At 39.3% G+C, this 144179-nt stretch overlaps 4 protein-coding genes across 10 annotated transcripts; 3 read left to right on the top strand and 1 right to left on the bottom strand.

Annotated features, from left to right (window-relative positions):
* The first annotated feature begins 43111 nt into the window (after positions 1-43111).
* Positions 43112-50202, top strand: CCNG1 (cyclin G1). Of its 2 annotated transcripts, XM_070569089.1 has the most exons (7): positions 43112-43628; positions 44766-45026; positions 46681-46934; positions 47472-47550; positions 47632-47730; positions 47960-48154; positions 48936-50202. In XM_070569089.1, exons 2-6 carry the CDS (start codon positions 44766-44768, stop codon positions 48149-48151), a joined length of 885 nt encoding a protein of 294 aa, XP_070425190.1. In that variant the 5' UTR covers positions 43112-43628; the 3' UTR covers positions 48152-48154; positions 48936-50202. The 2 variants fall into 2 exon arrangements, with proteins under 2 accessions (XP_070425190.1, XP_070425192.1); XM_070569091.1 differs by lacking the exon at positions 48936-50202 and having other exon boundaries at positions 43177-43628; positions 47960-48155.
* Positions 50203-58006: 7804 nt separating this feature from the next.
* Positions 58007-64004, bottom strand: NUDCD2 (NudC domain containing 2). Its single transcript, XM_070569092.1, has 4 exons — positions 63462-64004; positions 61535-61583; positions 61170-61321; positions 58007-58500 (listed from the first exon to the last, which is right to left on the bottom strand). The coding sequence occupies exons 1-4, from the start codon at positions 63648-63650 to the stop codon at positions 58417-58419; spliced, it is 474 nt and encodes a 157-aa protein (XP_070425193.1). The 5' UTR covers positions 63651-64004; the 3' UTR covers positions 58007-58416.
* On the top strand, positions 63712-101268 carry HMMR (hyaluronan mediated motility receptor). Of its 2 annotated transcripts, none has more exons than XM_008538989.2 (18): positions 63712-64361; positions 68677-68775; positions 69234-69313; positions 71565-71612; positions 74458-74646; positions 75726-75812; positions 75901-76001; positions 82973-83044; positions 83180-83355; positions 84178-84326; positions 85978-86192; positions 89340-89456; positions 92626-92772; positions 92993-93145; positions 93233-93332; positions 94001-94177; positions 99696-99858; positions 100421-101268. In XM_008538989.2, the coding sequence occupies exons 1-18, from the start codon at positions 64316-64318 to the stop codon at positions 100438-100440; spliced, it is 2139 nt and encodes a 712-aa protein (XP_008537211.1). In that variant the 5' UTR covers positions 63712-64315; the 3' UTR covers positions 100441-101268. The 2 variants fall into 2 exon arrangements, with proteins under 2 accessions (XP_008537211.1, XP_008537212.1); XM_008538990.2 differs by having other exon boundaries at positions 64140-64361; positions 71568-71612.
* Positions 101269-110959: 9691 nt separating this feature from the next.
* Positions 110960-125320, top strand: MAT2B (methionine adenosyltransferase 2 non-catalytic beta subunit). 5 transcript variants are annotated; one of them, XM_008538991.2, is made up of 7 exons: positions 110960-111635; positions 119149-119343; positions 120701-120815; positions 120998-121150; positions 122502-122695; positions 123906-124019; positions 124394-125320. In XM_008538991.2, exons 1-7 carry the CDS (start codon positions 111606-111608, stop codon positions 124562-124564), a joined length of 972 nt encoding a protein of 323 aa, XP_008537213.2. In that variant the 5' UTR covers positions 110960-111605; the 3' UTR covers positions 124565-125320. The 5 variants fall into 5 exon arrangements, with proteins under 5 accessions (XP_008537213.2, XP_070425189.1, XP_070425187.1 ...); XM_070569088.1 differs by having other exon boundaries at positions 111187-111635; positions 124291-125320; XM_070569086.1 differs by lacking the exon at positions 110960-111635 and adding an exon at positions 113527-113976.
* The last annotated feature ends 18859 nt before the right edge of the window (positions 125321-144179 follow it).

Raw genomic sequence — 144179 nt, 5'->3', positions numbered from 1 at the left:
TGGGACCAAGATGGCGGAGTGAGTGGTCTTCTTCATCTCTCCCCCGTCGAATCTACAACTAATTGGACATTCACCAATTAACAAAGGATATCCAGATAGCATCTCAAGATGCCTAAGAGTCTCATGCTACTATACATCAGAAGGCGGACGGACTTCCCCCTGGCAGGAGGTGGAAATAGGTGAAAACTCACTGACCCCCAGACAGCCTAGTTCCTGGAGGAGGCTCTCTTCCAGCGGACTCCCCCATAGCATCACCACACACTGAGGGTGGGAGTGTGCACTCACCAACGGAGCGACGGTGGAAACAGGTGACAACAGCCCTACTCAAGCCCCCCACGATTACACCTAAGCCCAGGGGGAATCTCCAGGGTCCCGGACCAACTGGCAGGGAAGGCCTCTGCTCGCCATTAGCAGGGAGGCCCCGCCCAGAATCCAGAATAAAGGGAAGGTCCTGGCGGGTGGATTCCCCGGCATGGCACCAGACCGAATGCTGCTGCTGGGCCCACAGTCTCCGGCACACTGGTCGGTGCAGGGGGTGCCCGGACTTCCCATGGACGTGCTTGGGGACAGGGTTGGAGCTCCAACACCCGGCTCTGCGGCCCGGGGGGACGCTCCAGGGTCCCGCATCACCCCAGCAGGGAGGGCCTCTGCTCGCCATTGGCAGGGAGGCCCTGCCCAGCATTCAGAACACCAGGAATCTCCCTAGAGCAGAATTCCCCACAAGGCAGCAGCTTACAAGCCACCGCCAGGCCCATGGACTCTGGCCATGTCCCAGATGAGGCAAGGGGCTCCCAGAGATCCCATGAGAGAGTGGAGTGGGGCACAGTGGAGCTCTGGTGAAACAGCTACGTAGCCCAGGGGGGAACTCCAGGTTCCTACAGCAGCCTCAGAGAAAGCCTCTGCACAGCACTAGTGGAGACATCCCGACTGGCAATCGCAAGGTGGGAAGGCCCTGGGGCAAAAGTAGCACAGCTAGGTGAGCTAATGACAGACTGCAGAAGATACCTATAGCTCTGCTGGGAGCTATAGTGGACAAGTGTGATCTGGTGGGCTCTGTTAGGGACAAAGCGGCAATTATAGGTGATCCTGCTCCTGGCTGCTGGGAAAGCCCACAACACTGCTGCAGACCACAAGGAGGGAGTGCGTCTAAGTGGGCTGCAACAGTAGGCACCAGCAGCCTGAGGCCCCCTTGCGATTGCCCCACAACCGATGAGGGACCCCACAGGACCACTGTGACTATGAGGAGGGGTCCAGGCCCAGTCAGTAACAGCTGATAGGGTTCCTGGTTGGTGCAGTCTAAACAGCTGTCCCCACACACACCCGTCGCAACAAGTGGAAGCAGCGACTAAACTCTATCTCTATGCGGAGGCACAAATCCACACCATCAAGCAGTATGAAAAAATATATTAAATCTCCAGAACAGAGGGAAAATGATAAGCACCCAGAAAACAATCCCAAAGACAATGAAATCTATAATCTAAATGATGATGATTTCAAAACTGCCATTATTAAAAAACTCAATGAGTTAAAAGAGAATTCAGATAGACAATTCAATGAGTTCAGGAGCTATGTCACAAAAGAGCTTGACACTATAAAGAAGAACCAATTAGAAATACTGGAGATAAAGAACACAATGGAGGAGATTAAGAAAAATCTGGACTCTCTGAACAGTATGGTCGATAATATGGAGGAGAGAATTAGCAATTTGGAGGATAGGAATATAGAAATGCTGCAGACAGAGGAGGAGAGAGAACTAAGACTAAAAAGAAATGAAGAAACTCTCCGAGAATTATCCGACTCAATTAGGAGATGCAACATAAGGATTATAGGTATAGCAGAGGGAGAAGAGAAGGAGAAGGGGGCAGAAGGTCTGTTCAAAGAAATACTAGCTGAGAACTTTCCAAACTTGGGAAGGGAGATGGAACTCCATGTGACAGAAGCCAATAGATCTCCAAACTTTATTAACACAAGAAGACCAACCCCAAGGCATATAGTAGTGAAACTAGCAGAAGTCAATGACAAAGAGAAAATGCTAAGGACAGCAGAAGAAAATAACTTACAAAGGAAACGTCATAAGGCTATCAGCAGATTTCTCAGGAGAGACCTTACAGGCTAGAAGAGATTGGAATGAAATATTCAAAACTCTGAAGGACAAAAACCTGCAGCCAAGAATACTCTACCCAGTGAAAATATCCTTCAACTACAACAGAGAAATAAAAACTTTCCCAGATAAACAAAAGTTAAGGGAATTCATTGCCACAAAACCTCCTCTTCAAGAAATGCTCAGGAAGAACCTCATTCCTGAAAAATCAAAAAAAGGAAAGGGGTTACAAAATCCAGAACAAAGGAGATAAGCAGAAGGACAATAACACAAAGTAACAGCTCTCCATCAGGACAAAATGCAAAAGAACCAGAAAACAAGTGATAAAATGGCAACAGTAGGCCCCCACGTTTCAATAATCACTCTAAACGTGAATGGGTTGAACTCTCCAATCAAAAGGTACAGAGAGGCAGGATGGATCAAAGAACAAGATCCAACAATATGCTGCCTCCAGGAAACACACCTCAGCCCCAAAGACAAGCACAGACTCAAAGTGAAGGGATGGAAGACAATACTCCAAGCTAATAATGAACAAAAGAAAGCAGGTGTTGCCATACTTATATCAGACAAAGTAGACTTCAAAGCAAAACAGATAAAGAAAGACAAAGAGGGGCAGTATATAATGATAAAAGGGACGCTCCACCAAGATGACATAACACTTATAAATATATACGCACCTAACACAGGAGCACCAAAATTTGTAAAGAAACTATTAACAAAACTAAAAGGAGACATCAACAGCAATACAATAATTGTAGGGGACCTCAACACCCCATTAACACCAATGGACAAATCATCCAGACAGAAAATCAACAAGGAAATTATAGAATTAAATGAAAAATTAGATCAGATGGACCTCATAGATATATATAGGAGACTTCATCCAAAAACAGCAGGTTACACAAATCTCAAGCATGCATGGAACATTCTCAAGGATAGACCATATCTTGGGAAACAAAGCAAGCATCAATAAGTTCAAGAGGGTTGAAATAATATCAAGCATCTTTTCTGATCATAACGCTATGAAACTAGAAATCAACTACAAGAATAAAGCTGGGAAAGGGCCAAAAATGTGGAGACTAAACAACATGCTACTGAACAAACAATGGATTATTGAAGAAATCAAATATTATCTGGAGACAAATGAAAATGAAAACACACCATACCAAATGATTTGGGATGCAGCAAAGGAAGTCCTAAGAGGGAAATTCATTGCAATACAGGCTCACCTCAATAAGCAAGAAAAATCTTACATAAACAACCTCAAACGACACCTAACAGAATTAGAAAAAGAAGAACAAACAAAGCCCAAAGTCAGTAGAAGGAGGGAAATAATAAAAATTAGAGCAGAAATAAATGATATTGAAACAAAAAAGACAGTAGAAAGGATCAATGAAACAAAGTTGGTTCTTCAAAAAAATTAACAAAATTGACAAACCCTTAGCCAGACTCACTAAAAAAATAAGAGAGAAGTCTCAAATAAATAAAATTAGAAATGAGAGAGGAGAAATCACAACAGATACCGAAGAAGTACAAAGGATCATAAGAGAATACTATGAAAAATTATTGCCAACAAATTGAACAACCTAGAAGAAATGGATAAATTCCTAGACTCATACAACCTACCCAAACTGAATCAGGAAGAAATAGAGAATCTGAATAGACCAATCACAAGTAAAGAAATAGAAACAGTAATCAAAAACCTCCCCAAAAATAAGAGTCCAGGACCAGACGGCTTCTCTGGAGAATTCTACCAAACATTCAAAGAAGATTTAATACCTATCCTTCTCAAACTATTCCAGAAAATAGAGGAAGATGGAGCACTCTCTAATACATTCTATGAAGCCAATATCACCCTGATCCCCAAACCTGACAAGGACAACACAAAGAAGGAAAACTACAGACCAATATCACTGATGAACATAGATGCAAAAATCCTCAACAAAATTTTGGCAAACCAAATACAGCAATATATTGAAAAGATTATACACCATGATCAAGTGGGATTTATACCAGCGACACAGGGATGGTTCAACATCCGCAAGTCAATCAATATGATTCACTACGTTAATAAAATGAGAAACAAAAACCACATGATCATCTCAATAGATGCTGAGAAAGCATTCGACAAGATCCAATATCCATTTATGATAAAAACCCTCAATAAAATAGGTATAGAAGGAAAGTACCTCAACATAATAAAGGCCATATATGACAAACCCACAGCCAACATCATACTCAACAGACAAAAACTGAAACCCATCCCTCTCAGAAGAGGAACAAGACAAGGGTGCCCACATTCACTGCTCTTATTCAACATAGTACTGGAGGTTTTGGCCAGAGCAATTCGGCAGGAAAAAGAAAGAAAAGGAATCCAAATAGGTAACGAAGAAGTAAAACTCTCACTGTTTGCAGATGATGTGATCTTATGTATAGAAAACCCCAAAGAATCCATAGAAAAACCATTAGAAACAATCAACAATTACAGTAAATTTGCAGGGTATAAAATCAACATACATAAATCAGTAGCATTTCTATATGCTAACAATGAACTTACAGAAAAATATCTCAAGAACTCAATCCCATTCACGATCGCAACAAAAAGAATAAAATACCTTGGGATAAATTTAACCAAGGAAGTGAAAGATCTATACAACGAAAACTACAAGACCTTCTTGAAAGAAATTGACGACAACATAAAGAGATGGAAAGACATTCCATGCACATGGATTGGAAGAATAAACATAGTTAAAATATCCATACTACCTAAATCAATCTACAGATTCAACGCTATCCCAATCAGAATTCCAATGTCATTCTTTACAGAAATTGAACAAAATCCTACAATTCATATGGGGCAAGAAAAGACCTCGAATTGCTAAAGCAATCCTGAGAAAGAAGAACAAAGCTGGAGGCATCACAATCCCTGACTTCAAAACATACTACAAAGCTACAGTAATCAAAACAGCATGGTTCTGGTACAAAAACAGATGCACAGACCAATGGAACAGAATTGAAAGCCCAGAAATAAAACCACACATCTATGGACAGCTAATCTTTGACAAAGGAGCTGAGGGCCTACAATGGAGGAAAGAAAGTCTCTTCAACAAATGGTGCTGGGAAAACTGGACAGCCACATGTAAAAGAATGAAAATCAACCATTCTTTTTCACCATTTACTAAAATAAACTCAAAATGGATCAAAGACCTAAAGATTAGGCCTGAAACAATAAGCCTTCTAGAAGATAATATCGACAGCACACTCTTTGACATCAGCTTCAAAAGAATCTTTTCGGACACCATAACCCCTCACATGAGGGAAACAATAGAAAGAATAAACAAATGGGACTTCATCAGACTAAAGAGCTTCTTCAAGGCAAGGGAAAACAGGATTGAAACAAAAACAGCCCACTAATTGGGAAAAAATACTCACAAGTTATTTATCCGACAAAGGGTTAATCTCCATAATATACAAAGAACTCACACAACTCAACAATAAAAAATCAAACAACCCAATTACAAAATGGGCAGGGGACATGAACATACATTTCTCCAAAGAAGATATACGGATGCCAATAGACACATGAAAAGATGCTCATCATCACTAATCATCAGGGAAATGCAAATCAAAACTACACTAAGATATCACCTTACACCTGTTAGAATGGCAAAAATATCCAAAACCAAGAGTGACAAATGTTGGAGAGGCTGTGGAGAAAAGGGAACCCTCATACACTGTTGGTGGGAATGCAAACTGGTGCAGCCACTATGGAAAACAGTATGGAGATTCCTCAAAAAGTTAAGAATAGAAATACCTTATGACCCAGCCATCCCACTGCTGGGTATCTAGCCTAAGAACCTGAAATCAGCAATTCCAAAAGTTCCATGCACCCCTATGTTCATCGCAGCATTATTCACAGTAGCCAAGTCATGGAACCAACCTAAGTGCCCAGCAACTGATGATTGGATAAAGAAGATGTGGTATATATATATATATATATATATAATGGAATACTACTCAGCCATAAAAAAGGACAAAGTCGTCCCATTCACAACAACATGGATAGACCTTGAGGGTATTATGTTGAGCGAAATAAGCCAGACAGAGAAAGACGAACTCTGTATGACTCCACTCATAGGTGGTAGTTAACATATGGACAAAGAGAACTTATCGGTGGTTGCCAGGGGAAAGGTGGGTGGGGGGAGGGCACTAGGGGTGAAGTGGTGTACCTACAACATGACTAATAATATACAACTGTAATTTCACAAGGATGTTAACTTTCATAACCTTCATTTAAATAAATAAGTAAATAAATAAAACTAGTTTGTCACATTGTGAAGATGAAAAAGAAAATATTTTGCAGACAGAACGAGAATTTATAAATTGTAAGCTCTAACTGAGTGCCAAGACTATGGATTCAAAATAGATCCACACCAAGAGAAGATACAGTATTTTCCAATTTCAAAAAAAAAAAAAACAAAGAAAATCAAAAGGGTCTAAATTTTGGGAGGGATGTGAAGGGGGCAGGGGTGAAAAGAATGGATCTAGAATATAAATGGCTTTGGAAGTCTCATCACACCACTGACAGCCAGAAAAAAATAGAGCAGTTATTTCAAAATTCTGAGCAAAAATTATGTTCAATCCATAATTCAATTCCCAGCCAAAATCAATTCAAGATAAGCATAGAGATGTTTTGAGTAAAATCTTCAATATCTGCCTCCTGTGCGTACTTTCTCAGTAGCGGACCTTGGAAACAGATCTGGCATAAGTCAGAGGTGACAACGATCCCCAGGAAGACGATGAAAGGAGATCCCAGGAAGAATAGTTTGCAGGGACCTAGAAGAAACCAGGCCAGATGGAAGCCGAACAGAAGTTGATGGGGGTGTTTTCTCCAAAAATACTAAAAATAGAAGACCTATTGTGTCTGAAAGCATTGAGAGAGGATTTATGAAATCTATTTGGTGAAAACTTGAGGTGGAATTATAATGTGTACATGGGAAATCAGGAAAATAAACAGAAAAGACTATTTTAATACCAGGGAGGATAAAGAATTACACAAGAAAGGAAAATAATCATGGTATACACATGAATAGTATTTACAAGGTCATAAAAATGTAAAGTCTTTTTTTTTTGAGGAAGATTAGCCCGGAGCTAACATCCGTACCCATCTTCCTCTACTTTATGTGTGGGATGCCTGCCACAGCATGGCTTAACAAGCATTGCGTAGGTCCACACCGGGGATCTGAACCAGTGAACCCTAGGCCACTGAAGTGGAACCTGAAAAATTAACCACTGCGCCACCGGGCCGACCCCCAAAATGGTAAAGTCTTAATATTGATCAAACCAAAAATTATAATTTAACTATCTTGGGAGGATGGAAGGGAGGGAATTTTATGTATGCTGGGCAAAAATCTACGTAAAATATAGCTAAATTTTCCATTTGGGAAGTCAATAGATATAGGAGGATCAAGAAGCAGCAGTATAAGCATATTGGAATTGACTACCAAAAGACAACCAAATGAATTAAAGGTTTTTGCCGCTGGAAAGGAGGAAATCGTGGAGGGCATTGATGGCAAGAGGCTACTATGTTTTTGCAAAGAGCCTTGCAAAACATTAACTAAATATGTGCAGTTTAGGGAAAGAAAACTTAAAAAGATGAGCCCGTGTGAAGGGCAAGTGCAACTTGTTCCCAGCTTAGATATCTGCCTAGGCTGTAGAATTGCTAGTGTGTACCTTTGCCTGCCTGAGAGGAGGAAAGGAAGTACCAGACTGAAAGAAGAGGAGGCAGCCAAGCAGAGCCAGCAGCACCGGCACGGCACACTGGAAAACCAATGAGTTGGAAGGGAACTGATATATGTCGTATCCGCGTGGAGATATTTAAGTTGACAGTGCAAGACACACCAGCACTCTCTTTCCCTGAAATTGGGAAAACACATGTTGAGAAGGAGATGCCTTTTGGATTACTGAACAACCACACTCAAGGCAGCTACCCTGCTGAGTCTCTTGAACTCTTAACTGGCTTCACATGAGCAAGAAATAAATCTTTCTCTGGTCAAGCCCCAAAAGAAAAAAAAAAAAAAAAAAGCTCAGACATGAAATTGACCTTCTCTAAGAATTCAAACAATAATTTCTTCCTCTCTCTCTTTCCCTCTATGTGTTGTCTGCATGTTGTTTCATTCTTTCCTACCATACAGAGGCTTCCGTCATAGATGTTAAACAGGCTATGACTTCAGATAAGACTAAGTCATCCCAATTTAATAAACCAGAGAAAAGTGAAAGCTTCTTTTTCCCAGCCCCTCCTTACTAATATCTAAAATCCAGGGAAGGTCTCTGATTGGCTGACTTGTTCACATGCCCACTCTTTGTCCATTCATTGTCACCAGTTGATAGGTAATATGATTGGCCATGACCAAAGAAGTGAGTTAATATCACTCACATCCCCAAAAGAAGCACTTACGTGTAATGAAGAAATAACAATTCCTACAGAAGAAAGCATAATAATGCTACAAATCAGAAGCAGGACGAAAGTGTTGCTGGGCTGATTAAAAGAAACGATGCTTAGCACAAATATATAATGACCAACTTTGTTTGTAGAATTACAATTTAAGCAATGAACCCTCACTTTTAAGGGAAGCATAACTATTCATTCCTAATGCCCTCTTTCCTCGTCCCACCTCAAGCTAGTCTGATTGACTCTATACTTAAGAGATCATAATCCTTGAGGAGTTAAACAATTTGACATCACAAAGAAGGTCAATGAATAGACCTAGCGACATAAATCACATTTTCTGAATTTCTGACATGTGCAGTGAAGGCAAAACACTCAAGCAAAGATACACACCCCTTGAGAATGCAAAATTAAAATACAGACAGCAAAAATAATGTAGAGTGGATAAATTTTCCACTCCTGTAAAGCAGATTTTATTTCCAAACATCTCATTCCCTCTCAAAAACTGCAGCGCAGATTTTGCAAACACGATGGGTTACATAAGTGGGATTATATACTCTTCATGCAAACTCTGAAGCCAGCTGTCCGTCCAGTTCTATTTCCCAGACAGGAAAAAAGATTACTACGCAGCTCCAACACAGTGCTGGATAGATGCTGATAAATTTTGACTCTCTTATTTCAAGGTAGGAAGATGAAAATATATTTGAAAAGCTTGTTCAACTAGACTCTTAATGAAGCAATGGCATTTTAATTATATTATGGTTTTTGAGTTATACATTCAGTGTATATATCAGGGATCCATAGAATATACTTAAGTATTATGGGTTTAATTCTGTCTTCCAAAAATTCATATTCTGAAATCCTAACCCCCGATACCTCAGAATATAACCTTATTTGGAAATAGGGTCTTTACAGAGAGAATCAATTTATAATGAGGTCTTGAGCATGGGCTCTAATCCAATTTGACTGGTATCTTATAAAAAGGAGAAATTTGGAGACAAACACACAGGGAGAATGCTATGTGAAGATGAAGGCAGCGAGCAGGGTGACGCTTCTACAAGCCGAGGAACACCAAAGACGGCCGGAAAACCACCAGCAGCTAGGCAGGAGGCATGGAGCAGATTCTCCCTCACAGCTTCAGAAGGAACCAACCCTGCCAGCGCCTTGATCTTGGGCTCCTAACCTCCAGAACTGTGAGACAATAAATTTCTGTTGCTTAAGCCACCCTGTGCGGGGTACTTTTGTTATAGCAGCTGTAGGAAACTAATACATTAAGCCACATCACAGGAGGGGACATGAAATAGGGAATATATTACCTTTGAGAACTTTAATCTTTTATTATTGCATCTCCCTAATGTAGAAAGGGTTTATCTATTCGCCCCAAACCAAATAAAAGTCAGAAATTGAGGTAACTACCTTCATAAGACAGGCCAAGAATTCTACTATGTTTATTCAGTAAAATCAGATTAATTGAAGGAAAATTAGACTCCTTCCCAATGCCTAAATTATCCAGATAATGGTCTCAACCCTTAACTTTGGTTGGTCATTGTGAAGTAAACCTGATTTCAAGTTGAGGAGTTCAGATTACCTTTCACCAAAAAGATTTAACACCTTCCTCAGTTTCTGTTCGTTGGCCTGTAGAGAAGAGACCATAAACAGGCAGGGTTTTCATCTTCTAACCTGCGACTACCTGCTAAGCAATTTAGCCCCGGTTTCAGCATCTGATCGAGCCCTCCTTTCAGTTCCATGTGGCTTCATCTTCCTTTCTGTACAAGTGGTGGGGAGGGACGGGGGGAAGATAATGTTGGAAATGCAAAAGTAGCAATCCCAACCATCTGTGCCTATGCATCCACGTGTCAGGTGAAGGTCAAGACCCAGGAGCTGCCTGGGAGAATATCTAGGCTTCTCAATTTTTCCATTTCAGATGCATTTGCATCCCACCCAGCCAAGAAAAGGAATCAGAGCTTTAGTGAAGAGATCATAAATCTGATATCCCTGATCCCGTGACTCCAAGTTCCTCTTTTAGGCCAGTGCACAGTTTGGGCAGGGCTGTATGGTCCCTAGCTACTTACTCACTGGTGAATCTGAACATGAAATTCAATTGTTTCTCCAATAGGCAGTGAGAAAGCAGGATGCAGTGGCAGCAGTTCCCAACTGTTTCTCAGCCTGGAAAGTCTGGATTCTTGTCATTTCAACCTCAATTGGAGCCACTAGCAGGGGGTTAAGATTACTGCATCATTCAAGAAACAAGGGTTCTAGGAGAAGCATGTTGTCCTGTTCTTGTCTCCATTGTCTTTTGTTAGAACACGCGGCTATGTACCGTTAGCAGAAGCCCATTTAGGAATGCAAAGAGCACGGCAGACGTGCCAACCTGTGCATTCAAAATGGCAAATGTCGAGTTGTTTCGTGTAGGCAGATGGTGGGCATTTGGAAAAAGGCTTTGAGGTACATGTGTTTTGAGCAGAACTAAAACTGCAAAGCCTCAAGGAATCTCTTCAATTTTGGCCCCTTCTACCCTCTCCAACCTGCCCAATCCTCCAGAAGACACTCCTTTCACTTCAGACTTAGTTATTGCCTCTCTGCATGTCCCACCCCCTTGGGTGCTATGTTAAGAAGGATTCTGAGGTCTTATCCTAACTTAACTGGAAAAGACACCTCAGCAATTAGCAATAGCTGTCACAGTCACTGAAGAGAGAAACAGAAAAACACCTGCTATATATTTGCCAACCCTCCACTGCATCATTAAATCCGGTGCTTTGGTTTTTTCCACACACACACACACATTTGAAAAGAGCTATTTGAGTTACATATTCTTACATCTAGTAATTCAACCACGCGTTTAAAGCAATTTTAACCACATGGTAGCAAGCTCGTGTTGCAAGCCCAGACATCTGAAAATGGGGTTTGCAAATTTGACTTGTAAAAAGACAGTAGTAACATGACAAATTATAAAACGTTAACACATACACTTATATTTATTAACCACATTGCCTCAAAAGACCCTGAAGAGAGATAGCATGAAACATTTTGATGGACTAGAAGGGGAAAGAGATAAAGTCTAAAGATGGGGTTGGGTCTGGGAGGTCAAGCCTAGAGGAATGGAGGCTTTGACACATCAAGATTAGGAACATCTGAGGAGATCCTGGAAAAAAGGAAGGGACCTCTGAAAGAAAAGCACCGCCAAAATCAAGTTGCCTTATTTCAGGGCTTCTGAGGGTAGATGCTAACTATAGGGAACATCTTGTGAATGAGATGGCACAAGACTATGTCCAAAAATGAATAACCTTGAAGTTGAAATCCACAAAAAGAAAAATCACATGAGTTACAGCTTCCGTAGTTTATCTTTAAACAGAATTTGGGGAAAAAAATCTATTTAAAACAAGCATTTAGGAAAGCATCATTTCCCCGGCATGATTATTATGTGCTTCATTTTGGCAGGAAGACTTCATTTCCAGTGATATTTTCCAATTGTTAAAAGAAAAAAAAAATCCCTGCCACTTTCTTTGCAATCCATAATTTTGTATTTTTAATTTCAATAACTCAAGTGTCTCTGAGCAGAAATAAGCTGCATATTCATGAGCCCTGATTTGCTGTGATCATTATTTCTGAGGCTCTCTATCTGGGAAGACTCCAAGTACTCGAGGCCTTGTTCTCAGGCAATTAGATCAGACTGGCTTGGAGCTGAGGGAGGCGGGAGACCCCACCTCCGCATCTTCTCTTTGAAGAAGCTCTGTTGGTCTATGTGAGGTCAACTTTCCTTGCTCCCAAACGGGGCTGATAATTAGTTGCCTCAACACTAGTAGGAGGGATAAAAGTCTATTTAATATGTTAACTAGAGAATTGTTAACTTTTCATCAATCAGGCTTTGGTCACAGACAGCAAAGGAAAAAACCACAGGGAAGAAAAGGTTATATTTTTTTTCTTTTTTTATGTTTTGTTTTGTTTTGTTTTTTTGTTTGTTTTAGTTTTTTTTGAGGAAGATTAGCCCTGAGCTAACATCTGCCACCAATCCTTCTCTTTTTGCTGACGAAGACTGGCCCTGAGCTCACATCCGTGCCCACCTTCTTCTACTTTATATGTGGGACGACTGCTACAGCATGGCTTGCCAAGCGGCGCCATGTCCGCACTCAGGATCGGAGTCAGCGAACCTCAGGCCAGCGAAGTGGGATATGCAAACTTAACTGCTGTGCCACCGGGCTGGCCCTGAAAAGGCTATATTAAAATGAGCTGAGCAAAAGGTAAAGAAAGGATAATATATATCAATAATGTTCTGTGTATGTGAAAAATATGGATGAGGAAATAAAAAATTAAAATAAAGCATAGATGGCAAAAGCATAAAAAAAAACTAACAACTAGAAAAACATCTAGAAATGACCTATCTTCCTATATAAAACTTGACCTCTTTTAGTGGAAATAGCCCAGGTTGGCGGTTTGAAAAAATAGATGTTTGAATGTCAGCTATGCGGCTTACCAGCTTTCTGTGCAAAGGCAAATTTCCTAATCCCTTGGCTTTGCTTTCTTCCTCAAGATTGATACCCTCATCTATGAGGGATGACCATATTTCCCTCTAAAGGTTTGTTGGGAGACTTAAATGAGATGTATCGAAAGCATATAGTGTTGAGTCGAGCACAAAGATTACATTCAATAAATGTCACTATCTTGTTCTGCCTGATTCCCCTTTTTTTCCCCTTCTGGCTAAATAGCTAATCTGTTTTTAAAGGCCTCCCAGCTCCCTTTAGCCACCATCCCAGACTATAACAAGCATCCTATTTAGGAAGTTCTTCCTAAAAGTTAACAGCAGAAGAGATCTCTAGAGGTCATCCGTCCACTTGCCTGCAATGGAGCTTTCCCTAGATACAGTGGGAAGGTTACAAACTAGGGTTCAAAATCTGGTTCCACCATTTTCCAGATACATGACTTTGGGTTCTCTAAACTTCAGCTTCCCCATGTGTAGAATGGGGATTAAAGAATACCTACCTGGTATGGTACTTTTTAGAATTGAGATAAATTGTATAAAAGGGCTTACCACTTTGGCTGCACAGAGAGGTAGACTAACAAACAATATTTGCCGTCGTTATGTCTATTCTTATCTTCCTACTCCCCCACCCCATGAAAATGCCAGCAAGAAGAAACAGCACATTTGGGGACCGTGTCCTTCCTTTCTACAATTATTTGGCGATAGTTATGTGGCCACATCATTTAGTTCCAGAATCAGCTTGAACAACAGCCAGATTCCACCCAAATCCTCCATTTTTCAGATGTTGTGCTTGAAGCCTAGAAAGTTAAAATTCTCCTTCTGGGCACACAGCAAAGGAAATCTGCTATGTGCTATATTTGAAATCTGAGCTTTTAAAGCCATGAGATCAAAATAGTTATGTGTCTTGGGGCAACTCTTCAGCTTTCTGGAGTGACCCAAGTCTACTTCTTTAAAAGATCCTACCCCACAGCCCATTTTTTCTGCCTGTCAGTCAGCGTGTTTGTTTCTGTTTGTTTAGGGTAAATTTAATTTGAGATATACACTCCCAGCATACATCAAGCCATGGTATATCTACTCATTGATTTATAGAATGAATCTCTACCAGGGAAACACTAACTGTTCTATGTAAATTCCTCAAGGGCAAGGACTATGTCTTAATCTTTGGATCCATAAAAGTACCTAGTTAAATGCCTCCTAAAAAGTACCTGTTAAATAAATCATGGAGAATTATCCAGTTTTGAGGGGCTCATCAACTTTTCCCTGATTCCTCCCTACCGTGCCTTTCACGAAGGATAGAGTTGTTCTTTCCACCTCTCAACCTTTGCATCTGCTGTTCCTCTCCCTACAATGCTCTTCCCCGTCTGTTCAATTAGCTGGCTCATTCTCATCCTTTAGTTCTTGGCTTAAGTGCCACTTCTTCCCAGAGGACATCCCAGCCTATCCTTTATAAACCTCAGTTCCTTACTATCTTCCACACCTGGTAGCTTCTTTCATTGTGCACATCACAATCAGAATGACGAGGTGACGGGTTTTACAGAAGCTATATGAGAACACATTGCTTATCTGACTAGTTCTCTGATCTATGTCTAGGGCCTAGCACTGCCTGTTAGCTATAAAACGCTCTACAAATATTCACTATGAAAAGTGAGCTAAAGAAGGCAAAGCAGGGACCCAGAGTGAATTCTGATCTAGTGTTAGGAATACACGAATCGACTCCTATTCGTCTTCTGCAAGACTTGGAAAATGTGGTCTCAGTGCACTTGATTTTCTTTCTTCATTATTTGAAAAATTAATCAGTCAATTAAATTCATTCCAGGGTGCAAGTTTAACACGTTGGTGGATTCTGAAGCCTTCACTCCCCTGCTTGGGGCTTTGACTTGATCCCAGGCGACTACTAAGGCCCCTAAAATCAAGATGGGTAATTGCATTGGGGAATTTTGTGTTTCTTTTGAAAATGGAGCCCCACCTGCTATTCAGGAGATCAGCACTTACACTTCAGTTTTTTCTGTTTGGTTACAGAGAAAGAGCAGGTCAATTCCCAGTACAATGATCACAACAACTTTCCCTCCTCTCCTAATCTTTCTCTGTGTGAATCAGAGCCGACAGGCCATCACAGCGGTGCAGTACCCAGCTGACAATATTGACTGAAAAGCAACTACCTTGCTTATTTGCTGTTGACTTAATGATGAGACAGGCACAAATGGAGCTTGCTGTCTTTGCTTTTAGTCCTTAATCCTGTCACAGTGCTTAACCACCACCATACTGGTTATGTAGAAAGAGATATCAAGCTAAAAATAAAAGCCTGCCCAGGATATTTTGAGACTATCACAAGGCCAAAGCATTCTTACATCTAGAATCTTCTCCCTCACACCATATTAATGAATTATATGAAAATATTCCCCAAATGCCTCATTAAAAATAAATTTTGCGGGGCCAGCCTGGTGACGTAGTAGTTAAATTCACCCACTCCACTTTGGTGGCCTGGGGTTCACAAGTTCAGATCCTGGCATGGACCTACACATCACTCATCAAGCCATGCTGTGGCAGCATCCCACATATAAAGTAGAGGAAGACTGGTACAGATGTTAGCTCAGTGACAATCTTCCCCAAGTAAAAAGAGGAAGATTGGCAACAGGTCTTAGCTCAGAGCCAATTTTCCTCACTGCAAATAAATAAATTTTGCTACAAAAACATTCTTAAACATTTTATAAATTTTGTTTCTTAAATCATTTGGCTCTAGGGTCCGGCCCAGTGGCACAGCAGTTAGGTTCGCACGTTCTGCTTCAGCAGCCCGGGATTTGCTGGTTCAGATCCTGGGTACGGACATGGCACTGCTTGGCAAGCCATGCTGTGACAGGCATCCCAAATATAAAGTAGAGAAAGATGGACACAGATGTGAGCTCAGGGCCGAGTCTTCCTCAGCAACAAGAGGAGGATTGGTGGCAGATGTTGGCTCAGGGCTAATCTTCCTCAAAAAAAATTCAAAAAATAAAAAAATTATTTGGCTCTGTATCACACATTTAACTTATATCAGCAATCATTGTAAATACTTAGGAATTCCTACAAGGTGAGAAAATTAATCTAAAAAAAATTTTTTTTAAGATTGGCACCTGAGCTAACATCTGTTGCCAGTCTGGCTCTTGTTTTTTTTTCCTCCCCAAAGCCCCAGAACATAGTTGTATATCCTAGTTGTAGGTCATTCTAGTTTCTCTATGTGGGATGCCAGCACAACACGGCTTGATGAGATGTGTGTAGGTCCATGCCCAGGATCCAAACCCGCAAACCCCAGGCCGCCAAAGCAAAACACGTGAACTTAACCACTCAGCCATGAGGCTGGCCACAGCAATGAGATAATTTTGACAGACCTAAATACAGAGTCTACCAAAGAGTAGGTACTTACACTTATTTTTACTCATGAGAGTTTGGTTTAGGTGGAAGAACTAGCGATATTTCTGGACACTCTATTTAATATAAATACCCATGCATCTTCATCTGGTGGTGGAAGTGGCTACGCTAAAATATTTTACCTTGAATTTATGTTTCTCTGGTGTCCAACTATTTCGAAATTTGTGATACTCTAGAAATTTTTGCACAATTTCTTACCACCAGTTTCAAAAAATACTATACTATACATTCTCTTATATATACACTGAAAGGGCTCACATCACTGATATTTTCAAAGGAGTATGTAGGATGCAAATGAAAAGATAAACAATCCAGGGCGTGGTATATCCTATTCTCACTCCCTAACAGTTCAGAATTAGCATTCAGTGCAATCTGAAGCAAGCTTTTTAAATCACATTGCTGATTAGGTAATTTTCCTCTTCGCCTCTCCAATTTTTCTGAAGCTCATCCCTTGAATTGAGTGCATTAATATTAAAGTTTGCAAAATAGCAACCTTGGAAAAAGTGTATGCTCTGACATTTCCCCTTTCAGAAGTGATTTCATCAGTGGCTGCAGCCACCTGAAGCCCAATCTGCTGAATAACAATGATGATAATTAATATTTACGGAGCTCTTGTAATATGCCGACACGGTGCTCAGCACTTTACCTCCCTCATTTAATTTCCACAGCAACACTATCAGACAGGTATTATTATTTCCGTTCTACAGATGAGAAAACTGAGACTCAAATGATAAAGTAAACTGTAAAACTCTCATAACTGGCTAACAGTGTAACAGATTCAAAGCCAAGCAGTCTGACCCAGAAATTCACACTCTTACCCTCTAGATTAGTTTTTTTTTGGTAAGTGGGTAGTTTAATCGAACTGATTATTTAACAAGCACAGGCAAAATTCCAGAAGATAATCGATTTTTTTTAACCAGACCAATAATCCTGACATGATGATAAAAACACTACAGCCTGAACTTCCAACATTAAACTGATTATTTCTTATTGTCAATTATTCAATCTGACTTAATTGGTAGTGAATGCAGACAAAACCTTTCTAGACATGGAGGGGGGTTGGGTCCAGGAATCCTCATATCGATGGCATCAGCTTAAAAGATGCATTCTAAAAAAAGCTGCAGCTTTTAATCTTCAAAGTAAATATTGATTGACCTGGGTTTTTTCCATCTAACTTTTGAAAAAGATAAGGAAAGAGAATAAAAGGGTGAGCTAAACTGAGAACATGATCAAGGAGGAGAGGATCAAGAAGGAAAGAAAAGCTACATATCACCACTATCCTGTGTTCCTTGGCTTTAAATTTCTCCAACGAACTAATCTACTCTGATCTCTATTTGAATAACTCCACTTGACTTGGGTGATTTGTCAGGGACATTGAGAGCCATCTAACTGGGAATATCCTTTTCCACCTGCAAAAATCTGCACTGTCTTCTTGAAGCCTCCTTTTGCAGTCTTAAACACAAGCAAGGGAAGCACAAAAATGGTTCTCTGGGCTTCAGTGGAGCTCCTCAGTTACTTTCTGTCTTAGTCCATTCAGGCTGCTGTCACATATACCACAGATTGTGCCTTATCAACAACAGAAATTGATTTCTCACTGCTCTGGGGGCTGGAGGTCCAAGATCAGGGTGCCAGCATGGTCGGGTTCTGGTGAAGGCGCTCTTACCATTTCAGACTGCTGACTTCTCACTGTGCCCTCACATGGTGGAAGGGGCAAGCCAGCTCTCTGGAGCGTCTTTGACAAGGGCATTAATTTCATTCATGAGGGCAGGACCATCATGACCTAATCCCAAAGGCCCCACCTCCTAACACCATCACATTGGGCATTAGCATTTCGACAAACGAATTTGGGTGGGATACAAACTTTCACACTGTAGTACTTTTCTAGATAGGTATAATCTCTCTCTCTCTCTCACTCTCTCTCTGTCACACACACACACACACACACATATATACACACACCACCAAAATGACTTCTATTTATTCACAATTACATGTACACCTCAGCTACTTAAGGACTTTTATGACTCATATTTATTCATTTCTACATACTTTCATCAAAGATTTACTGAGTACCTGTTATGTCCCAGACACTGTGAACAACACCAAGTATACAAATGAATAATCCATAGTTCCTACTGGATTTTAAAGGATGTTTAGTTAAGAAGACAAACATTAAAAAAAAAAATGAGCTAACTTTTTTTGAGCACTTATATGCCAACCTAAGGGATTTCCACTTATTCTCTCATTTAGTCATCACAAGAGCCTCATGATATAGGTACTATTATTTTTTGCATTTGCCAATTGAGGTAACTGAAACTTAGATAAGCCCACGTAATTTATAGGATCACAGAGTCAATAAGTGACAGAACTGCTACTACAATGACTAGCAGAAGCTCATATATATATTACGCATTTACTATGTGCCAAGAATTGTTCTAAGCACCCTACATAGATTAGCTTATTACCTTCCTTTTAGCAATGAGGAAACAGTAGCACAGAGATGTTAAGTAAGTTCTCTGAAGATGACCAACTAGACGGTGGTAGAGCTGGGAGGCAAACCCCAGCATTATGATACCAGTTGTTCTTAATAACACCCAGACTCAAGTTTGACCTTCCCCAAACCCACGCCCATAACCACTAGGAAACTGAAGAACAGTGTATGGTGTCCCTGATTATGATATCGTGTCAATCATCCTGGTCAGAATACTTATGAAAGAAGAGGACTTAAGGATAACAGTTTATTTCAACAGATGAAACTTCTTTCAGAATACTTTCTAATCTCAATCTACAAATTATACTCGGAAGTTATAAAATTCAGCAAAAAAACAGGGTTCCATTAAAGTGCCATTACGTGACTCAGTTTGCCACCTATTTTTCCTGGTTATAACAAAGGAGTGAGTGGCTAACATTTACTACATAACAACACTTTCCAACTTTGAGTAGTGTGTTCCATAAGCTCCATGAGAGCAGAAATTAGGTCCATTTTTTCTCACCATTTTGTTTAGAAAACTGAGCACAGTGATTGACACACAGTAGTCACTCAATAAGTTTTTACTGCATAAATGTTGAGAAAAACTGTCTGAACCTAGTCCCAGGGCTGGGACTAGGGTAAGACAAGCGAGGGATCCATCTTGAGTGCAAAATTTAAGGGGCATCAAAAAACTCCTCTGCCTCAGGCTCCAGGATGACTCAGTGCGGCATTATTATGGATTCTGTCTTTATATAAAATTGTGATATTTTGTTCATACGGATTACGTTGCATGTGTTTTTTTCCGCCCTGATTACACGCATTCTGATTACACACAAACTCAATAAAGGCAATATAAGGCAAGAATGCAGAGAAATTACTCAGGCCTGGGTTATATCTCCCCAGACTCACAGGGAAGTAGATAATTTTATCTGTTATCACAACTTTACAGTAAAGAGGAGAAAGTGATGCATGCCATAAGAAAATCACACCTAACTTTCTATGAGCTTCGAAGCAAAAAGGGTTAGAATTCTAACATACAGTTGGAATCAGAAATTTTTATTTCTAAATCCTGATTAAACTGATTTCTTTTCTAGAATACATCTAGAAAAGGCTAGAATTCCTCCCCCGCAAATAAAACTGATGAAACTTCAAATGTTGGAATATGGAAACCAGTTATTTTAAGACCTTATCTATGATTCCTATCTTATAAAACTTGGGGTTGAATCTAGCTGTAATTTACTGAGATGTCAAAAACCTACTAATCTCAATGAACATTCCTCAAGGATTTAGTGAGCTTGGTTGACCGGCAAGTTAAGCTAACCTGGGTTCCAAACTCTGTTCTATCTTTCAGCTGGGTGGTCTTGGGCTCATTGCTAAGCCTCTCTGAACCTCCGTTTTCTGCAGTGTAAAACGAGAGGTAATAATACTTACTTCATGGGGATGTTATGACAATTAAATGAAACAGTTTATGTCAAGTGCCTGGCCCATGGTAGTTACTGAGGCTGTGCCCCCATGGGTTTAATTAAAGCTTTGGCTCTCTGCCTCTCTGTGCACAAAAAACTTTGAGTGTCATAATTAATGAAAGAAGTCCAAAAAACAGAATGTCAAAACCACACTCAGGATAGAAATGAATGAGCTGGCATTCTTTCTAAACTCCTAGGCTCAATTTTTTCCTCCCAAATTTAGCCGGTTCTGACTGCATGAAAAGTGGCACGAGGCTGCCACCTAGTGGTTGAATGAATGAAAATCAAATCCTTTGTATTTAAGAACCAGAGCTACAAACCCTTTAAAAAAGGCACCCATAATTTTAAAAACTCCCCCGCAACACAATACTTGATTGGCAGCAAAGTGCCAACTTCCTTAGTCACAGCAACAAATCTACTGACACAACACTTTCTTTGAATTCTCTTCAACCACCTTCCCCACCAGGGTCTTGCTGCTCTGTGGTCTTAGCCCCTTTCACTCTGTCAATACCTGCTGCTGTTAGCTACCTATCATGTTGAAATGAATCTGATTAATTTACATTGTTATTTTATTTTTTAAAATTCCCAGGGCCAACTCCGGTGCGGCCTAGTGGTTGAGTTCAGCATGCTCTGCTTTGGCAGCCCAGCTTCGCTTCCCGGTATGGACCTACACCACTCCTCCATGGGTGGCCATGCTATGGCAGCAGCTCACGTACAAAAAGAGGAGGATTGGCAGCAGATGTTGGCTCAAGGCAAATCTTCTTCAGGAAAAAAAAAAGAATCCTAATGCAAGGTCATTCCATGGGGGATTTGTATTTTAATCTGGATTTTATTTTATTTTGCATCTCATTTTCTTCTGTATTCACTGAAGGACACAATTGCTTAAGGCAGTGTCTCTCAAACCTTGCTGTGCATCAGAATCATCCTGAGGGCTTTTTAAAACAGAATATTGGGGCTCATCGGTATACTTTCTGGAAATGTGAATTCCTAACAAGTTTTCAGATGCTATGCTGTTACTGGCATGGGCACCATACTTTGGGAACTACTGACCAATTTCTAACAACAGAATTTTCAACTGGGACACATCTGACGAGGGAGACAACTTTTATCGGAGCACCTCTGCAGGTCTTTCCTATGCTGTCTCCTACCTTTCTGAGATCCATCCATTCTTTCCAGCCCCACTGCCACTTCTGTACTTGAGGTGACCATTGTCTCCCTTCTCCATTCCTTCAATGACCTCCTTCAGTTTTGCCCCTCTCCAATAGATTCTGTGTGTGCAGATTGATCAAATGCATGTCACCGTCAAGCCCCATCAAAGGCTTCCCATGGACCTCAGGACCCGATTCCAAGATATCTTTTAAGATCATTGTCATCAATCCCTGCTTCCTGCCAGCCCGACACGAGCCAGCCCCGCACCTCACTGATTGTGCTTTTTCTAACCCAGTGGTTCTCAAAGTGTGGCTCCCCAGACCAGCAGCATCAGCATTACCTGGGAATTTGTTAGAAACGCAACTTCTTCAGCCCTCCCAGACCTACAGACTCAGAAACACTTGAGCTAAGGCCCAGCTATCTGTTTAACAAGCCTCCAGGAGATTCTGATGCATGCACAGTTTGCGAACCACCGCCCCCGCATTCCTGAACCATTTCTCAAGCATGGCACACCTTCTCTCTCACTGTCACAGTTTCGCACCTGCCTCATTGCTCCTCAGGTCTCGGCATTTGTGTCACTTCTTCCCAGATAATTTCCCTGTCCACCAGTCTAGATCCTTGGCTCTTATTAGGAATTTCACAGCATCCTGCACTTCCCTCAGCACTCAAGCCATTACCATAATATAATGTAAGTTGAGTGTTCACGTGCTCCAATCCTGGTTGGTGCTGACTGCTTTATCACATGTATATTTTATTTCAAATCCTAGGGCAGGGCCTGGCTGAGAACAAGTGTTCAGGATTTGTTAAATGAATGAATGAATGAATACCACATAAACAGTTGCCCCCTCCCCTTGGCCGCATATATAAGACATTAAGAAAGCTGAGTAGGAATGAGTAAGATGTTTTCCAGTTCAGAGAAGATACCCGGCATTGGTAGGAGCTCACTGATTTCACAATGGATTGTGAGCAGCTCCAGTCTGAATAACATATTGCTGTGTAAGTCAGCCTTGGAATAACAATGTGACGTGAGCAATGCTTCGTTTAAGTTCAACAAACATGTTGAGGTCTTATGATATGTCAGGCACTGTGCTAGCGAAACCAAGTCTAAAGATCCTAACCTCTCATGTGAGACAGGCACACAAACAATGGAGAAACAGTGTGTTCCAATAAAGAAAGCCTTCAGCGAGAAAAGTGAGTTAGACCATTGTAGTGAGTTGAGTAATAGCCCCAAAAAGATTTATCTGAGCCCCAAATCCCAGTATTCTGTGAACGTGATATTATTGGAAAAAGGGTCTTTGCAGATGTAATTAAGTTAAAGATCTTGAATGAGATCATCCTGGATTTAGGGTGGGCCCTAGACTCAATGACTGGTATCCTTGTAAGAGAGAGGAGAGGGAGATTTGAGAAGAGGAGAAATAAGGAGAAGGCCACGTGAGGATAGAGGCAAAACTTGCAGTGATAGGGCAAAGAACACACAGGATTGCCAGCCACCACCAGAAGCTGGGAGAGAGGCATGGAATTGACGTTCCCTCAGATCCTCCAGAAGGAATCAATTCTGCCAACACCCTGATATGGGGTTTCTGGCCTCCAGAACCATGAAAGAATAAATTTCTGTTTTATTTATTTATTTATTTATTGAGGTGTAGAAGATTGGCCCTGAGGTAACATCTGTTGCCAATCTTCCTCTTTTTGCTTGAGGAAGATTGGCACTGAGCTAACATCTATGCCAATCCTCCTCCACTTTGTATGTGGGAGGCTGCCACAGCGTGGCTTGAGCAGTGCATAGGTCCATGTCCGGGATCTGAACCCATGAACCCCGGGCTGCCAAAGTGGAGCATGCAAACTTAACCACTAGGCCACTTGGCTGGCCCCGAATTCTTGTTGTTTTAAACTACCAAGTCTGTGGTGATTCATTACAACAGCCCTAGGAAACTAAGCCTTGAAGGATAAGTTGAAAGTAGGCCCATAGACAATGAAAATGGAAATAACAAAAGTATAACCTCATGAAAGTATCGTGTTCCAGGGACAGCAAGAGGTCTGATGATGGAACACCAAGGGAAATAAGCAACCCAAAGGGTAGGCTGTCACCAGCTTGAGAGGGGCTGTGAATGTCATGCTATTAGAAACTGGAATCATTTAAGAAGGTATTCAGATGTTGTTATGGCCAGCAAACTCAGGAATAAGGCAATTATCTCACTACTATCGTTGTTCTTACCCAGACATAGAAGAGGAAAGGAACACATTACTACCAGCCTAAGCCTTGGACCCAGTCTCCCAAGCAGAAATCTAATAATCAGGTTGGGCCACATGGAAACCTTCTTTCTCCTAAACCTCAGACCAAAACAAATTCTGAGGTCTGCTCTCCCCATGTCACTTCCCCCCACCTCCAATGCTCTTGACCACTATGTTGCAGTAAAAGCAAACTGATGAAAGATAAACTGAGGCACATTAAAATTTTCAAGAGTTTATTTGAGCATACATCAGTCTGAATGGGGCAGCATCAAACTGAAAGTGGTTGGGAGCGCTCCACTGACAGGAGCTAGGGGAGAGGTTTTTATAGGGAAGACATGGAAGCAAAGCAAGGAAATTATTTGATTAGCTACAGCTTAAGTGGTTACCTTATTTGGGAAAGCCTAGGTGGCTGTTTGTGGTTGGTTGCTCTTTAATTTCATTTTCTCAGATTCCAGTGCATTGACTCCTGCTTAGGTTTTGGTTCACTTACATTGCCTACCAAGGCATTTGAGCTATCCCAGTCTAATGGCCGCCTTGTTTAATTACTTTAACAAAACCAACTCTTCGCGATGCAGCATCACCGGAAATTGAGCTGGAGGGTCCGAGCAGGACCATATTTACCCCTCAGTGCCTGGCACTGAGGCACCTGGACCACTGTTCTGGGAGCAGCTTCAATGTGGACAAGGGAGGACACATGAGAATCACTAAACCCACTCCCCTACAAGTCACTACCCTCTCAAACTCATCATAGGTTTGCCTGTTGTAAATTTTATATATATAAATATATACACACACATACACATATATATAGCAAATGCAGTTTGCACTAAAGAATTTCTTTATTATTTCCTATTCGCTGGAGGATTTTCTTTTCTTTTCTCCTTTTCTAACTTTCTTTCTTTTTTTTTTTTTTTTTTGGTGAGGAAGATTGGCCCTGAGCTAAAATCTGTTGCTAATTTTCTTTTTGCTTGAGGAAGATTGTCCTTGAGCTACCATCTGTGCCAATCTTCCCCTATTTTGTATGTGGGACACCACCACAGCATGGCTTGATGATTGGTGCACAAGTCTGTGCCCAGGATCCCAACCCGTGAACCCTGGGTTGCCAAAGTGAGTGTGCAAACTCAACCACTATGCCACCGGGCCAGCCCCTCTTTTTTCTTTTTATCTAAAATCATAGTCACTTCATAGCTAGCATGTACCATGGTCTCTAAACGACTGAATTCTGGGCTTTTAAACACATTCAGTTGTTAGTGAGATGCTCTCTATCTTCTTTGACAGAGCCTGTAAACTACTTAATTGTGAGATATTTGCTCATAGCATCTCTTCATAGATAACTCTACAAAATAAGCTATTTCAAATGAAAACAGGATAAACAGCTATATTTTTAACCCAAACAAGAACTCCTCAGTCTACTTACTTGGAAACACATGATTTGCCTCAGTCGAGATTTATTTTTATCTTGAAGACAGTCCTTCTCAGCCTCCAGGCCAAATGTCCCCATCATCTTACTCTCAGAAACTCCACTCACACTCCACCCAGGGCCCCAAGCTCACCAGTCTGGATTTGATCCATTTCCCAGAACAAGCTGTGTGGTGCTCACACCCTGATCCTCCTTCGCGTGTGAGACCAGCCAGCAGAACACAAAACTTGATCAGCACAAGACCTCAAAGGTGAGAGAAAGGTCCTCTGTGAGCCAGTTCTTGAAATTATAATATAGAAGCAAACTAAAATGGAGTCACTTATGTCAGGAACAAAATGGGGCCAGGCAACACAGGCGCATAAAGGAGAATGAAACTCAACCTCACCCAACAGGAATGTACATCTCCTCTCAGAGATCAGCGGAGGACACCAGCCAATCCTCAAATACCAAGTCTGTTCATGCTGTCTCTGGACTTCCTTGTTCCCCTGACTCACTTACCATGATCCAAATAAGGAAGAAGACCACCAGGCAACTGATCAGCTGAAAAAGGCAAATAACTTCCACATTTACCCCATAAAAATCCCTTAGTCTGTGAACAACTCAGAACTCATTGCTCCTGTAGCTTTGAGTTTCCTGGCTTGCAGGCCGAAACCCTGGCAATAAAGTCATTTTTCTGCTTTGTTTTACTCAGTATGCAGAGTATGGTTTTGACAATAACTGGTCCCTGGTCCAACATAGGGAAGAGAGCACGTGGTCCATCAGTCTTTGCTAGCCCCATTCTGGTCTGTATCATCTAGATTCATCTTGCTCTTAAATCCTTCTTCCAATTGTGCTGTTGAAACTTCTTTTATTTCTACTTCTTCATCACTTTAATGTCCCCCTGGAGCTCTGAATGTCAAGGGGCCAATGTACTGAAGTTTTCATAGCAATAAATAGTCTTCATAGTCTTTGCAGGAAAAAAGATCAACTCTATTTTAGTCTCCCAACGAACCTTGAAAACATCTTAGTTTCACATTAATTTATGTCCGGCCATGGGGAGACAGTGGGACAACATTTCACCACTTAATTCACCAATTCAAGTGTGTAAGAAATTTCACATTACCTCCCTTTAACCCAATTCTATCATTATTTCCTTCTCTAGAGTTCCATGGGAATCTGGAGAGTTTGCAAGTACTTGAAAAATAAACAAAAGTCATTGAATCTTCCGTCCATTGTGATTGCTGCCACTATCCTCATGGTCTGGTTTTGCTGGGCCCTGGAAGTGGGTAGTTCCACTGCTATCATGTCGGTGGGGGACAAGGGACTTTGCCTAGCCAAGGAGCCCCAGGACTCAGCTTCCTGGGCACACCAATGGTAGTTTCTTCTGAGGTTTTGCCACTCCCTAGGTGGAGCTAGGGCTGTGCCCAAAAGTCCGTCACATCATATTGCCATTGTATCCTAGCCTTTTACTACTCTAGGAGAGGGACAAGTGCTTCCCTAATGACACAGCTGAAAGTCCCTCTCATGCAATCTGATGTCTGACTTTGCTAGATCTCTGAGCTGCCCTAGAACAAACTGACTAAAGGAACCCACCTGGCTGCTCCTTCTGTCTCTGTGAACCTTCTCCGCTGAGCACTGCTGTCTCCGGTCTGATGTGCGTGCTCTCTAGTCATCTGCCCTTGCTGGCACAACACACACCCTACACTGGAAAAACAGAAGATGAATCTCTAGAGTAAGAATCACTTCATTCTTTTATGTCAGTTTTATGTCGGTTTTTTATTTATGATACTCCAAAGTCACGCAAAAGGACTAAGGGCATTTTGGACTTCTTTTAACGTGGCAGACTGAATACATGTGTTTATTGCCACTCCCTTCTGACAGCCACTAAAACCGTAGTGAACTAAATGCAAACAGTATAACTCCAAAATGCAAAGAGAATGGAGAGGAGACAATGAAGAAGTTAACACGTTTTTGAAAGATAAAACATACACAGAGGAATGGTAACTGATTGACCGGAGCTACATCACTTCAGGAAAGAGGTTTTCTCCCCCCAAAGAAGAAAACCTATTCAGTCAACAAAAGAAAGTAAGAGAGAGGGAGGGAAAGAAGGACGGAAGGGAGGAGGGAAAGAAAGGAGAGAGGGAGGGAGAGAAAAAGGGAAGGAGAAAGAGGTACCACAGGAACTGAAGGCTCCAGGTATGTCAGAAGACAGAGTGAGATGTGGGTGATCATTTGAAAATCTGAATAAGGAGCAGTTAAACTCCCCAGGCCCCCATCCCCACATCACAGCCAGGCAATTATTTTTCCCAGACCACCACAGGACAGCACAGGGCTTCATCTCTAAGGAACCTGAAGCAGGGAGATCCTGGACTCCAGAACAGCAGGCATTGAGGGAAGCAGGGGTGAGGCACCCACTGAAAACGGGGGACTGAGAACTCCAGCTCCCCTCCCTACCTCACTCTCAAAACACTGTCAGCTAAACTTATTTAAAAAAAATATTCTGCAGACAGAATATTAGAGAATGCCTTGGTGGAGAAAATGAACACTCCCCAAGCAGCTCTATGAAAATAAGAAGACAATAATTTTTTAAATAGTTCTATGAATATATTTCCCAGTTGTCTTATCACTAATACAGTGGAGATCATTATGCCTAATCACCTTGGCATAACTGACATTTTGGACCATATAATTCTTTGCTGTGGGGCCTGTCCTGTGCATTATAGGATGTTTAGCAGCATCCCTGGACTCTACCCACTAAAAGGCATAGCTCTACCCCAGTGGTAACTTCAAAAACGTCTCCAGATACTGACAAATGTCCCCTGGGGGACGAAATTGCCCCCAGATGAGAACGCCTGCCCTCCATATAAAAATATGGAGGTAAATGTAAGAAGAAGTGGTTAAAATGTTAAGATCTTTGTCTGTAATGAACAGAACTGAGGGATGGGAAGAAGTGGGGTAGGAGATGTGAGTCATATCAATAGATGTGGAATCAGCTGTTACTATTAGTGCTAAGAAGGCATAAGGTGATAAGTGCCAAATGTAGAAGACAAACAATGTAAAAACTTCAACAGAAAAAGTTTTTCTTTTGGGAACTGGTGAGTAGGGAATGTCCTGACTGAAGAAGTTGTGTTCGAAACTATCTTAAAAGGCGGTAACAATTGAGAAGGGTGGAGAGAAGAGCGTGGGAGACACTTCAGGCAGAGAATTTATATTCAGCTGAGATCAAACATGCAAGTCAAGGAAAGAGAATCAATACACTGGAGCAGTTACAGAGAGACAAGGGAAAGAATTCAGTTTCTTTAACTAGAGGACAGAGGGCTGCACAATGCTGAGTGCAGTGTCACCTAACAGTGACATGTTAGGTCACGTCAAACTCTAATATTCTACGAAACTGCTGGAATTCTAAAACGTTTTTAAGAAGGGGATGTCAACCCAGTATGAGACAGTAAGAAGTATCTGTGGGGTTCTAGTCTTTTTTTTTCCTCCCCAAAGCCCCAGTATATAGTTGTATATTCCTAGCTGTAAGTCATTCTAGTTCTTTTATGTGGGATGCTGCCACATCACGGCTTAATGAGCGGTGCTAGGTCTGTGCCCAGGATCCAAACCAGCGAACCCCGGGCCACCAAAGCAGAGTGTGAACTTAACCACTTGGCCACAGGGCTGGCCCCTGAAGGGTTCTAGTCTTGGAGAGAGAATTAATGTGTTAATATCCAGGTCTTTAGGAAACTACCAACATGAAGAGTATCGATTTAGGATGTCCTCATTATCTGTAGATAATTGATAATAGGAAAATTAAATCTACTTAAAAGGGAAATATCATTTCATATTAAATAATAAGAAAAAGTTTATAGGGACATTCATAATGAGAAGAGAAACCAAAGATTATGAAATAATTTTATCTTGTATTTAAAAATTAGGTTATAATTACAATTATGTTCTAACATAACAAACAAAAAATGAATTAGGGACTGATTTTGTTTCCTTTTTGGCATGATTCTTTTGATAAAGTTGTATGAGAGTCATAAGTCAGGCTTTCCTCCATACTCAATTTTCACATTTTTTGCAAAATATTCTAGAGCTTCATCAATTTTCCCAAGGGCCTCTCCTTATCCTTTGATATTCAAATCATTCCCTTCTGAATCATCTACCCTATCATCATCCTTTTTACTAGGTTTGCAATTTGATTTTATAATCCATTGGTGTCCTATTTACATGATACATTCTGCTTGACAGACATTGACCTGATGGGTGGGCTTGACACAAGTGCTAATGAGTGAAAGAATCTTTGAGATGAGACTAATTTCACAAGAATTGGTTCATTAGTATGTTCATATTATGATCCACCATTGTCACTGTGGGGTAACTTGCACGAGCTCTTATTTAACAAGAACTCCCTGTACCTACCACAATAGTCTTGAGTTACATGTAAAATAAAGGCTCCGTTGTCCAGGGGCATGATAAAAGAGAGTTAGCCAAACATTGTGGTTAACTGACAGGATTAGAGTTTCCTTAATCTTTAACCTACAACTCATGGGAGTAAACAGGGAGAAACAGCAACTGACGTAACAGCTTGTGATTAAAAGAATGAAGCAACAGTCTCTTTCTTCTCAAATCAGAATAATAACTAACTGTCGCAATCCAATATTCACTTAATGCTCTCTTGCAGTGAGGGTCAGCATTTGGTGCCAGTAATTAGACTGGGGTTCATAAAAATATCAAACGTGTCTATTTGTAGAACTTTCTGATAGGCAAAGTGACAAACAATAAAGTATTGGAGTCATTCTTTTTCCTCCGGTTATGAGTAACTTTCTCAACAGGCACATATTGACCACGGAAATAATCAGGCACAGTTACACAAATGTAAATCACTTAGACTTTAAGTTCAAGAACAGCACGAATAAGGCACTGCCAATACGCCAATACTCTTGGCACTCGACTGCAATAGAATCACTCTTTCTCCTTAGAATTCCAGATGACCTTCAAATCCATGTCCTTTTCTGACTTTCCTTTTTACATATTACTGTTTTCAACATTCATCCTTCAAACTGCCTAGTCTTTACTAATTTTAGAATTAGGTGGTTTCAGAGTTTTCAAAAAGAATCCACACTGATAACATCCTGATCATTTTGGATGGCAATATTTCTGTAGAAGTTTAAGCAGCAATGATAAGGGAACTTATTAGAACATTCCCTTCAAATCCTGAGATTAGTGAGTTTGCAAAAATAATGCCTACTTTGTAAGACTTTGCATGGAAAGCTTGGCTCACTTAATTCTTAGAAAAGTTCACTGTTCCCTTTCAGAACTGGCCCATGTATTGTAGAATGTGTGGTTGCCTATCCAATGTTATTGAAAGAGCTGCCTAAATATCTCTGCCACAGGTGTGCTTTTTTGCCTGACATTCCCACTTTGATAACCATTTCTTTAGATTTTCACGTTGCCTTCTAAAATTTGTATATTACCATTGCAGAGTACGGAGATTATGTTTTCCACAAATAGCCATGGCAATATTTCTGGTCTCACATGCTCTTCCAGAACCTTGCAGCTTTCCATCAAGAAGTGAAGCCTTTTTTTCCTTGCCCTTGAACTAGGCTAGGCTACTTGACCAATAGAGAATAACAGAAAGAATGAAGCATGACTTCCAAAACTAGTTCATACAAGACAACATGGCTTCTGCCTGCTCTGTCCATCTGTCTGTCTCCCTCTCTCTAAGGCTCACCCTTAGAACCCAGCTACCATGCTATGAGGAAGCCCAGCAGACACATGGAAAGGTCACATGTAAGTATTCTGGCCACAGCCAAAGCTAAAGTCCCAGATAGCATTAAGGGCACACGTGTGAGTGAGTGAGTGACCCTTCAGAGGATTCCAGCTCCAGCCTCCAAGCCACTCTAGCCAACCTGAGCTGAGTGTAGATTTGTTAGTAAGCAAATGACATCATTGCTTTAAGTCACTTAGCTTTGAGGTGTTTTTTTTTTTTTTAAAGATTTTATTTTTTCCTTTTTCTCCCCAAAGCCCCCCAGTACATAGTTGTATATTATTCGTTGTGGGTCCTTCTAGTTGTGGCATGTGGGACGCTGCCTCAGCGTGGTTTGATGAGCAGTGCCATGTCCGCGCCCAGGATTTGAACCGACGAAACACTGGGCCACTTGCAGCGGAGCGCGCGAACTTAACCACTCGGCCACGGGGCCAGCCCCTGCTTTGAGGTGTTTTTTATGTAGCCATAGATAACCAACAGGAACAACACATTAATGTGGGTAGAGGTTAATTTTTCAGATTAACTAGACATTTTGTAGTAGACATAAGAACCATGAGGGATTACAACATGAAGAGAAAAAGGAAGAAGAAAGATATTGCATGTAAAGCAAGACTTTTCCTGCTTACGTTGGGTAGGCTAAAATTATAAAATTCCTAAAAGAAAATGCAGAGGAACAGCTTCATGACATTGGATTTGGCAATGATTTTTTGGATGTGACACTAAAAGCACAGGCAACAAAAGAAGAAATAGAAAGTTGGACTGCATCAGAATGAAAAAGTTTTGAGCATCAAAAAACACTATCACCAGGGTGGAAAGGGAACTGAAGGAATGAGAGAAAATATTTGCAAATCATATACATGACAAGGGGTTAGTATCCAGAATATATAAAGAACACCTACAACTCAATAACAACAACAACCTGATTAAAAAATGGACAAAGAACTTGAATAGACATATATCCAAAGAAGATATACAAATGGCCAAGAAAAACACAAAAAGACACAACATCCCTATGAAATGGGTGCTAGTACTTTTACACAGAAGAGGGAATGGATGGTCAGACAAGTTAATAATGTTTCTAAGTCACATAACTAGAGCTAGCCCAAATCCAAAGAGGTCTTAAACACTAAATTATACTCTGCCAAGAAGATCTTCTTGAAGTCCGGAATCAGGTATTTTGTTTCTGTGTGCCCAGACCTAGTCTTAGAAGACACCTAATAAACATCAGTTAAAAAAAAAAAAGCAGAAAAAAAAGAACATGAAAAGATGCTCAGCATCACTAACCATTAGGGAAATGAAAATCAAAACCAGAGAAATACCATGTCACACCCATTAGGATGGCTATTATCAGAAAAAAGAAAATCCCAAGTGTTGGCAAGGATGTGGAAAAATTAGAACCACTGTACACTATTGGTGGGAATGTAAAATGGGGCAGCCATTATAGAAAACAGTATGGCAGTTCCCCATATTAAACATAGAATTACTTTATAACCCAGCAATCCCATTTCAATACATCCAAAAGAATTAAAAGCAAAGTCTCAAAGAGATACTTGTACACCAGTGTTCATAGCAACATTATTCACAAGAGCCAAAAGATGGAAAGAACCCAAGTGTCCACTGATGGATAAATGGATATGCAAAATATGGCACATACATAAAATGGAATATTATTCACCATCATAAAGGAAAGAAATTATGACACATGCTACAACATGTATGATCCTTGAGGACACATGCTAAGTGAAATAAGCCAGTCACAAAAAGACCAATACTGTATGATTCCATGTACAGGAAATACCTAGAATAGTTAAATTCATAGACAGAAAGGAGAATGGTGGTTGCCAGGACCTGGGGAGGAGGGTATGGGGAATTACTGCTTAATGAGTACAGAGTTTCTATCTGGGAAGATGAAAAAGTCCCAGAGATGGATGGTGGTGATGGCTGTACAACAACGTGAATGAACTTAATGCCACTGAACTGCACACTTAAAAATGGTTAACACGTTAAATTTTATCTTATGTATAGTTTACCACAATAAAAAAAACTGGCATAGGATTTGAACATTTTTCCAAAGAAGATATTAAAATGACCATTAATTGCATGAAAATATGTTCAACATCATTAGTCACTTGGCAAATGAAACCCAAACTATGAGATGCCACATCACACCCACTAGGATGGCTATCATCAAAACAATAGATAATAGTGTAATAATAATAATAATAGATAATAATGTAATAATGTAGAGAAATTGGAACCCTCATGCATTGCTGGTGGAAATGTACAATGATGCAGCTACTTTGGAAAATGATTTGGCAGTTACTCAAAATTTTAAATATAGAGCTATCATGTGACCCATCAATTTCACTGCCAGGTAAATACCTAACAAAAATGAAAATATGGACTGGCCCGGTTGCATAGTGAAGTTCGCGCACTCCACTTCAGCAGCCCAGGGTTCGCAGGTTCAGATCCTGGGCACGGACCTACACACAGTTCATCAAGCCATGCTGTGGCAGCATGCCACATACAAAACAGATGAAGATTGGCACAAATGTTAGGTCAGAAACAAACTTCCTCACATACAAAAAAAAACCTATTTTAAAAAAAAGAAATGAAAATATATGTCCACACAAAAACATGTATATGAATGTGGCATTATTCATAACAGCCAAAAAGTAGAAACAGCCCTGTTAGGAACCTAATATATCCCCCCAAAATTCATATGTTGAGGCCCTAACATCCAAAGTGTTGGGATTAGGAGATGGGGTCTTTAGGGGGGAATTTGGTTTGGATAAGGTCCTGAGTGTACGACCTACTTGACGGGATTAGGGAGCTCTCTCTCTCCTTCCCAGCCCACCCCCATCCCGCCCCCACCATGTGAGGACACAGCCAGAAGGTGGCTATACATACAAAAGAAGAGAGCTCTCACCAGGAACCAAATCTGCCAGCACCTTAATCTTGGACTTCTCAGCCTCCAGAACTCTGAGAAATAAAAGTCTGCTGTTTAAGCCACTCAGTCTATGGTATATTATTATAGCAGCCCGAGATGACTAAGACAAACCTAAACGCCCATCAACTGATAAACGGACATTCAAAATGTGGTATATTCACACAATGGATATCATTTAAAAGGAATGAGGTACTGATACATGCCACAACATGGAAGAACCTAGAAAACATTATGTTAGGTGAAAGAAGCCAAAAGGAGCACATGTTGTAAGATTCCATTTATATGAAATGTCCAGAATAGGCAAATATATAAGGACAGAAAGTAAATTATTGGTGGCCTAGAACTGGGGGATTGGGAGGAGGGAATGAAGAACGATTGCTAAGAGATATGGGGTTTCTTTTAGGGTGAAATGTTCTAAACTTGGATTGTGGTGATGGTTACACAACTCTGTGAATATAAAAAATCCACTGAATTGTACACTTTAAGTGGGCGAATTTTATTGTATGTGAATTAAAGTCTTGATAAAGAGGTTCAAAAAGTTTTAAAAATCACTATGATAACTGAGAGAATAAATGATATATATGATAATTTATGGAAGGCACATGCATGTGAGAAAGAGGTATATATTAAGAAACAAACATATATGTTGGTAGATTCATAAAATTCTCTTTAGTTAGGATCTCAAATTGGAAGTAGGAAAATGGAAGCAGGTGTACCTTGTGTGTGGATATCTTTCTATAGAATATTGGTATGATTACCTCCCCTTGAAAGAAAGAAGACTGCAGTCATACTGGCTATGAAAACATCTTCTGTTTAAAATGTACAACAAATCAGAGATAAGTCTGCACTAAACATCTTTTTTAAAAATATACAATGAGGGGCCAGCCCTGTGGCTGAGTGGTTAAGTTCATGCGCTCCGCTTCTGCGGCCCACTGTTTCCCGTGTTCGGATCCTGGGCGCGGACATGGCACCACTCATTGGGCCATGCTGAGATGGCATCCCACATGCCACAGCTGGAAGGACCCCCAACTAAAAATATACAACTATGTACCAAGGGGCTTTGGGGAGAAAAAGAAAAAATAAAATCTTTAAAATATATACAATGAATCAAGAGTACCTGTGTAAATGTAACAAAATATCTGACTAGAAAGATGTTTTAAGTCCTAAAATATTACCAATTTCTGTTACTCAACATGATACAAATTTGTGAGCCTCGTGGGAGAGAAATTAATCAAAGCAGGATGCTCCTGACAAACTGCAGGGTTGGGGAGAACAGAAGAGCTGAGACTATGTTCCACAGTGGACTTTTCATTTGTTTTGATACTCAGAAGATGTCCCTATTAATTCCCCTGTTTTCAAAAAAAAAACAGAAATTTGGAACCACAGCACTAGTTCATTCATGGCCCAAGAGGAGTTCTTAACACCACATCCCTCACCAGATATTTCACAATAGTTTCTTTCCTTTTTTTAAGTGCTTATTGTTAAGGCATTTGTGAGCTAGGGAGCTAGCCTAAAGCTAGCCCTTAATTTCTCAAGTTAGTGCAAAAGCTATTGTGAAACGACCATCTAAACCTTAACAACAGTGAAGTCTAAGACAGTGAATTTAGTTGAATAAAGCAAAATACAGCCAAGCAATGAAAATCGGAGCTTAGATTTCAGGTGTGGATAAAATAGCATTCTTTTGTCCATGAACTTAAAGTAATTTTCATGAACACATGCCACCAAGAAAGTATTTCTGGGGGGCCAGCCTGGTGGTGTAGTGGTTAAGTTCGCACACTCTGCTTCAGCAGCCCAAGGTTCACAGGTTCAGATCCTGGGTGCAGAGCTACACACTGCTCATCAAGCCATGCTGTGGCAGTGTCCCACATATAAAGCAGAGGAAGATTGGCATGGATGTTAGCTCACGGACAATCATCCTCAAGCAAAAAAGAAGAGGAAGATTGGCAACAGATGTTAGCTCAGGGCCAATCTTATTCACCAAAAAAAGAGAAAGTACTTCTGGAGAAGTAATTCCAGAAGGGAATGTGAGATGTATGATGGGGAAAAATAGGAGAATGAAAAGTGCTGAGCTTCAGTCCTAACTTGTTATCCACAAGTCAAGTGACCCTGAAGTCATTTAACCTCTCTGGCCTTACTGTCCTATCCAAGAAAATACGGATCACAATCTATCATGGACTAGATTGTGTCCCTTCCCCAAAATTCATATATTGAAGCTGTAGGGGACTGAAATTGGCCACCCCAAGACATGTCTCTTTGGCATGAGGATTATTTTGGGCTGGTTACTTTTAAAAACTGCAGACAGGAAAGAAACTCTGAAAAGTAGAATGCAATTACCCTTTGTTAAGAGACATTTACATTTGTAAAGGAAATCTCCATCTGTAAATGTGCCTCCCTCTCCATACCATGAAGGAGGGATGACCTTATCTCTAGAAACTCTCATCAATGTGGAAGGCAAGGACTCAAGTCTGCATAATAACCTGACTCTTGTTTACCATACTTGTCTGGTAATCTCCCATAACCTACTCTCCCCACCCCCAAAATCCTCCTTTGCCTTTAGCTGAAGATGATATGTAAGGTGGTGGCTTCAGCCATTTTGGCATGTTGCTCAGTTTGCCTGAGCCTCTCCCATATATACATGTTATAAAGTGTTGTTTAATTTTCTCCTATTATTCTGTCTCACGTGAATTTAATTTGTTTTCCGGCCAGAAGGACCCAGAGTGGATAGAGGAAATATCTTCCTTCCCTACAAAGTCCTAATCCCAATGTGACTATATTTGGAGACAAGGCCTTTAAAGAGATAACTAAAGCTAAATGAAGTAATAAAGGTGCGGCCCTAAACCAATAGGACTATTGTCCTTATAAGAAGAGGAAGAGACATCAGGAAGATTTATGCTGACACCTTGACCTTGGACTTCCAGCCTCCAGAACTGTGAGAAAATAAATCTGTTATATACGCAGTCTGTGGTATTTTGCTATGGCAGTCTAGCAAACTAACACACAATCTCTGCCCTGAAAATCTGGCAAGGATTCTAGGAAGTTTGGGTGAGAAAATATACGTGAAAGTCCTTTTTAAACTATGAAGTTGACTAAAAATTGAAGATACCATTATCTCTTGATGGGAATCATCATACACTTTCAAATATAAAGGAGAGTGCACTTAAGGAAAATACTTAACAGAAAATAGACTAAACAAAAACTTAAAATATTGGTTTATGTTTGTTAGTTGATGTGTATTAAACCAACTCCTCCCAGTTTATGAGGTCTTATAGCTAGCATACTAGGAGATAAATTCCCACTTTAAAGTGAAAACAACTGGAAGACTAACATATTGTTGTAAGTAACGAAGGGCAAAGACCTTGATAACATCATTCAGTTTAAATATATTTAGTCATTGACGTCAACCGCACCATGTGTCATTTATTTATCTCACAGAAGGTTACTTATTTCTATAGATAATAATATCTAACATTTATTAAGCCCTTACATGGGCTCTTTCCAAGTATTAGTTCAATTAATCCTCACAACAACCTTTGACGTAGTACTGTTATTATTTCTCAATTAAAACATGAAAGTACTGAGTGTGCAAGCCAGTAACTGGGGAAACTGAGACTCAGACCACAGTCTGTCCTTTAATGTCTCAACCAAACCACTCCTTTTTAGTTCTTCTACGTGGCCAGGATTGATAGGGAATGTCTTCCAGAAAAATCTATATCAATGCTATTTGTCAGTATTACTTACCACATCCATGTATTTTCATGTTCACACATACTTATGATTGCATGATGTAAATATATGTATATTTCCATTAAAAATAGAAACTTCCATAATGTGCCTAAAGTTTTTACTCTATTTGAGCTAAATCTGTGCATGGATGACTTCCAACAAAAGCTAGATATTTTAAGAAGGCTTAAGCAAATTGATGCCTTGCTCCATCAGATTTTAACTACACATAGGTACATAAAATGTATGTTTTTACTTACTACTCTTACTTCAACACTGATATAAAACTCCCAATCTTGACAAGTCAGAATATTTTAAATCAAGAAGAGTCCTTTGAATAATTTGAAACTGAAAATTATGAATCTAAAACAGGTATAGAAAACAAACATTTATAAAGCCTTTAGCGATATTTCTTAACACCTATTTAGAGAATTTTAAGCAGGCTAAATACATAGAATTTTTGCTCCTTTATGTTGTTCCTTTCCATTGCAGTCTGTGAGTATTTGACTAGAAGCTTCTATAACAATACAGCTGACTGAATGTAAATGGACTAGCATCATATGAGGCCTTAGATTGTTCCAGCAGTCAGACACTTCTTTTTATCTGCTGGCTCTTTCCTGGCATTATGTAAACATGCACAAATCTAGCTCATCTTTGAAAAGCAAAATCTCTCTCTCAATATCATATCCACCCTCTGCCCATTGCCTCTATGCCCATAATCAAGTTCCCTGCAAGAGTGGTTTATATATTCATTGATTTCATTTTCTCTCTTTAATGTTCATACTTCATTTTATCCTCTTTGCACTATCTGGTGCTCACTCTCTCCGTGAAACACTTTCTCTTGATTTCTGTAACATATTCTGTCCTGTCTCTCTTGTCCCTAACTAGTCTACTTCCATGACTCGAATCACCCCCTATATTCTGCTGAGTCCCAAAGCTCTCTATAGCACCAAATGTTTCTGTATGTGCCTTTTGGACACCTCCACCTGGAAGTCCTTCAGGCATGTCTAGCTCAGTCTTCCTCCACAAACCTGGTCTTTTTCCTGTATTCCCTGATCTTAGCATGTAAATAGAATCTCCATTCAATCTTTGGCTTAAACCAGAAATTTGAACATTATTCCTGACTCCTCCTTCCTCCTTATCACCTAATCAATGAAACCTAATCAATCGCCACAATCCATCAGCTCTACCTCCTAAAGTCCCTTGAATTCATCTCGTTCTTTCTATCCCCATTCTCACTCCCTCAGTCTTGTCACCTTTTGCTGGTTAAGAAATGGCCTCTTAACTGATCTTCCTGACTCCAGTCTTGGCCCCCTCTTTCCAATCTTCAGGCTGATGCCAAATGGTCATTCTAAATCATAAGTCCAGTTGTGGCATTCTCTTAAATTCCGTGGTTGGTTCCCCAAAGCCTGTAGAATAAAGTGCAAAATTCCAAGAATATTATACATGGCCCTTCAGGATGAGCAACTGCTTCTCTCCCCATCGCATTGCTAGACACCCTTCCTCAACACCTCCATGCTTTAGCCAGAGTAATCTATATTTCATTTGTAGAAATCAACTTACTCTCTCTTTCCTCTGTGCCTCTGCACACACAATTGTTGCTTTTGTCTGGAATGCCGTCTGGACTAGCCTCTTTACATGGCTAAATCTTTCAAAACTCAGATCAGGAGTTAAAGAGTTAAAAGGCTAAAGAAATGAAGAAAGTGGTAACCTGAAATAAGGAAAGCCTTCACCAGTTTAAGGCCAACCTAGAGAACAAAAGTTCTGACCTATGAGGGCCCTTATTCTAGTACAGTGCAAACAGACACAAAAGCTAGATTAGAAAGTGCAATACTTCATTTCCCAAATCTCAACTCCTTCAAAACCTTCTATGTAGTTGTGTGTGTGTGTGCGCGCTTCTGCGGGAGGGAGATTAGCAGCCCAGGCAGAAACCTGAATAAGGAAAGGACTTGTTATCGCTCCCCATTCCCATCCTCTCCTACCACAGCAGCAGACCCTAGAAACACCTTAGTGTGGGCTTCAGAGCAGAGAAGAGATGCACCTGGAGGGCAAGGACCCAGCTGATCCTTCCAACCCCTGACCTTCACAGAGAACAAGAGCCAATACACCATGTGGCACAAAAGCTGTAACATTCTAAATCTGAGACCACAAAACATAATGGTCTGGCATCTGGCAAGCCCTCAATAAATATTTGTTGAATATTTGGACAAACATAAAGTAAATAGGTAACACAGGCGCCAGCCCTGTGGCCCAGTGGTTAAGTTCGAGCGCTCCGCTTTGGCGGCCCAGGACTTCACGGGTTCGAATCCTGGGCGCAGACATGGCGCCTCTCGTCAGTCCATACTGAGGTGGCGTCCCACATGCCACAACTAGAAGGACCCACAACTAAAAATACACAACTATGTACTGGGGGGCTTTGGGGAGAAAAAGGAAGAATAGGATCTTAAAAAAATAAATAAATAGGTAACATAAGCAAAATGATGATTGTTGAAGCTCAGTAATGAGTTTGAAATCCAAAATAAAAACTTTTTTTAAAAATGCAGTAAAATCCAAATTCAAGTTATGTGTAAAGTATATTCAGTAAACAGTAAATAGTAGTTACTAAACAGGAGGTATACAAGATATCCTGCATTTCTGAAGATAATAATAATATCAAAGTTGTTAGAGGACCAAATAAGATCATGTGTGTTTAAGTTCAGCTCATGGCCTGGCACATGGGAACCATAAAACAAATGCAAACTTTTTATTATTGGCAGCTCTTGGCTTTGAGCCCTGCACTCAACAGAGTCTATGGCCATTAAACTAAATGCTAGAGAGCTGGGGATCTCTCCCCAGTGTTTCCCAGCGCCTTTCTATAGCAGTAATTACTGGACAAATCAAAAGTTTAGTTTTTCATGGAATATAGTAAACTCTCAATTAATTGGAAGGGGTTACTTATCTGAGGTAGCTAGAATTTCTGAATGGCAAGATATACTTGACATTATTAGTCTGTTTTCTATGCATCCTTCTCCTGGCATCCCCACCACCCCCTAGATTATACACAATTTCTCTGGGATCCCAGAGGCTAATAAAGACTCAAAGAAGCCACCGCCAAGCAAGTTCTCTTCAAATGAATCAGACAGGGCAGATGTACTAGAGAACAGCTGAGGAGGTGGCAGGGGCTAAAATAAATAGTTCCAAGAAGGATCGGGAAGTAGAGGGGAAGGGACTCTGCTGAGATCCTTTGGAGCCTCACTTCCTCAGCCCTCATCAAAGTTGGACAAGCCTACAACCAAAAGTTCTGGACATTTGTCAGGGAGCCTGAACAGAGTAAGGTGCAAAGCTTCCTCCAATCTCCAGGATGGAAACAGAATCAATTAGGAATTTCCCTATGAGTCAGGGCAGCATCTGACACACCATCACTATTATACCTGCTTGTTCGAATTTTTGTTGCTCAAAGGCACTTCTGTGGTCTACAATGCAGAGAATATGATTAAATCTTCCTGCTTCTGCCTGGGATTCTTGCCCAGCCTCAAGGCTATTATTCTGAGCTTTGGTTCTTGCTGCACTTAACTAGTGATGGAGAAGAAAGTATGAAGATGGCAGCTGAATATATCATTGAGCCTAGAAAATACTCCAGCAGTTAGTCATTTGAAAAATTCCTAGTAGAAACTCATTACTAAATCTACACGTCTTTAAAAATAAAATCATAGTTAGTGAAGGGCTCATTTTCCTTCTTTTACAAGAGTATATAATTGAGTCTTACATTTGCACATTTGCTAATTAGGCCTCTTAAATTATTTAAACAATATTCTATATTCTAATATGATGGAATAAAAATAACAGTGGGGATGAGGGGAAGGAGAAAAGGTAAAAAATGTCCCCTTGACTTGATTATGTTTAATCAATGTTTCTTCAGTGCTATTGAAACAATTGTTTCCATGTAGGCATTTCAGATTTCAATAAAAAGAAAAATAGCAAGATGCTAATGTGAGAGAAAACATTTTTATCACATAAACAATGATACATTACCTAGAGCTTTATGTGAAAAATTCAAATATAAACAAGGTGTAGAAATTCATATACCCAATTTAGATACTTTTATTACTGTTAAATAAACAATTCTAATACTCTGATTCTAAGCTGAGAATAAAAGGCTAAATCTGACAATAGAAAAAACACAAATGTACGTTTAAGCAAGACATTTCCAAAGAAACGTTAGTAATTTAATAATAAAGGCTACCATTTATCAAGTATTTACTGTGTTCTGGACACAGTGCCTACCTCTTTATGTATTTTGCATTATTTAATCCTCTTAATAACTGTACAAATAAGGTACTTTTCATATTTTTGAGAAAAGAAAATGGAAACAATGTGATTTAACAACCTGCTAAAAGTCACATAGCTAGTTAGCAGTCTGCACTTTGAAAACAAGTCAGTTTTATTCCAAAGTCTAGATGTTTCTATTGTCCACAAGACTACAGGTTCCACGAGGACAGTTTGTTCTTCACTGGCACCTAGTATGAGTACATGTGTATACATTCCTAATTTTGTGACTCACAGCCAAAAGGAGAAACACGTACATTTGTAAATTCACACATTATTGTGAGATATACTTTTTAAATGTTTTAATTGCCCATTTACATTCATTACGTGTTTGTTTTCAAGGAGCATCAAGACCCCTTCCCCATTTGAAAGGCCGCACTTTGACCTGATCATGTAGCTGAGGTATTATTTTGAGATATTAACTTTTTCTCCCTGGTTTTCCCTTCCCTTTTCTCCCTACAACTCAGTCCCCATTTCAGGGCTTGGTTCTGCAGCACTGCCGCAGGAAAGCACAAGGCAAGGCAAATAGCAAAGATGCAAGCAAATCTTTCAAATTTTCACTTTTCCAAGATCAGATAGCCGCTAATTAAGAAGGGGCCATGAGAAGTGATAACTGATTCCTTCCTTACCAGTCCTTAGGCCGTTTTAATGTAGGACCTTCTCATTTGTGACAATCTGGGTGGGGGAGAGAGAGGGAGCGGCACCAGGAAGGCTTCAAGCTAATTATTTTCCCAGTAACCTGGCATAGGCTCAAATCACAGATTAAGTTCATTTACAGTAAATATAAAGAATAATATTGCTTCACACACAGATGTGAAGATTCATAGACATTAAAATTTTGCCCACGTATTCTTCTTAACAGTCAATCACACACCTTTCATTTTAAGCCACTGAAAAACTACCAACGTTTCTATCTCAATCTGCTCAAAAATCAAATTCAGAAAATTGGTAGACGAAGAATTTACGTAGCCCAACTCCACTCTGATAAATTCTACAAAAAGCAACATAAGGCAAGGATCAATTGATAGCCAAAGCTCACAGGGAGAAATTTCTGGAAGCTAGCCACACCACAAAAAATCCACCACCTCTCCAACTGCAATAAAAAATCAACGCTTTACTTTTTTTTGTAACTAGCCACCGTATTTTCAGAAAGAGAGGACAGAACCACTCTACTAAACCGCATGAAACAAAAACTTCCAGTACATTCTGGAATGATATTCTGGCCAATCGACTGCCAGCAGAGACCTTACCCGGGAAGGGGTTGGTGCGTGCAGCGTTAAGTTCGCCCTCCTCTTCATTGAAGACACTTTGGGAAATTCTCCAATGAGAGACGCTTAGAGGTAGGGGGCGTGGCCTCAAGAGGCGGAGAATTTGACTCCAGCATAATAGAGCTTGTGTGCTGATTGGCCGGACTGGCCTATACGGACCAGTCCTCTTTGGACCGAGGGAGCCATCCATCAAAAGAACTACACCAATCAGCGGTCAAAACGCCCTCCTACCCCCTCGCAGGAAAACCCCGCCCTCCAATATATTACTGAGGCGGTCAGGCACGGCCCCTTCGGCTCCGAGCTGACCGTGAGGAGGGCAGTGTCGTCTGGGCGGCGCTGCGCAGACCTCCTCCCAGGACGGCTCCCCTCCCCGGGCCTCTCCCCTCTTGCCCGCGAGTCCCCTCGCCTCGTAGGCCTCTCGGATCTGATATCGTGGGGTGAGGTGAGAGCAGGCCCGGGGAGGGTGGTTACCCCTGAGGAGCGATCAAGGTGAGCTGGGACTGCGGGGTTGACCTGTGGGTGCGGGTGGGGAGCGGGGTTAGGGGCGCGGGGTGAGAGATAGGTCTGGCCTGCGCCCTTTTCTTCGATTAACTCTCCCGCTGCTGTAAGCAACTAGTCCAGGCTAGTCCGAGCCCGGAGGGGCGGGGCCAGATCCGACCTCCAGAGGTGTCTTAGAGTCAGGGCAGCCGGGTCCCAGGGACCAGCCCAGGGGCGAAAGAGTTGGACCCGTAAAGTTAGTGGCTCCTCATCTGCCCACCCCTTCCGGCGCCCGAGCCTAAAGATCCCCTCCCCTCCTGTGTTCCAGTTAACGTGGGGAGGGACCAGGGCTTAGCCTGTGCCTGGGACATAGTAGATGTGTAATACCCAGGCTTAAATTAATGAAACTCCCAGGTTCATTTTGCAGGCTAAATTAGCCTCCGGCCACCACTGCGTGCTCCCACAGCATTCTTTAAGCTTTCTTTCCTAACACCAGTAAACGTTAACAATTATTGAGTGCTGTGTGCCAAGCAAGCACTGTGCTAAACTCTACGTGAATCATCTTGTTTAATGTTCCGAGCCATTCAGAGAGACAGGTATAGATACCTCATTTTACAGACATAGAAATAAGTTCATTATTATTGTCCAGTGTTTCTCAGGCACCTATTATATGTGCCAAGCTCTACACCTAGGTGAGCTCATTTATTCCACACAAGTCTATGAGGTAGGTGCTAACCTTATACCCACTTTACAGATGAGGAACTGAAGACTAAGAAAAATTAACTAACTTGAACAGTTCGCACTGTCAATATATAGCAGAATACATACTACCATCTCATTTCAAAGTTTTGGTATCCTGTCTTACAGCATCTATTCATCGTTCTCTCTTGACAATGAATAACGTGAACAAGTACTTCTTGTATTTTTTGCAATTTTTTTTAGAAAGGCATGGCTCCTGCCCTCTAGGAACGCACAATTTAGGATGTGACCAATGAGTGGGGTGGGGGGAATAACAGGTGGCACGGTGCAGTGACTTAGATTCACCAGCAGCACTGGAAGAGGGGCGACTTGTGCTGTAAAGCACTTGGCACAACACAGCGGAGGAAGGGCTATTCTTACACTCCTTTCTGGGCTTTGTTCTATACATAGATGATAGAGGTACTGACAACTGACTCTCAGAAACTGCTACACCAGCTGAATGCCCTGTTGGAACAGGAGTCCAGATGTCAGCCAAAGGTCTGCGGCTTGAGACTAATTGAATCTGCACACGATAATGGCCTCAGGATGACTGCAAGGCTAAGGGACTTTGAAGTAAAAGATCTTCTCAGTCTAACTCAGTTCTTTGGCTTCGACACAGAGACATTTTCTCTAGCTGTGAATTTACTGGACAGATTCCTGTCCAAAATGAAGGTATGTTTAAAGCTACATTACCCTGAGTATTTGTTAGTTTTGCTCAATGTGTTTTGGAGATGGAATTGCTAGCTTTGGGCTAGTAGTCAAAAATTTGACCTTTTTTATTTTCAGCAAGTAGCCAAAACATAGTAGTTTTATGTACTACAGAATTGCTGAACACTCTTCCTTATAATCAAGAGTAATACATCATTTATTAGATTTGACTGTGAAAAATAGTCTAATATCAAATAATTAATTGCAGGGTCTCCCAGTAAGAGAGTTGGCTATTGTTTTTAAAAATCTTTCTTGATACGTTGGGTATTTTCATTTGTTTGCTGTTGTTTTAAGGTTAAAGAAATGTGTTGGAACCAGAATGCTAGATTATGGTTAAGAATTAGAGAATATAAATATATATTTTTTGATCCTGTCAATCACCTACATACCTAGTCAACAGAGTATCTCTCCTCATATATAATCTCTCCTCATATATAAAGTTCTAATTGTTTTAGCCTTAGACCTACTCAGGTCTTGCTTATGCTTGGCATCTCCAGCCTCACTTTGCATACAGTAGAAAGGAGACTATCTTGTGAAGGAGGAGCATTTATATAATTATTTCCCTATATTGGATAAGCAGGACATCAGTGTAGCTTTCCGAGCTTGACTGTTAAAAGTACATCTGCTTTCTCTGTGTGCCCATGGTCATTGGTGGATGATGAGATAATGTGACAATTAAAATGAAACTCATTTAGTTTTCAGTACCTAACAATGTATCATATACAAAAGAAACTCAGTCTTTAATTGGATTATTCAAGAAATTTGTTCAATAGACTAAACAACGCTTTAGACACCATGTGCAGGCACGACCTTTGACTCTATAAATGTTGCACAGATGAATAATATACATCTGTCCCTTGACTATATTAAAATCTTATGTGGGAATAATGTTTGCACTGACAATTATCATACAGTTATACGGCATAATAAGAAAAATAAATTATACCTCAAAAGAGGCATAAGTATATTGCTTAGGGGGTTCCAAGAAGAGGAGGAGAACACAAATACTGGTAAAGGCTTCTCAAACTTTCAGTTGACCAGAACTTAGTTGGGCCGGTAGAATTTTGACTGCCTCTCATTGTAGACATTCAGAAAATGATCAATAAATTTTAAAAAAGGAGAGATCAGTAGAGAATAGAGCTTTACAGGAGCACAAAGAATATGTGCTACAATATTTAAAAACTATTTTACATGTGTTACTACAAAGAAAACAGCCTGGAAACACTCAACATTCTGGAAGGAAATTTTGTGCATAAGCTGTAAGGTGTTTCAGTCCTCCTGTAAGCCTTTGACCAGGTAACTGATTTGGTCCAATCAGAACACAGTGCTTATAGTTCTGCAGTGATCTAAACAACAACAACAATAAAAGTAAGAATTCTTATGTGCTGGAGCCAAACATTTTACTGAAACTTAGTCCATTTACTCAAAAGTGGGTTCCAGGTGGGGTGCATAGGGTTGACAGGCTACAGTTGAGATATGAGTGGACCTCGTTAAGTCCTTCTCAAGTGAGAAATATTACCTCAGAGATACATTTTTGAAATGATGGATCTGAGTTCTAGATTATCCTTTTTTTTTTTAATTGAAATAAGGTAAGGACATGGGCTTATTGTCTTTTTAGGTACAACCCAAGCACCTTGGGTGTGTTGGATTGAGCTGCTTCTACTTGGCTGTAAAATCAATAGAAGAGGAGAGGAATGTCCCGTTAGCAACTGACTTGATCCGAATCAGCCAGTATAGGTTCACGGTTTCAGACTTGATGAGAATGGAAAAGATTGTGTTGGAGAAGGTGTGTTGGAAAGTCAAAGCTACTACTGCCTTTCAATTTCTGCAACTCTATTATTCACTCATTCAAGAAAACTTGCCATTTGAAAGGTATGTGATCTTGGTTTTGAACAAAGGAGATTTGGAAGTCAGAATGGTGTTGTCTGGATGGTGCATGAAATCAATATCCTGGGAGAATTCCAATCAAAAGAAATAAAATGAAAGCTCTGGCTCCTTAAATTTCACTTCACTGTCCAGCAGAAGTGAGAAGACCTTAAATTGTCAGTAGCTTCTTGAAGTCTGTGAAGGCTAATTTTGGGGATTAAAGGACATTTCAACTTTTTTTTTAAATTATATTTTCCATTTATAGACTAGTTAACTTATAGAAACTAATAAGTTAAGCATCTAATAGATTTATGGAAAAAGTAACTTTAGTAGATGCAAAAATAAATTTATTAAAATGAAAAGAAATCTTGATACTGGTGGCATCTCCAAAGCAAGGGGAATTCTTTACTTCAAATAATTTATTTCCTATGATAAGTGTGCATAAACTTCACTTTAAAGTAACTTCAATGTTTTTCTAAAAATTTGTCTTTTGACTAGATTTAAAATTATCTATGTAAAATTAACCTCATTTTCTTTTTAAAGGAAGAATAGCCTTAATTTTGAAAGACTAGAAGCTCAACTTAAGGCATGCTACTGCAGGATCATATTCTCTAAAGCAAAGGTAAATATTTTATAAAGGTTAAACCTATTTGTAGACCTATTTTTATATTCAACATTTACTTTAAAATTTATCTCTTTTTAGCCTTCTGTGTTGGCATTGTCCATCATTGCATTGGAGATCCAAGCCCAGAAGTGTGTAGAGTTAACAGAAGGGGTAGAATGTCTTCAGAAACATTCCAAGGTACGTCAAGGTCATAGCCTAAAGCCTGTTAACAGCTGTAAAAGAAACTAAACCACTTGTACTATTTCCTGAAGTAAAATGAGATACCATGTGTTTATTTGAAACTTAAGTAGCTTATCCTCAAATTTTTTTGACGAGGAAAGACGCATGTTAAGATTGTAGGTATTACTGTGGTTAAATACTGTCGGAGTTTTATTTTGAGTAATAATTTTTTAAAATTTATGCACAGATAAATGGCAGAGATTTGACCTTCTGGCAAGAGCTTGTATCCAAGTGTTTAACTGAATATTCATCGAACAAGTGTTCCAAACCGAATGTTCAGAAGTTGAAATGGATTGTTTCGGGGCGTACTGCACGGCAACTGAAGCATAGTTACTACAGAATAACCCACCTTCCAACAATTCCTGAAATGGTCCCTTAATTGGTAAATTTGTTCATAGTTATTCTCCAAATAGAGAAAATTTTCTAATGCTACAGTTTTCTTCTGCATTTCAAGAATTAAAATCTGAATTATTTTCAAAACAAAATGGAGTTGAATAGCAAAGGGAAAAATGATTTGACTGATCTTGTCAGCTAATATTTGAGGGCATTTATTACGTGCAAGGTACAAAACTCTCAGAGTAAGGAATTATCCAACCTTTGATATATGCATTAGCCATTTCATTAAATTATCAGCTCAGAAAACAGCATCCTCCTTAATGACCTGAATTTTAAAAGTAGCACTAAAACCGTATTTTCTTAATTGCACATCATTTGTTACATGTAGACTGAAGCTCTGGCTCACTTAAAGTTACACAAGCCTGAGCAGGACAACAGGACCAAATTGAAGCATTTATGAACTGATTTGAGACTATTAGCTTCTAAGCAAAATCAGTATAAATTTGGGTGTTGTACCTAAAGAAAAAGTTGTGGTAGATTGTCTCCACATTGGGGGTATCATTGTTATGGCAGTTGGAACACTGCAAAGTAGTTATATGCATAAAAAACATAAACTTCGTCACTGATATGACATATATTCTTGCCCTCTAAATTTAACTCACAGTGGTGATTTAACTTTTTCTCTACTCAGGACTAAATGTTAACGTTGAACACATCTACATATAACATGATTATGAATCTTAGATATGAACAGTCCATTTTTAACAGGTAGTAAGATTTATGTTTGGGACACTTCTGATAACTTGATTTTTTGTTTGTTTAAATAGGATTATTACAGCAACAAAAACTCTTCTCTGAAGCCTCTCCACAATCCTGAGCTGTGGATTCCTTAATGTTCTAATGGATGTAAGCTGTGAAGCCTCAAAACATCACAACTAGATTAGCACTGATGTGCTCAGATTTGGGAAAACTGCCTAATTAACATTATGCTGTACAGGAATTATGCTTAAATTTGAATTCATCTGTGAGTGAGGCATACAAATCAAAGCTAAGAGCGTAAATGTGAAATGCAAATAAGCCTGGGAAGGTAAACTGTGAATCTTCATTTCTAACATTGATCCAACTTTCTATATTGGGTCAATATATTGTATTTAGGTAAAATTAAAAATGGTAACCTACTTAATTTAAATTTTAAATTAAGAGGTTTACATCAAAACCAACATTTCACAAATGCACTTTTAAGACATAACAAGTCACTATTCTAGGCAGTAAAAATGGTTTCTTGGCGCCTGTAATACATAATCTAGAGATGCGGACTTTATTGCTACATGGGAATTACATTTAAATTTGAGGATATTTTATATAAAGAAAACTAAAGACCTAGTAATTTTGGCATATTATCTTTAATATTTTTTCTAGAAAACAGGTAACGTTTGTATGTATCCATGATAAAAAAATTTTATACAAAATCTGCTGCAACCTAGCCCCATCAAGAAAATTAGTCTTTATTGTATTTGTAACTCAAAGTAAATTAACATCCCTCTTAAAACTTGCCGATTTAACACTCCAGAAGTTTTTACTAAGGACTAAGGACTGTTTTTATAAAACTGTCATTGCTTCTAATTTCGAATTTTGTTTAAAAGGAAGTGAATATATTTTCACAAATTGCCCCTACTGTGCCAAAAGAAAGTTACTAAGTAAGTAGGCATCTGTGTAATTGTGAGATTACTGATGGTAGAGTTCAGGATTTTCTATTAAGTCAGTGAATCTAAGGAGATCTACAGCGTTAAAAGTGTTGTAAACGGTTACTCAGTACAGCGTGTAGCCTGAGTCCATCCAGGATGGCTGTACCCAATTTTGATATCATATTGTGGGTAAATAAGCACTGGAAAAGTAAACCAAAGAACCACAATGTATCTTATACTTTTGTACACCATGTTTTGTGGGTAATTTTTCAGTTTTCCCAAAAGGCTGATAGATTTCAGTATTTTGAATACATCAGTGTTAATTTTGAGTTGGCAGAGTTAACCTAACCAACTACCATTATGTTCTGGTACCAAGGGATATACCTTTCAATAAAGTTATTGAAATGCATTCCTTTGCTGAGTGGTCTTCTGTTTCTCCTCTGATTCAATTAACTTTTTTGGCAATGTGGAAAAAAAAATAAAAAGCTATCTACTCAGTATATTTAAATTTAGCACTAAAGATGCATGGTAGTAGAAACAAAATCTCTTTTAATAGTATGACTATTGACTAATTGACACTTTTTACTTTCTGATGGTTTTTTAAACTAGACACTGATAAATATGCTTAATGTTCATTAAAAAGTTAGTGTTTATGCACTATTGGTCACTTTTGTCCTTGAGATTGATCACTACTGTGGATGTCCTTAATACAAACTCACCCTTAGATTGTGCCCACCAAAAGTTCTGGGCAAACCCTCTTACCTAATTATTCCAGCAAAGTGGTTTGGTAATTTCTGGTAACTATCAAGTATTGTATTAGCCTTTTAGATCAACTAGTAATTATTGGAACTGAAACAATATATGATTTTGAACTGTTCATGTTTAATTAAATTAACAATACATCTTATAAAGTAGACACCGCAAGGAATTATTGATGAAAGAAAAACTGTTATAAAAGGTTCCTTTTGCATTTGAGTCGGATTATATATCATAATCCCCTCTTTTCACAAGTGTTATTTTTAAAAAGAGCACCTGAACCTTATATGTCCTGACAATTATGTGACATACTATCTAAAAACAATAGACATTTCTAACATCTGTGGTTAGTAATGATAGTTTTTACTGTCTGGTATGATTATGAGATTTTTTTTTTTTAATGAGTGATTTTATTTTATTTTTTTTTTTGAGGAAGATTAGCCCTGAGCTAACTGCTACCAATTCTCCTCATTTTGCTGAGGAAGACTGGCCCTGAGCTAACATCTGTGCCCGTCTTGCTCTACTTTATATGTGGGACACCTACCACAGCATGGTGTGCCAAGCAGTGCCATGTCCACACCTGGGATCTGAACCGGTGAACCCCGAGCTGCAAGAGCGGAACATGCAAACTTACCCACTGCACCACCAGGCTGACCAGGGATGTTTTATATGAATCATCTCATGTAATCGTCCATACTGAATGAAGTTATCCCAATTTACAAATGAACTGGAGCCACCAAGAAGTGATTAGCTGAAGGTCACATATGTGGTACTTGAAGGTAAGATTCAAATCCAAGCAGTTCTGACCCAAAGGCTGTGCTCTTAAGCACCCTGCACATTACCTCCCAAAATAGAAGATTAAATGGTCTCTTGAAATTGTATAATTTCCAATGACAACTATATTCTGGCCATATTAACTTCAACACTACCATCGTGAATTTATTTTCCTAATAATAGAATTCTTTTTTTCGGTGAGGAAGATTGTCCCTGAGCTAACATCTGTGCCAGTCTTCCTCTATTTTGTATGTGGGACACCTCCACAGCATGGCTTGATAAGCAGTGTATAGGTCTGAACCTTGGAACCCCAGGCCACTGAAGCAAAGCATGCAAACTTAACCACTACGCCATGAGGCAAGCCCCCTAGAATAATTTTTATAAAATGTGTTATTGCTTACTCAGTGTGAAATCTGTAATTTTTCATAAACCAAAACCGGAAATATAAGTCAAATAAGATGAATTAAAAGATAAGCCTTTTTTAAATATCAATTTCATAAAGTAGATTTAGGAGCAATCAAAATGACCAGGGATAAAGAAGGATGTTAAGTAGTGATAAAAGAATCAATTCACCAAGAAGATATGACCATCCTAAATATGTATGCACCCAACATCAGAGCTTAAAAATACAAGATGCAGTGGCCAGCCTGGTGGTGTAGTGGTTAAGTTTGCACACTGCTTCAGCAGCCCCGGATTCACAGGTTCAGATCCCAAGCATGGACCTTGCACCACTTGTCAGACCACGCTGTGGTGGTATCCTAAATAAAATAGAGGAAGATTAGCACAGATGTTAGCTCAGGACCAATCTTCCTCACACACACACAAAATACAAGAAGCAAAAACTGCCCACATTGAAAGGATAAATGGACAAACCAATTCTTAGAGACTTAAACACTCCTCTCTAATCTACAGACCTACTAGAAAATCAGCAAGGATGTAGAAGAATTGAATAATACCAACAACCAACTGGCTACTTGACATAAAAAACTTCATCCTAAAACAACAAAATAGCATTCTTTTCAAGTGCATATAGCACATTCACCAAGATAGACCATATCCCATGTCATAAAACAAACCTTAAGAAATCTGAAAGAACTGAAATCATACAAAGTGTGTTCTCTGACCTTAAACTAGAAATCAATAACAGATAACAGGAAAATCTCCAAACTCTTAGAAATTAAATAACAGACTTCTACATAATTCATGACTCTAGGGGAAGTCTCAAGCAAAATAAAACATTTGAACTGAATTAAAATATCAGAATGTATAGAACGCAGTTAAACCAGTGCTTAGAGAGTAATTCACAGTATCAACTGCTTTAATTAAGAAAAACAGCTCTCAATAATGTAAGCTTCCACTTTAAGAAACTAGAAAAAGAGCAAAAAAACCCAAAGCAAGCAAAAAGAAAAGTCATAAAAATTGTAGGGGTAAAAAATTAATGAAATTGAAAACAAATTAACAAGAGGGAAAATCAACAAAATCAAAACTTAGTTCTTTGAAAAGAGCAAGAAAATTAATAAACCTCTAGCAAGATTGACAAAGAAAAAAGACAGAAATGACCAATCTTAGGAATGAAAGACATACCACTACAGACTCTAAAGACATTAAAAGGACACTAAGGAAATACCACAAACAACTCTGCACAGAGTTAGATGAAATGAATCAATTCCTTGAAAGACATGGACTACCAAAACTTAACTGAAAGTAGATAACCTGAATAAGTTCTAGTTTTTTTCCTTTTTTAAAGATTTTTTTTTTCCTTTTTCTCCCCAAAGCCCCTTGGTACATAGTTGTGTATTTTTAGTTGTGGGTCCTTCTAGTTGTGTATGTAGGATGCCGTCTCAGCATGGCTTGATGAGCGGTGCCATGTCCATGCCAAGGATCCAAACCAGCGAAACCCTGGACCGCCAAAGCAGAGCGTGCGAACTTAAGCACTCAGCCACGGGGCTGGCCCCTACAGTTATTTTTTAAAATTAAATTCATTGTTTACAATCTCACTGGCAAATACCATGAAACATTTAAAGAAGATACTTAACACAAATTCTACAAATCTCTTCCAAAAAGTAGAAGAATCGTTTCCCATTTCATATTATGAGGCCAGCATTAACCTGATGCCAAACCAAAACAAATACAAAAAAACAACTACTTACCAACAACACAAATGAACAGACACAAAAATGCTCAATAAAGTAATCCAGACATACAAAGTGAATAATAAACTATGACCAAGTTTGGGATGGGAGGAGATACAAGAATGGCTCAAAATTTGAAAATTAATCAATATAATCCACCATATTACCAGTATAAAGAAAAAAACATGATCAAATCAATTGATACTGGGGCCGGCCTGTGGCCGAGTGGTTAAGTTCTCGCACTCTGGTGGCCCAGGGTTTCACCAGTTTGGATCCTGGGTGCGGACACTGCACCGCTCATCAAGCCATGCCAAGGCAGCATCCCACATGCCACGACTAGAAGGACCCACAACTGAAAAATATACAGCTGTGAACCAGGGGCACTTTGGGGAGAAAAAGTAAAAATAAAATCTTTAAAAAGAAAATCAATTGATACATAAAAAGTGTTTGAGAAAATTCAAATCCAATCATGAGAAAAATTCAGTTAACTAGGAACAGATGGGAACTTCCACAATCTGATAAAGGTCATCTATAACAACCTACAGCTAACATAATACTTAATGGTGAAAGAATGAATGCTTTTGAAACTAACATCCAGAACAAGACAGGGATGGCCACTTTCACCACTTCTATTATTCAAGCAAGTGCCATCAGGCAAGAAAAGGAAAAGACCTACAGACTACAACAGACGAAAGAAAGAAAACTGTTCCTATTTGTGGTTTATGCAGAAAATTCCAAGGAATCAACAATAAAAAACTAGAATAAGTGAGTTTAGCAAAGTCACAGGAAAGAAAGTCAACAAAAAAATCAAACATTTCTCTGCACTAGCAATGTTAATTGGGAACCGAAATTTGAAAAAAAAAAATCATTTCCAACAGCTCCAGAAAATGAACACTGGAATAAATCTAACAAAAGACGTGAAGGTTCTATAAGCTGCAAACCAGAAAATGCAGATGATCGAAATCAAAGAGCTCCTAAATAGAGACACACCTCATGTGCATGGATTGGAAGACTTACATTACTCCAATGAAAACCTCAGCAGGACTTGTTGTAGATACAAACTAGCTGATTCTAAACTTTATATGGAAAGGCAAACTTAAAATAGCCAAAACATTTTTGAAAAATAATTAAGTTGAAGGAATCATGCTACCCAATTTTAAGACTTACTATAAGGCTACAATTATCAAGACAGTGTGGTATAGAGGAAGGTAGATACATGGAACAGAATAGAGAGACCAAAACTAGACTATAAATAGCAATTGATTTTTGACAAAAGTGCAAAAATCACTAAGAAAATAGTCTTTTCAACAAATGATTTTGAAACAATTGGACATCCATATGCAAAATAATGAACCTCCACCTATATTTCACAGCTTCTACAAAAAATAAAACGGGTCACAGATCTAAACATAAAACAAAATTATAAAACTTTTAGAAGAAAACATTGGAAAAAATCCTCACAACCTCGGATTACACAAAGAGTTCTTAGACATGACACCCAAAGCATGATGAGTTAGACTACATCAAAATTAAAAACATTCATGCTTCAAAAGATACCATTAAGAAAGTGAACAAACCTACACAATAGGATAAAATATATGCAAATCATATATCTGATAAGGGACTTGTGTCCAGAATATATTAAGAACTCTTACAACTCAATAATATAAAGACAGATATGCAATTAAATAATGGACAAAGGATGTGAATAAACATTTCTCCATGGAAAATACACAAATGGTCAATAAGCACAAGAAAAAATGCTCAAGATAAATTAGTTATCAGGGAAATGCAAATCAAAACCACAATGATAGCACTTCACATCTACTAGGATGGCTAGAATCAAAAAGTCACATAAGTGTTGACAAAGATGTGGAGAAATTGGAACTCTCATACACTGCTGGTGGGAGGTGCAGTCACTTTGGAAACAATCTAACAGTTCCTCAAATGATCAAACCACATTTCCATAAAACTTGAAATTCCACTTCAAGGTAAGAAATGAAAATATTCATGCACATAAGAACTTGTACTTGAATGTTTCTAGCAAGATTATTCATAATAGCCAAATGGTGGAAGCCTCCCAAAAGTCCACCAACTGCCAAACGGATAAATGTATGGTAGACATACAATGGAATATTATTCAGCCATACAAAAAGTGAAGTACTGACACATAGTAGAACATGGATGAACCTCTAAAACATTATGCTAAGCGAAAGAAGCCAATAACAAAAGATCACATACTCTGATTCAATGTATATGAAATGTCCAGAACAGAGAAATCTGAGACAGAAAGTAAATCAGTGGTTGCTTGAGGGGTTGGGGGATGACAGCTCAAAGGTATGGAGTTTCTTTTTGAGGTATGAAAATGAAAATTGACTATGGTGAGAGTTGAATATATGTGATTATACTAAAAACCACCGAATTCTACACTTTAAATGCATGAAATGTATGGTATGTGAATTCTATCTCAATAAAACATTTTTTTTTTAAATTATTACATATGATTCCATTTACATGACATTCTTGAAAAGACAACTATAGAGACAGAGACTAAAATTAGTGGTTTCAGGGTTTGAGGCTAGGATTAGGGTGTGACTATAAAGAGAGAGCAAGGAGGAGTTTTTGTGGTGATTGAACTGTTCAATCTCCTGATTTTGGAGGTGTTTACACATATCTCTACATATGTTAAAATTCACAAAACTACTAGCAAAAAGTTAATTTTACTGTATGTTTCTTCAAAATATAAAATTTTTGAAAAAATCAAAAGAGAAGCTAATTAAAAGAAAAAGCCTCCTCCCCAATAATTCATTCCTAATATTGGGTACAAGATAGGCGCCTTGCCAAAGGATGTGGCTATGCTACAGTGGCCCAGAGTGGGGCGTTAGAGTCCAAGCAGGTGAGGAGGATATCCCTGCTTGGCATAGGGTGTTTGAGTCTGAGCAGAGTGAGGAAGGCATGCATGTGCGGAGATGACCTAGAACAGGGAACCAAAATTACTCAGGATAAGAATATGGTTTCTCACTGTTGTGGAAAGGAGTTATAGAGAAAGAGAGAAAACAAAAAAGAACCCCATGAAACTACAAGTGAAAGTTTAAGTGTGAACACATGGTTTTCCTATACGTAGATATAGAAACAAATATAGATGTAAATGTATGCATTATATACACACACCAACAGCAATTGTATACTAGCACACAGATCTTGGCTTCGAAATACCATTCTCCACTAAAGAGAATCAAGTCTTGTTGGAAAAATGGCTGATTCTTTGGCTAGGGCAGGGAAATCACAATAAGCCTGGCATATTTTGTGCGAGAGACTAAGAAATTGCTTAAATAATGTTGAGGACATGTCAAAAGGACATAGAAGCCACCTAGAATGGTCTTCCACTGGCGAAATTTAGAAAAACTATGAGCATCAAAGTAATGGGAATAATAGATTTTTAACCCACTGAATAAAGTAGGAAATCATGAGTCTATACAGATATAAATAAATAGAAAGTATGATGATAATTCGAAACTACCCACAAAATACTTAATTATAAACATAAAAAGAGTATCTTTACAGTGGAGAAGACTGGCAGACACCACTTAGTAATCTAAGTAAACACTATCAGAAAAAGGACAAATCGAAATTATTAACTACGATAGGATGCAATAAGTACACAGCATCACTTCTGTAACATTCCTACCAAAGATGTATGACCTGAATCTAATCATGAAGAAATATCAGACAAAACTCAAAATGAGGAATATTGCACAAAACTAGCCTATAATCTTCAAAAGTGCCAAGGTTGTAAAAGTGAAGGAACAAATAAGGACTTGTTCCAGATGAAGCAGACTAAAGACACCTGACATCTAAAGGGAAGGCATAAGTCTGACTGGATCCTTTTGCTGTAAAGGACATCATTGGGACAATCAGTTAAACTTGAATGGAATGATGGTGTGGGGATTAGATGGTTGTAATGTATCAATGCTCATTTCCTGATTTTAATGGTCATGTTGTAATTATGTAAGAGCATGTCCTTTGAAGGAAATACATACCCTCTGAGGTGACAGGACATCATGTCATCAATTTATACACAAATGGTTCAGGAGGAAAACAATTCTGTGTAGCTTACTAGTAACTTTTCTGTACATTTGAAATTGTTTAAAATAGTTTTTAAAATTAAAAAGTACAGGAAAAGGATGAAATAAAATTTTAAGACAATTCTTACTTATATGTCTGGATTACTGAAGATCAACATGATGCCACTGACTTAGAATCACAGGCCATAATCTGTTTTTTGTCATCAACAAAGGGTTTGACCAACAGCCACATTCACTTGACCACTTCTCTTTTGTATTAATCCATTCCTATTGTTAGGTTTGCTATTTTTCAATTTCTTGAGATAAAGTCATCTCTCAAGGAATAATACACTAATTCAGAAATTTTCATTAACTCTTTAACGAGTTAAGTTTTTTTTTTTGTGGATTGCTTTTTCCTTTCTTAAAATTTTCTTTAGTAATATCATATCCTTCTGTGAACTCATATACTTCGAAAAAGGGTACACAATTCCTATTTTAGAAAAGTTTATTGAACATTATTTCCACATCACACTTATTCAAAGAAAAACTTAATTTTCCCTGAAGGCACCCTGTCATTTCACATGATCTATACCCTCATGTTTTTTGTATTAAAAATACAGGTTAAATATGAAATTAGTAAAATGCAGCATATAAAACTTCATGCTGAGCAAAAACAAGTCCAAAAACAAGTTACTATATATCAATAGAATAGTTCCCACAGTATTTAAGATGCTTCCTATGTAAATCATACTTGAATGCAATTTTTAGAACCATATTTATATTTTGCAATTTGTTAACTGCAGGCATCCACATTTTTCTTCCAACACATGATCTGTTCCTTTGATTAAGTTGGCAACAACTGCTAGGATCCACAGAATGCAGCAAAAAAAATAGCGGTTATTTCTCAAGATTTGAGAAATCTGGTCCACCTTTAGTGTAGTTTCCTGAGATTTCTGCTCCACTGAAGTCAAACCCAGGATTCTAAAAGATATGAAAAAAATTACGATAAAACAAAACTTATAAGGAAAAATATAAGTAACCCAAAAGGAAAATGCTAAAAAGATATGAACTGGCAATTGACAAGAAAGGAAACCTAAATGGCCAATAAACATTTGAAAAGATATCAAACTTCACTGTAACCACCAGAATGGGACTTGAAACTATGACGTATTTTTCAATTTTCAGATTTACAAAGATTTAGAAGATCAATATGTATACTACAATGTTGACAAGTATATGGGCAAACATATACTTTAGTACCAGTATGTAAACAGATTTTAATATCATTTTTTGAGAGCTTATTGTATGCCAGGCAGGGTTCTAAGACCTATACATATATTAACATATTTAATCTTCACAAAAATCCTATGAAGTAAGTACTACCTACAACTTTAGTTTTTGTTGGAGGGCATTTCATTTATTCAACAAACATTTGAGTTCCTACTATTTGGAGGACACCATCAGAGGCATTAGAGGACACCATTAGTGGATTTTTTTTTAAAGATTGACACCTGAGCTAACACCTGCTGCCAATCTTTTTTTTTTTTCCCTTCTTTGCCCCAAATCCCCCCAGTATCTAGTTGTATCTTCTACTTGTAGGTCCTGCTGGTGGTGCTATGTGGGATGCCGCCTCAGCATGGCCTGACAAGTGGTGCCATGTCCACACCCAGGATCCAAACCAGCGAAACCCTGGGCCACTAAAGCACAGCACGAACTCAACCATTCAGCCACGGGCTGGCCCCAGGCACGTGGATTTTAAGAGTGAACAAAACAGACAAAGATCCCTCCTCTGGTGGAGCTTACATTCAACAGGAGGAGACAAATAATAAACCATTAAGCTATCTAGTGCAGAGATCAGCAAACTGTTCTACAAAGAGCCAGGTAGTAAATATTTTAGGTTTTCAAGGCCATATAGTGTCTGTCATAACTACTCAATTCTGCCATTGCTATATGAAAGACAATACACAAACGAATAAGCACAGGTGAGTTCCAGTAAAACTTTACTTCAAAAGCAGGCAGTGGGCAGGATTTGACCCATGGGCCGTAGTGTGCCCGCCCCTGTTCTAGTGTGTTAAAAGTTGGCAACTGCTCTAGGAAAAAAAAAAAGAAGAAAGAAAGAAAAGAAGGCAGAGTTAGGGAAATGAGGAGAAGATTATAGAATTTAAAGTGTATGATCAAAGATCAAAGTATGCTTCACTGAGCCATGACTTGAGAACAGTGAAGAAGTTAGCCAAGCTTTGGAAGAAGAGCATTGCAGTCAAAAGGACAGAAAAGAAACAGCCTGGCATGTCTAAGGAACAGCAAAAAAGCCAGTATGGCTTGAGCAGAATGAGGGGGACAGCAGCAGGAGAGGAGGTCAGGCAGATCACGGAGGACCGAGGTCAGGTGGGGCCTTGTAAAATACTGTCCTTTACTAGAGTGAAAGAGTTCTAAGAAGAGAAGTGATGTAATGTGACTTGCATTTTAAAGGACTGCTCTAACTGCTGTTTTGAGAAGACCGTAGCTTGGCAAGGGTAGAAGTGAAGAGAACAGCTAGGTTATTGGAGTAACCCAGATAAGATGTTAGATATGGTCCAGATCAGAGCGGTAGTGAGTGGGTGGTGAGAAGTGGTCAAATTCCGAATATATTTGGAAGGTAGTGCCAGTAAGGTTTCCTGACAAATTGGACAGGGTGTGAGAGAACGATGGGAATGGAGGATGATTCTCCAATTTTTGGGGGGTCAGAACAACTAGTTTCCTCAACTGAGCCAGGAAGGCTAGAGGTAGAACAAATGAGGGAGGGAAGTTAGGGAGTTCAGGTTGGACATGTTGAATTTAACACGTCTGTCAGACAGTCAAGTGGAGACGTTGAATAGGCAATTGGAAATGTGAGTCCAAAATTCTGTAGAAAAGTCTAGGCTAGAGATGATTCATTTGGGAATCATCATCACATAGATGGAAATTATCCACCAAAACTTTAACAGTAGTTTGATCCAGTAATTCTTCTCCTAGATATCTATCTTAAAAGAACATCTGAATAGTTTCACAGAAATGAAGGCACAAACTTTGTTTGAAATAGCTACAAATGGAGAAATCTAAATCTTATCAAAGGGGAATACCTAAATAAATAATCATGATACATTCAAACCAGAAAACACTCTGAAGCAGTTGAAAAGAATGTTTTATCTATTTGGTACTAGGAGGAAAAGAGACACAAGATATATTATCAAGAGGAAAAAGCAACATGAAAAATACACAAAGTGCGATCCTCCATTTATGTTAAAAACAAAACATACAAGCCAATATATTGATGAGAATGAGACAGAGGTATGGAATGGGGAGACGCTGAAGGTGCCCTTCACCTTTTTATACTATGTAAGTCTATATTGATTGAATGTTTATGACTTCATTCATGCATTACTGGTATGCATTATATAAATTTAAACTTAAAAATCATGGCAGTACAAACATATTCCTCTCAAGAAAATAAAATAAAAAATCAAGTCCATACATAGAAAGGGCAATCATTTTTCTAATCATTTAACTTAAAAAATTCCTCTAAACACTTTTTGTCATTTTTATAATTACATTTGAGTATTAATTTCAAATAATAATTATTCTATGATTGTAAGATGTTTAACTATACATATTCATACATTCATCTGACTTACTTCTTTCTGGAATCTCTCTAATGTAAGTTTTCTCTGCATTTGGTCTTGCACCCAAGGATCAGCTGCATATTCAGATTCTAGAAGAGAAGTCCAACAATTTGCTGCATCTCTCTTTGTCTTTGTAAGAACAATACGGACCATTTTTCTGTCTTCTAAACAAACAAAAACCACAAAAAAATTAGAGTTCATCATTAAATTTATTTTCCAAAACCATTATGTACTTGACATACAATTGTTTTCAATACATTTCTATCACTATATCTTCCAAAGCTGCAAAGACAAAGGACCTAATACAACAGGGGAAACGTACTGAGACAAAATTAATTTTAAAAAAGATTCTAAGAATTCTAATAGATTACCCTTACCCAAAGTCCACGTTCCCTCATCAGCTATTGTAGAATCAAAGAGTTTGCCCTGAAAAAAACAGACATATAAAGCACTAAAAATACAGACATTTCATTAATTTTTAAAGCTTTCATGATTTAGGACTTACCTAATTTCCTATCTAATCCACACATAATTTTCTAATTTGGTTAGAATAGAGAGATCAAATTTTATACCATTTTAACACATTGAAAGGTGTTCAACCCTAAGCTTCCTCCTAGCCAGTGAAATGGAATCTCGTTTACAATGCTGGGAATATTTACTATGACAGAGAACACAGGATTCTCTAAAGAAAGGTGAGGACTCAACTTCTAGAAGAAAAAGAAATACTACTAATCACTGATTAGCCAAATGTGAAATTAGTATCTGAAATACTTTACCAATCAAAATGAACTATAAGAAGAGCTCTCCCACTGAAATTAAGAAGAAATGATGTCTTTTAAAATAAACTTTTAAAAACTGGTTCAATCTCTTTGTTGGGCAATTTGGCATTTAAAAAATTTTAAAGCAAATACTGCAGATCTGATGTCAGATTAAGTTTTTAACTGATTTTTCAGAAACTTGTTTTTAAGAAAGATAAAAGCAAAATATAAGTTTAAAAGACAGTGCATCCACTCAAATCCATTTTGATTTGTTGCTGCTTGCCAAATTTAAGTTTTAGGAAATGAAATTAAAATGTCACATAAAAAAAGAAAACATTTTTTTTCATGTCCACACTAGTGAAAAAAATCTTATTGGTCTAAGTGTAGACCTAAAATCCTAGAGTTAGACCTATTGCTAAAATCCCAAAGTTACTGGAATTACTAAAGTAACTCTGAAGTGCAATCTTAAACCACTGTTCAGGAAACTATGAAATGCACAAATGTGCAGAAAAGTTATTAAGACCCAAGTTGACATAAATCAATGTCTTTCATATGACTCTTGCTTTTGCCTAAGGCACTCAAAGCACTTCCATACTAAATAATAACAGCTAACATGTAGTCTTCACTTATTAAGTACCAGACACCACTCCTACATGTTCATTCACACGGATATCACGTTATGCTCAAAATAATCCTATGAGCCTATGAGAAAGGTACTATAATTACCGCACTTTGCAGATAAACGCTTGGAGACACTGGATCATCTCCTGCCCAAGGTTACAAAACTAGAAAAACAGCAGAACCACCTACCAAGTCGTCTCCCCTCACCACTACACTACACCGCCACCAAACATCTTGGCATCCAATCCGATTAAGAAATCTAACTTCAACTTAATTGAATTTAACTATAAAGCTTAACAAGGACAAAGCGGGTCCCAGATCCAAAGGGCACTGGTGAAAATAAATGGGATACTATTTTCTTCACACACTTCTGGACCACCTACTTAATAGCTCCACGAATATGCAGATTTTTTCTAATTTTAGATGAGAAAATAAATCACCTGACATCATCTCTGAATCCTCATCCCGACAGCCTGAATTTTCTTCTTTACTTTCCCATAATTGCCTAAATATTAATTAGTTTAGTTTTATTATGCCTCCCTACAAGAATACAACCTCTCAAGGGCAGGAACCTTATCTATCTTGTGCACCTAACTCAGTGCCTGGAAGAAAGGATATGTATGATAAAATTTGTTCCTTTAACCATCTAGTTAAGTTGTTCTCCGCTTAAGAACCCCAGAGAAAAGCAGCAGCTTCATTTGGTTTAGAAATAAAGCCTGAAACATGGGCTCCTCAAATTTCCACGTCAACTCAGGACTGGCCCTGAAGGTGGGGCTCCGACCAGATCAAAACCAGGTCAATTTTCTCTCGGCCACGCAGACGCGCCGTAAGGCTTTCCCAGTCTTTCCACGGAAACCGTGAAGTTCAGGACGCGGGGGTTTAGGGAGGCTGGGAAGAAACAGCACCAGCCCCGACCTGCCGCTACCTTGAGGATCTCGCGGCCACCCACGGCCAGAGCCACATGCCGGCTCTGCAGGCCGCACTGGATGTCCTGGGCGCGCGTGCCAGGCGGCACCTGAACTTCAATGAACACCTCCTCCAAGGTCTGGTACCACTGGCCCCACGGCGTCCCGCACGGAACCACCCCACTGCGTTCCTCAAATGGGGCCGACATACTTCAGTCGCCTCCTGGCTGCAGCCGCGCCGTGCGAGCTGAGCGCATGCGCGGAATCTCCACGCTCAGGCCACGCCCCGGCCTCGCTGCTCGGGTCACAGCACATGCGCAAGGAATATAAGCTGACGTCTCAACGTGGGTTCGTTTTTTCCTTCCGTTTGGGCCAAACTGGTCAGAACCCAGTTTGAAAGAACTGAAATCCTGAAAAGCTTACACCCAAGGAATGGTTGGAGAGGGCTGGAACCAGTTAAGCTGGAACTCACTGCACTGTCCCCTACGTGACGCCAAACACAAACTTTCAAACTTCTGGGATGTGAAGTGCGCTTGCGCAAATCCTCCTAGCGCGTAGGTTACAATTGAATAACAACTAGAGCGGCGTGGGCGGGGCTTGGCGGAGGGAGGAGACAGTAACAGTCTCCTATTGGCTGGTAGCCTAAACCCGCAGGCCACCTGATTGGATTCGGCGAGAGCCGAGTGCGCATGCTCTTTGGCTGTTCCCGTCCTGGATTGGTGTACCTAGGGTCTTGGTTTTGCAATTGGCTAACTTCGGGATGGGCGGGGAATAAGTGGGGAGATTTGAATTTGAAGCGATTAAGTCCGTAATAAACCGCAGGAAGTTGCCGAGGAGCGCTAGTGATCTTCGGTTTGTGGAGCTGGTCGTCAGCATGTCCTTTCCTAAGGCGCCCCTGAAACGATTCAATGACCCTTCCGGTGCGTACAGGGAAAGGAGCTGGGGGACGGGAGATGCTCTCACGCCCCTTGCCCCTCTCGGTGTTCCCTTCATCAGAGGCATATGGGAGGCGATTTTAGAGCGGGGATGGGGCTCATTAAATTGATCACTTTTCTGAAGTATATACTAAGTGTTTAGTACATGCCAAGCACTATTCAAGATGATAAGGATAGAGTGAGCGAAACAAAGTCCCTGCCCCATGGAGCTTACCTTCAGTTGAGAGTACAGCCAGTAAACAATTAGTGCTGTAGAGAAACTGAAGCAGACGGAAGGGAATGGGCGTGAAGAAGCATTGGTAGCTATTTGATGGTCAAATCCGGAAGGCCTCCCTGATAAAAAAAAAAAACAAAACATTTGACCATTGCTTTTCGTCGGAACTTGTGGGTTTCTTTTGCCTATTCCATTCGGTCATAGAAGAAGGAAGATTGATAAAGGCAGTTTATGGGTGTAAAATTATGGCAGTAGCACTTACCGAAAATACTATAAATAAAATAGTGTCAGTTAATATTGATAGCACCCCAGGCACCATACTAAGTCTTTATATCGATTATTAGTTCTTTTTTAATTCACCAACATCCCTAACAGGTAATCCTATTATTCATTATTTTATTGATAAAATGACTGAGACTTAGATTTGCTCAGTTACCCAACCAAATTGGCAGAACGGCGGCATGAAACCAGGCCTCCATGGATCCTGTGCTCTTAACCACTGCAGTGCATGAGCTCAGCAACCAGGAAGCATTGGATGTGCTTAGTAAGGCTCTCATCGTTAGTAGATGCTAACTCTATGCAGGGACGTGGCTAAAGTCTTCCCTACTAGATTTGGTTTATTCTTTCCAACAGCCAGATGAGGAAGATACTGATATTGTCCTCATTTTACAGATGAGGTTTAGGGTTTTTATGACTGTGCTGAGCAGCCAGTATGTGGTAGAGCTGAACATCAAAGCCCATGATTTGTCCATTATAATATACGCTTTTTAACAGTCACTCATTACATCTTTAATTTCTATCAGCTGACGTGCAGATAGAACTGAGCACCACTGCTCACAAAGGAAGACCAAGTGAGCAAATGGCTCAGCGCAAGCTTATTTTCTTAATTAAAAGACTCAAGGACCTTGTTATTTCCTTGCTATTCAAAGAACTGCTCTAAGTGCTGTCAGTAGTTTGTCTTTTAAGGTGAATTTTTTTTGCTTTATAATGAATTAAACTGACTTTACCACTGATGCAATATTTCAGCCTCACAGTCTCGGGAGTAATAACAGTTATCACTTGTTTGATGCTTGATATGTGTGTGAGGCACAGTAGTGATTTCTCATATTACTCCAGTAATCCTAACAACCATACTATGAGGTAGATACTGTTTTTTCTTCCTGTTTCATGAATGAAGAATCAGCCTCAAATAGAAGTAACTTTCTGGGGTCTTAACGCTAGACTGGAAAAGGAGAGAGTCTTATTCACCATCGCCCTGTGACAACAAATTACTTTGCACTTAGTAATATCTCTATTGATTGGCAGACAAAGCTGGATTTGAACCCTGATCTGGCTGATTACAAAACTCTCTTCTCAGTCCTACATCACCAACAACTTTCTGTTTTCTTCGCCACACTGCCAAACTCAACCCTGAGCTAAATGCTGGGGATACAGACACGATTAAGACAGTCCCTAACTTCAGGCAGTTTTTTCTAATGTGGGAGATGGATAAGTATGTTATTATAAACCATTACAAAACTGAGAAGTTTTATGATAGAAACACTACGTGCAGGCTGCTATGGAGGGAGATTTCTAAACTGATTTGGGGTTTCAGAGAAAGCTCAGAGGTGACATCCAGGCTGAGAGTTGAAGGATAAGTGAGAGTTAGCCAGGCAAAATGGAAGGCAGGCTGTCCATTCTACGTGGGAGAAATAGGAAATAAAGGGGTCTGGAAGTTTGAAGCATTTATTTAATGTTTAATGTACTGCATAATGTTTTGTTCGCATACAAGTATTGATTACCTGTGTTATCTTCCAGTCATTGTTAATCAAGATGTAAGTTGTTGCAGAAAGCTTGTGATATCTCCCAACATATCCCATTCCTTTTGTCTGATATTCCCTCTTCCCAGATTTCTAACAGGTCATGTCTATAATGTCATACATTTAAGTGTTAGTAAGGAAAAGACCATGAAAATGGTACATGCCACAGTTTCACAAAGAGCTGGTAGGTGTACAGGCTGGATTTCAACCTAGTTTTTCTTAAGTCTAAATCCCCATAACTGTCAAACTTGACTCTTTAGTCTTTAGGGAAGGGTTCCTGCTGAGATTGATTTTAGTTGTTCTCAGCTTACATGATCCTGCTTAGTCCCTGTCCACCATCCCTTCTTTTGCTGGCCATTATCCCCTTTTGAGAGTGTGGACCTAATGATGAACTAAAATACTAGAATTCAGCATCATTTTATTTTCTGGCTGCTCTGCCAGGTCTCGAGCTTTGCTTTTCACACTTTTCCACAGAAGCATCCCTAACAGCAGACAGCAAAGGAGAATAACCATAGTCTCTGCATCCCCTCACCCTTCCTTCCCCAAAAAGGCATAACTAACGGTAATGGTGACAGTTTTCTCTGAAACCTCCTGTTTGCTTTAAAAAATAATATGTTCCCAGGGCTGGCCCCGTAGCCGAGAGGTTAAGTTCGCGCGCTCCGCTGCAGGCGGCCCAGTGTTTTGTTGGTTCGAATCCTGGGCGCGGACATGGCACTGTTCATCAAACCACGCTGAGGCAGCGTCCCACATGCCACAACTAGAAGGACCCACAATGAAGAATATACAACTATGTACCGAGGGGCTTTGGGGAGAAAAAGGAAAAAAATAAAATCTTAAAATAATAATAATAATAATATGTTCCCCCCTGCCTCCCCCACCTCTATCCCAGAGAAGTAAAATAGATGCTGTAAGATGTGCCAACCTTAACCTGGTTTTAGGGAAGCCCCTCTCACCCTACCCTTCACCCCAGGGTGTAAATAGTTTGTGAGGTCTGAGAAACCTGAGCTAGCCAAGGTTAATGCTTTTTGCTGGGTCTGCCTTTACCTTAGATACCCCAGTGAATTCCACACTTCGTTTTCAGAATTTCTCCTGATTGGAAGTCCGCTATCTCTACCCCTTATTGACCACATTTAGATCCGAAAGCTCCCAAGATTGGAATCTTTGTGTCAGTACCTATAAATGATCATTGTTTCAGATAGAGGGATGGAAACTTAATTCTATCCTTGATGTTTTTATGGCCTAGTGAATTGATGAAAGCAATGACTTTAATACTTTTTAATTGTGTCCCAGGGTGAAAAATTCTCTATCTCTATCTGGGATATATTTTTATATTTCTACGCATAACTGAAACAAAAGTCCCACAAAACAGTGCTTAACTTTGCAACATGAGTCACACTGATATTTTCTGTTGTGTTGCGTTTTTTGTGTATGCTAGTCAAGATATACTAATGAGTTCCTATGATTCTATTTGAAAAACACTTGGGACAGCAGGAGTTGCCTTGGAATGGTCAGATTCCCTGCTGTTCCTATTTATTTGCATGAAACTCTAGACTGAATTAAATAGCTTTTCAGAGAATAGCATAAATCTATTGATTCCAAATCAGCTGAAGATATATGCTAATAATGTTTTTATTGTTATAAATCCTGAGAGCCAGATCTTAAGTCACTGAAACGAAATAGACACTCTGAAATGCCTTCCATCTGGGACTCCAGTTACATGAGGCTATACAGTATAAATTTCTGGAACATAGAAATCTAGTCTAGTACATTTTGTACTTTACATGACATGACTTTATAAATTTCCTGATATATTAATACTAGCCGGAGACGAATTATCACTATAAATTTTTATTCTAGGCTAGAGCTTGAGGGCTAGACACTTTTAGTTGCTTCATTTCTAGAATCTGCTGGTAGTTACCTCAGTGACTCTCTTTGAGCAGAGTTGATTCCAAGCATTTTATTTCTTATATTCGATCTTTAATAACAAAACCACATTGCCTGTTCTTACGTGATGTTCATCCCAAGACCGTCTGCTGTTTTGCTCAGTTGCCTGGGTTTCTTTGACCCAATTGAAGTAAAGGGCATTTGGGAAGCTAATGGTACTGTTTTTCATAGAGAGGCCTACTTTATAATATCAAATTGGTGCTATTTTTACATTTGAAAAAGCAAAGAAGCAATTTATTAATGGCAAACTTACGTTTATATTACTCATTTTACTATGACGTGTTTTTAACTTAAGATCATAAGTAACATTAGATGAGACATTAATGTTTTGTGTTTCCTCTAGGGTGTGCACCATCTCCAGGTGCTTATGATGTTAAAACTTCAGAAGTATTGAAAGGACCAGTATCCTTTCGGAAATCGCAAAGATTTAAAACACCAAAAGGTAATGGATCCAAAAATAGAATAATGGTTTTTGATCTTGTAAGTTTTAAAATTATGAATAACTATTTAAATTTAAAGATGCTGTAGTATTTCTAACAGTGTGAAGCTACAGCTATGTTTAAATTTTCTTATTTGACGGATTTACAAAAGGGTCAACTACAGAATAATACTTTCATCATTACAGTGTTGTATAACCAGGAAAATTAAGCAAGACATTCATGGAGATATGTAGTTTCCCTTTTGGTGATTACCCTAACCCTCTGTCAGGGACTATTAGGAAAATCAGGAAAGTGTTAGATGTGTAAAAAATATTGTATAACTAATTATTTGGAAAATCAAGAAAAGAATAACTTTGTATTGCTTCACTAATAGCTGCACTAAGAATTTGGAAATTGTATTTAGTCTGTGGTTCAAACATGTGAGCACCAACCATGATCTCTACAATTCATCTTATTGCAGAATCTCAACAAAATCTTAATGTTGACAAAGATACTACCTTGCCTACTTCAGCAAGAAAAGTTAAGACTTTAGGATTAAAGGTGAGGAGCTCTTATATGCTAGCTGGTTTATCAACTATCTTTGAAAACACTTCTGAAAGGTATTGTATTTGACTAGAAGAAGTTAAGCATATAAATTAAGGTTATAAGAAAATCTGTAAATTAATGAAACATGTTATCATTAGGACTCTAGTAAGATTTACATTTCTGCCTACATCATTACTGAATATATTGCATCTAAATGTGCCCTTAGTTCAGAATTACAAAATGGTCTGCACTTCTCAGTCTTTTATCTAGATTTTTTTTTTTTTTTTTTTTTGGTGGGTAAGATTGGCCGTGAGCTAACTTGTGTTGCCAGTCTTCCTCTTTTTGCTTGAGGAAGATTGTCCCTGAGCTGCTAACATCTGTGCCAGTCTTCCTCTACTTTGTACATGGGATGAAGCCACAGCATAGCCTGACGAGCAGTGTGTATGTCCATGCCTGGGATCTGAACCCACGAAACCTGGGCTGCCAAAGCAGAGCAGGCAAACTTTACTACACCACCGGGCTGGCCCCATCTAGATAAATTGTATAATATGTGATGCTTTGATTTGTTATTTATCATCGTTTGAGTTGTATTGGTTTTTTTTATTTATTTGTTTGTGGGGAAGGGTAAGTATTGGTGAAGAAAAAGGAAAAAACGTTCTAATACCTAAAAGAAGTTTGCTACTCAGAAACTGCCAAGGAGTGGTGGGAGATTAAATTCTTAATAACTTCATGTTACGGCTTGTGCAAGAGCCTACTACTATTACTGTTTCCATTAGTTCATAAAAGCAAGATGTACTTTCTTAAGGAGTTGTACAAATTGATGTTTTAATGTGTAAAAGATTCAGAGTTGGGAAACCAAAGCTATAGGTTAAGCTTAGACTTGTTCATTCATTTGGCAGTTACCTAAGTCTCTTATCCTATAATATAGAGCTGCATTGTCCAATATGAAAATAATTTCCTACATGTGGCTATTGAGCCCTTAAAATTGAGCACTAGAAACTGAAGAACTAAATTTTTAATGCTATTTAGTTTTAATTAATGTATACTTAAAAACTAATACTCAATTCTGTTGGAAAAATTTTAAACGTTTTTGGAACAACTTGGGTATGTGAATTTACTTCTCCATCTGCATCTGTGTTTTTTATGAAATCTAAATATAGATAGATATTTCTGATGAAGATTTAGCATTTGAATTGAGATATACTGTAAGTATAAATACATGATAAATTTTGAAGACCTAGTACAAAAAATATAAAATATCTCATGTAATTTCATATTAATTTTTATGCTAACCCCTGTTGAAATAATATTTTTTATATACTGGGTTAAGTAAAATATATTATTAAAATTTTTACTTTTTATATGTGGCTACTAGAACATTTGAAAATACATATATGGCTTGCATTCTATTTTTATTGGGCAGTACTAATATAGATACTCTTCTTGAAAATTGATGTAAATTTCTTGACTTTAATCTCTTGGAGAAATAGTTCTGAAATTTTGAATTAATTATAGAATTCACAAAGCCTCTTAGAAAACTAAATTACATAGAAAGTTTGTGTCAAATCCCAAAATAATAAACCTTCCTTTTTAGAAAATGCCATCAGGTGGGAAATTAAGACATGAGACTGGTGTGGCCCTCCCCCAACTTAGAAACATGTAAAACAGGTTTCATTCAAGATGTTTGTGTATTTTCTTCCATTTTCAGATGGAAAAGATAGATATTCTGTTTTTGGCTATTCCCTCAGAAAGGGTGTTGGATATAAAAAGATGTAGTATGAAAATTATATGTCCTATTTAGAATAAAGGCAATGAGTACATTAGAATCACAGCTTGTACTATTTCATTTTTTTTCTTTGCATCTGTATTTTTTTTCTCCTCTTTGGGTGTCAAATTTTAAGTTGATTTCTCTTGGTAAGATTCTTTTTATTCCTAGGTGGCATAATTAAATATTCAAAATGTGTTTCTGTTTAATGTTGGAAAGGAGGCAGTCAATACCTTTATTCATAAAGCTCCACCTGTTCTTTTCACTGGACTTGTTAGAAAAAGCCTAATCTATTGGGGGTGAAAACTTTTAAACCCAAAATATTTTGAGATGTAAAGAATCTTTTCCTTCCTTTACCAGATAAGTCACCTGCAAAATGTTTAACAGACTCAGTGAAATGAACTGTTTTGAATCCTTCATCTTTTCTGATAACTAAAAATCAAATTTGGCTGTGATTTTTGTGGCAATTAAATTTATCACTGTTCTTTGACTTTTAAATAGAAGGAATCTCAAAAGAATGATAAAGATTTGAAGATACTGGAAAAAGAGGTAAGCAATGCTTTCAACTTACTGAAAAACAAACGTGCCATATAATAGAGAAGAGACAGGGATTCTGTCAGTTTGAGGAGTCATATAGTAAGGCGAATATGTCATCCAGACCAGTGCCTACAGGGTGTCCGTTCCTTGGCTTGGATACCATATGTCAGAGCCTGGTTGTCAGTGTGGTGTGCTGGCAAAGTCAAGTTTGTTAGCATCCTAAGGGACAGATTTAAGATAACCCACTGCAAGAAAAGCTGATAACTACAAATTAAGATGGTTTATTACAATTATGCATGGATCAAATATTTATATTTACTCATAGCGCACTCTCTTCCTGTGTGTTAATCTGTATAAGACAGTGACTAGCGAGAGAATTGCTTGGTGAGTGTGAAATCCTAGTAGGTTACTTGGATTGTGATGGAGTTGTGCTAACCTGATGCATTCCTCTGCACCATAGGTATATGCCTTTCTCAAGGATAAAAGGACCTAGAGTTACACTGTCCGATCTGGTGGCCACTCACCACATGCGGTGATTTAAATTAAATAAAATTAAGAGCAGTTCTTCAGTTGCACTAGTCACATTTCAAGTGCTCAATAGCCACATGTGGCAAGTGGCTACCATACTGGACAGTGCATTTCCACCATGGTGGAAATTTCTCTTGAGCAGGACTGACATAAAGAACCCGCTTAGTACCCTAAGTTGTGCTGAGTTGATGACTGCCAACTTTGCTCTTCTGGCAGTCTTTTTTCTGCGTTTCTATTGCTGACCAACTCTTTCTGGTGGACATATTCTTTTGATACATTAAAACTTTCCATTGATTATAGTTAAGTATTAACTTAGGACCAAGAATATGTCAAGATAACTTTGCAAATTTCTGCTCTGGTTGCTCTGATCCTTTTTGTATTTATTTTAATAATATTACCTATCATTGTATTGAGGATACACACATGCCTATAGTGTAGGGGGTCATGCTTAGAGATGTGATAACTGAGTCTCAGTGAGACAGCTGGTAAGTAAGTGACAGTGGTAGGATTAGAACTGATAATCTAATCTTTTAGAAGAGAGATTTTTGACCAATAGACTATTTTATTTAAGTCCCACAGTATATGTTCTTTGTTTGTTTGTTTGATTTGAATTAGTTATCAATATTTAAAAGTAAAATTTCATGCAAAACAAATTCAGATTTCTGACTTCTGTTGCAAAATCAGAAGGTCTGACAACACTGTTTCACATTCCCCTCCAGGGCAGCACTCTCCTGGGGCTACGCAGGACCGCCTCCTTTAGACCACATGGTTGCTCCCCAGCCCTCAGCTGGCTCTCTTTGCTTATTTATATTACCTGCTTGGCTATATAAACATTTGAGTTTACAAACTCTTTTTTGGAGCTTAAACTTCTTTTACTGCAAAAAGTGTGAGGTAGATAATCTCCTTGTGCTTTTTTCTACTTTATAATACTATCCTATAAACACTGGTTAGAAACTAATAATATCAGCTCATTCGGTCCCTAGCGTCTAGTTCACAGCTTTACATGTAAATGATGCTTGATACATTTTCAGTTAAGCAGTGTTAGCTTGAAATACGGAGATTGGTATGAATACAAAGCCAGGAACAGTAGAAAATACTTTACATTTGACTTAATATAGCTCTGCTTTCTTGATACTTGCTTTTTACCCATTAAATAGTCTGTTTTGGTGGATGTTCTATGTGTACTAGACAAGAATGTATATTCACTTGTTGGGTATAGTGGTCTACATGTGTCAACTAGTTTAGGTTGGTTAATAGTTTTGTTCAAATCTTTATTTGTGCTGATGTTTTTGTTTGCTTATTCTGTTAGTTACTAAGAGAAGTACTTCTGAATTTCCAGCTCAGTGGATCAGTCTGTTTCTCTTTTCAGTTCTGTCAGTTTTTGCTTTGTATATTTTGAAGTTATGATATTACCTGCACAGCAAATTTAAGATTGTCTTCCTCTTGAAATGACTTTTTTGTCATAAAATTGCCCCTTTATCACTAGTGACACTTTTTGCCTAAAAGTCTACTTTGTATGGTATTAACATAGCCATACCATTTTTCTTTTGTTTAGTAATTATATGGTAACCGTTTTCTGATCCCTTTATTGTCGATCTATCTATGTCCTTATATTTAAGTGCATATCTTGTAAACGTCTGGGATTACTTTCCTTCAGCCTAAAGAACTTCCTTTAGTATTTCTTGTTGTGCAGGCCTACTGTTGACAAATACTCTCAGCTTTTTTTTCTCTGAAAACATTTGTATGTCACCTTCATATTTAAAGGATATTTTCATCGGGAATAGAATTTTAGATTGGGAGATTTCACCCCCCACATTTTAAAGACATTTGTCATTTCATTGTCTTTTGGCTTCCACGTTTTCTATTAACAAATATGTGATTTTGATTTTGGTTTTGGTTTTTATCCAGTAATCACAGCAGGAATGATAGTTTGCTGATGCCTGCTACATCCTACCCTGAAGCCCAGCTCTGCCTTCTTGAAATAAAAAAAGATATTTAGCATTTCAAACTATAGTTTTAAATTCATGTAATCAGAACTAAAGAGAGGAACTCTTACAGGTAGAAATATCTTAAAAGTGAATAAACAGTTAATTGCACCTGGAAGTTTATGGCAATTAAAATCCTCTCTTCTTAAAATGCATACAGATTTTTAAGATGTCTCGTAAAGTAAATATGATTGTTGAAACAGCTAGTGAAATTAGAATATCTAAGAGCATTATGTCAAAATCAGAGGTTTTTCTAGACGTTTAGTATTTTAAGTGTCAGTAGCATCTAGTTGCATTGGCATTGTGTCAGTGAATCATTCATTTACCATCTTGTTTCCATCCAGATTCGTGTTCTTGTTCAGGAACGTGGTGTTCAGGACAAGCGGATCCAGGATCTGGAAGCTGAGGTGGAGAGGATGGAAGCAAAGCTGAATGCTGCAGTCAGGGAAAAAACATCTCTCTCTGCAAGTAACGCTTCCCTAGAGAAACAGCTGATTGAATTAACCAAGACTAATGAGCTACTAAAAGCTAAGGTATCTGAGCCTCATGATAATTGAATAAATAGTACTCCAATATACGATTCGATAATGTACAAATAGACAATTGAATAAATAGTCAACTTGTTTTTTCTCATATAGTTGTTAGGGAATTTTAGGCTCTACTTTAATCCTTTTCCTTCACTAAATGTGTCTTAAATATTAAGCTGCTTCCAATAGGAATTATTATAGCATCTTTTTTATTATGGCACCTGGCACATAAGAGGTTATAAACAAACAAGTTACTTTTTGTTTTAATGTCTGACGTTTTCTCACCCTTCTTCAAAGTCACCCTCAGTAAATAAGACCGTTCCTAAGAGTTGCAGAATTTACATCCAGAAGTCACTTTAAAGATCTTTCTCTGAAATAATAGCATAATAGCGGGCTTCCATTTCCAATCCTTTTGGGAATGAAGTGGGAAATGAATAAATTTGTGGACTTAAATGTGTTTAATAGATAAATTGTGTTTATCAGTATTAATATACTAATAGATCTTAAAGAACATGGTCACCTTGCTTCTTACAGAAGTAGAGCGAGGCTGTAAATCTCTATTTAATTTAATAGGAGTCATTTTTTCAGGGCCTGTAATGTGCTGGGCTCTTTGCTTACAAAGGGTGTGAGGGTGTATAGGAGTCAAGCGTGAAGAAGGAAGCAGATTTCTGGGCCCCACCCAGGGAGATTGTCATTTAGTATGCCAGGGATGGACCCTATTGTCTGCATATTTCAAAGCAGACCAGGCAATTCAGATACTTTCTGTTAAGCATACATACTTTATGAACTCCTCTCCAAGAGGCTTGTTTTAGAGCCTTGCCATGGACTTTCCGGCATATAGACGTCAGTGACCATCCAAACTACTTTCAAAAATAAACCAGAAAGTCATGTTAAGGAAAGGAGGGACAACAACAGTAGTGTAAAACCAGTAATCCTTGTGTTGATCAGAAGCTGTTTTCTCTACCACAGTATATTGTAGGTAAATAATAGTCCCAATTGTAGATAGAATAATCAATATTTAAGTGATTTTGTATATGACTTAGCGGAAAATATTTCTGACATTTCTTTGTATCGGCTGTACTTAGTTTTCTGAAGATGGTAACCAGAAGAATATGAGAATTCTAAGCCTCGAGTTGATGAAACTTAAAAACAGAAGAGAAACAAAGATGAAGGTGAGTGATACCTCTGCTCAGTTTGCTGTGTCTGGATGTGGGGATCTGAACAATTTCTCCTTTCCTAAAACATATTTCTGTTGTGTAGAGTATGATGGCTAAACAAGAAGGTATGGAAGTGAAGCTGCAGGTCACCCAGAAGAATCTCGAAGAGTCTCAGGGGAAAATCGCGCAACTTGAGGGGAAACTGTGAGTGACTAAAAAGAAAGAGAAATGACTTAGTATGACCAATTCTTGATTTACCTCTCTCACTGTTCCACCACACGCCCACTTGGGTGAGCAGTGTGCGATAGGTTGCAGAGAGACCAAAGAAAAGACCCAGAGTTGGCGAACGAGACATATAAGTTCATTGGGAGTTACTTACAGGAAGGTCCAGTGACGGCCAGCTGGACAGCAATGTGTACCCGCAAGTGTGGGTGGAGAGGGGGTTTCTTATATAGGCGGGGGACACAGAGGCTATATGTTTGCCAAGGGGCTGTCCTTGGTACGACCTGCATTCCCAGGAAGAGTAGCTCACGTGGAGGGGCTCTGTGTCCCCTTAAGACACGATGTTCTTTAAGTGAGATAAGGTAGGGTCCTGGCTGGCCAGGCCCTGCATTGTTACAAATCCCAGCAGCTGGGCCTCCTGCCCAGAGGGAGTGAGAAGCACACATGGTTGCAATGGGCTGGTGGGCTTTCACTGAGCGTGCAAGGCCCAGGCCCCACACCCTACCCTCCATGTGTCTGAATGGCCCTCACAATCTTATTATGTCATTCTTCCGCGGAGTCCCTTGAGCCAGACACATAGAGGAGCATCGTGACCAGATACCACAACAGGAACAGAGAGCACAGCAAGAGAACAAAATCAACAATAAGAAGGCGAGAATGCCAAAGAATACCTTTTGCTGGATTGAGGGGAGGGATTGAATCCAAGCAAAGACCAGATCAGTGGAGACGGCATCAGTAGCCTGTGTATGGGTATATAAGAAGCCATTGCAGAAGAAATGTTATGAGCATAGTCAAGGATATAGATACAGCATTCTACCTTTATCAGAGCCCAGGTCCCTCCTTGGGCAGCAGTGAGCATGTCCAGAGCCATCCTATTTTGCAACACCACTCGTCTCATTTGGGATGTTTCCTCATTCAAAAGCATTACGGCCTGTCTGGTGTTATCAGGGCTGTTGCCACATGTTGGGCTAGAGAAGACACTTGCCATCCTACAGCAATAGCTGCAGCTGGTGGGGAAAAGATAGCAAGGGAGTAAAACCACTGTGCAGCGAGTCACACACAATGGCGTCCTCAGACTGCCTCCCAATTAGAGGGAAGCTGTTGAAGGGAAGGTAGGATGCATGCAGAGATGTAGGGGCGCCCCATGTACATCTTCTGGTCCAATTATAAGGCAGATAGGGCCAGCTGTGAGCACCACAAGCCCACAAGCACCCCCGAGGAGAGGCATAGGCTCCTCCGATGGGGATGTCTTGTTTTCTCAGCCTCATATCAGCAGTGATGATAATTGTTTGGTTACACATTGCTTTAGGTGTCCACCCTACATTTTTTAAATATTTTCATTTGGTGGTGCAGAGTTATTGTGATGTTCAAGGCACCAGGGAAGGGAATCTCTTAATTCTACTTGTGCAGCAGTTAACCATCCTACACCATCAAACACAAAGTACCTTGCCTTTGGGGTTGTGTCAACCTCCTCACACACAAGCTGAGAGATATACTTGCAAGAGGCAGCATAAGATGGCGAGGACAGGTTACTTGGCGGGAGGGGAGTAGAAATGGGAAAGTAGGGGCGCGTTCCTCCACTCTCGCACGCTCTACAGTCAGAGGCATTGGCAGCTTGGAGACACCATGGTAGAAGAGAGGCAGCTCGCTGCATACCCAGCAGTTGGAGCAATTTTGTATTTCTGCAACAGTGCATGCCCAAACAGCGAAAAGGTTGGCAAACATTCTCCTAAGGATGAAAGTAAGCTGTTTAGAGGGAACTAAAACAAGGAGGTCATGACCGTCCAACAAGACTCATGTGGTTGCAGTGGTATAGGATAAGGGCAGAACAGTAACACACCAGAGGGAAAGGAAGAACGTACCTTGGGGAACTGCAGGCCCTGGATTAGTAAGTTAGGAGGTTTTAGGTGGCCTCCCCACCGTGAAGCGTATTACTGTGATATCCTCCTAAGCTTATTCCCCAAGGGTCTAAGAGACCACACCAGAGGGGCCCCACCTGCCAGTCCCAGGACCCAGTGACCACATGGGTCCCGGTAGGAAGTTCTTGTCACGAAGGCAAAAGCAAACTGTTCTGAGTGCCTATCTGTGGTTGTAGTTTGTCTCCTTGAGTAGCTTCTGTCTGTAGATGTACTGTCATCAGGTCCTTGTGTCAACATCTGATATGTGCTGGGTTGGATGTGCCTTTCGCATTCATTCGGTTGACGTATTGCAGTCGTCAGGCATCCTGTCCAATGGGCTATGCTCCTGTCTTCTGTCCTCAGTTGTTGTTTCAGCAAGTCGTTCATTTGTTCCACCAGTCCTGTAGTCATGGGGTTGTATGGCGGGTGAAAATGCCAATGTCTGTCCATTTGATCATCCCACGTCTGTACCTGGTATCCAATACAATGTCAGTGTCCATAGGAACACCATACACAGCGCAGAGGTGTTCCAGGCCTCTTATAGTGATCTTTTGTGTGGTCCTCTTGCTATGATATGCCTGTAGCAGTTCTGTTTACGTGTTCACACAAGTGAAGCATACCGGCAGCCATCAGAAAGAGGCAAGGCCCGATGTAGTCCAACTGCCAGAGTTGAGCGGCCTGGTTGCCTCTGGTGATTTGGCCTGTGTCTTGGGGAATGGCCCAGGGTCTCTGCAAGGAACAAGAAGGGCATGCCTGACAGACCTGCACAATATCAGCATAACATAGTAGGAGGCCCCAGGCCTTGGCAATAGCCCATAGAGTCCTTTATCCTTTGTGTCCAGTCTTCTTATGTAGTCGTTCTACCACTGTTTTGGCTGGCACTTCTTCTAGGAGACAGATCTGAGCTAACTCTTCTGCTTGCTGGTTTCCTGGTGGCGTTGTCGCCTGATGTGCAGACACATGGTACGCTGTTATTGTCGTTCCCTGAACCCACTGCCAGATACCATCCCAGAGTTCTGCCCCCCACAACAGGCGACCTTTAATAGTCCACTTTTGTCATACCCATTGTGCCATCTGCAGGATGAGCCCCTTGTAGACTGCCCACCTGTCCATGCACGGACACATTGGATCGGGCTCACGAGACAGCACCATCCAGGCAGCCCACAATTCGGCCCATTGACTACCGAACCCAGAGCCACAGTCCAACCACATACTGGCAGTCGAAGGCTGGATAGCCACTGCTGTCCACTAGGGGGAGGTTGTCCCTTGTGGAGCCATCTGGACAAGAGTATACCAGGCCTCTGCCGGGATTGATTCTTTTCCTTCCCAAACATTTGGCAGGGTTTCCTCATCTAACGGCGTTGTTTCCTCTGTCGTGTATATTACTGGCCCCAGGATGGCATGCAGTTTTGCACATAAGGGACTACTGGTGAGGGTCCCTCATTGTCATAAGTATGCATGCCATTTTGCCACTGTCTCTGTTTGGGCTGTTGCTGAGTGGGGCTTTTGGAAAGCGTTCTGCAGCCACTCCACAGTGGGCAGATAAGTACAGACTGTTACCAGCAGGGAACGGGTTATGGGCTCCACCTGCTGGAGGGCCAGGTAAGCAGCACACAATTGTTCCAGGGCGCTATATCGGTTTTCAGTCCCTTTCCACAATTGAGACCAGAAACCAAGGGACACTTGTTTATTACCTTGCCTCTGTGAGGGACCCCATCTGAAGCCCTCTGAATAACTGCAAATGTCCAATTTACATGGTTGTTCTTGTGTTAAAACACCCCAGGACTGGATTTGTTTTACTGCTACTTTGGCTTGGGTGCAGGCCTCCTGCTTGGTGGTCTCTCAGTCCCAGATAGCACTCTTTCACACCAACTTATAAAGAGGACAGGCAGCCTGTATCTTATCTATAACAGCAGCAGGAACCACTTTTGTCTTACCCAACCAGACAACACCCAAGTGTTTGACAGACAACCCACCCTTGCAATTTGTTGTCATGCACTGTGACAAAGGAGCAGGAGGCTTCCTGGAGGTCTGAAAAAGACTGAGAGGTTAACGTGACATCATCAATTTAATGGCACAAGGCAACACTGGGGGGTTTGTCCACCAGGTGGCACTATAGAGGCCTTGCCACAGGGTGGGAGGAGAAGTGATGGACGCCATTTTGCTCATTTCCGTCCCTGACAGCAAAATGCCTTCTGATCCAGTATTCCAGAGACAGAAAAGCCACCCCAGGATGCTTTCTCTCCCCTTCTGCCTGAATTTGTTTCCCAGTTCCACCAGTCGTCCCTTGATCTTAGCAAAACAGCAGGCTAAGATCTCTATTTTCTCATCAGACTCTGTAGGTGTGTCAAGAGCGCCTCGGTTGTCTTGGGTTGAGTGAGTTGAACCTTTCTTTCTAACTTCAGTTTCTCTTGTAGCTGCCTCACTTTGGCTCTTGCTTCCATCTCAGCTTCTGTTGTGAGCCTTACCACAGTGAGGAGGGGCCACCCAAACAGTGCAGCTACCACCTGGGCTTCTGACTTCTTCCCTACATCTATCTTGCCCAGGACTTTCCGTGCCTTCATTGAAAGCCATCCTACAGTGAGGAGGGGCCACCCCACAGCTGTAGCAATGGCCTGGGCTTCTGAGGTTTTTTTTCTACATTTCTCAAGACCAGGACTTCCCCTAGGCCCTTTGGCATTTTCAGGGTGTCCCCGTACTCACGCAGTGGGCCCCATCCATCAAGTATGATGGTGACCAGCTCCCACAGGGAAGACATCAGCCAACCCAGGATTTCCCCTGCGGATTTCCCCTTCCTATCCCCCATAGTCTCAGTGCTCACAGGTGTTTCTTTAGTGTCCTGGCTGACTTACTGTGTGTTCTGCCACATGCCCAGTTGGGTGAGCAGTGTGGGATAGGTTGTGGAGAGGTCAAAGAAAAGACCCAGAGTCAGCTGACAAGACAGATAGGCTTATTGGGAGTTAGTTACAAGGAGGTCCAGTAATGGGCAGCTGGACAGCAATGTGTACCTGCAACCACAGGTGGGGAGGGAGTTTCTTATATAGGCGGGGGACACAAAGACTGTATGCTTGCCAAGGGGCTGTCCTTGGTACGACCTGCATTCCCAGGAAGAGTAGCTCACGTGGAGGGGCTCTGTGTCCCTTTAAGACGCGATGTTCTTTAGGTGAGGTAAGGTTGAATCTGGGCCAGGCCCTGGATTGCTACAAATCCCAGCAGCTGGGCATCCTGCCCAGAAGGGAACCAGAAGGTCACATGGTTGCAATGGGCTTGGGGACTTCTGCTGAGCAAGCAAGGCCCAGGCCCTTCACTCAGCTAGTTACTGTTTACTGAGACTTTAACCTTCCCTCAATACTTAGCTCATGGCCTCCAATTGCCGTATTTCTCTTCCTAAGTGGCAGTAGAGCCCTAATCATCCCCATTTTATGCTGAAAAGATGTAGGAATGTTTTACTTTTGTACATCTTCTGTATCAATGATGAGGAAAGGCCTCATAGTCTTTCTAATAGCATAATCTTATGGAGGTAGTAGACCAAAACTGAGAAACATTGGTATAGGAAGCTGTGATTCATGCATAATCCTAGGCTTCTTTTTGATACTGAGCTGTAATTTACATACAATAAAATGCACAGATCATAAGTATTCAGTTTGATGACTTTGACAATTGCACACACCTTTGCAATCACCACCCAAACAAAATAGAGAATGTTACCGTCTCCTCAAAGAGTTACTTCATGCCCTTTCCTACTCCCCTGCTCCTCCCCATGTAATGCCCCCACCCCCGCAATCACTTTCTGATTTCCATTATCATAAATTGGCTTTGTCTTTTTAGGTGTGTTTATCACAGTGTGTGTGTGTGTGTGTGTGTGTGTGTGGCTTCTTTTGTTTACTGTATTTTTTTGAGATTCATCCATACTGTTGTGTGTATTATAATTTGTTCCTTTGTATTTCTGAGTAGTATTTCAGTATATGAATATACCTCTTTGTTTATTATTCTCCTGTTGATCAATATATGGGTTTCCAGTTTCTGACTGTTACGAATGAGACTGCTGTGAACATGTTATATGTCTTTTTTTCCTAAAGATTGGCCCTTAGCTAACATCTGTTGCCAATCCTTTTTTTTCTTCTTCTTCTTCTCCTCAAAGACCCCCAGTACATAGTTGTGTATTCTAGTTGTGAGTCCTTCTGGCTCTGCTATGTGGGACGCCACCTCAGCATGGCTTGATGAGCAGCGCTGGGTCCATGCCCAGGATCCGAACCAGTGAAACCCTGGGCCGTGGAAGCAGAGCACGCGAACTTAACCACTTGGCCACAGGGCCGGCCCCGTGTTGTGTATCTTTTTGTGGACATGTTTTTATTTCTCTTGTGTAAATACCTAGGAGTGGAATCCTGAGTCATAGGGTAGTGTATGTATAAGGTATTAAAAGACTCAAAGTGGTTGTACCATTTTACACTCCACTTAGCAGTGTATAATAGTTCCATTTGTTCCACGTCCTCACCAACATTTGATGTCAGTCTATTTGATTTTGGCCTTTCTAGTAGGTATGAAGTAGTACCTCATTTCTGATTTTAATTTGTTACTATAAATGTTGAGCATCTCTTTATGTGATAATTGACCATTCATATATATCCTTTTGTAAGGTGTCTGTACGTCTCTTGCCCATTTCGTAGATTGAGTTGTTAGAGGTAAATGAATAAGTAATTGAATCAAGGCAGCCTAGAACAAAGGCTTTGTAGCACACAAAATGCTATTTTGTAAGTGTGATGGCTGGGGAAATCAGAAAAGCTACGAAAAAGATTATTTCTAACACTTGGAGTGTTATAGATGATGACTCTCACCATCGCAGCCCTTTTATCAGAATATATTTGGAAAGCTTTCTCACTTAAAAGAAAACTTCAGTTTCCTATCAACTTAAGAGGCCACATAAAATAATGGTTAATAGTTTGGACTCTAGACTCAGCCTGCGTCATACATCAGTGTCTGGTACAAAGTAAGCATTATATGTGATTATTAAGTAAATAAATTAGTATGTTTTAATATGCGCAATTTTTTTTTTAGTGTTTCAATAGAGAAGGAAAAGACTGAAAAATCTGAAACAGAAAAACTCTTAGAATACATCGAAGAAATTAGGTAATATGAACAGTAATTTTAAATTGAACTTTTACTTTGTTGAATAGTGATTAATATATCATTTTTATCATTTTTTGGTTAATTTTCCCTATGCCTAAATAGATGTGCTCTTCAAAGTAATTTGTTTTAATGCAGTTGTGCATCAGATCAAGTGGAAAAATACAAGCTAGATATTGCCCAGTTAGAAGAAAATTTGAAAGAGAAGAATCATGAAGTTTTAAGCCTTAAGCAGTCTCTTGAGGAAAATGGTGTGTTGTCTAAACAAGTAGAAGACCTCAATGCTAAATGTCAGCTGCTTGAAAAAGAAAAAGGTACTGTGCTGCTTATGGTATTACTTTCTTCACATAAGTACTATCTACAATATTTAAGAAAAGTACTGCCATGTTAAAACAATTTTTTTTTTAAAGATTGGCACCTGAGCTAACAACTGTTGCCAATCTTTGTTTTTTTAAGGATTGGCACCTGGGCTAACAGCTGTTGCCAATCTTTTTTTTTTTTTCTGCTTTATCTCCCCAACCCTCCCCCAGTACCTGGTTGTATATCTTAGTTGCAGGTCCTTCTAGTTGTGGGATGTGGGACGCCTCCTCAACGTGGCCTGACAAGCGGTGCCATGTCCGCACCCAGGATCCAAACCCTGGGCCGCCACAGCGGAGCACTCGAACTTAACCACTCGGCAACAGAGCCGGCCCCTAAAACAATTTGTTTTAAAAAAAATTATATAAACAACACCAAAAAAACCCTGTTGTATGTATGAGAGATTTTGTCTTTTATAATGTTTGTTCTCTGTTAATTTCAACATATTGCCTGTCGCAGTTGGAATATGTGAAATATATACATTTGGGCAGTTCTTGACTTGCCCATTGGGTGGCCATTTAAATTTGGTAGATACATAGAACTAGGTTTGGGGATTTTATTATATGGCATGTAATGTGTACTATGTTATATATAGTAATGATACAAACTTCAGAGTTGTGTTTTGTGTTTGTTTTGCTTTTCCCCGCCTTTGGAAATACTTCATCTGTGTAATATGCTAAAAGCAATAAAGCAGTGTAATGGAATGTAATGGGAATGTGAGTTCTCAAAGTTAATATTACTATCCAATAACAGCATTTTTAATGTTTTTCCTTTTGTAGAAGACCTCATGAACAGGCATAGAGATTGGGACGAAAATCTAAACTCTGAAATACAAACCTTAAAAGAGAAGTTTGCTCTTGAAAAACAAGAACATGAGAAGCTACAACAAAAAGAGTTGCAAGTTGATTCACTTCTGCAGCAAGAGAAGGTAGTTTACTACAATACCAAAAAAAAATAGTGCTTCTTTTATGTCATATATTTTCCTCTGTACCAGCAAACCTTTAAATTGTATATATTCTTTAATCCAACAATTCTGCTTTTAGAGTCGTATCCTGAAGAAATTATTATGGCTATGCTACAGATATAGCTCCAAAGATGTTCACCACAGGGTTATTGATAATGTGAAAAAATTACAAACAACAGATGAAACAAAATAGTAAATCATTTAAAAATTTTTTCCAGGGGTCGACCCCATGGCCTGATGGTTAAGTTCTCACCCTCTGCTTCGGGACCCAGGGTTTTGTCGGTTTGGATCCGGGGCGCAGACATGGCACCACTCGTCAGGCCACGTTGAGGCAGCATCCCACATGCCACAACTAGAAGGACCCACAACTAAAATATACATCTATGTACTGTGGAGATTGGGGGAGAAAAGAAAAAAAAAGAAAAGATTGGCAACAGTTGTTAGCTCAGGTGCCAATCTTTAGGGAAAAAAATTGCAAAAAAAAAAATTTTTTTCCAGCATATTCTTGTGTTAGGTTACTGTAAGGCTGTCTAGTTACACAAGAAACAAAACTGACTTTTTTTAAAATCTAGATTACATAAAGAACATTTTACATATCAATGAGAAAAGACAGTCCAATTAAAAAATGGGCATACTATGGAAATCGATAGTTCTCAGAAGTAGAAATTCAGACAACCTGTAAACATGAAACGATGTTCTACCTCAGTATTAATCAGGGATGGAAATAATTTGTTTTTCACTTATAAGATTGGCAGAAATTAAAACATTCGATAATATAACAGTGAGAGTTGGGCAAATAAGTACTCACATGTACTCATGAAATATTGTTGAGCAACCTGTAACAACTAAAGACATTGAATAAATCTGTATATACTGGCTTGAAAAGATCTCAACTATTTTATGATCTTTTTAAATGACCCTTACATATATAGAGAATTTATCATTTATATTTTTTAAATGTATACAAAAAGATGAGAAGGCGTATATGCCAAACTAGTGGTTTTCTCTGGAATGGGAAAACTGAGGTTGGAGTGAGGAGTAGTCAAAAGGCAATTTCCACCAAGAGGAAGCGGGGGGAGATGGGCACAGGGGTGCAGGGGCACAGTTATATGGTGTTTGACAAAGATTAATGTACAACTGAAATTTCACAATGTTACAAACTATTTAGACCACAATAAAAAAAATTTTTAAAAAAGGCAATTTCCACTTTATTTGTAATGTTAGAATTTTTTTACAATGGTGATTTATTTGTGTATTATATAACTGTAAAATGTATTTATATAGCATTGAAATCACAGTACCCTTTTTGTGTAATATCATATGAGAAAAATATATCATAAAAGTCAGCTGTAAAATATTCTAGTTTTACAAAAAGTATGTATACCTGTTGCATAGAAAAAAGATTGAAATAACATTTGCCAGTGTTAACAAGATGTAGGATATGATCCATGACAAAATGAGTATAATATCTATATTTTTCAAGTTTCCTTGAGACTCCTGAATTTAGTTTTTATACTTCATTGTCTGTACTTCTTTTTGTCCTTAGTAAAACTTCACAAATTATTAAATTATTGAAACCTTTCAAATTATTTTGATGGTTTTCGTTTGGATGTAGGAATTATCTTCTAGTCTTCAGCAGAAGCTATGTTCTTTTCAAGAGGAGATGATTAAAGAGAGGAATCTCTTTGAGGAGGAATTAAAGCAAGCACTGGGTGAGCTAGACAAATTACAGCAAAAAGAGGAACAAGCTGAAAGGCTGGTCAAGCAGCTGGAAGAGGAAACAAAATCCAGAGCTGAAGAGCTAAAACTTCTAGAAGAAAAGCTGAAAGGGTTTGTATTAGTAAGACCTCATGTTTATATATGACTTCAGTACATTCTCAGAATTCTCACATCAATCATATGAGTGGTTAAGGTTAGAATTATTTTACAAATAAGAAATAGACACAGAAAGGTAAAGTACATACATAGGATGTACATAAAAACGTGTGTCAGCCAAAGCTGGAAACCATGCCCTTCCTTTTTTTAAGGTTAGAGATTTAATTAAAGAGATTTTTAACAACAGATGACCAAAATTTGGGGTTCCTTTACTACTCTTATAAAAATTATTGGATATCAGCATTGCAGTAATAATGAATTTAGGAAAAAAACCCAGAAAAACAAGAACCCCACCTTTTAATAAGAAACATTTTCTTTTTTTGTGTATATGTTCATCAGTTTTACATAGTAAAATCTATACTTTTAATTAATTTTTTTGAGGGAACACAAACACTTCAGAAATAGCAATCAAAAAAGCAAAATGGCAAAAAACAACCAGAACTGGGAAACACTAAAAAAATAAGGGATTTATCATTAAAAGTAGAAAGACTGAGATCTCGTGCTCTTTTTTGCTCTAATTTCATGTTATTTTCATCACGTTATGAGTCCTTCTCTACTCCATTTACTTAAAATAGCCAGGTTGATTCTTGAATTCAAATTGCAAATAAAATAATTATGTTATTTAAATCTGTGGGGTTTCATCACTAAAAAATTTTCTAGCAAGGAACCATGGAGTAGACCTTAGCCTACAGAATTCCCAACTGTGTGTCTATCTCTTGTTGAGTTGAATGTTTTTGCTATTAATCCCTTTTCTGTTTGCTTGTGGTGATAAGTGATGAAAAGAACTCCAAGGCCTTAGATGTGCCTGCTTTTTTGGGAACAGTGCCAAAGTGTAATAGGGGGATTGTTCTGTTTTGCAGCCAGTCCCAGGGAACAGGCACTTTAAAAAAACGGAGTAGATGATGTCAGTTTCATGAGAAAAGAAAGTTGAGACCATCGTTTATTCTAACTCAAAGAACTTGGTCCAGAGGTCAGGTGATAAGGATTTTATTGCTAGATCTGTTAATTAGCTGTGTGATTCTAAGCAAGACAATCTTAATTTCTTTAATTTTCTACTTCATTAGATACAAAATAAAGGAGTTTTATGAGATGTTTTCTGAGGTCCCTTCCATCCTGAAGGCTTAAGAGAGAAACTGAGAGAATTGAAAGTGATTCCTCTAGGGGGCAAGGAAGAGAGTACTTTTATCATAAACCATTTAGTAATACTTGACTGCTTTTAGTGGTGTGACGTGTATTTGTGGTGTGTATGCAGTCATGCCCCACATAACAATGTCTCCATCAACAACAGACTGCATATAGGACAGTGGCCCCATAAGATTAGTACAATATAGGGTAGGTGTGTAGTAGGCTATACCATCTAGGTTTGTGTAAGTACTGTAGAGGAGGAAGAAATTTTCCTCTACTCTTCTAGGTTCTTCTGCCTGGTCCAAGAATTAAATTGCATGAGACAGATTAACTGGAGAAAAACAAAAGTTTAGTAGCATGTATACATGGGTGAAACCCAGGAAAGCCCAGTAACTCAACAGAGTGATGGAAACCCTCACCTTAAATACCGTCCTCAGCTAAAGACAAAAGAAGATGTTGGGGTGGGGAGAGTGGGTCTCCAAAGGGAAGAGAAGCAATTTATAGGTAGGCGAAAAGGAGCAAACATTTGGAAAACAAGTGTTTGGCCACAGAGAAACAGAAGAACACAGAGAGGAGCCCAACAAACCAGCTTTTCTTGGTTCCTCTCTGTCTACACCTTGTTCATGTTATGCTAAGATGATAGCTCACTTCCTGAGACAGTTTTTTTTATCTGAATTCTTTTAGGCAGTTAAGGGGGAGGTAACAAGAAAAACTTTCTGAGTCTTTTGTTTCTTTTTTATTTTTTTTTCCTTTCTGCTTTTTTTTTCTCTGCAAATCCCCCCAATACATAGTTGTATATTTTAGTTGTGGGTCCTTCTAGCTGTGGCATGTGGGACGCCACCTCAACATGGCCTAATGAGCAGTGCCGTGTCCGCATCCAGGATCCCAACCGGCGAAACCCTGGGCTGCCGAAGCGGAGCATGTGAACTTAACCACTCAGCCTCAAGTTTCTTAGAAATAATTTGTCTAAAATATTTCTTATATCAAAGAGACATATTTTGGGGTGACAGATTTTATTCCCCTTCAGTACACTCTGTGATGTTTGTATAACAATGAAATTGCATAACAACACATTTCTCAGAACATATCCCCTTACTAAGCATTGCATGACTGTATTTTAAAATCCCATACTTTTTACAGAATTTATTTGATCAGCTGTTTATCTTGTCTCAGTGTCTGACTTTGTCTGTAAGCGAATAATGCTTCTTATTTATAGTTTTTAGTTCTGTATATTTTTTAAAAGATCTCTTATGAGCTCATATGCTTATCTAAAAATTTTTGTCACCATTTTGGTAATATATGATATGAACATCTCAAAAATCTCTGAGATTTGTGGTACGTATTTGTAAAGATGACTTAGAAGCTATTCTGTCTATGCAAAATAACCCACTAAATAAATTGAGTTATTGACCAATCAAAATAGTAATTTGAATAATAGTTTATTATGTGGGTTATTGATATAATCAAAATAAATCTACATAGTCCTATAAACTCTTTTTTTAAAAGAACTTTTAAAATGAAGTGTCTTTAACTGTACTTAGTATTTCTTAAATGTTTAAATGCAGAGAATTAAACTTAATTCAATCCAAGGGCTTTTTCACTGGGAATCCTTCACATTCTCTAGTCTTGGCTGCTGCTGTTAAGATTCTGTTTTAGAGTTACCCTACCTTCTTCCAAAAAAATGTTTACCTACATAAATATATATAATATCAAAAGATAAATTTGGACATAAGTAAATTAGGATGAAAACAAGTAAAAGAGCAGGAAAGATAAGATGAAACCAGAAGAAGAGTTAGTACATAAATAAACATACTAGTAGAGGTAGGTCATAAATTTACATCTAAGCTAGCCAGTAGTTTATGCAAAGATGAAGATATGGGATACTGTTTTCACAGTGTCAAAGATAAATACTGATATCTTTCTTGGGATAATGATTTGTAATTAGTGTTTTATCTTTTAATTGTTCCTTTTTCTTAGGAAGGAAGCTGAACTGGAGGAAAATAAGGCTGCTCACACTCAGGCCACCCTGCTTTTGCAGGAGAAATATGATAGTGCAATGCAAAACCTCGGAGATGTTACTGCTCAGTTTGAAAGGTATTTTAAGTGGGAGCCTGCACTCTCAAATATAATATGAGCAGGGAGGGGTGTTTACCTAGGGAAATCTGTGAAAAAACAATCACACAAATAGAAGGGTTGGTATTAATTTAAATTCCATAACGACCAACCATAAATGGGCATTTAGTGTTACCTGGTAATCTTACTATATATAGAAATTTCCCTTTCCCACTACTCGTTATTTTCCCTTTTAAAAATAAAAGTTTATTTTGGGGGGAACTACAAATTGCAAAGGATAATAAAACAAATACCTATGCATGTCATACTGTGAGTATATTAATGTTAAGGTTTTTTTTGCTGAGGAAGGTTGGCCCTGAGCTAACACCTGTTGCCAGCCTTCCTCTATTTTGTATGTGAGTCTCTGCCACAGCATGGCTGACAAGTGGTGTAGGTCCACGCCCGAGATCCGAACCCATGAACCTGGGCTATCGAAGCAATGCATGCCAAACTTAACCTCTGGGCTACTGGGCCAGCCCTGTAATGTTAATGTTTTTATTTATCATATTTACCTTAGAACATTTTGGGGGAGGTCTCTTTTTCTTTTATCTACAGATCTACAACGTGTACGTAAATGATAGAGCAAAAAGATAAAATCTACATGCATGAGCCCATAAAAGGCAACCAATAAGCCAAAAGATTTTCAACAACTTGGTCTCTATGCATGCATTCCTCCCACTAGACCATTGTCATGCCTTCCCCCAACAGATAACTCCATCTCAAAGCTAACGTTCATTATTTCCTCGCTTTTTTCTGTGTATAATTTTATGACATGTATATCCATACAAATAATATCTAATTCTGCTTTTCCCTGAACTTCATCAAAAAATATCATCATAGTTTAAGCCATTTCCTGAGATTTCTCTTTTTATTCTACATTATGTATGTTTCTAGGATTGAATCACTTTGTTGACTGAGGCTGTAGTCTGTTTATGGTAACTGCTGTAGAATATTTGATTTTATTAATATACCACAATTTATTTATCCTTTCTCACTTTGGGCTTTTCAGTTGTTTCCCAAAACATTTCTTTTGTTATTATGAATATTCTTATAGTCTCCTAGTATACACCTGTAAGAATTACTCTAAAGTCATAGGTGTATGAATTTCAACTTTAAAATTTAATGCCAAATCACTTTACAAAGTAGGGGTGAGACACTACTCTCCCACTAGTGATGTTAGTTTTCATTGATCTGTTTCCTTTCCAAAGCTTGTTAGCTTAAATTTTGCTTAGTGAACTAAGCGTAAAATGGCTTCTTATCGTGGATAATTCGTCTTTCCTTTCTGTAAAAGGCTTGTGTGTGACTTTTGTTCATTTCTCTATGGGATTATTTTCTTTTCCTCATTGATTTGTAGAATTTTAATCAGCAATATGAGTTGTAAATGTCTTCTCCCATAGTGTGGCTTATCTTTTCATTGTATTTAGGGTTTCTTATGATTAATGGAAGTTCTTGATTTTAACGTGGTTAAATTTAGAGATTTTTATGTGAACATTTTTGCATCTCATTTAAGAACTTCTTTCTATGCCAAGAACCCGAAGATGTGTAACTTATTTTTTTCTAAAAGTTTCAAAATTTCACTTTTCATTTTTCCACGTAGACCTGATTTCTGTGTGTATAGTGATATGGGATCAAATTTGTTGTTGTCTTTCCATATGAGTAACCAACTGCCTAGTGCCCCTTCATTGAATAATACCTTCTTTCCCCAGTGATCTGTGTCTACATATGATATATTATGACACATATATCATATATACACACCCACACACACATGTGTGTATATATCTTAATTATAATTTGTCAGAGCCTAAATATAAATTATGTAAACCAGATAAAATATATAATATATATGTTTTAGTCCTATTTTCAACACTTCCCTTCTTGCTACTTTGAAAAATAGTGCTTTACAAAGTTTTTAGCCATTCTGTGACTTCACTCACCATCCGTATCTAATGGCATTAAAATTTATTTCTTCAAACCAAATTCTCCGCTCAGCTCCGTACCCATACATCCAGCTGCCTACTTGACATCTCCAAGTCGTTGTCTCACTATCATCTAATAGTAACCTGTCCAAAACAACTCTTGATTTTCTTTCTATCTCTTTTCCACCTCTGGTCTCATTATTTTTTCTCTCAGTCAGTGACATTGCCATCTTCCCAGATTCTCATTCCATAAATCTTAGAGCTATCTTTGATCATTTTCTCTCCATTTCTCCCAACATCCAATCTATTTCTTGAATTTTTCAATTCTGCCTCTAAACAAGATCTCACATCTTTCCATTGCCAACTCCTTAGTCCAAGCCTCCTTTATCACTCACCTGGGCTGATAAATATTTGTCTTCTAGGTTTGCATTCCTGCTCCTTCCACAATCCATTCTCCACATCTCCACAGTAATCCATACACTTCCTTAGACACTTTTACTTTCTCTGCTTTACCCCTCTGGTAAACTCATTGTGCCCTGCAGTGATGACCATCCTCTTGCCTCTAGCTTCTGCTCCTGCCTCTCTTATTCATTAGGCTCCAGTCTCATCTCTTAATGGACTGTATTCTACCGTCCTCTGAGCATGTATGCATCTTTTCGTTCTGGAATACTTTCTCCTAACAGCCTAGCTAAATCCTCCTTATCCATCATGTCTCAGCTTAAGTATAAATTCCTCAGAAAGGCCTTTTCTAAATCACCAACCAAAATTTAGGTCCCCCTGTTCTATCAGCTTAAGGTGCTCTGTAGTTTTCCTTCGTAATACTTACCACAAATTTAATTCCATATTTATTTTTCCAGTTTTTTTGCAAAGACCTGGAGAGGCATCTCCCTATCTTCCCCACAAAACCATAAACTCTGTGACAGTAGGTGCAGGGATTGTCCATTTTGTTTTGAAGTAATTTTCGTGTTTGATAGTAGGTTTTTTCCATCTCTGTATGCATACTTCCTGCACATAGTAGGCACTCGATTTCTTTTTCTTTGAATGAACAGCATCTGCCATATAAGCTCATTAGTACTGACCTCAGAACACTAAATTCTTACCTGTGTGTGCATAAATACATTACAAGGCTTTGTTTGTTTTACTTAAATGTATATAAAATATAAACTAATCAGCTATATATTTGTCATGAATACAGTAGTTAGAAAAATCCTTTAACTTTTCCTTTTAATAAGCTATAAAGCACTAACAGCTAGTGAGATAGAAGATCTTAAGCTGGAGAACTCATCACTTCAGGAAAAAGTGACCAAGGCCGAGAAAAGTACAGAGGATGTACAACGTCAGATACTGGCAACTGAGAGCGCAAATCAGGAATATGCAAGGTAAGTGGGAGAAACAAAGCCAGCCACAAAGTGATGCCAGGGATGGTGGTCCTGTGGCTTGCTTTGGGTGATCTTCCATTACAAATTAAGAATTTACACAGTTAAAAAGGTACAATTCTCGAAGAGTTCCTTGAATTTAAAAAAAAAAGGAGAAAAATAATTAAAATGGCTGTAAAATGTTTACATGGAGTTTTGTGGACTGTTCTCTCTCAAACCCAAGGATGCTTCTAGATCTGCAGACCAAATCAGCACTTAAAGAAGCAGAAATTAAAGAAATCACAGTTTCTTCTCTTAAAAAAATCACTGATTTGCAGAACCAACTCAAGCAACAAGGTGAAGACTTTAAGAAACAACTGGACGAGGAAGAAGCAAGGTAATCTAGGTTTAGAACCTGAGTGCCACGTTCCTAAGTTACTCTTTTTTTAATGCACTACGTTTTTAAATTTAATTTCCCCTACAGAAAATCTGGAAAGGAAAACGCAACAGCAGAATTAACCGAGGAAATGAATAAGTGGCGTCTCCTTTACGAAGAGCTATATGATAAAACAAAACCTTTTCAGGTTTGTCAGTTAGGACTAAACGTCCTTGTGTTTGTGTTAGGATTCACTTTATTGCCTGTCACAGTCACAACAGGGACTTAGTTTTTTCTGTTAGATCATTTTGCTGTGCATTTAGTGTGCCAATTTAAGTTCCTGTTAAAGAAAGCTTACAAATTTTATTAAATTATCATGCATTTTTTAACATGGCCTTTATAAGCTAAAAAATACCTTCTAATAAGAGACAAAGTTAATAGCTTAGAAGGCTCACCTGATATGAACTTTTGATAATTAATCTATGTAAATTTGTGATACTTATTTGGTTACGATCTTTCTTAGTGGTTTTTCAAACTAATACACCAATTTTAAAGGAAAAAAAGGATAAATGCTTATCTTGGCACTTAAATCAAATAGAAAGACAGTATTGGTTGTAATATGGTGATCTGACTGATACAGTTAGGCTGGCTAGCTGCTCTCCTTTCCTTGTTTCATTCCGTCATTTTCAGTGATCTTCGAAATGAACACAGTTCTTTTAAAAGAGTCTCAGAGAATTTATGAAGAGCTCTCAGAATATATCACCATAATCTATTTTTTCCAGTGTTTTTTTATTTTCTTATTTTCATAGTTTATATGAACCAAGTAAGATATAACAGTTTTAAGTCTTAAGTTTATAAAAATAAAATCTTTTTCAGCTACAACTGGATGCCTTTGAAGCTGAGAAACAGGCTTTGTTGAATGAACATGGTGCAGCTCAGGAACAGCTCAATAAACTGAGCGATTCATATGCGAAATTATTGGGCCATCAGAATCTCAAGCAAAAAATCAAGCACGTTGTGAAATTGAAAGATGAAAACAGCCAACTCAAATCGGTTTGTAAAATAATACAATTAGTTCTATTGAAGATATTGGGACGGAGTATGTTTTATTCTGTTGATAACATTTAAGTAAAATGAAGGACTTTGGTATCAGAAACAACTAACAGTTTATAGGGAAAAATCCATCAGAGAATTATGGGTTTATTTTAGAGTGTTGATCAGATGGGTATGAATGTTCCCTGGTTTTCCAGCTACCTCATTAATATATTGAAAATTACTAGTGGAATTGGAAGAATTCATAAAGCTTTACACATCCTTTCTATTTGCAAAATAGCAAAGTCCTCGATGTAATTAAATACCATATAGATAAGCAGCGTTCAAAAATAGTTAGGCATTAAAGTTTTTTTAACAGCTTTATTGAGATATAATTCACGTACCATACAATTCACCCATTTAAAGTATACCACTCACTGGTTTTTGGTATATTCACATATAGGTGCCAACCATCACCACAGTCAGTTTTAGAACATTTTCACCACCTCAAAATGAAACTCCTGGGACCAGACTGGTGGCCTAGTGGTTAAGTTTGCGGGCTCCACTTCGGTGGCCTGGGGTTTGCAGGTTCAGATCCTGGGCGTGGACCTAGCACCACTTGTCAAGCCACTCTTTGGTGACATCCCACAGAAAATAGAGGAAGATTGGCACAGGTGTTAGCTCAGCAGCTCTCTTTCTCAAGCAAAAAGATGAAGATTGGCAATAAATGTCAGCTCAGGGCCAATCTTCCTCAAAAAGAAAAGAAAAGAAAAAGCATCCCCTTACCCTTTAGCTGTCATCTTCCTATCTCCTCATCTGCCCCTCCAACCACTAATCTACTTTCAATCTCTATAAATTTCCTGATTCTGGACATTTCTTATTTGTGGAATCAAATAATATGTGGTTTTTCATGACTGGCTTCTTTCGATTGGCACAGTGTTTTCAAGGTTCATCCATGTTGTAGCATGTACCAGTACTTCATTCCTTTTTATGGCCTAATATTTCACTATGTGGATGTGTCACATTTTAATTATCCATTTGTCAGTTGATGGACATTTGGGTTGTTTCCACCTTTAAGCAATTATGAATAATGCTGCATTCGTGTACAGATTTTTGTGTGGACATATGTTTTTGTTTCTCTTGGGTTAGACCTAGAAGGGAAATTGCCGGGTCATATGGTACCTCTCTGTTTAATTATTTGAGGAACTGTTGGACTGTTTTCCAAAGCAGCTATATTATTCTGCATTCTACCAGCAATGTATGAGGGTTCCCATTTCTCCACATCCTCACCAATACTTGTTATTTTCTGACTTCTTGATTCTAGACATCCTAGTGGATGTGAAGTGATACCTAATAGTGACTTTGACTTGCATTTCCCTGATGACTAGTAATGTTGAGCATCTTTTCATGTGCTTATTGGCCATTTGTATATCTTCCTAGGAGAAATGTCTATTCAGATCCTTTGCTTGGTTTTTTTTTTACCTTTTTTTTTTTTTTTTGGAGGAAGATCAGCCCTGAGCTAACATCTGCTGCCAATCCTCTTCTTTTTGCTGAGGAAGACTGGCTCTGAGCTAACATCCATGCCCATCTTCCTCTATTTTATATGTGGGACGCCTGCCACAACACAGCTTGCCAAGCGGTGCCATGTCCTCACCCAGGATCCGAACCGGCGAACCCCAGGCCACCAAAGCGGAACATGCACACTTAAGCGCTGTGCCACCGGGCTGGCCCCCTTTGCTTGTTTATTAATTGGATTATTTGTCTTTTTATGAGTCTTTTTTTGTCTTTTGTCTTTTTATTCTTGCTTTTTATATTCTACATACTAGTCCCTTATCAGATGTATTATTTGAAAATATTTTCTCCCATTCTGTGCATTGTCTTTTCACTTTCTTGATGATTTTCTTTGAAGCACAAAATTTTGATGAAGTCCAGTATACCTGTTTTTTCCTTTGTGGCTTATTTTTTGCATCTAACAATCTTTGCCAAATTCAATGTTATGAAGGTTTACCACTATGTTTATTACTAAGAGTTTTATAGTTTTAGCTCTTACATTTAGGTCATTGATCCATTGTGAGTGAATTTTTGTATACAGAGTGAGGCCCAGAGGTAAGAGTCCAGCTTCATTCTTTAGCATGTAGGTATCCAGTTGTTCCCACACCATTTGTTGAAGAGACTACTCTTTTCCTCAATGAATGGTCTTATTTCTAGACTCTCAAATGCATTCCATTGATCTATATACCTATCCTGTGCTACCACACTGTCTTGACTACTGTTGGTTGGTGGTAAGTTTTGAAACCAGGAAGCATGAGTCCCTCTACTTTGTTCCTCTTTTTCAAGATTGTTTTGGCTATTCTGGGTCCCTTGCAATTCCATATGAATTCTAGAATCAGCTTTTCAATTTCTAGAGAAGTCATCTTCTCAGTTTGGGGCATAGTTAAGTCTTTTAGCATGTGATGTTTTTCCAATTATTTAGATCTTTAATTTCCTTCAATGTTTTGTAATTTTCAGAGTATATATTTTATATATTTTAAACTTCTTTTCTTAAATTTAATCCTAAATCTTTTATCCTTTTTTGAGGCTATTGTAAATCAAATTGTTTCCTTAATTTCATTTTTGGGTAGTTCATTGCAAGTATATAGAAATACAGTTGATTTTTGTATCTTGATCTTGGGTCCTGCAACTTTGCTTGACTCATTTATTAGTCATAATAGTTTTTTAGTGGTTTCTTTAGGATTTTCTCTATAGAAGATCATCTGTAAATAGAAGTAGTTTTACCTCCTTTCTAATCTAAATGCTTTTGATTTATTTTTCTTGCCCATGTTCCCTGGCTAGAATCTCCACGACAATGTTGAATAGAAGTGGTGTGAGTGGACGTTTTAGTTTTGTTCCTGATTTGGGGAAAAGCATTCAGACTTTTACTATTAAATATGATATTAGCTGTGGCTTTGTCGTAGATGCTCTTTATCAAGTTAAGGAAATTTCCTTCTATTCCTAGTTTTTTTAGAGTTTTTATCATGAAAGGGTGTTAAATTTTGTCAATGCCTTTTCTGTTTCTATTGAGATGATGATGTGATTTTTGAAAAATTCAATTGATATGATTTCTTACATTGGTTGATTTTTGGATGTTAAATCAATCTTGCATTCCTGATAAATTTTACTTGGTCATGGTGTATAATTCCTTTTATGTGTTGCTGGGTTTGCTTTGCTAGTACTTGTTGAGGGTTTTTTCATCCATACCCCTAACAGATACTAGTCTGTAGGTTTCATGTAATGTCTTTGTCTGGTTTTGGCATCAGGATAATGCTGATCTCATAAAATGAGTCGGAAACGGTTTTGTCCTTTCTATTTTTTGGAATAGTTTGTGAATAGTTGGTATTACTTCTTCATTGAATGTGTGGTAAAATTCAGTGGTGAAGCCATCTGCACTTGGGCTTGTCTTTGTGGGTAGTTTTTGATTACTAATTCAATTCCTTCACTTCTTATAAGCCTATTCAGATTGACTATTTCTTCTTGAGACAATTTCAGTAGACAGTTTTGTGTCTTTATGAGTTTGTCCACTTCTTTCAAGTTACCTGATTTGTTGGTATATAATTATTCACAGTATTCCTTTATAATCCTTTTTATTTTGGTAAGGTCAGTAGTAGTAATGTCTCTTCTTTCATTTCTGATTCTAGTAATTTGAGTCATCTTACTTTTTGTAGTTCCTTTAGTTCTCTAAACATATTCATAATGGCAACTTTAAAATCTTTTCTGGATAAATCCAATATCTTATTACTCTTACAGGCATTTTTTATTCCCTGCTTTTTCCCAATGTATAGGTCATGCATTCCTGTTTATTTGCACACCTTGTAAATTTTTGTTGGAAAGTGGATATTTTAGATAATACCTTGTAGCCCCTCAGTGTACTGCCCTCTCCTTCCAGGTATGTTGTTATTTTCGTGTTTGTTTAATAATGGGCTAGATTTTTGTTTGGTTGGTTGGTTTTTAAGATTGCCACCTGAGCTAACAACTGTTCCCAATCTTTTTTTTTTCTCCTGCTTTATCTCACCAAATCCCCCTGGTACATAGTTGTATATCTTAGTTGCAGATCCTTCTACTTGTGGCGTGTGGGATGCCGCCTGAACGTGGCCTGACGAGCAGTGCCATGTCTGCGCCCAGGATCCAAACTGGCGAAACCCTGGGCTGCCGCAGCAGAGCGCACAAACTTAACCACTTGGCCGCAGGGCCGGCCCCTTGGCTAGACTGTTTTAGTGAAAACTATTTCTCCTCTCCATCTGCAATAGTGTTGTGCCTCTGGTGTTGCTACTAGGGATGTTCAGTTTTGGGTATGCCCAGTCTCCCTGGGATGACACTGGTTTTGGTAAGGCTCTCTTTGTCTTCCTCTCTTTCCCTGACCGCATGTTAAACTGGTTGCTGGATACCTAGTTGCTTATTGCTCTATTACTTTCGACAATGCCCTGAGGCATAAATTGCTCTACAAACTAATCCAATCAAATTCTGTCTCCTTTGTTGGAATTATGTCTGAGGTCAGTGATTGACGTTGTTCTGACTCGAGAAGGGCTCCTCCCAACTAACTGTATTATTCACCAGTTCTCTTCTACACACCAGACAGTCTACAGTGTAGCCTACATTTTTAATACCTCCCAATTCCCTTGCACCACAGCCTCTACCTTATTTAGGGCGCCCTTTGGCTTTAATTTCTCCAAGCTCTGTTGCAAGTGAAGTCAGTTCCTTTGGGAAGAAATTACGAGCTTTATGTTTTATGGCCTGCTTCTCCTCCCAGGTAAAATCTCTGAGGCAGGGCTCTGGAGCCCAAGTTGGGGACAATGGCAAGCTTTCTTCTGAGTGACACCTCGGCCCTAGGAGCTGAGTGCTCTGTGGACTTGAGGGAGAGGATGCTGGGGAGCACCCTGAGGTTTTTTCAACCTTGTTTGCTTGGGACGTGGCCTCAGCAACAGGAAGCTGGGCCAAGATGAGAAATGCTGATGCCCTGCTCCTCCTGAGGGGAGAGGGAGCCCTGTGTTCTTGGCTGCTGCAGTCTGGCTGGAGTTTTCGCCTTGCTGAGCTGGGAGTGGGGAGGGAGAAAGCAGGCTTGGTTCAAATCCCACAGACCCTCGCCGTTTTCACTGCAGTTTTGTAGATTTGCTTGAGTGGCTGTTTCTTCATTGGCTGTTTTGCCTTAGGACCGTTTTTAGAGGCCTTACGTGGTAGCCTTTTTATAATTTTTAGTTTCCCTGGGAAGCGGCTCACCGGAGCTTCTCATGCTCTCATGCCAGAAGTTGATCTCAGCATTTAATTTGGAGATGAACTTTTATCAGAAACAAAGCTGTGTACCTGTAGAGGGGCAAGAAGATTTAAATGACTCATTGTCCCCTTTGTCACAGCTCTTCAAAGCCATCTTATAGTTCATTGTCTTAAAGCCTGTACCTAGTAGTGATTTTTGCCACTGAGCAACTTTGGAATTTGTCAGTAACACTGGTAACACATTTCACCGACACGCTCTTTAATAATTGTTTATTGTCTATATTTTTTGACATAGGAGGTGTCAAAACTCCGCTCTCAGCTTGCTAAAAGGAAACAAAGTGAGAGAAAACTTCAAGAGGAACTGAATAAAGTTCTGGGCATCAAACACTTTGATCCTTCAAAGGCTTTTGTTCATGAAAGTAAAGAAAATTTTGCTCTCAAAACCCCATTAAAAGAAGGTAAGAAACAAGTAAATGTGTAGAAGTATCAGCTTCCTTTGGATTTGCTGTCACAGCATTTAGCAAGTTATTCATTTTTATGAACTGTCAAAATTTGTTAACATCTTCAGATATAAAAGAAATTCTTACTGAGATTTCCGTGTAAAATGCCTTTTCCTTCCTCCTTCCGTACTCTTTATTTTCCCTATGTCCAGATCCCACCTGTCCTTCAAGCCCAGTTCAGACCCCGTCTTCCTTGAAGCCTCATCTGACATTTTGCTCCTACCTCCCCCTCACCAGAATTATTCCCTCTAACATGCCCTTAGCATTTTTAACCGAAATGTCAAATTTGTAGTTTTGGAGTCGATTTTCTGTCTTTCATGACTGTGAATCTTTGTATCTTTAACAATAAATCAAAATCGGTTGAAATAGTAAATGAAATATAAATAAAATTATGCTACAAAACACAAGCATTGCTTCATCTGCCATACACAAGATACGGAGTGCCTGTCTTTAGTTTATAATGACTGGGGAATTTGTTTTAATTTAGAAAACTAATATCACTGTTGGATAATCCTTCCAGGCACTACAAACTGCTACTGAGCTCCTGTGGAGTTTCAAGATTCACCCAAGTAAACATCTGAAAACCTGCTGAAGATTATTTCATCTTGTTTTTATTATTGTTGAGATTTTATTATTATTCTGTTTGTAATAAATATTTTTAACATTGTATTTAATATTACTTCCTATCCTTAAGTATGTGAAAGGAAGTTCAACTCTTTTTTACCAATATGTCTTCTAACGTTTTATTTTCTGTTGTCCGTACTCTTCCTCAATGCTCACTTTTATCACCTTATTCTAAACCTCTGACTGGCTTTCCCGCTTTACAACTCATCCCATCAAATCAACATTCCTTTAAAATTCACTCTCATGTTATTATCCCCCTATTCTGAAATGCTAGATGTTTTCAAGATTCTAATCCCCAGGTGTTTTAGTTTGATACTGCAGGCTTTTTCTACTCTGAACCTCTTAAGCGAGGCTAAAAAAGCTTGGCTTGTTCTCGCCTCTGTATTGATTCACCTAATAGTGTTCATTCTGTCCTACCCATCATCCATTTATCCAGTTCAAATAAGAAATAAGGACATGTTTAACTCCATAGTAATCTCTCTAGCTCTTATCAGAGTCACTGAGTTGCTCAATAATTTGTAGATTCCTAGACTCCACCCAAGTCCTACTAAATTAAAATCTGGGTGTGGCCTGAAAATCTGCATTTTTAACAAACTCTGCAGTTAATTCTTAGATACAGTAAATCTGAGAAACCCTGCTCATATCCTCTCTAGAGAATTTGTCGTATACAGCTTATCATCTGCCTGACTACTGTTTGATTAATATTTGTGTAATATGAAATAAAATCACATATTAAGTCAATTACCCCATTATTCAACTTGTATTATATGAAGTTGTATTAATACTTCTATTTACAGTGTATTTATTGTCTCTGGCCTCCCCCCTCCTCACCTTGTCTCCAGAATCCCAAATGGTAGTATACTATTTAGAAAGTGGTAATTTCCCAACTCAAATATCTGATTTACACACTTGGTATGTTATTATAAACCACTTTTTTGTAATGTTTCCCCATTGGTGGACCAACTGAGACTATTACAATCAGAATAGCTTTTCATAAAAAATTATTTTATTAATCTTAATACATGGTTGAATTTTTAAATGTCATTATTTGGATTAAGTTCAGAGGAAATGTAGAAATTAGAAAAATTGTCCAGTAAAATCAAATAATTCAAGACTTCTGCTTTTAGGCCAGATGGAGTAACAGGGATCGGATTTATTGCTCCTCCCTCTAGCCGACACACACACACACACACACACACCCATACCCCTAAAACTATCAAAAGACTAGATGAAATACACAAAAGAGTGATTTTCAAGATGCTAGACATGAAACAACAAAGAACCGCAATCCCCGAGAGATGGGAAAAATTAAGGTGAGCCCTATGATTGTTCCCTGTTTACAGCCTTGAGAGAAGTTCCAAACTATGATGTAGGGAAGGGAAACTCAGGCAGAGCCCACCCAGTTGTCTTAGTTGAAAAGACAGAGCTGAGATCTGGGGAGAGCAAAGTGGCCAGAGTTGGCAGGACAGAGTACTAGAAAGGAGAAAATTGCACAGAAAGAGAACTCTGGAGATCAACAAAAGGTTCCTCAAGTATTCACCTTAATTAGAAATCAGTAACAGAAAAATCTCTGGAAAACCCATAAATAGTTGGAAATTAAATATCACACTTCTAAATGAGCCATGTGTCAAAGAAATCAAAAGGAAAATTAGAAACTTGAACAGAATGAAAATAAAGACACAACATTTCAAAACATGGAATACTGCTAAAGCAGATTTAGAGCAAAATTATCTCACTGAAGGCCTATATGTCAAAAGAAGAAAGGTTTCAAATCAATAACCTCAGCTTTTACCTTAGAAATAAGAAAAGAAATTTACATGCAAAGTAAGTAGAGGAAAAGGAATCGTAAAGAGCAGAAACCAATAAACTAGAAAACAAAACCAAAAGAGAAAAATCAATGAAAAATAGTTGATTCATTGAGAAGATCAATAAAATTGGTAAACCTCTAACTAGATTGATCAGGAAAATAAAAATACATAAACTACCAATATCAGGAATAAGATGCATTATTTTTGTGGGTGGAGGATATATCCACTATCTTGATCACAGTGATGATTTTGTGGGTGTGTATATAAATATATATATATATATATGGTTGTGTATAAATATATGAGTGTCAAACATCAGATTGTACACTTGAAATCTGTACAGTTTATTATATGTCAGTTATACCTCAATAAAGCTCTTAAAACAATCAAATAGATCACTCTCAAACTAAAGTCTTAACATTGAGATGATTATTTTCTCTTGGGCTACTGGTTTAAAATGGCTTTATTTATGAAAACCTGTTCATTTTTGCATGCATTATTTTTACATAAGATTTATTTGAAAGGAAATTAGTTTGCATTCTCGCATTCTTTGGAAAATGTTTAGCTTTGTTTTAGGGGAAGCATTTCAGAATGTGTTTGTTTTTTAAATCACTAATGGAAGACAATCCTTTAAGAGAAGAAAATATACCCTTTTTAAAATTGCATTTTCTATAAAGATCATGAACGGTTTGTAGAAGCTAATGACTTCTTGCCTTTTGAGATCATGAAGGAAATGGGGCACTGGTTAGGAGGGATCTTTGTATGACGGTTTCAGAATGAGAATGTCAAGTCCCAAACTTTATTTTTTGTTTGCTCCTAACCCCCACCATCATACAGTCCTTCAGGTATGAAATAATAAAGATCCTCTTTATTTTCTTATACATAATGTCAAATTCCATGTACTAGTATTTTTAATACATATTTGGAACAGTTCAAACTATATGCCCAGATTTTTGCTACCACCACCCCTAGATTGCCTATAATTTCTGAGAAGCACCTAGGCTTGACAGGCCACATATTGGAAAGCGTTCATGGTTAAGGCCTAATGAAAGTTTACAAATACTCACCTCCTGAAGGCTAGGCATCTGACCACATCTAGCCCTTTACTAATCAAGTTGATCCTAATTTTCTTTCTGTGGCAGATAATATTTTCCAGAAATGGCCACACTACTGTCTCCCACCCTACATGCTCTTCAGTGTGACATTGACACTCTTCCATTGGGAGATGGTGATCTGTTTCATGAGTCTGGGTAGGTCAGTAACAATGGTGGAAGTGGCGCTATGTAACTTCAGTATCTGGGTCATCTATATTAGTTTCTTATTGCTGCTATAACAAATCACAAATTTAGTGGCTTAAAAGAACACAAATTTGTTAACAGTTCTGGAGGTCAGAAATCTAAAATGAGTCTCATGGGGCTAAAATCAAGATGTTTGGTAGGGCTGCATTCCTCCTGGAGCCTCTGGGGACCAATCAGTTTCCTTCTCCACCTTCTAGAAGCCACCAGCATTCCTTGGCATATAACTCCTTCCTCCAGCTTCAAAGCCTATCACTCCAACCTCTTGTTTTCTGACTGCCCCTCTGACTTCCTTCTATAAGAAGGAAGGACCCTTTTGATTATATTGTACCCACACAGATAATCAAGTATAATCCCCCCATTATTAACATCTGCAAAGTCCCCTTGCCAAGTGAGGTAAACATATTCACTGATTCCAGAGATTAGGATGTGGACATCTTTGGGGGAGCCATTATTTTGTCTACCACAGTTGTCAAAGATGATACATGGGGCCAGCCTGGTGGCGCAGCAGTTAAGTGTGCACGTTCCTCTTCGGTGGCCGGGGTTCACTGGTTCAGATCCTGGGTGCAGACATGGCACCACTTGGCAAAAGCCATGCTGTGGTAGGCATCCCACATATAAAGCAGAGGAAGATGGGCACAGAGGGATGTTAGCTCAGGGCTAGTCGTCCTCAGCAAAAAGAGGAGGATTGGCAGTAGTTAGCTCAGGGCTAATCTTCCTCAAAAAAAAAAAAAAAGATGATACAACGTCACTTGAAACACAGCCAACTTCAGTTGATTCCCAATCTTCAAGCCAGCTGTCCCAGGTGATGCTGGACAGCAGTAAAGAGCCTGGGCTGAGCCCTGCCCAAATTATAGATTTGTGAGCAAAATACATGTTGTCATTTAAGCCACTAGGTTTTAGAGAGTTGTTACCAGACTATATTCTATTTATTTCCCTTTACTATTTATCTTAGATTTAATGGTCCATCACTCTATCCCCCATCTTTCCATTCTTTTTCCTCTCATCTTGTTAAAATTCAACACTGCACAGGGCCTGGCCCAGTGGTGTAGTGATGAAGTTTGCACGCTCTGCTTCAGCAGCCCAGGGTTCACTGGTTCAGATCCCGGGTGTGGACCTACGCACTGCTTATCAAGCCATGCTGTGGCAGGCCTCCCACGTATAATTAGAGGCAGATGGGCACAGATGTTAGCTCAGGACCAATCTTCCTAAAAATAAATAAATTCAACACTGCACAAATTCAAATGTCTGCATCTTATGCTTTTAAAGCCAAGCTGTTGAGCACTACTAAATAAAATCCTCTAATATCAGGGTGGTGGCTATGGCAAGGCCCTGCTTTCCAACCTTAGCTAGCCTCTTGATATCACCTAACATTCTGTGGGGTTTTTTTCTTTCCCAGTTTTAATTTTCCTCAAACCTCAGACTTCAGCAACTCCCTCTCAGCAGATAATAGCAACTTCTACTTCACAAAGAAAATAGAAACAATCAATGGTGGAATTTCCTCAAAGTGTACGTTATTCAAGAAATAATTTTGGGAAAACTGGCTTTCCACATGGGGGAAAGAATTTGTATCTTTCACCTACTTTCAAACTAAAAATAAATTCCAGATGTAAATTTTAAAAAAAGAAACTATAAAAATAGTACAAGATAATGTGGGAGAGTGTCTTTAGAATTTCAAAATATACTTTTTTTTTTAAAGATTTTATTTTTCCTTTTTCTTCTAAAGCACCCCCAAGTACATAGTTGTGTATTTTTAAATGTGGGTCCTTCCAGCTGTGGCATGTGGGATGCCGCCTCAGCGTGGCTTAATGAGTGGTGCCCTGGCCGCGCCAGGATTTGAACCAGCAAAACCCTGGGCCGCCAAAGCGGAGCACGCAAACTTAATCACTCAGCCACAGGGCTGGCCCCTAAAATAGACTTTCTAAAGCAGACTATGAAACCATGAAAGATAGCTGTGATTTCATAAAAAGAAAAAGAATCTGCATGGAGGAAAAATCCATAATCAAATGACAAACACCTGACAGGCAAAGCAAATTTCTTCTGATTAGAGGCTTTTATAAATCAATAAGGAAAAGACAAAAAGTAGGTAAGATCCATGCAAAGATAACCTAGAAGGAATGCAAATGTCCTTTATTTTTGAAAAGATAATCTTACTTATCATCCAAGAAATGCAAAGTAAAATGAAATGCCAATCTTTCCATAGCAGATTAACAATGAGCAAACACTTTCACCATACACTAAGATGAAGGTAGAGGGAAATGGCATACCGTACAACTTAATTGTAACAACTTGACAATATCTGTTAGTCAAAACTCATGTGCTCTTTGATGTAGAAATTCCTCTCCCAGGACCTAACCTTTCAGACAGTCTGTACAAAGACTTTAGTGTAAGAATGTTCCTTGCAAAATTGGTAGCAAAAGGCAACGTGGGCCTTGATTACTTAAGTGCGTAAGTAAATGCTTGATTAGCAAAATGCTTTGTGACCTAGCAGGAGTCTCTAACCTAGTCTAGGTCAGGTCAGGAGGTGAGCACTAAGGTAGCACCTAAAGAATTAGTAGGAGTGAGTCAGATGAAAGAGGATCAGGAATATGAGGATTCAGTGCAAATGTAACATAAAGTGGAAAGGGAAGAGAGTTTGGCACATTTGAGACACCGAACATTCAGAATCACCAGGAGTAAAGTGGCAAGAAGTTAAACTGCAGAGGTAAGTAGATCTGATTGTGTGAATCATAAAGAGCCCAATGAACAACAAGAAATTTGATCTTTAACCTGTGGACGATGGTGAGCCACTAAGTGGCATTAGATCAGCATCAGATATGTTTCAGAAAGTCGCTGACTGCTGAGTGGAAAATGAATTCAATGGGAATAAACCTGAAGTCAGACCATTCATCCAATACTATTTATGAATACCTAGTATGTGTTAGACACTGGCTGGTTGCTTTAAAAAACTAAACAAAAATAGACAATAATTCAGATAAGAGTAGAAGACGGCCCCTAGCCTGAGGAAGAGTTCAAGGCTCTCTTACTCGGGCAATTGGACTAATGACCATGCTATTCCCTAAGATAAAGAACTTGGGTGAAAGCGTATTTGCAGAGTGACATTGATGCATTCGATTTGGGACACACTGAGTTTGAGGTGAAGTGGAGATGTTGGGTAAAATCTTGCATATGTAAGTCCTCAGGAGAAGGCTCTGAGCTAGAGACACACACCTGGGAATGATGACCGTGCAGATGGTAATTGATCGTACGATCAATGAGATCTGCCAGACTTAGAGTCATGTAACAACTACCAAGATCTGTTGAATAATTACTATGCCAGAGGCCACAGAAATGAACCAAGACAATTCCTGTCTTCACAGAGCTTACAGTCTAGCAAGAAAGACGATCAATTACACTTACGTATCTAACTATACTACATTTCAAAGCTCATGTTGAGAGAAATGACCAAAGGAAGAGAAATTAATGTGAAATTTGTGAAAGCCAATAAATGTTTATTGACAAGCCCAAGCTAGAGATATTTAAAGCCACGTCTGAAAAAGTATGGCTTTCTCCTTTGTTCTTTCTCATTCACTTTAACCCACGGTAGCCTGGTTTCTGTCCCAGTCCTCTGCAAAATCTCTTGCCAACTTCTCCAGTGAATTCTATCTTGCCAAATTTAATGGGCACTTCTTTTTTCATCTTACGCTAATTCACAACTTCCTCTTTGTTGAAACGCTCTCTGTACTTGGTTTCCTTTCATCTGACTGCTTCTTTCCTCACCCCTTTGCTGCACCATCCTGTACCTGACTTGCAGTGGTTGGAGTCACTAAGGGGGTGAACCTGGACTCTTTTCTTCTTCACTCACACTCTCTCCCTAGATGATCTCATTCTCATGAATTTAAACACCATCTTTCACACTTTGCCACCTCCAATGCAATAATTGATTTAGAGGAGGAACGTCAATGGAAGCAATTAGGTGAAAGTTCTTAGGTTACAGGATATTCCCCGGTTCCAAAGTAGGACGCCAAAGATCACTTATTGATTGCAAAGGGTAAAAAAAGTGGACCCCTACCAAATGGTAAAACATAGAATCACTAATACTGGGAAGACCTTTTGTCAAGTGCCTCCTAATATGATACAATACGAAATACACAGCATCATCAATCTAATCAAGTCCCCCTTCAAAAAGTTTACAGAAAATACAAGGCTTAGTGGAATATTAAATGACTCCTGAAGAAAATAATCAGATAACTGACATCAGCTCTTCAAAAAATCAATGTAATGAAGGAAAAAAGTAGTAATTCCACACAAAAACCTGCACACAGATGTTTATAGCAGTTTTATTCACAATTGCAAAACTTGTAAGCAACCAAGATGTCCTTCAGTAGGTGAAAGGATAAATAAACTGTCATACATCCAGACAAAGGAATATTATTCAGTGCTAAAAAGAGATGACCTAGCATGCCATAAAAAGACATGCAGGAGGAAACTTAAATGCATATTAGTAAGTGAAAGAAGCAAATCTGAAAAGGCTACATACTGTATGATTCCAACTATTTGTCGTTCTGGAAAAAGCAAAACTATGGAGACAGTAAAAACATCAATAATTGTCTGGGTTTGAGGGATAGGGTGGAGTAATAGGAGGAGCAAAAAGGATTTTTAGCACAGTGAAAATACTCTGTATGACACTGCAATGATGGATGCCTGTCCTTATACATTTGTCAAAACTCACAGAATGTACAACAGCAAAAGCGAGCCATAATGTAAACTGTGGACTTTGGGTGATGATGATGTGTCAATGTAGGTTCATCAGTTGTAACAAATGTACCACACTGCTGGGGGATGTGGATAATGGGGAAGCTGTGCATGTGTGGGGGCAGGGCACATATGGGAAAGCTCTGTATCTCCCCCTCAATTTTGCCGTGAACCTAAAACTGCTCTAAAAAAATAAAGGCTTAATAAATAAGTTAAAAAAAAAAAAGAGTAGAAGGGCTGACTCAGATGAAAAGAGAAAAAGACATAACCAAACAAAATTCAGGTAGAAAGGGTAAGAGTGTTCATTAGGGTGTTCTTTAAACTTTTCTGTATGTTTGAAAATTTTTGTAATAAAAAGTTCTAAAAATTTTCTTACAGTAGCTAAAAAGTTATATATAATTTCAGCGTAGGCCTCTCCTCAAAGTTCTGACTCACGGCTCGCTCTTTCCTCATCACCCTCAGCTGATGGCATTACCACACACACAACTGAAAACCGAAGCAGCTCGACGAGGACTTCCTCATCCTTCCCCGAACGAATTTGTGAGCATGAATGCATGTGTACTGTACTCATATCCTCTGCCTCTACTTCTCGTAGCACCTTGTATTAGTGTTCAAAATACACATTCCAAGGGGAGGATTATACTTCTCCACTCCATTGACGTCAGCCTGCGCCATGAGACTTGCAGTGTCCCTCCCTTCTGGAGAATTATACATCTGTGCCCTCGTAAGTGTGAGTTGGTCAGCAACCCTATTTCCAAATAAGGTCAGATTGTGAGGTGAGGTCACATTCAACATATCATTTTAGGGGATACAATTCAAGCCCTACCACCTTCCATTAGTTAGCGGACCATTCCCACTACCACACAAACATGGTCTAGTATCGGACTGTCTAAACCAAAACAAAAAACACAACAAAATTCACAATCCTTGGATCTTATATTACCCTCCAGCTTCCATGCCTTTATTTTCCCTCTTCATAGAAAAAGTGCTTGGAAGAGTTTTCTACAATATCGGGGTTGATGTCTTTATTTCCCATTCTTTCCTCACCCTTCAATTGAACTTTTGTGCCCCCACCCCATTAACCTTCTGTATTATTGTTTTAAAATTGGGGTATAAATTCCATACAGTAATACAGACAGTGAAATGAACAGATCTTCACTGTTACAGTTTGATGAATTTTGATAAATGCACATATCCATGTTACCCACACCTCTATCAAGATATAAAACATGTCCATCACCTAAGAAAGTTTTTTATGGCCTTCACAGTCAATCCCTATCCTTCCCTCAAGGCAAGATCATGTCTTTCGCTATAAATTAGTCTCACCTGTTTTAGCATTTCACATGTCTCTAACTTCACTCAGCATAACGATTCTGAGATTCATTCATATAGTTCATTTCTTTGTATAGTTGAGTAATAGTCCACAGTATGGATATACCACAATTTGTCTATCCATTCATCCTTTGATGGGTGTTTCCAGTTTTAGGTTATTTTGAATTAAGCTGCTATGAATATTCTTGTCCAAGTCTGTGTACATATATGCTTTCATTTCTGTTGGATAAGCACCTAAAAGTGGAATTACTGGGCTGTGGGGTAGGTATACATTTAACTTTATAATAAACTGCCAAACAGTTTCCTAAAGTGGTTCTTTTATGTCATTCTCCCACTAGCAATGAATGAGCATTCTAGCTGCTCAAAATGCTTGTTTACATATGATATTATCAGTCTTTTTAATTTTAGCCATTCTGTTAAGTATGTAAAGGTATCTCAGTGAGATTTTAATTTGCATTTCTTTGATGTTGAGCATCTTTGTGTGTGATTATTGGCCATACTATGTCTTCACTTTGTGAAATATCTGTTTAAACCTCAAGTTCAGGGGGCCAACCCAGTGGCACAGGCGTTAAGTGCACATGTTCTGCTTCGGTGGCCCGGGGTTCGCTGGTTTGGATCCTGGGTGCGGACATGGCACTGCTTGGCAAGCCATGCTGTGGTAGGTGTCCCACATATAAAGTAGAGGCAGATGGGCACAGATGTTAGCTCAGGGCCCGTCTTCCTCAGCAAAAAAGAGTAGGATTGGCAGCAGGTGTTAGCTCAGGGCTAATCTTCCTCAAAAAAAAAACCCCAAAAACTTATGTTCATTTTTAAAGTGACTCTTTAAAAATTATTGAGTTGTAGGAGTTCTTTAAATATTCTGAATTTAAGTCCTTTTCAGATGTATGTATCTGGAGTATTTTTTCTGTTCTGCTTATTCGTTTTTTAATATTGTCTTATGATGAACAGTTTTTAATTTTGATGAATTTTATCAATTTTTAAAAATTGTATAGTTCATTACTTCACTACCTCTGCATGGCTCACAGAGTTTAACATGTGCTGTGTTCTCTAAGTGGTTAGCCTGTAAAGTGATTCCTTCCCCCGCCCCCCCCCATCTGAATGGCAATTTTGTTGTTGTTCTTAAATTGTTATAGAGCCATAATCCAAAACAGTGGTTCAAAATTTAACAGCATATTCATCACTTTTGAAATTGTTAACGATAAGATTGCTGGGCTCCACTCCTACAGAACGATTTTGTTTCTTACGTTCTGTGGTGCAGGCAAGTTTGGGAATCCCTGATCTACAAGTCCTTAACGCTTGGCCAAACCTAAGGTTTTTCTCAAACAGAGGGCAGGACAATGTTAATAGAAATGACCTGTGGCATTTTCATTTCAGCCTGCTGTTACCACCAGTGCCTTTTAGCGTCCTTTGAAATAGTTAATTAGAAAGCACTGGGGGATGGGGGCAAGAGCTGGCGGAATTTACTAAATAGATTCTGTTGTAAGAAGGCATAAGGATACAATATTTCAGAACAGGAACCAATTGCACGGTCTGCGTGCTTCCCAGCTGCTAGGTCTTGCTTTTCTTCTGCAAGAGAAAATTGCAACAAGTCTTCAAGAAAGTTTCCTTTTAAGTAAGTTGGTTTTCCTAATGGTTTTGCGAATGAACCCTCACTTGGGTGGCAATTAAATATGAAACTTCTCATTGGGTATTTTCGAGACCGCCACGGGGAATCAGCTGCCAGTTTACTGCAATGTGAAAAACTGCACGAGATTCTGGGATAGGAATCAAAATGCTAATTTAAAAGGTCGAGTGAAGCTGCGGCTCACGTTTTCGCGTGCCTGCGCTCTGTGGGGCAGAACAAAGACCCAGCCAGGGGAGGCAGAGGCTGAGACTCAACCCAAATCTGTTTTCCTGAGAGAATTTTGGAATCATGCCTGAAATGCCGGAGGACATGGAACAGGTAAGAGCTAACTATTCAAGAAATAAAGTATTCTGGAGTTGGAGTTGCTTTAAAAGCATCCCACTAAACATTTGGTAAAAGCCGGAGGGCTGTGTAAAAAAAAATAGAAAAGATGTCATTCATTTCCTTAAAACACAGAACCTTAGGACATGCAAGAATAAACCGACTTTAATTACTGACCCTGAGAACCAGGTTACGGAGAGCTCAGCTAAGTCTCATTAAGTGACAAAAATAAAATGCAAAACAGAACAGCAGTTTCGTTTACCAGATTATATGCAATGATGCAAGCGAAGTTTCTCTATAAATGAGGATTTTATCCATAGTTGTGTTCTCCAGCCTTTCTTTGTCTTGGCATGAATTGAATCTGCTAATGTAACTTTTAGCTCCAGGTTGCTCTCTTTAATCTTACAGTCTTAGCCACCACACGAACTTGGATATTGTCTGTATAACGGTGGCGTTTTTATTCACGTAGAAACTTTCATCTCTAAAGAGAATGATTAAAAGTCATAACACGAACATATGCCCCTAGAACCATCCCCCAGTTTTACCTGGCAAGTATCGAACCAGCGTCTCAAATGTGGGCAAGTAAACTCTTTTGTTCCTCACCCTAGACAAGGCTGCTGTGAGAAGCAAAATGCTAATCGCATGTGCATATCCTTGAATTTTCTTCACGTTGAACACTTAATTTTTTTTCTTCAGAAAGATTAGATTGTATCACACCTTGCAACTAGAAACTTAAAAAAAAAAAATTCCCAGTTTTCAAAGGGGCGAGGATTAAGAGGATCTCGAATCTGCTTCCCCGAATCCACAAATGCCTATTCTTTGTTTCCTGATGATGCACGTTCAGTGCTGGGACAGTCCTTTCAACGACTTCGTAAATAATGCTAGACCGATTAACAGTAACAGCCTGGATTAAAACAAAAATCGAAGTGAGGGGCCTCAGGGTCTCTTCCGTTTCTGTTCCAAAGAAACTTTCTATTTACACAAAGAAGGAAATGAGTTTTTGTTGGGGATTGGGTAGAAAGGAAAGTCACGGTTCTCAGACGTGGAAAAACTTTTTTAAAAGGCTGCCTGTTCTTTAGCTGTAAGATTAAACCAAAAAGGATTAGGAAAATAAAGCCTTTTAGAAAGAACCAAGCAGTAGTTTCGTCTGTGGGCGACTTGGAGGTCTTGGTATTCTGTGTCTGGCAAGGACCCTCACTTCGGTGAAAAGTTGGCGAACCCTACAAGGTCTATGCTGGAGTTTTTTTCTGAGTAAATTTCATAGGCATCCCGGCTGGCGTGGGACTTAAGAGGTTTTGAACTGGAAGGGAAATCACTTGCGTGCTAGGGCAGGCTCAACACTTAGGGCTGTTTCTGATTTGTCACTTAAATCGCGTTACAGGCGGCAGAAGGTCCAGCAGTCCTCTCTCCCCTTGGTTCCTTCTTTAATTTTCGGTGGTTGCAGAGGAGGGGCGCTTGTATCCCAGCTCTGCAGCCCTAAGGCTGTGCTTCTCTAAGGGTGCCCTAAACTCTTGGTAAATCTAGTAACTCTGGAGTCCCAGGCTGGAATACCACAGATCCTCGTTCTGTAGTTATTGGGACAGTCCGAGAGTCTGCATTTCGAAGAGGCACCCAAAAAATTCATCCCTCCCACCTTTTTTAACTAAGTAAAAAATAGTTTGACATCTTTGGAATTTCACACGTACTGTTTTTTTTAGCATCCCAGAAAGACAAATGAGTTCTTGAGGTGTTAATGACTCAGATACCAACACTTTTATTTTTATTCCATGTCTCTTTCTAAATCTCTTTAGATACTGTATGTCCACTGTGCTTCCTCCCTCTCGCCTCCCTGCCCATGACTTTAAAATATTTTATCCCACTTTATATATTCCATGCCCAGTTGATTCTCATGCACACTGCTCACAGTCTGCAAAATGGAAACTCCAGGCAATCCGATTCAAGCCTTCCCTACTCAAGAAGGAAAAAAGCGCATACGCAAATCGCCCCAAACAAAACTCGCGCTCACCGCTTAAAACCAAGGCCTTTGTTTTGCGTAGCCCTTTAAGAATTGGCGCGTGGGCCGGGAACGTCCAGACGCTCTCGCGCCCTTCCTAGGGGGAGGGTCGGCGCAGCGTAGCCAGTCAGCGCGCGCGGCCTTGGCGGCGGAAGCCGGAAGCGGCGAGCGGGGGCTGGCCCGCACTGGGGAGGCGGGCCCAGGGCGACGCAGCCGCGGCCGCTAGCGATCTGGGCTGGAGATAGTGGCGGTCGCCGCAGCGGCGGCGCGAAGGCGGCGGGCATGGTGGGACGGGAGAAGGAGCTCGCCATCCACTTTGTTCCCGGGAACTGCCGGCTCGAAGAGGTGAAAGAATCGGCCCGGGGGTCTGGGACTCGGGGGCGCAGAGGGAGATGAGCCGCGTCTCGGGGACTCGAGTGGTTTTCCAGGCGGGGCCGCCGCCCTGATTTCGCCTCGGCGCCGCCTTTCCAGCCCCGGGAGGCGAGGGCGGTGCCGCCGAGATTGTTTACCGCCGCCGAGATTGTTTACCACCGCGAGGGCGGTGCCACCAAGTTGGCACGCGCGTCAGGGTTTTCTGTATCAGTGCTGCGGCAGGAAATGAGTAGGTCGAATTTCACTTCCGAATCTTCGGTCTCCCTGGCTAGGAACGAAGAGGGGTTTTCAGAGCTGTTGCGGTTTTAATTTTCTTAATTTCTTTTTCATTCTTTGTTCGTATCCCTCGATCTTAGCAGTTCGTATCTCTGAGAAAGAAGGGGAAAGGTGGCTTTCCAGAAATAATGACAGTATTGGAGGTGGCAGCTTATTGAACGCTTAGTTTATACAAGGCACTATGTTACGCACTTTACATGCATTATTTTAATCCTTATAACTCCGAGATCTGATTTTGCTCCATTTTACAGATGAGAAAATTGAGGTTTAGAGGGTCAGTCCTTGGCTCAAGTTCATTCAGTAAGGTTGGAGCCGGGATTCTAATACAGGTCTGTTTGACTATCGCAGGCTTTGAACCACTACGGAGGTTGCAGAAAGGAAGGGGATGATTGTCTTCGCGAGAGCCATCCCTGGCAGTCCCCTTCCTCTCCCCTCATTCTCTGTGTTCTCTGTTCCAGGCCCCCAGCGTGCATCAGTCCAGAGAGTATATCTAGCACTGGGGATTGGAAGACTGTTAATGCCCAGGCCAATATGTCTTATGGTTATACGAGAGGATATAGGAGACGGATGTTTTTGATAATGCAAAATTTTTACGCCTCCAACATGTGCTACATTTAGTGTTTTCAAGTCGCTTTGGGATTTGGGGGGTAAAGTTAGGATGGATGGGCTGTTAAACCTCCGTATTTTTCCTATGTACCCCAAACAGAACTAAATAATGTTACATATTGTTTACATTAGTGTTTATGCATACATGTATGTATATGTGCATGTATAAAGCTTAATCAGTTTTCACAGTAGGAGTTTAGTAGACTAATAGAAATGGGTTTTCCTACATTAAAAATGGTAACAACTAGGGGCCAGGCTGGTGGCTTAGTGGTTAAGTTCGCGCCCTCCGCTTCTGGGTTCACAGATCCGGATCCCATCCCACGGGCGGAGCTACGCATGGCTTACCAAGCCGCGCCGTGGCGGCACCCCACATAAAATAGAGGAAGATTGGCACAGATGTTAGGTCAGGGCCAATATTCCTCACCAAAAAAAAGGTACAACCAAAAGCTTGGCACATATTTGCTGCTCTCAAAAACTGTAAAATTAAAATTCACTCGTGAGAATGAGGGCTGTCTTATAGTTGATGTTGGAGAAAGCAAACTGTAATGGTTTCTGTTAGTAATACTGGCTCTGGGGTACAAGATGGTGACAGTAGGAGTTAGACCAGTGTCCTAGGTAGTAATGGGATTATAAAACGTTTATTAAAAGTCTAGGAATGTCTGGTGAAAGACCTGCCTCTAGGGCTATGTTGTGAGGACCAATTAAGGAAATGAATAGGGAGCTTTGCCAAATTTAAGAGGTTCTAAAAATAGCAAAGTATTATTATCCTTATCACTGAAACTTAGGAAGATCCCTCTTTAGATATTAGTAATGTTTTGCTCTTTACTTTTCCTCGGGCATTTTTAGTAGAAGTTGATGCAAGTGTGCTAAAGTAGAAGTCTCTGTCCCAGAGTCCTCTTTGGACCATTTTGAAAGAGCTGTTTATCTCTGATTACCTATACAATTTGGTATTATTTAATTACATAGCATAATAAGAGCAATAGCTCTACATTTATATGTATTTAATTTTTCAAGAATTCTTTGAGTGTCTATAAATCTGGTCACCTGAAGTTATTGAATTCTGTACATCTGAGAGTTTATATACAATAGAGTAACTTAAACTGACGTTTGAGATAACCCGTAAGATAATAAAAATTGAGAAAGTAGGCTTTTCAGGCAGACAGAATATTTTCAGCTCTTCTGTTGTGGTTTGGGCTAACTAGACAGCTTTTTATTCCTTTCTGAGTCCCTTGAGGTGTTTGGACATTCCTGTTTTGCAGGACTAAAATAATTTATAGAGTAATGGGCCAAAGTAATTTTTAGAGGAATATTTCTTTTAAAAAGAAAAAAATCAAAATAGTGCGCTTTAAAAAGCTTCAGGTAGAGTTTGGTTTATATATAGAAACTCAAAAATAGAAGAGTTATTTTTGTTTGGCATCTTTTAATTTCAGAGTGATGCACCTATTTTATTTGCCAACCACCAATAAACTTGCAATCCAAATGAGAAAAATCTTGTTTTGGCTCCTGTACTGGTGACAGAAGGTGTCAATGAGTCTAGAGGGAATTATGGGAAAAGAGGAAAAGTTCTTTAAGTAAATGAAGCTCCTTTCACTCTATTCAGACCCCTTTGTGGTAAGGATAACATGGAAAATGTTCGAGTTGTAGAGCTGTAAAGCTGGAAGACCCTTAGTCATCGCGCCCAGAGGCCTCATTTTACCAATGAGGAATTAGATGGGTAGGGATGGAGTAACTTCTCAGTACCACAGTTTGTGGCAGAGCAGATAAAACTTAATCATCATGAAACCAAATAGAAGTCCAAAGGCTTGAGACAGCTCAGTATGTATTTGGCTGACCACAGAAGGAAGAAGACCCAAGTTCTGCTCCCAACTTTTCCCCTGTTACTGTGGGCACAACCTTTAACATCTCTAGACTTCACGTTCCTCACTTTGGAAATAATATCTGCCCTGCCTAACGAGGCTATTCTTATGATCAAAGGTATGGGGTAGGTTTATGTAACAAATATACAATTGTGCAGAATCATTTCTGTTTCAGAAAATGCTTGCACTTCAGATCTCTGCTCTTTTAAAGAAAATTTTGAGCAATGACGTCTGACCACTGGGTACCATGAACTGTTTCATATTTTCTTCTAGGGACCTTACAAATTACCCCAGGGTGTAAGGATGTAAGCTTGTATTTTCTCCATACAACTGCTATCCTTTTTTTTTAAATTAAGTGTATTATAGTCCCTAAGACCCTTGCTGTGCTTTAACTTAATACTGTATTTCATCAAATCTAAGATGCTCTTGATTATAAGATCATCTGGACTCTTATTCTAAGCTGCACTAAAAAGTAAGCAACACCACCAAACTGATGCATTCATAAGATGCATCTCTATTTCATTCGTTTAACAGAGATCTTAAAATGAGGAAAAAGTGTGCCTCACAGAATCAACAAGGGACACAGATCTTAATTTATGTTTAGTAACCTTTGTAGATTGCCTAATGCTTGTTCTTTGACTTGTTTTTCTAGTTTTCCTTTTTGAGGGGGAAAGATGTTGTTTCTAGAAGGGTAAATGGCAATTTATTGGCTTGTTTGTATAAGAGAAATTTATCTTTAAGAAAGCTTTGGACTTTCCCGGAGTTCAAGGTTACAGCTCTCAAAGCGGAGTTCCCAAATCACCATCATCAGCACCACCTGGGAGCTTTCATCAGCCCTTACCCTAGACCACCTGGTCCGAAAGCCTTCCAGGTGATTCTGATCCTCGCTGAAGCCTGAGAACCAGTGACTTAAGAACTGCTGTCTATTCCTTTGCTTCTTTAGAGTGAAGTAAAAAGTGAAAAACTCAGAAGAAACCAAATCATGGCTCTCTTACAGTATTTTCCGAGGGATCTTGATGGTATTTATCCTGTGTGAATTGTTTTCTGATTGTATCTCTACTAGACTTGGGCTTGTTTTCTGCTCTTTATAATTCAGTCTTTGTATAGCTGTCTTCTTGCCAGAATTCAAAGAAAATATTTTGCAGGCTGAAATCTTTGTTTTCTGAGATCAATTGGCCTAGAGTCAAGGGTTGCCATGTAAAACCTAGATGAATTTTTCTTCACCCATTAAAATGTGTTGAAATTGGTTGAACTAAAGAAAAGATATCGTTAAGTATTAGCCTTTATACTGTCTCTGTCAGCCATTTTATTTCAGATTTTTCCTACAATAGAAATACCTGATTTAGGTGGCCTTTTCTTTTTTTTCAAATGCATAGTCTGCACAGTTATTCAGCTGACCTAAGGGCAAAGAAAGATAGGTCTGTAGTTATTGTATGCCTGTTTACAGTTTTTGACAGCTCAGAGTTAGGTGACTGTAACAACATTGGAAATCAAAAAGCCTCAAGTTGATGAAATATAATAAAACTTTTTGTTTTTTAATAGTAAATGTTGACTCTATTCAAGAGTCTGGGAGAAAATTTGGTGTAACTGTCTTGGGAAGAAGGGGAATTTTTTAAACTATGCCTTGGAAACACAGAACTTGAAATGTTTCCTAAATAGTAGTTTCTTTCAATTTCAGTGTTTAAGGACTTTTTTCGTTTTTACGGTAGCAACATGAGTCAGTTTAAAATACTTTAGGTTTTTTTCTTTTTCTTCTATCTGTATTTATTAGTTTTAACTGGTCTTCATAGGTCAATTGAGAATTTACTCAGGAACGTTTACTAATTCGGTTAAACTTAGAAAGATTTTAGTGCTGTAAGGACCAAAATTATTTTTTCTCCACATAAATTCCTATGAAATAGGAATTCTAACTCAGCCTAGCAAAATATGTTATCTCAGTGAAATTTGGAAGAAAACATGGGATTAAAAACTGAAGACCAAAAATGTCAACTTGTAGATTTACTGACCAAATAAAATAGCAAATATTTAATCAGGCCATAAAATAAGCTTAAAACTGTGCATTTTAATAAACTGAAGAACATTATTAAAATTGCTATTTATTGCTCATTTGGACATCATTGCTCGTCAAAATAAGACTTTTCATCATTAACACAGGAAATCTAAATCTGTTAGTCTAGGTAGTTCTCTGCAGTATCGTCTTAGGTTCTTTTTCTTGGGTAAGATGATTAAAATTTTTGTGAAGTAGTTTGATTAATCTTTTTCATAACTTATGGATTGGCTTATAGATTTCGGACACGAAGTAAACTGCTTAGACTTTGAAGTATTTAGTGGACGATTATGTTGACTAATTTCGTGGAGAGAATATTTTCAAAGTGAATAATCCTTTTCTTCCCCTTTCACCCTTTAGGAGGAAGTGAACATCCCCAGCAGGCGGGTTCTGGTTACTGGTGCCACTGGGCTTCTTGGCAGAGCTGTGTACAGAGAATTTAAGCAGAATAATTGGCATGCCTTTGGCTGTGGTTATAGAAGAGCGAGGCCAAAGTTTGAGCAGGTCAATCTGTTGGACTCCGATGCGGTTCATCACATTGTTCATGACGTTCAGGTATGGTCTAGTCTGTGCGTTTCAACCCAGAGGTAAACTGCATTAAAAATTGTCTGGATGACACAGAAAATGTTCTTGCTCTCAAGGAAGTTACTATACTTAAGCTCTAACCTGTAAAGCAATAACAATAGATGGTGAACTGACTTATTTTTTTAGCATTACAAAGCATATGCAATCCTTAAAATGATTAGATTGTGACGTAAGTTGAAAAAAGACAAAAATATTAAGCATTTTATCAAAAGCTCATGTTTTTAAAGTGCTCTTCTAAGTACCACTTTCTGTGCAAATGCCTTTTTAGTGTTATCTGTAAACCTTACAACACTGCAAAATAGATATTATCATTTCCATTTTAGAGATGACAGAGGCTCAGAGAGGTTAAATAACTTGTTGGCCGTGGTCGCAGAAAAGTTAGAGAAAAATTTACGTTCTGTTGCACCTCTGATCAGATCGAGAGTCCTTTTTAAGAATATGGTCCAGTGAACACCTGCATGAGAATCACTCGGGAGACTGGTGCTTAGCCCTCCCTCCCAGAGAGTTTAAGTCGGTCCGTCTGTGGTGGAGCCCAGGAGTCTACATTTTAAGAAGCACCTCAGATTATGCACATTAAGTTTGCAGACAACTCTGAGATCATGCTGCCTCAAGCAGTTGCGAAGGAGGAAGTTTCGTATGTGGGTGTACCAGCCCTGCCTGAGTGGTCATCCCAGGCTTTACCTCTGCTCAGCTCCTCTGGGAAGTAGGTGCTGCTTGACAAAGGACCTTCTGCATTTGTCTCTTGACATCTGTCACATTATATTGAAACAGTCTCTTTACGTATCTGTCTTTTCCACAAAATTATGAAATCCTTGCTGCTCACACAGTGCTTAGCATATAAGTGGCATACAAATACTCAACTGGAAATATAATTTTTATAGATAGTTGGTTTTCTTTAAATAGTTGGTGTAAGAGATTGGAATTTTTGAATTTAATTTCAAAATACTCCTCTTCCTTTAACATAGATTTATCAAATATTAGGTCATATTAATTATATAAATGATAGCTATTTTCTCTCATCCAAATTAGGGGACGAAGCTTATTTTGATTTAGAAATACAGTTGATGATACAGAGTTTTGTCCGGTTTTGCCTAGGGACTACTAAATTACTCTTCCCGTTTCAGGGCCTGTATATATTTTTGAGGAAGTTTGAACCTTGGGAAAGGGAATTGTGACAAAATTACATTAAAAAATTACATTGATACTTTAGTGGAAAGAATGTTGATTTAACAAACATTTTTCTATACATTAATTTACTGTTGGAAAACTGTGGTTCCTCTATTTTATTCCTTTTTGGGTTAAAAATGCGTCAATGCTTCGCTTCCAGCCCCACGTCATAGTGCATTGTGCAGCAGAGAGAAGGCCCGATGTGGTGGAAAATCAGCCGGATGCTGCCTCTCGACTTAATGTGGATGCTTCTCGGAATTTAGCAAAGGAAGCAGGTAATGTGACTTTATAAAATCTTCATTAAATATTAAATGATTGCCGAGTTTGTGAAGATTAAAGGTTTATAGATCACATATAAGAGATTTGATTTTATATACGATGAATAAGCCATTAAAAATTCCAGTAAAGAGTAATGTCCTGTAATAATAGGTATTTTTCTTGCTCATTTTTTTTGTAGCTGCAATCGGAGCATTTCTAATCTACATTAGCTCAGATTATGTATTTGATGGAACAAATCCACCTTATAGGGAGGAAGACATACCAAGTCCCCTAAACCTGTATGGCAAAACCAAATTAGAAGGAGAAAAGGCCGTCCTGGAGAACAATTTAGGTAAGACAGTCTCGTTAGCCCCTCACTGTTTTGAGGATTCCTTTTTGTGATATATATGTACGTTTTTAATTTTTAAAAACAAGAAACACAAATCATTGGAGAAAAATTAGAGAACGTAGTTAATAAAAAAGAAAAATAAATTTTAGAAATCCTAAAGAATTTATGAATCCTTCTAGACTTTTTCCAGTATCAGTATGTACATAAATATCATTGTGTATAGAAAACAAATCATATAGTACAAATTTTTGTAGTCTACTTTCAAAAAACAGATTAATATCATTTCTCTTAGATTGAGGTATTCTATTTGTATGATTTTTCTTTTTTCATATGTGTGTTTCTGTGTAAATGTACTTATACATATGTATGTGCTGATTATGAGAAGTGCACCCTTCTTGAAAGAAAAAATTAATAATTGTAAAGAGTGGAAATTCTCTTACTATTATGCTACATCAGAGAGAGGGGTACCAAATGTGGTCATCTATGCAAGTATTTTTGTGCATGTTGTTTTGTAACCTGTTTCCCCCCCACACACACACTTGCATTTCAGTGCATAATGGAGCCGTCTCTCAGATACCTTTTCCATGTCAATGGCTGCATAGTACTTGATTTAATGATCCTATACACTGAAACTATTGCCTTAGACTGTACTGCATCCTTGAGAAGCATCCCCTATCATACACATCATACTCACAGGCATCTAGTTTTTCAGGATTTTTTTATTATAAATTATCCTGCAGGATCATCCTTGAATACCTGTCTGTATACAGTTGTCCAAGAAGTTAAGTTTATTTTATTTTCCTTTTTTTTCACGTATTGTTTATTTTGAGGAAGATTAGCCCTGAGCTAACATCTGCTGCCAACCTTTCTCTTTTTGCTGAGGAAAACTGGCCCTGAGCAAACATCCATGCCCATCTTCCTCTACTCTATATGTGGGATGCCCGCCACAGCGTGGCTTGACAAGCAGTGTATAGATCCACACCCAGGATCTGAACTGGTGAACCCCGGGCTGCTGAAGCAGAAATGCGAACTTAACCACTGTGCCACTGGGCTGGCCCCTACATTCTATTTTTTAATCTAGGATCCAGTTAAGGTTCTCTCATTGCATTCAGTTGTCATGTTAAGTTTTATTTTTAATGTTCATAATAATGAAGAAATTATATGTAAAAATACCCCAAATGACAGAGAAATTTAAAAATATTCAGGAACACATTTGTTAAGTGTTCCTTAATGTCATTTTGGCATCTTGCAAGTTTTCTACCTTTGTGGTGTTTAAATCCACATACTTTCATCTTACATCAAGACTTAAGAACCCATCGGCTTTAAAATACTATCTGCTTTTATTAATCTCTAGGAGCTGCTGTTTTGAGAATTCCTGTTCTGTATGGAGAAGTTGAGAAGCTTGAAGAAAGTGCCGTGACTATTATGTTTGATAAAGTGCAGTTCAGCAACAAGTCAGCGAACATGGACCACTGGCAGCAGAGGTTCCCCACCCATGTCAAAGATGTAGCCACCGTGTGTCGTCAGTTAGCCGAGAAGAGAATGCTGGTGAGAACCTGTGGAAGGATGAGTTCCTAACTTCCATTTTAGTAAAAATTCTGTGAATGAGTAAAAATCCTGTTAATGAGTGAAAGTTAAAGTGTTGTTTTTAAAACTACAAGGAGGGGCCGGCCCCATGGCTGAGTGGTTGTTTGCGTGCTCCACTTCGGCCCAGGGTTTCACTGGTTCAGATCCTGGGCAGGGACCTAGCACTGCTCATTAAGCTGTGCTGAGGCAGCATCCCACGTAGCACAACCAGAAGGACCTACAGCTAGAATATACAACTATGTACTGGGGGGCTTTGGGGAGAAGAAGGACAAAAAAAGATTGGCAACAGATGTTAGCTTAGGTGCCAGTCTTAAAAAGTAAATAAAACTACAAGGAGACCAAATAAAAGTAGTTTACAAATAGTAGGCTATATTTATGAGTAAGAAAAATATTACGCTCTTGAGTTTGAATTTATTTCCCAAATATTATAGATCCTTTCTGTTGTTCTTTCATTGCAAAATGACTGAAAACTTGTATATTTTCTTTTGGGTAACAAAATAATCTTCTGATGTCTTTTAAGAAGTTACCCTATTTAAGATCTACGTCATGCCAAAGAAGAATCTACATAGCAATTTATTATTTCAGCCCCTTTAAGACTGATTTGTAATTTTTTAAGAGATATTTGGATAGGGCTTAATTTTAAGCATTTAAAAAAGTTGGAGCTAAAATAGAATATCCATAAAAGGAAAAGTTAGAATAACTGATCTATTTTAGACTATTAATAATAGTATGACTAAAGTTTAATGCATAAAAACTTATATATTTCAAATTTGTGCTATGACAGTATTTAAAGATGTTACAGCTAATTAGCTCATCCTGAAAAATGGTTCTGTTAAGGTTTGGTTATAGCTCTTAGGATAATTAGAAATACTCATTAAATTGACCTGTGTTTCCATAAAAATCTAATCATTTTTAGGATTTCCACTAAATAAAATTAGAGCCATTTATGTTTTTATTTTTAAAAATTCTTAAGGCAAATTCTAGGAATTGCTTTTTGTGTTTAGGTGGGAATATTTCTAGGAATTTGATTTTAGATATCTTGTGGAATACATTCCAAAAGGAGGGATACATTTTAATTCCTGGGCCTTTTAAGTTAGCTTTCTTGTCAAAGCTGCCATTCTACTCAACTCAAAAAGTTGAAACTATTTTGAATCTTTTGTTTTCTCGTTAGGATCCGTCAATTAAGGGAACCTTTCATTGGTCTGGCAACGAACAGATGACTAAGTATGAAATGGCATGTGCCATTGCCGATGCCTTCAACCTCCCCAGCAGTCACTTAAGACCTGTAAGTACATGGCATTTAAAACCTCTTCACTTTTTGAAAGTCCACATCCATCGCTATAGTGTGTATTATTGGTAACATTTTTCTTGTTGCTTTGGAAGTGTTGGATAACTTCCTTTTCAGGTACTAATCAGAGTGAACTTTGCTTGTTTGTGGCAGTTTATATTGTTACTTTTCTCTAAGTTATCGTGTATAAAGAAGGCCGTGAGGATTGGTGAAGTTTATAGGAAAAGCATTGTCTTGATTGTGGCAAACTTTTTGTTTATTTTTCCAGGGATCACGGCAGACTTCTTGCACTGAAGGCAAAATGAAGTAGAGAATATAAAACCTCAATATGTGGCTTTTCATTTATTTTTTGTGTTTATTTTTCTTTAAAGATAACTGACAGTCCAGTCTTAGGAGCACTACGTCCAAGAAATGCTCAGCTTGACTGCTCCAAATTAGAGACCTTGGGCATTGGCCAGCGAACACCATTTCGAATTGGAATCAAAGAATCACTCTGGCCTTTCCTCATTGACAAGAGATGGAGACAAACGGTTTTTCATTAGTGTATGTGTGGTCTTTTTTTTTTTTGTAATCAGAAGTATAGTATGTGGCACTTTTTAAAGAAAAGGAAATAGTTTTGTATGAGTGCTCTTTAATTGTGACTCATGATCTTTCAGGTAAATGATGCTCTTGCGCTAGTGAAATGGTCTAAAGAAACTAAGGGCAATAATGCCTTGTTTCAGAAGTAACAGTTTTTCTGTTTATCATTTTGTTTGTTCTGGCTTAACTCGCTGTTTGCGTATAGTAAATTATGATTCTGAAATATTTGAGAGCCAAGTTGAAACAGATCTGCTGTAGACTTGTTTTTTGGATGAAATGCATCGTTCATTCCTATAAGCTCTACATTTTCATGACTTTTGCAACTGTTGACCCTTTTATGTTTTAAAGTGTTAAATAGTATGAAAATCATTGGTGTTCATTATTTGCTTTGCCTGAGCTCAGATCAAAATGTTTGAAGAAAGATACTTTATTTTTGCAACTTAAGTGAGGTTTTTATGCTCGAGATCTTTCGATGTGTTATGTATATTGGAACTCCTGCAGCTTCGCGCCTCCTGCTTTTGTAGCAGTGTATGGTGAGCACTTGAGAGAGGAGAGGATGTGTGTATGTGTATTTTTTTAATATATATATAAAACTGTCCTTTTCACTCCATGTCACACTAAGTGATATTTCATATGTGTGGTTATACTAATAATTGGCCTTGTAAGTCTTTTGACCATTCATGAATAATAATAATAAATACGTACTGCTGGCATGGTAAGGCTTGGTTTTCTTGTATTTATTTCTCTTTTTGAATGCAAGGATCAAATGTCTGATTGTTAGTTCTGATTTTTTAAAATTACATTCTTATGTAACAATTGAATCATACAAGAGAATATAGTTAATATATTGAGATACAAAACACAATAATAAAATGAACACTGGCGTACCTTCCACTTGAGATCTAGAATCTTAGAGATACTCATTTTTTAACTAAAAGTAAGTAGCTTTGTAATCTTGTTATGTATTTACATAGGATCTTCCTTTTGAAGAATGCAGAGTTCTGTGAATGTGTTATCTTTACTAAGTAATATTCAGGTGACCTTAGCCTCAATACTATTTTTGGTCCTTAACAAGGAAGCAGAAAAGGTAAAGTGACATGTATGACTTGGCTTCTATTCAAATCCTGGTTTCAGATTTTCTGATTTCATTTGTGGGGTATTCTTTCCTTAGATTATGATCTTATTCTCTCATTGGACAAAAATATTTGTTTCTAATTTCCCGGATTTCTTAGTTTTGAGTTTAGAGAGGATTAGATTTGGGTGATTTGGTTAAAGCAGCAATTCCCAAACCATGCTATGTTTTGTAATTAGCTAGGGAAATTTTACTGATACCTGAGCCCTGCCCTGAACCCACAGGAATAGAATTTCTGGAATTGATGCCTGTTAATCTAGTTTTAAATGTTCCCCAGGTGCTTCTAAGGTAGCCGGCCTGGCATTTGCATTTGGCAACCACCGAATTGAAGCTTCCTGGGGTTTTTTTTTGTTGCTTCATTTTGCATAGTAACAAATTCCGATTTTCAGAGTAAAAAAGCCTCTTTCTCATTCTTTTCTCAAGACCCCTGTTGTCTGTCTGTGGAAGAAACCACTGTAGATCAGATTCTGCTATGTTTGTAGAGGCACCCTGTGTGTATAAGAATACACTCAAAACATATGTGTGTGTTCATGCTCTCACTATCTCCTCTTTAATTATACACAGAGCAGCATATATGATACAGTAAATCATGTTTTTTTTCTTGAACCGTTTAAAAGTGAGTTGCAGCTATGATGTGAAATCACTCACTTAGTAGATAAATTTAAGTATGTGTTTTCTAAAAATAAGAATGCACTTCCACATAACCCCATAATAAACCATCAAAATCAAGAAGTTAACAGTGATCCAATATTATCATCTAATCCACAGACCCTATTCACATTTCAGTTCTCCCAGTGGTGTCCTTTATAAATCTCTCCAATCCAGGATTACCTGTGGCATTTGTGTTTGTTTTGTTAAGGTTTTTTTCTGAAGTTTTATTTTGTTCTTTCATTTGGAACGTAGTTTTCTGTTTCTTCATTTTGCTTGATTGTCCGTTTTGGTTTCTATACAGTAGATGAAACAGCCACTTCTCCCAGTCTTGGAGGAGTGGTCTCATGGAGGAGATGAACCTTTTTGTTCAGCCTGCCCCAGCTCTTGGTTGTCTCTCAAACCTCTGCTTGTCCAAGCAGCCTAGTGTATTTTTAATAGCTCCCAGTAGTTGAGGGTGTGCCGAGACCTGTCAGTATCCCAAAGGGGAGGGTCTCAGGCTTAAATTCAGGAAGCAGCTTTTAAAAGTATGCAAATACATACAGTCCTGAGGGGCTGTAAGCATAAGCCCTGCTGGCACAGCCAGGTCATCTGGAGGTGTCTGCTGGGCAGCAGTTGCAAAAATCAGGGCTCTGGACGAGTGTAGGACCTTCCTTCTGGGAGATACCTCGAGCGGGAGCAAGACAGAGGGAGAGCGCAAAGAAGGCGTCCACATCCTGCGTTCCTTGAGAGTAGCTCCGTAGGCCACTGAATGTGTCCCAGACCTGAAGCCTACACCTCAGTTTGAGGCTCCAGGACAAGCTGAGTGGCTGCCTTCACAGAAGGACTGGGGGTGGGGTGTGCCTCAGTCTGCTGTCTGGGCCGTGCTGTGAGGGTTGGTAATCTGTCAATAACCATCTCTCCGAATGCCACGGTTCCCTGGGACCCAGGAATGCAAGCACCCCCCCCCCCCATCTCACCCCGGCCACCAGAGCCAGGTGATCAAGGGGCGCCCCTGGGCATAAGCTGCAAAAACCAGTGCCCCAGACACTCTAAAGCTCCCCTCCAGGAGATTCTGGTGCTCTGGAGTGTGGCAAGTGGCGTGAAGATAGCACCCAACCTCTGAGGTCTCTGGAAAGGATTACGGTCAGCCCCTAGATGGAGTTCAATGAGAAGCCTGCCCTCAGGCCACAGTCACAATATTTAGCTAATAGGCCTCCTTTACAGAAAGATGGAGCCCCTGGGTCTGTTGCCTCTTGCTGTGCCCTGTTAAGAACTCTGCCAGTTACAATCTTGGAAGACCCATGAGCATAAGCGACACTGGTCACCAGAGTGGGTTGATATAGTGGTGTCCCCTGGCAGCAGTCACAAAAATCAGGGCACCAGACTGGGCTATGAGCTCCTTTTTGGGAGACACTGATTATTACAGTCCCATGTGACCAGGAATGCAAGCTCCCCTGGCCTCCAGAGCCAGGTGATCAAGAGATGTCCCCTGGGTGGCAGCTGCAAAGATCGAGGCACCAGACGCATGTAAAGGCCCCCTTCTGGGAGATACTGGTGCTCCCGAGCAAAGGGAGAGCCGGGAGAAGACCCTGCCAGTCTCCCACTCAGCGAGTGTTCCAGCAGGCTCTAGATGTGTGTGTGAAACTGTAGGCCTGGCCCCCAGCGGGTGAGCCTCCTTCACTGTAAGTCTTGGCTCCATCGGCTGCCTCTGACCTGGGCCCTGGACAGTGAGTCCTGGCACGGAGCTTTCTCAGATCTACCTTCTTGTGGGTCCCCAGACACGAGCCCCATTGGTTTTCAAAATTAGATGTTTTGGGTGCTCATCTCAAGAGCATGTCTTAAAAGTTTCTGTGCACGACGTGGGGTTTGAACTCCTCGCTCCTTGGGGAGAAACTCCATGTTTTGAGTTCCTGCCTGGTTGTGGTCACTGCACCAAGGGTGGGGTTTATGGAAAGATTGTGTCCCAGCCTCTTCTACCTGCTTTAATGTGGTTTTCTTCCTGTTTGCCTGACGTGTAGTTGTCACTCAGCCAGCCTTCAGTTTTTTTCAAGAGGAAATTTTTCCATATGTAGCTGCAGACTCAGTGTGTCCGTGGGAGGAGGCGAGTTCAGGATCCTCGTACGTTGCCATCTTGAACCGGAACCTCTCCTGGCATTTACCATCGCTTTAGCTTCGATCTAGAACAGGTTGTCAGTCTTTCTCTTTCATGATCTTGACATTTTTGACATCTCTATAGGTTTTAAAGACATCTTAAATTCACATTGATACCTCCAATTCCAGTATTGTTCCACAGGGTTTATTTTAGCTTCCCTCTTTCCATTATTTGTAGCTCCTTTCTCTGACAGAGAAGCTTAGCTCCCATTATTTTCAATATATTTGCTCATTTGCTCAAGTCATCGATAAGAACCATGCTTCTCACACCAAGTCCCGCGTGCTCCCCTCGTCACTCAGGCCTCCATGAGCCAGTTGAGCATCCCTGACCCCTGGGCCATGGCCGTGGTGCTCCTGACCATGTGGGCCACTGCACCTGGTCAAGGACTTCCCCGTCTCCAGCCTACAAGGCACTGCACCCAACACACAGGCCACCACCTACCAGCAGAGCCCCACAGAGAAGGAACTAGATATTCTTTTATGGCTGCATTTATTCCCTTGTATCAATGAATGAACCACAGTTTGTTTAATCAGTTTCCTATTGATGTGCTTTAGATGTGTATGAATCTTTAGAGCATGATTTTAGTGAGCCTAGTCAAGATCATGAGACTTGTTATTCTGTATATCCACACTTTATACTTACAAACTTGCAAGTATAGGCTACAGGTCCTGAGTGTATATCAGTCTGCAAAATAAGAAAGTATTCAGAAAATTTCAGTATCAAAATAGGAAAATAGCCTGAGATATGGACCTGAATGTGTGAAGAAAAGAACACAAATGTTTCTCAAATCAGAATATTTTTATGCTATATGCTTGAACTACTGTCCTACGTAGTTAAATGTATTAGCTTATTTCACGTTGTTTTAATACAAAACAGTAAACATTTTACTCACTTTCAAAAGGAAGTAGGAAACATCGAACTCTAATTGCAAAACCTATGGAAGAAATTATTAATGGAGTCTAAGTTAAATCCTGTCTCTTTGAATACCCGATCGTATCATTAGTAGTAAATATGGCAGCATATTTTTTTTTTGAGGAAGATTAGCCCTGAGCTAACATCTGCTGCCAATCCTCCTCTTTTTGCTGAGGAAGACTGGCCCTGAGCTAACATCTGTTCCCATCTTCCTCTACTTTATATGTGGGACGCCTACCACAGCATGGCTTGCCAAGCAGTGCCATGCCCGCATCCGGAATCCATACTGGTGATTTCAAAGAAGAAAAATTATTTTTGTAACCTGTTTAGCCTAATGACTTCTGAAAGTTCTGTGTTTTTCCACGCAAATGGCAAAATACTTGAATTTATATGCACTTAATTGTATCTCTGGAAATCAGATAAATTAAAATTCATGTATTTGTTCGCAAATGATTTATATCAAAAGATGTCTGTGAAATTGCTCAGCTCATGGCTACAATTGTTTTGCTTTCCATGGTCCCCATCTTCATTCTGATTTTTGACAAACATACTACATATTTATTATTGAACAATTCTAATTTTCAAAAAATGTTGCCTTTGCAATGTAAACTTTATATAGAGACTTCAGAATGTTTTGATGTGAGATGCTAAAACTTATCCAGGATAAGTCAAACACTTGGACATATTAAAGGGCTGGGAATAATTTTTTTCTTCTCGTTATACCATATCACCCTCAGGCTTTATGTTCTTAGTACATATTAGGTTGTTGAATAGTTGAATTGAAAGAGAGATGAGGGTTCTGGCCTGTGGAAGTGTTCTTCCGTAGTTAGAGTTGACCCTGAAACTAGAGGATGAGGATGGATGATGGAAAAAATGCATACCATTTGAGAGGACACCGTACGAGAGGGCACCACTGTCTAGTTTGATAACGTGTGTCTCAGCAGCATGAGGGATAGTCATCTTTCATAATGTCAACCTCCCCAAATTCCTGAGTTCTCTTAATGACTCATTACAGATCCATCATCTTTGATCCACTTAAGTCTGCCAAACCAATTTAAGTTAGCATCATCTCCAGCTACAGACAGGTTTATCAGGCCCAGGTTATTTATTTAAAATCTTGAAGGGGTAAGAAATAAATCTAGAGGTGAACTTTGGTGAGTAGATTGGTTTTATCCCAATCTTAGATTTAATTAAAAAGTTTTTAATTGTGAAAAGAATTATCCGTACAAAAGAGTGCATAAAATGTATACACAGTTTGAAGAATAATGATAAACACCCACATACCTACTACCACCCAGGTTGAGAAATGGAACATTATGGGTATCTTAGAAGCTCTGTATGCCTTTCCCCTGTTGTGTCTGTTATTAGTCAGAGTTCTCCAGAGAATCAGAACAAATAGGATGTGTATATATGTAGAAAGAGATTTGCTATAAGAAACTGGCTCATGTGACTATGAAGGCTGGCAAATTCAAAATCTGTAGAATGGGCCAGCAGGCTGGAGACTTAGGAGAGCTGATGTTCCATTTGAAGTCTGAAGGCACTCTGCTGTAGAATCAGGAAGAGCTGATGTTGCTGATGAAGGGAGAAGGCTGTCTGCTGGAGAATCCTCTCTTGCTAGGGTGAGGCCAGTCTTTTTTTCCATTCAGCCCTTCAACTGATTGGATGAGGTCCACCAGCATTATGGAGGGCAATCTGCTTTACTCAAAATGCACAGTTTAAATGTTAATATCATCCAAAACAGCCTCAAAGAAACACCCAGAATAACATTTGACCAAATATCTTTGGCACCCCATTGCCTAGCCAAGTAGACACATAAAATTCACCACCACAGTGCCACTTCTTCCCCGCAAGGTAACCATTATCCTCACTTAAAATTTTCTTTTTTCAAAATTGTGGTAAAACACACATAATCTATCTTAACCATTCTAAAGCATACAGTTCACTAGTGTTAAGTACATTCACATTGTTGGGCAACAAATTTCCAGAATTCTTCCCATCTTGCAAAATTGAAACTTTATACTCATTAAACAAGAGCTTCTTTTTCCCTCCTCTCCCCAGCCCTTGGCAGCCACCATTCTACTTTTTCTCTCTATGAACTGGACTATTCTAGGTACCTAATATAAATGGAACCATACAATATTTGTCTTTTTGTGACTGGCTTATTTCGCATAGCATAATGTCCCCAAAGTTCCTCCATGTTGTAGCATGTATCAGAATTTTGTTCATTTTTGAGGCTGCATAGTATTCCATTGTATGTATATACCACATTTTGTTTATCCATTCATCCATTGATGGACACTTGGGCTGCTTTTGTTTCTTGGCTATTGTGAATAATGCTGCAGTGAAAATGGGTGTCAAATATCTATTCAAGAGGGCCAGACCTAGTGGCTTAGTGGTTAAGTTTGGCGTGCTCCATTTTGGTGGCCCAAGTTTGGTTCCTGGGCACCGACCTACATCACTCCTCTGTCAGTGGCCATGCAGTGGCAGTGGCTCACATACGAAAATGGGAAGATTGGCAATGGATGTTAGCTCAGGGTGAATCTTCCTCAGCAAAAAAATACAAAAACATATCTATTCAAGACCCTGCTTTCAATTCTTTTGGGTACATACTCAGAAGTGGGATTGCTGGATCATATGTAATTCTCTTTTTTTTTTTTCCCTGAGGAAGATTAGCCTTGAGCTAACATCTGTGCCAGTCTTCCTCCATTTTGTATGTGGATTGCTGTCACAGCATGGCTGACAAGTAGTGTAGGTCTACACCCTGGGGTCTGAACCCATAAACCCAGGCCACTGAAGTGGAGCACACTGAACTCAACCACTACGCCATGGGGCCATATCCCCATATGATAATTCTAGTTTTCAACTTTTTGAGGAGCTGCTGTACTGTTTTCCATAGTGGCTGCCCCATTTTACATTCCCACCAACAGTGCCCAAGGGTTCCAATTTCTCCATTTGCTTGCCAACACTTGGTATTTTATTTGGCCTAGTGTGAAACCTGTTTCAAACTAATGACCTCCAGAACTGAAAGATAATAAATTTGTGTTGTTTAAGCCACCAGGTTTGTGGTAATACGTTACAGCAGCACAAAGAAACTAATACCCTGATCCTCCAATTTTCCTTTATTTTCTTCTCTATTTTTTACCTCTTTGTCTTTTTACTCTACGTTCTGGGAGATTGCCTTAACTTTTAAAAATTTCCCCAATTTTTCTACTCAGTTATTCTTTTTTGTTACCATCTTAGCTTACCATCTTCCAAGAGCTTTTCTTTGTTCTCTCAGTATTTCCTTTTTTAAAAACTAGTATCATTATCATGTTTCATGGATGTATGGATTCTGTTCTCTCTCTGAAATATTAGTGATAATTGTGTTTTAGGGGTTTTTTTGAGGGAGGGTCCTCTAAGCTGTTTCCTCCAAACTGCTTTTGTTTGTTTGTGCTGATCTGTTTTCTTTTCTGTTAGAGGCTTTGCTAAGCCGGCTGGTGATCTTTGGCTGTCTGATCATGATTGAGGTGAGAGACTAAAAGGCTAATTGGAGTCGCTGAGTATCTGTGTGTAAGAGGGCCGTCTTGTGCATTGTAGGATGATGAACAGCATCCTTGGCCTCTACTCACTAGATGCCAGCCACACCCCACCAGTCATGCCTATCAGAAATGTTTCCAGACATCGTCAAGGGATTCCTGGGAGCAAAGTCATGCCAGTTGAGAACAACTCTTCTAGGACAATCTGAGTGGTCCCTTTTAGTCGGGAAATTCCCAATGTCATTATTTTTAGGTTTTTCCTCTTGGGCAGGTGATATTCCTCAGAAAATGTTCTCCAGTCCCCTGCTTGGGGGCAAAAGTTTGACTGCCGGTGGTCTGGTGGCAGAGTGGAAGAAGACTGAAATCTGTACTGTTAAGCTTTTTCAGGGAGAGGGTAGCCAGGTAACAGGTTTATCACAAAAAAGTGTTGCTGGAGGAAGGAGATTGCCAGGCACACCAGCACATCATTATCATGGCTTTAAGCTATCTTGAGAGGCTGGAGATAGAGGGGCCAGAAGGGGAATCAGCCTCAGGCTGGCGGCACCCAGTAGCACCCAGGGCTTCCCTCACGCCACCCTCTTCCTCCTCAGGCTAACTGCGCCTTAGAGATGCCATAATTAGTAATGTAGAGAGCCATTGTTAGAGCCAAGCGTACCTTTATATAATGGACTTTCTTACTTAAGAGAGCAGTTCGTCCAGTGGGGACTGAGTCCCGAGATCTAGGGTAAGCAATTTGGGATTCCTTGCTAGATTATGTACGAGTTCCCACACAGTTCAGAGGTCCTGCAATTAACATTCAGCTTTCTTATGTTCACTTATTACTCCTATTTTCATGCAGAAACTCCATCCTCAACCTGCCCGTCTCACCCCGACCCCTTCCAGTCCAGAAACCATCCACGTTAGTCTCTCCAAGGAGAGAAGTCGAGGAATGGAGAGGTGTTGGGGAGGGGATGTGGGAATCTAATTTCAGTCATTTCCCTTTACATTTTCCCTTCCCTTTTACCCGTGATTCAGAGGTATATGGTCCTGAGCCTTTTGAGATTTTTCAAAGTAAATTACTTTGGCTCTTAGCTCTCCCAACCATTGGCTACAATTCAGCTTGTCGGGGTTGGTTAAATCCTTTACCATCAGTCCCCTTTACTTTCCAGCTTCCAAAATGTTGTTACTGTGGTCTCTTTCCAGCTCTCCTTGTTCTTGTTATTTTATGTCTTTTTTTAAAAAAATGTTTCTCTCTGGGGTTTCGGGAGGAAACAAAATTTGATACATGTATTCCATCCACCATCTTAAAATGGAATACCGTGCTTTTATTGATTTTATAGTCTTGGATCATAAATCTCCTCCTGATCCACTTTATGAGCTGAGCACGCTCAGTTTTCTTTAGTTGGATGTCTTCCATAGCGATTTTTGTGATCTCCTGGCTCACATGAATTGCTATTCTTTGCCATTATGTCTTTGGGAAAGTTAATTAACTACGACTGGAACATAAGTATCTTAGGTAAGGTCATCCATCGCTTAATACAAATGAAGCGCCAAACTAACCATTGTATTTTTGGCTATTAATATTGCCTGCATTCACCTGAAGGAAGTGATGCTGTGAGTAATCATGATTCCTATCATTTTAGAGTGTCCTTTAGTTGAAAAGATCTAAATATTCCTTGAACTCCTGTGGACTTCTTATTACAGACTGCCAAAGCTAAGCTTTAAAATTGAGAACAATCAATTCTCCAATTTCTGCCAAGAGCAATTCTTGGGAGGTGATTAAGGGTCACATTGTTGATCTAAAACAAAGCTAGTAATTTTTGTCCTCTACCCAATGTTCCAATCAGTGTTCTTCAGTTAATAATGTCAGCCACCTGAAAGGACACTGGAGTCTTTCTATTTTCCATTTGCAAGATATAATTTAATTTGATTTTAGCAAGCAGTATTTGACTGTCCATTGCACAGGGTGGTACTGACTAAATACTAAATAATACAATTAATAATATTAAACCTCTGATATTTGGGCATTTCAGGGATGATCTGGGTCCCAAAATAAGATATTATGCTATGGATAGCGTTTGGTTTTCTATGCAGCTTTGATAAATTACCACTAATGTAGTGGCTAAAAGAACTCAAATGTATTGTCTCATTTGATTGCATTGCAGGTCAGAAGTCTGACACACGTCTCCCTGGGCTAAAATCATGGTCTCCCCAGGCTGCATTTCTTTCTGGAGGTTCTAGAGAAGAAGAAGATTCCTGTTCCTTTGGGTTGTTGATAGAATTCACTTCCTCGTGTCTGTGAGAATGAAGTCCCCATTTTCTTGCTGGTTGTAAACTGAAAACTGTTCCTAACTTCTGGAGGCCACCACATTCCTTGGTTTGTGGCCCCTTCCCTCCATCTTCAAAGACAGCAGCAGCAAGTTGAGTCCTCACATTCACTCTCTCCAACCCTTCTATCTCATCTCTCTCTGACCACAGGAGGGAAAGAGTTTCCAGTTTATTTATTTATTGCTGAGGAAAATTCACCCTGAGCTAACATCTGTTGCCAATCTTCCTTTTCTTGCCTGAGAAAGACTTGCCCTGAGCTAACATCTGTGCCAATCTTCCTCTATTTTGTATGTGAGTCGCTGCCACAGCATGACCGCTGACAAGTGGTGTAGGTCAGTGCCTGGGAACCAAACCTGGGCCGCCGAAGTGGAGCATGTCAAACTTAACCAGTAGGCCATGGGGCCCAAGATTCAATTTTAAGGACGCATACAAATTGATTGAGTATCCCCCGGTAATCCAGGATAATCTCCCCATCTCAAGGTCAGCAGCTTTAATCACATCTATAAAGTCTGTTTTGCCATGTAAGGTTCTGGGGATCAGAATGTGGACATGTGTGGGCACGCATCCCCCTGCCTACCATGTACATTAGATGCAGTTTGTTCTATAACTAAAAAAGGAAATTATTTAGAATTGGCAGCCTGAAAACTCAAGGTAAAAATGTTCTCCTAAAATAAGTAAGTGTTCCATCCTTTGCTTGAATCTATGAAAAGGGGGTAGCAGAGATACAACCAGCTTTTGACAGTATTCCTTCTCCTCTCCAAATTTGGTTATTTTCTTTTTGCTTTAATCTTTATTTAATCTTTGATTAAGATTCTTCAGAAGAACAAAGACTGTACTTTTGTCTTTTTGTAAACATTGACTGCATCTACCCCCAAAGTGACAGCCGTCGCCATAGGGCAGATAAAAATGGGGCATTTTCTTCTTGCTATTCTTAGATACTGTCATTTAAATGGAAACCAAGTTAAAATAGAGATAGTGAATAGTTTAAGAGGCAAATGTTGCCTTTCTTTGCTATCTTTTACCCCAAAACTTCAGCTGTGATCCTAAGACTGACTGGCAATATTGTCTACTGTCTTTTATCATGCTCCAAAAAGCAGTTGATTATCTTGGAAGGGCTTCAAAAGCAATTAAGAAAATCCCTTATGTCAAGTTACATTTCAGACAGGACAAATTAGATGTATGGGGAAATGTCCTGATAAAGTACTCAAGAAATAATGAATCTGTGTACAATTTGTAATTGCTCCTGCAAAGAATTTACAACATAAAAGAGGTTGTTAACCTGAGACTGGAAGCTCAGAGACGTTTTTTCTTTTCATTACAAATGCAAATGCCTTATGAAACTGAGCCCAGAGCATTTTTAAATGTCCAAAATGTAATTCAAAACATTGTTTATTACATTTCTGTCTGGGCTCTTCACTGCATCACAAGCTGCTTTGTAAATGCTGATTTTTAAGCCAGCAGGTCTGCAATGAAAAAATGACCCATTTGGCTCACTAATGTGGAGCAGATCCTAAAGGGTGGATCTGTGCCAGAAGGAAGGGTAAGGGTTATCACCGATGCCGCAAACGGGTGGTGATGGATGGTGATTGAAAAGACATTTCGTTGTTAAATGTCCATGAGATTGCTGCATTTGGTGTCCACTTTATACATTAAAGATGGACAGATGGGATCTTCAATCTGCATGACCCCATCCTTGTGACAACAGAACAGCGCAGGCTCTGTGGAGTCCATGGATGGCTGATAATTAGTCTGTGGGGACAGGCGTTGGTGGGTTGAATGTTGGAGGCTGGAGAGTCTCAGTCACGAATAGGCATCATCTAGATAGAATACTGTTATCACAATGTTGGGAAATTCAAATGCAATTTCCTTTCCTTATGAACTCTATTCCCCTTTGAGTAAAATGATCTCAACTCTTCCAAACTACTTGAATTTTATCCTCAATTTCCTAACTTTTGAAGTATGGGTGTGTCCACTGCTAATTCTTCCCCCGTGATAAACATTAGCAAGGGGGAAATTATTCTAGGGTTATCATACAATATTTATAGACCACTTTTTATTTGGGAAGTGTTTGAAGGTGTCTTAAATACGAGCTGTTTCCAAATAACCTCAGGCTCATTTTTCATCTTGATCCAAATCCCATGGAAGCAAACCAATCATGAAGCTCTCTCAAAAGTCATTGGGAGCCCCGGGCTCAGAACCCAGCTGTGGAGCGTGAACTATTAGGTTCTGTGCTGCTGGAAGCTTGCAGTAACTGACCCACTGGGACTGGCGCTCATTTAAGAATCAAAGTTGATGCTTTGTTTCCAGAAGCCTTTGCCCGAGCTGGGGAAAGTAGACTAAATCCCTCATAGGAGTTCAAACTGTATAGACCTTACTTTTTACACGATTGCTTTTGAAATGGTTCAACAAAGTGATGTCTCTTCTGTTTAAAGAACAGGAAACAACAACAACAACAAAGCCAGTGAAAAACAAATGTCAGGGTATTCCTATCCACAGGATGACTCTGATTTCCAAGTTTGTCTTCATTAACGTTCTAGTCCACTTTCATCGGTCCCCATCCTCTCCTGGTGAGCTTTTTCCCACTCCCATTCTCAAATACCATCACAGAGACATACATTGAAACCTCCCCGTTATTTCTCTTACCTTGATCTGCCTTGCTCTGACTTACAACTTGATCGTATTGCTTTCTCTCTCTCATCAAAGTATGTTTGTCCTGATTCTCTCCAGAGTCAGCATTTGACATAGTAATAATAATGTTACTAAGTACATGTCTAGATGCTCTACTTGTATAAATCCATTTATGCTCAAAACAACCCTCAGGTAGTTGCTATTCTTGTGCTTGTTTACAGATGGAGGAATGGGAGGCACAGTGTTGATAAGCGTGTTGTTTACGTCTCACAGCTGGCAAGTGGTGGAGTCAGGATTCAGGCTCAGGTGATCTGGCCCCAGAGCCCACACTATTCACGTCTGCTTTTCTCAGGCTCTCATAGAGGGGAGAACAGCAGTGTCAGGTCAGATAGACATGGGTTTGAATGCAGATCCTGACGTTTCACTGGCTGTTTGACCTTGGGCAAATAGGTAACTTCTCTGAGCATTAGTTTCCTCAACAGTGAAATAGGGATATTTATGTGAAGAAAACTGAGATAACCCCCATAAAAGTTCATGACCCTATAGATGCTTGGGCAAGTTTAAAGTTTAGCTAACCCATTCTCTCCCTCTGTTCTCTCCTCAACTACATAATTTAGCTGATTTCTGTATGCTGATGGGGAAAGTGGTTTAATAGGCTGCCTCTCTCTTGAGGTAGCTTCAGGCATTGTGATTTTTCAAATTGGCAGACTTTTCAATGCTTCAATCCACCTAGGCGAGGACTCCATCTTCTCTGAAGTTGTGCCAAGTCACATGTGCTTGGGGGGACTTGTTTTTAATCTAGAACTTTGATATTTCACTTTACACGTGCTCGTTGATGTGATCTTCAGGAAATGTTTGGAATGAAGAAATGAAGGGGAGCAGCACCCACCTGCATCTGGGTTTGTATCATATCATGAAGAGCTGGGGGGCTGGTCTTGTGCTCCAAGAAAGGCAATGACCCATGACAAACGCTTCGGGAATAGTCAGCATATTCCTTGGCCATGGGGCCAGCTGTTTCTGACTGCACACTGTGTGGTGGGAAGTCCCCTCTCCAAGCTGGACCCTTTCTGGGAACCACACAGTCTATTAACTTTACAACGGCAAATATAACTGCAGGTGGCTGTGTGCAAGACTGGGTTGCAGGATAAACATGATGAGGTATCCACTTTCTGGGGACAAAATGGAAAGTTTTATCTTTTCTGTTACACTTACAACAATAGCAGGTAGAATGTGCAGGCTTTTGCCAAGTTTTGGTTATACTTATTTATATGAGAGAAGTAGAATGTGAAAAGTTTGTGATATTGTATTTGAGTACTTCCTCAAGTAAGCCCTCACATTATTTTCATCATCAGTTTAGATGAATCTTTCTCTCTACATCCCTTTCTTTACTTGGCTTTACCATATGTAAATCTGAGCGTGTTAATCCACAACTATTTATTGAGTATCTACAATGTGTAATTTCCTGTGCATGTGGGAATATCAAGGAGAAGAAAGCATGATCCTTGTCCTATAGGATCTTGAATCTAATAAGAGCTAAGAATCACACGTATAAAAATGTTACACTAACATTAATATTTTTGGAGCAGCAGCTATTTGCAAACTACCAATTATTTAGATATCCTTCCAGAAATAGCCTCTGCATAGATCAAGCATATATTTCTATACATACTCCTATTTAAAAAGACAGTTAAGCACCAGCCTGGTGGCATAGTGGTTAAGTTTGCACGCTCCACTTCGGTGGCCCGGGGTTCTTAGGGTCAGATCCTGGGTGTAGACCCAGCACTGCTTGCCAAGCCATGCTGTGGCGGCACCCCACATAAAATAGAGGAAGGTTGGCACAGATGTTAGCTCAGCAATAATCTTCCTCTCACACATACAAAATAATAATAATAAAAGAAAGACAGTTAAAAGTGTGCTGTAGGGGCTGGCCCCATGGCCGAGTGGTTAAGTTCGTGCGCTCTGCTGCAGGTGGCCCAGTGTTTCGTTGGTTCGAATCCTAGGCACAGACATGGCACTGCTCATCAAACCACGCTGAGGCAGCATCCCACATGCCACAACTAGAAGGACCCACAACGAAGAATATACAACTATGTACTGGGGGCTTTGGGGAGAAAAAGGAGAAATAAAATCTTAAAAAAAAAAAGGTGTGCTTTGCATACTGTTATGTTACTTCTTTTTTCCACTGGACAGTGTTTTGTAGGTGTACACATATATCTGCTCCATTATTTTTAATAGCTTCATAATATCCCATTATATGGAAACCAGTTATTTTCTTTTATTATTAGCTTATTGTTCTAACCCCAAACAGATACATTGAACTTGAGCACTCACTTTAATCTTGGATTTAAATGACTTTTAATTGATTTTAAAAAGTCTGCTCTTAAGGGAAAAAATTTTCGGTATAAAAGTCTGGAACACATTGCTCCACTCACATTTGAAACTGGGACTTTGGCTTCCTTATTCTAGGTTGTTTTGTAAATTTTATTTTGGTGAGAACACTTAGTATGGGAGCCACCCTCTTAATAAATTTTTAAGTGTACAATACAGTATTGCTAAGTGTAAGGACAATGTTGTAGAGCAGATCTCTAGAACTTACTCATCTTGCATAATTGAGACTTTGCACCCACTGATTAGCAAGTGCCCTTTTCCCCCTCCACCTAACCGCAGGTTACCACTTACTCTCTGCTTCTATGAGTTGGACTGTTTTAGGTACTTCATACAAGTGGAATCATGCCATCCTGTCCTTCTGTGACTGGCTTATTTTGCCTAGCATAATGTCCTCAAGGTTCATCTATGTTATATTGTGGGATTTCCTTTTTAAAGGCTGAATAATATTCCATTGTATGCATATATCACATTTTCTTTATCCGTTCGTCTGTCGATGGACATTTAGGTTGTTTCCATTTCTTGGCTATTGTGAATAATGCTGCTCTTTGAGATCCTCATTTCAATTTTTCTTGATAAATACTCAGAAGTGGGATTGTTGGATAATATGGTAGTTCTGTTTCTTTTTTAATGGCATCTCAAGGTGATGCCTAGTTCTGATTTTTTTTTTTTTTTTTTTTTGCAGGGAAAGAGTCACCCTGAGCTAACATCTGTTGCCAATCTTCCTCTTTTTTTTTCTCCCCAAAGCCCCAGTGCACAGTTGTAGATCCTAATTGTAAGTCCTTCTAGTTCTTCTAGGTGAGCCACCACCACAGCATGGCAACTGACAGTTGGGTGGTGTGGTTCCATGACCGGGAAACGAACCCAGGCCGCCAAAGTGGTGAGAGTGCCAAACTTTAACCAGCAGGCCATCAGGGCTGGCTCGGTAGATCTATTTTTAATGTTTTGAAGAATCTCCACCATTTTGCATTTCCACCAACAGTGTTCTAATTTCCCCACATCCTTGCCAACACTCTGTATCTTATGTTTTTGTTTTTGTTTTTATAATACCCATCCTAAAAGATGTGAGGTGATCTTATTGTGGTTTTGATTTGCACCTCTCTGATGATTAGTGACACTGAACATCTTTTCATATACCTGTTGGCCATTTTATATATTTGAAAATTAACTCCCTATTTGATGTAAAGTTTGCAAATATTTTCTCCCACTCTGTAGGGTTCACTCTCTTGTTTCCTTTTCCTCACTCTAGTTTTTGCTATTGTTGTTGTTATTTGTTTGCTTGTTTTTGTTTTTGTTTTTTTTAGGATGATTAACCCTGAGCTAACATCTGCTGCCAATCCTCCTCTTTTTGCTGAGGAAGACTGGTCCTCAGCTAGCATCCGTGCCCATCTTTCTCTACTTTGTATGTGGGATGCCTACCACAGCATGGCTTTCTAAGCAGTGCCATGTCTGCACCCGGGATCCGAGCCTGCAAACCCAGGGCCGCTGAAGCGGAACATACACACTTTGCTGCACCACAGGGCCAGCTCCTGTTTGTTTGTTTTAAAGCAACATAAAAAGAGAAATAACATGCTCAGCAAATCTTGTTAACTGGTAATTTTTACATTTTTAATACAGTAATAGCTGATGCTTATAATGATATTTTGGAAATTCTGAGGTAGCTGTATTATTGTTGAAGAAAGATGAAACCTATGCTAGTTTATTTTTTCCTATTTATTTCCTGTATTTTTGTCTATATTTGATTCTAAAATTTTCTGGTGCACTTATTATTGTGCTAGGTGCTTTACATGAATTATGTCATTGAATTGTCACATCATGTGAGGTGCGTATTTTTCCATTTTACAGATGAAACAAGCTCAGGGAGACTAAGTAACTCACCCAAGGTCATACAGTACGTGGCAGAGTTGGAATTGAGGTCTACTTGTATCCAAAGCCCTATTATTTCTGTTCTGCCACACTACCTCTAAATCTTTGAAAACCATGGATCCGAATGTTATATGCACGCAAATGTATACGTGTGCACCCACCCACAGTGTTAACTAGAACAGTAGTCCTCAGCCATTCCAGGTAGCCTTTTGTTGTAGATAGAGGGTTTAGATCCTCACATTATAATATTATACTTGTCTTTTCACTTTAAAAACTTTTGGCCAGGGGGCTGGCCCCGTGGCCGAGTGGTTAAGTTCGCGCGCTCCGCTGCAGGCGGCCCAGTGTTTCGTTGGTTCGAATCCTGGGCGCGGACATGGCACTGCTCATCAGACCACGCTGAGGCAGCGTCCCACATGCCACAACTAGAAGGACCCACAACAAAGAATATACAACTATGTACCGGGGGGCTTTGGGGAGAAAAAGGGGGGAAAAAAAAAAATCTAAAAACTTGTGGCCAGCACTGCCAACAAGGAACCAGTTTAGTTCATGTGAATTTTATCTCATCTCATATTTGCCTGCTTTGGGATGGAAGTGATGACGTGCGGCAAAAGAGTGAGCTGATGGAAAAGTTATCAATTAATAATCACTACGTGCTACACTAAGCTAAGAGCTTTGTAGATGTAGTGCACTGTGGAAGCTCATCTATATCATATCAAAGCCCACTTTTCTTGGGGAAAACCCATTCCATGTGGTTCTCATGGCACTGAACTTCTTCCTGTCTGTCAAGGGGTGGTCATATGATATGCACTTGGGCAGAGTACCCCATTTCCTTGGCCAAAGGACTTGAATGAGAAATGGGCATAAGACGCAGACAGTGTTAATTTGACTTCTTCATGGGACTTTTGCTGTGACTATCAGGGATTTTCTCTTTTTTCTTAGGAAAAGTAGTTGTAAGGGTAAGCATTAGCGGCCATCTTAGCCACCATGTGTAGACTAGAATGTTGCCTAAAAATGAAGCTGAGAAAAGCAGAGCCTAGTTTGAGAGAAGGATCTGAATTCCTAGTCACATCAGTTGAAGCCTTTGATTCAGCTGTGCTTAAAGCCAGCTTCATTGCCTTGAACTTTCCGATTGCATGAATCTCCTTGGAGAAATGGCTCATTCCAGGGCAGGAATTATGAGATGTGCATAGGTGCCAGAAAGTGAGGAAGGGCTCAAAAAATAACAGGGCATGTCAAAGGACATAGGAACCAAATTAAAGGATCTCTCAAAGGCTAAGTCTGGGGTAATTTTAGCAAATAACAATAATAATAATAATGATAGTAATGGATTATATTCCATAGAATAAATATTTGAGTCCATACTGATATCAGTAAGTAATTGAATAAAGAAATAAATCAGTGAGATGAGACAGCTCTTCCTTATAGTAGAATTCCAATTAATCAATACAGGAGATGTGGTGGAAGTAGAAACTTACCATTTGTCAAACACCACAGTAATAATTGTTGCAAGCAGTAATCATTGACAGATGCTAAAGTGAGTGGACAAAAGTATGATGAGAAAAAGCATATTTACACAGTCACAAAGTATCACCTCACAAAATGCTTATTATTTACAAAGGAATAGTAAATACAGTGGAGAAACTTTGTAGACACCACCTTGATCAAGTGATTAAAGTTAACATCACAGCAATGAGCCATATTGACATATGTCTCCTGATATCATGCACTGCGAAGGACACAACATCATTTCTTTGGTATTCTTACCAAAAATGCATAACCTCAATGGAAATCATGAAAAAATAACTGGCTGGTATTCTTCAAACTTAAGGTCAAGAAAGATAAAGACTGAGGAACTGTCCCAGATTGGAGGAGCCTAAGGAGACATGAAGCATAAATGCAATGTGGGATCCTGGACCAGAAAAAAAGACAATTGGCAAAATTTGAATCAAGTCTGTAGATTAAGGTATTTTATCAATATTAGCTTCTTGGTTTTAATAATTTTATGACGGCTAACAAGTTGTTTATATTTGGGGAAGCTGAGTTAACAGTAT

The sequence above is a fragment of the Equus przewalskii genome, chromosome 13, assembly GCF_037783145.1.
Source record: "Equus przewalskii isolate Varuska chromosome 13, EquPr2, whole genome shotgun sequence".
Classification (NCBI taxonomy): domain Eukaryota; kingdom Metazoa; phylum Chordata; class Mammalia; order Perissodactyla; family Equidae; genus Equus; species Equus przewalskii.
This window is presented reverse-complemented; position numbering and strand designations above follow the sequence as displayed.

Excerpts from the sequence above, each read along its gene's own strand:
- CCNG1 (XM_070569089.1), top strand. The coding sequence starts at position 44,766 with ATGATAGAGGTACTGACAACTGACTCTCAGAAACTGCTACACCAGCTG. Across the intron at positions 45,027-46,680 it reads GATTCCTGTCCAAAATGAAG|GTACAACCCAAGCACCTTGG; the intron begins GTATGTTTAAAG and ends TTGTCTTTTTAG. Across the intron at positions 46,935-47,471 it reads GAAAACTTGCCATTTGAAAG|GAAGAATAGCCTTAATTTTG; the intron begins GTATGTGATCTT and ends TTCTTTTTAAAG.
- NUDCD2 (XM_070569092.1), bottom strand. The coding sequence starts at position 63,650 with ATGTCGGCCCCATTTGAGGAACGCAGTGGGGTGGTTCCGTGCGGGACG. Across the intron at positions 61,584-63,461 it reads GTGGCCGCGAGATCCTCAAG|GGCAAACTCTTTGATTCTAC; the intron begins GTAGCGGCAGGT and ends TGTTTTTTTCAG. Across the intron at positions 61,322-61,534 it reads TGAGGGAACGTGGACTTTGG|AAGACAGAAAAATGGTCCGT; the intron begins GTAAGGGTAATC and ends TTGTTTGTTTAG.
- HMMR (XM_008538989.2), top strand. The coding sequence starts at position 64,316 with ATGTCCTTTCCTAAGGCGCCCCTGAAACGATTCAATGACCCTTCCG. Across the intron at positions 64,362-68,676 it reads ACGATTCAATGACCCTTCCG|GGTGTGCACCATCTCCAGGT; the intron begins GTGCGTACAGGG and ends TGTTTCCTCTAG. Across the intron at positions 83,045-83,179 it reads GAATACATCGAAGAAATTAG|TTGTGCATCAGATCAAGTGG; the intron begins GTAATATGAACA and ends GTTTTAATGCAG.
- MAT2B (XM_070569086.1), top strand. The coding sequence starts at position 113,914 with ATGGTGGGACGGGAGAAGGAGCTCGCCATCCACTTTGTTCCCGGGAAC. Across the intron at positions 119,344-120,700 it reads ACATTGTTCATGACGTTCAG|CCCCACGTCATAGTGCATTG; the intron begins GTATGGTCTAGT and ends CTTCGCTTCCAG. Across the intron at positions 124,020-124,393 it reads CCAGCAGTCACTTAAGACCT|ATAACTGACAGTCCAGTCTT; the intron begins GTAAGTACATGG and ends TTTTCTTTAAAG.